We start from the raw sequence: 144,179 nt of genomic DNA, 5'->3' as shown, positions 1-144,179 counted from the left end.
CCTCTTGGTGCTTTTCTCAATCCTACATTGCTACTCACTGCCTATGCTAATTCAGGCTCTCCAATTCACACCACCCCGTGATGTTTTTGTTACTCCTACTAGTGAATGGCCTGTTAGAAACCGTTACAATGCGCACCACCCCGCGATGTTCTTTAGAAACCTATCCTACATTGCCACGTCATGTTTCCTGACCTCCCCATGCTGACCACCCCGTGGTGCTTTACTCCATCCTACATTGCCACTCACTGCGTATCCAAATTCAGGCCTTCATATTCACACCACTCCGTGTAGTTTGTCTCACTGCTACTAGTGAATGGCCTGTTAGAAACACTTACAATGCGCACCACCCTGCGATGTTTTTCAGAAACCTACCCTACGTTGCCAATTCATGTTTCTTGACCTCCACATGCTCACCGCTCCGTCTTGCTTTGCTAGATCCTACATTAACACTCAATGCCTAATCTATTTCAGGCCATGCGATTCACACCACCCCATGATGTTTTACTCACTCCTACTAGTGAATGGCGTGTTAGAATCCCTTACAATGCGCACCACCTCTTGATGTTTTTCAGAAGCATCTCCACATTGCCACCGCATGTTTCCTAAACTCCTCATGCTGAATAACCCGTGGTGCTTTTCTCCATCCTACGTTGCCACTCAATGCCTATTCTAATTGAAGCCCTCCGATTTCACACAACCCCGTGATGTTTTTCTCACTCCTACTAGTGAATGGCCTGTTAGAAAACCTTACAATGCACACCACCCCGAAATGTTTTTCAGAAAACTATCCTACACTGAAACTGCATGTTTCCTGACCTCCCCATGCTAACCACACATTCTTGCTTTTCTCCATCCTACATTGCCACTCAATGCCTATTCTAATTCACGCCCTCCGATTCACACCACCCCGTGATGTTTTTCTCACTCCTACTAGTGAATCACCTGTTAGAAACGCTGACAATGCGCACCACCCGGCGATGATTTTCAGAAACGTATCCTACTTTACCACCGCATGTTTCCTGAACTCACCATGCTGACCACCCCGTGGTGCTTTTCTCCATCCTACATTGCCACTCACTCCTATCCTATGTCAGGCCTTTGATTCACACCACCACATGATGTTTTTCTCACTCCTACTAGTGAATGGCCTGTTAGAAACCCTTACAATGCGTACCACACCGCGATGTTTTTCAGGAACATATCCTACATTGCCACCGCATGTTTCCTGACCTCCCCATGCTAACCACACATTCTTGCTTTTCTCCATCCTACATTGCCACTCAATGCCTATTCTAATTCACGCCCTCCGATTCACACCACCCCGTGATGTTTTTCTCACTCCTACTAGTGAATCACCTGTTAGAAACGCTGACAATGCGCACCACCCGGCGATGATTTTCAGAAACGTATCCTACTTTACCACCGCATGTTTCCTGAACTCACCATGCTGACCACCCCGTGGTGCTTTTCTCCATCCTACATTGCCACTCACTCCTATCCTATGTCAGGCCTTTGATTCACACCACCCCATGATGTTTTTCTCACTCCTACTAGTGAATGGCCTGTTAGAAACCCTTACAATGCGTACCACACCGCGATGTTTTTCAGGAACATATCCTACATTGCCACCGCATGTTTCCTGACCTCCCCATGCTGACCACATTGTGGTGCTTTTCTCTATCCTCCTTTGCCACTCACTGCCTATGCTAATTCAGGCCCTCCGATTCACACCTACCCGTGATGTTTTTCTCACTCCTACTAGTGAATGGCTTGTTAGAAAACCTTACAATGCACAGCAACCAGCGATGTTTTTCAGAAACCTATCCTACTTTGCCACCGCATGTTTCCTGACATCACCATGCTGACCAACCCTTGGTGTTTTCTCCATCCTACAATGCCACTCACTGCCTATCCGAATTCAGGCCCTCGGGTTCACAGCCCCCAGTGATATTTTTCTCACTCCTACTGGTGAATGGCCTGATAGAAACCCTTACAACGCGCACCACAAGCGATGTTTTTCTGATACCTATCCTACATTGCCACCGCATGTTTCCTGACCTCCACATGCTGAATACCCCGTCGTCCTTTTCTTCATCCTACATTGCCACTCACTGTCTAACCTAATTCTGGCCCTCAGATTCACACCACCCCGTGATGTTTTTCACACTCCTACTAGTGAATGGCCTGTTAGAAACCCTTACAATGCGCACCATGCAGCGATGTTTTTCAGGAAAATATCCCACATTGCCACCGCATGTTTCCTTACCTCCCCTTGCCGACCACCCCGTGGTGCTTTTCTCCATCCTCCATTGCCAATCACTGCCTATGCTAATTCAGGCCCTCTGATTCAACCCACCCCGTGATGTTTTTCTCACTCCTACTAGTGAATGGCCTGTTGGAAATCCTGACAATGCGCACCACCCCGTGATGTTTTTCAGAAACCTATCCTACATTGCCAGCGCATGTTTCCTGACCTCCCCATGCTGAATAAACCGTGGTGCTTTTCTTCATCCTACATTGCCACTCACTGTCTAACCTAATTCTAGCCCTCAGATTCACACCACCCCGTGATGTTTTTCTCACTCCTACTAGTGAATGGCCTGTTAGAAACCCTTACAATGCGCACCACACCGAGATGTTTTTCAGAAAGTTATCCTACATGGACACCGCATATTTCCTTACCTCCCTATGCTTACCACCCCGTGGTGGTTTTCTGCATCCTACATTGCGACTCACTGCCTATCGTAATTCAGGCTCTCCGATTCACACCACCCTGTGATGTTTTTCTCACTGGTACTAGGGAATGGCCTGTTATAAACCCTTAAAATGCGGACCACCACATGATGTTTTTTCAGAAACCTATCATACATTGCCACAGCATGTTTCCTGACCTCCACATCCTGAATACCCCGTGGTGCTTTTCTGCATCCTACATTGCCACAAAGTGCCTATCCTAATTCAGGCCCTCTGATTCACACCACCCCGTGATGTTTTTCTCACTTCTACTAGTGAATGGCCTGTTAGAAACCCTTACAATGCGCACCACACCGCGATGTTTTTCAGGAACATATCCTACATTGCCACGGCATGTTTCCTGACCTCCCCATGCTGACCACCTCGTGGTGCTATTCTCCATCCTCCATTTCCACTCATTGCCTATGCTAATCCATGCCCTCCGATTCACACCACCCCGTGATGTTTTTCTCACGCCTACTAGTGAATGGCATTTTAGAAAACCTTACAATTCACAACAACCCACGATGTTTTTCAGAAACCTATCCTACTTTGCCACTGCATGTTTCCTGACATTCCCATGCTGACCAACCCTTGGTATTTTCTCCATCCTACAATGCCACTCACTGCCTATCCGAATTCAGGCCCTCCAATTCACACCACGCCGTGATGTTTTTCTCACTTCTACTAGTGAATGGCCTGTTAGAAACCCTTACAATGCGCACCACCGCGCGATGTTTTTCCGAAACCTATCCTACATTGCCACCGCATGTTTCCTGACCTCCCCATGCTGACCACCCAGTGGTGCTTTTCTCCATCTTTCATTGCACTCACTGCCTTTCCTAATTCAGGCCCTCAGATTTACACCACCCCGTGATGTTTTTTCTCACTCCTACTAGTGAATTGCCTGTTAGAAACCCTTAAAATGCGCACATCACCGCGATGTTTTTCAGGAACATATCCTACATTGCCACCGCATGTTTCCTGACCTCCCCATGCTGACCACCTCGTGGTGCTATTCTCCATCCTCCATTGCCACTCATTGCCTATGCTAATTCAGGCCCTCCGATTCACACCACCCCGTGATGTATTTCACACTCCTACTAGTGAATGGCCTGTTAGAAACTGTTACAATATGCACCACACGCGATGTTTTTCAGAAACCTGTCCTACTTTTCCACCACATATTTCCTGACCTCCCCATGCTCACCACCCCGTGGTGCTTTTCTTCATCCTACATTGCCACTCACTGCCTATCCGAATTAGGCCCTCCAATTCAGACAGCCCCGTGATGATTTTATCACTCCTACTAGTGAATTGCCTGTTAGAAACAAGTACAATGCGCACCACCCCTCGATGTTTTTCAGAAACCTATCCTACTTTGCCACCGCATGTTTCCTGACTTCCCCATGCTGAATACCTCGTGGTGCTTTTCTTCATCCTACATTGCCATCACTGTCTAACCTAATTCTGGCCCTCAGATTCACACCACCCCATGATGTTTTTCGCACTCCTACTAGTGAATGGCCTGTTAGAAACCCTTACAATGTGCACCAGGCAGTGATGTTTTTCAGGAAAATATCCCAAATTGCCACCGCCTGTTTCCTTACCTCCCCATGCCAACAACCGCATGGTGCTTTTCTCCATCCTCCATTGCCAATCACTGCCCATGCTAATTCAGGCCCTCTGATTCAACCCACCCCGTGATGTTTTTCTCACTCCTACTAGTGAATGGCCTGTTGGAAAACCTGACAATGCGCACCACCCCGTGATGTTTTTCAGAAACCTATCCTACATTGCCACCACATGTTTCCTGAAATCCCCATGCTGAATACCCAGCGGTGATTTTCTGCATCCTACATTATCACTCACTGCCTAATATAATGGCAGCCCTCCGTTTCACCCCACCCTGTGATGTTTTTCTCACTCCTACTAGTGAATGTCCAGTTAGAAACCCTTACAATGCGCACCACCCCGCGATGTTTTTCAGAAACCTATCCTACATTGCCACTGCATGTTTCCTGACCTCCCCATCCTGTCCACCTATGGTGCTTTTATCCATACTACATTGCCACTCACTGCCTATGCTCATTCAGGCCCTCCGATTCACACTAAGCCGTGATGTTTTTCTCATTCCTACTAGGGAATGGCCTGTTAGAAACCCTTACAATGCGCACCACCCCGCGATGTTTTTCAGAATCCTATCCTACATTGCCCCCGCATGTTTCCTTACCTCCCAATGCTGACCACACCTTGGTGCTTTTCTCCATTCTACATTGCCACTCAGTGACTATCCGAATTCAGGCCTTCCGATTCACATGGCCCTGTGATGTTTTTCTCACACCTATTAGTGAATGTCCTGTTACAAACCCTTACAATTCACACCACCCCGCGATGTTTTACAGAAACCTACCCTACGTTGCCACCGCATGTTTCCTGACCTCCCCATGCTGAATACCCCGTGGTGCTTTTCTCCATCCTACATTGCCATTCAGTGCCTATCCTAATTCAGGCCCTCCGATTCACACCACCCCGTGATGTTTTTCTCACTTCTACTAGTGAATGGCCTTTTAGAAACCCTTACAATGCGCACCACCACGAGATGTTTTTCAGAAACCTATCCTACAATGCCACCGCCTGTTTCCTGACCTCCCCATGCTGACCACCCAGTGGTTCTTTTCTGCATCCTGCATTGCCACTCACTGCCTATGCTAATTCAGGCCCTCCGATTCACACCACCCCGTGATGTTTCTGTCACTCCTACTAGTGAATTTGCATGTTAGAAACCCTTACAATGCGCACCACACCGCGATGTTTTTCAGGAGCATATCCTACATTGCCACCGCATGTTTCCTGACCTCCGCATGCTGACCATCTCTTGGTGCTATTCTCCATCCTCCTTTGCCACTCACTGCCTATGCTAATTCAGGCCCTCCGATTCACACCACCCCGTGATGTTTTTGTCACTCCTACTAGTGAATTGCCTGTTAGAAACCCTTACATTGCGCACCACACCGCGATGTTTTTCAGCAACACATCCTACATTGCCACCGCATGTTTCCTGACCTCCCCATGCTGACCACCTCGTGGTGCTATTCTCCATCCTCCATTGCCACTCACTGCCTATGCTAATTCAGGCCCTCCGATTCACACCACCCCGTGATGTTTTTCTAACTCCAACTAGTGAATGGCCTTTTAGAAACCCTTACAACGCGCACCACCCCGCGATGTTTTTCAGAAACCTCTCCAACATTGCCACTGCATGATTCCTGACCTCCCCATGCTGATACCCGTGGTGCTTTTCTCCACACTACATTGCCACTCACTACCTATCCTAATTCAGGCCCTCCGATTCACACCACCCCGTGATGTTTTTCTCACTCCTACTTGTGAATGGCCTGTTAGAAACCCTTACAATGCGCACCACCCCGTGATGTTATTCAGAAACCTTTCCTACATTGCCACCGCATGTTTCCTGACCTCCCCATGCTGAATACACCGTGGTGCTTTTCTACATCCTACATTGCCATTCACAGCCTATCGAATTCAGCCACTCCGATTCACACAACCCCGTGATGTTTTTCTGACTCCATTTACTGAATGGCCTGTTAGAAACCCTTACAATGCGCACCACCTCACGATGGTTTTCAGAAACCTATCCTACATTGCTACCGCATGTTTCCTGACCTCCCCATTCTGACAACACCGTGGAGCTTTTCTCCATCCCACATTGCCACTCACTGCCTATCCGAATTCAGGCACTCCGATTCACACCACCCCGAGATCTTTTTCTCACTCCTACTAGTGAATGGCCTGTTAGAAACCCTTACAATGTGCACCACACCGCGATGTTTTTCAGAAAGTTATCCTACATGGCCACCGCATATTTCCTTACCTCCCCATGTTACCACCCTTTGGTGGTTTTCTGCATCCTACATTGCCTCGCACTGCCTATCGTAATTCAGGCCCTCCGTTTCACGCGACCCCGTGATGTTTTTCTCACTCCTACCTGTTAGAAACCCTGACAATGCGCACCATCCCGCGTTGTTTTTCCCGAAACCTGTCCTACATTGCCACCGCATGTTTCCTGACCTCGCCTTGCTAAGTACGGGTGATGCTTTTCTCCATCCTACATTGCCACTCACTGCCTATGCTAATTCAGGCCCTCCGATTCACACCACCGTGTGATGGTTTTCTCACTTGTACCTTTGAATGGCCTGTAAGAAACCCTTACAATGCGCACCACCCTGCAATGTTTTTCAGAAACCTATCCTTCATTGCCACTGAATGATTCCTGACCTCCCCATGCACACCACGCCGTCTTGCTTTTCTCCATCATACATTACCACTCACTGCCTAATCTAATTCAGTCCCTGTGATTCACAGCACCCTGGGATGTTTTTCTCACTCCTACTCCGTAATGGCCTGTTAGAAACCCTTAAAATGCACACCCCCACGTGATGTTTTTCAGAAACGTATCCTACATTGCCACCGCATGTTTCCAGACCTCCCCATGCTGAATACCCCCTGGTGCTTTTCTGCATCCTACATTGCCACTCACTGCCTAATCTAATGGCGGCCCTCCGATTCACAGCACCCAGTGATATTTTTCTCACTTCTACTAGTGAATGGCCTATTAGAAACCCTTACAATGCGCACCACCGCGCGATGTTTTTCAGAAACCTATCCAACATTGCCACCGCATGTTTCCTGACCTCCCCATGATGACCACCCAGTGGTGCTTTTCTCCATCCTGCATTGCCACTCACTGCCTTTCCTAATTGAGGCCCTCCGAATCCCACCACCCTATGATGTTTTTCTCACTCCTACTAGTGAATGGCCTCTTAGAAACCCTTACAATGCGCACCACCATGCGATGTTTTTCAGAAACCTATCCTACATTGCCACTGCATGTTTCTTGACCTCCCCATGATCACCGCCCCATCTTGCTTTGCTTGATCCTACATTGCCACTCACTGCCTAATCTAATTAAGTCTCTCCGATTCACACCACCCCGTGATGTTTGTCTCACTCCTTCTAGTGAATGGCCTGTTAGAAACCCTTACAATGCGGACCACACCGCGATCTTTATTAGAAACCTATGCTACAATGCCACCGCATGTTTCCTGACCTCATCATGCTGACACTCAATGGTGCTTCTCTCCATCCTACATTGCCACTCTCTGCCTATCCTAATACAGGCCCCCCGAATCCCACCACCCTATGATGTTTTCCTCACTCCTACTAGGGAATGGCCTGTTAGAAACCCTTACAATGCGCACTACCCCTTGATGTTTTTTAGAAACCTATCCTACATTGACAGAGCATGTTTCCTAACCTCATTCTGACCAACCCGTGGTGATTTTCTCCATCCTACATTGGCACTCACTGCCTATCGTTATTCAGGCCATCCGATTCACACCACCCTGTGATGTTTTTCTCACTCCTACTAGTGAATGGCCTGTTAGAAACCCTTACAATGCGCACCACCCAGAGATGTTTTTCAGAAACGTATCCTACATTGCCAATGCATGTTCCCTGAACTCCCCATGCTCATCACGCCCTCTTGCTTTTCTCCAACCTACATTACCACTGACTGCCTAATCTAATGCCGGCCCACCCATTCACACCATCCCGTGATATTTTTCGCACTTCTACTAGTGAATGTCCTGTTAGATACCCTTACAATGCGCACCACCACGCAATGTTTTTCAGAAACCTATCCTACATTGCCAGCGCATGTTTCCTGACCTCCCCATTCTGACCTCCTCTTGGTGCTTTTCTCCATCCTACATTGCCACTCAGTGCCTATCCTAATTCAGGCCCTCCGATTCACACCACCCCGTGATGTTTCTCTCACTTCTACCAGTGAATGGCCTGTTAGAAACCCTTACAATGCGCACCAATGCGCGATGTTTTTTAGAAACCTATCCTAAATTATCATCGCATGTTTCCTGACCTCCCCACGCTGACCACACAGTGGTGCTTTTCTCCATCCTGCATTGCCACTCACTGCCTTTTCTAATTCAGGCCCTCAGATTCACACCACCCCGTGATGTTTTTCTCACTCCTACGAGTGAATGGCCTGTTAGATACCCTTACAATGCGCACCACACCGCGATGTTTTTCAGGAACATATGATACATTGCCACCGCATGTTTCCTGACCTCCCCATGCTGACCACCTCGTGGTGCTATTCTCCATCCTACATTGCCACTCAGTGCCTATCCTAATTCAGGCCCTCCGATTCACACAACACCGTGATGTTTCTCTCACTTCTACTAGTGAATGGCCTGTTAGAAACCCTTACAATTCGCACCAACCCGCGATGGTTTTCAGAAACCTATCGTACTTTGCCACCGCATGTTTCCTGACATGCCCATGCTGACCAACCCTTGGTATATTCTCCCTCCTACAATGCCACTCACTGCCTATCTGAATTCAGGCCCTCCGGTACACAGCCCCCGGTGATATTTTTCTCACTCCTTCTAGTGAATGGCCGTATAGAAACCCTTACAATGCGCAACACCACGCGATGTTTTTCAGAAATCTATACTACATTGCCACCGCATGTTTCCTGACCTCCCCATGCTGAATACCCCGTGGTGCTTTTCTCCATCCTACATTGCCACTCAGTGCCTATCCTAATTCAGTCCCTCCGATTCACACCACCCCGTGATGTTTTTCTCACTTCTACTAGTGAATGGCCTGTTAGAAACCCTTACAATGCGCACCACCGCGCGATGTTTTTCCGAAACCTATCCTACATTGCCACCGCATGTTTCCTGACCTCCCCATGCTGACCACCCAGTGGTGCTTTTCTCCATCTTTCATTGCACTCACTGCCTTTCCTAATTCAGGCCCTCAGATTTACACCACCCCGTGATGTTTTTTCTCACTCCTACTAGTGAATTGCCTGTTAGAAACCCTTAAAATGCGCACATCACCGCGATGTTTTTCAGGAACATATCCTACATTGCCACCGCATGTTTCCTGACCTCCCCATGCTGACCACCTCGTGGTGCTATTCTCCATCCTCCATTGCCACTCATTGCCTATGCTAATTCAGGCCCTCCGATTCACACCACCCCGTGATGTATTTCACACTCCTACTAGTGAATGGCCTGTTAGAAACTGTTACAATATGCACCACACGCGATGTTTTTCAGAAACCTGTCCTACTTTTCCACCACATATTTCCTGACCTCCCCATGCTCACCACCCCGTGGTGCTTTTCTTCATCCTACATTGCCACTCACTGCCTATCCGAATTAGGCCCTCCAATTCAGACAGCCCCGTGATGATTTTATCACTCCTACTAGTGAATTGCCTGTTAGAAACAAGTACAATGCGCACCACCCCTCGATGTTTTTCAGAAACCTATCCTACTTTGCCACCGCATGTTTCCTGACTTCCCCATGCTGAATACCTCGTGGTGCTTTTCTTCATCCTACATTGCCATCACTGTCTAACCTAATTCTGGCCCTCAGATTCACACCACCCCATGATGTTTTTCGCACTCCTACTAGTGAATGGCCTGTTAGAAACCCTTACAATGTGCACCAGGCAGTGATGTTTTTCAGGAAAATATCCCAAATTGCCACCGCCTGTTTCCTTACCTCCCCATGCCAACAACCGCATGGTGCTTTTCTCCATCCTCCATTGCCAATCACTGCCCATGCTAATTCAGGCCCTCTGATTCAACCCACCCCGTGATGTTTTTCTCACTCCTACTAGTGAATGGCCTGTTGGAAAACCTGACAATGCGCACCACCCCGTGATGTTTTTCAGAAACCTATCCTACATTGCCACCACATGTTTCCTGACCTCCCCATGCTGAATACCCCGCGGTGATTTTCTGCATCCTACATTATCACTCACTGCCTAATATAATGGCAGCCCTCCGTTTCACCCCACCCTGTGATGTTTTTCTCACTCCTACTAGTGAATGTCCAGTTAGAAACCCTTACAATGCGCACCACCCCGCGATGTTTTTCAGAAACCTATCCTACATTGCCACTGCATGTTTCCTGACCTCCCCATCCTGTCCACCTATGGTGCTTTTATCCATACTACATTGCCACTCACTGCCTATGCTCATTCAGGCCCTCCGATTCACACTAAGCCGTGATGTTTTTCTCATTCCTACTAGGGAATGGCCTGTTAGAAACCCTTACAATGCGCACCACCCCGCGATGTTTTTCAGAATCCTATCCTACATTGCCCCCGCATGTTTCCTTACCTCCCAATGCTGACCACACCTTGGTGCTTTTCTCCATTCTACATTGCCACTCAGTGCCTATCCGAATTCAGGCCTTCCGATTCACATGGCCCTGTGATGTTTTTCTCACACCTATTAGTGAATGTCCTGTTACAAACCCTTACAATTCACACCACCCCGCGATGTTTTACAGAAACCTACCCTACGTTGCCACCGCATGTTTCCTGACCTCCCCATGCTGAATACCCCGTGGTGCTTTTCTCCATCCTACATTGCCATTCAGTGCCTATCCTAATTCAGGCCCTCCGATTCACACCACCCCGTGATGTTTTTCTCACTTCTACTAGTGAATGGCCTTTTAGAAACCCTTACAATGCGCACCACCGCGAGATGTTTTTCAGAAACCTATCCTACAATGCCACCGCCTGTTTCCTGACCTCCCCATGCTGACCACCCAGTGGTTCTTTTCTGCATCCTGCATTGCCACTCACTGCCTATGCTAATTCAGGCCCTCCGATTCACACCACCCCGTGATGTTTCTGTCACTCCTACTAGTGAATTTGCATGTTAGAAACCCTTACAATGCGCACCACACCGCGATGTTTTTCAGGAGCATATCCTACATTGCCACCGCATGTTTCCTGACCTCCCCATGCTGACCATCTCGTGGTGCTATTCTCCATCCTCCTTTGCCACTCACTGCCTATGCTAATTCAGGCCCTCCGATTCACACCACCCCGTGATGTTTTTGTCACTCCTACTAGTGAATTGCCTGTTAGAAACCCTTACATTGCGCACCACACCGCGATGTTTTTCAGCAACACATCCTACATTGCCACCGCATGTTTCCTGACCTCCCCATGCTGACCACCTCGTGGTGCTATTCTCCATCCTCCATTGCCACTCACTGCCTATGCTAATTCAGGCCCTCCGATTCACACCACCCCGTGATGTTTTTCTAACTCCAACTAGTGAATGGCCTTTTAGAAACCCTTACAACGCGCACCACCCCGCGATGTTTTTCAGAAACCTCTCCAACATTGCCACTGCATGATTCCTGACCTCCCCATGCTGATACCCGTGGTGCTTTTCTCCACACTACATTGCCACTCACTACCTATCCTAATTCAGGCCCTCCGATTCACACCACCCCGTGATGTTTTTCTCACTCCTACTTGTGAATGGCCTGTTAGAAACCCTTACAATGCGCACCACCCCGTGATGTTATTCAGAAACCTTTCCTACATTGCCACCGCATGTTTCCTGACCTCCCCATGCTGAATACACCGTGGTGCTTTTCTACATCCTACATTGCCATTCACAGCCTATCGAATTCAGCCACTCCGATTCACACAACCCCGTGATGTTTTTCTGACTCCATTTACTGAATGGCCTGTTAGAAACCCTTACAATGCGCACCACCTCACGATGGTTTTCAGAAACCTATCCTACATTGCTACCGCATGTTTCCTGACCTCCCCATTCTGACAACACCGTGGAGCTTTTCTCCATCCCACATTGCCACTCACTGCCTATCCGAATTCAGGCACTCCGATTCACACCACCCCGAGATCTTTTTCTCACTCCTACTAGTGAATGGCCTGTTAGAAACCCTTACAATGTGCACCACACCGCGATGTTTTTCAGAAAGTTATCCTACATGGCCACCGCATATTTCCTTACCTCCCCATGTTACCACCCTTTGGTGGTTTTCTGCATCCTACATTGCCTCGCACTGCCTATCGTAATTCAGGCCCTCCGTTTCACGCGACCCCGTGATGTTTTTCTCACTCCTACCTGTTAGAAACCCTGACAATGCGCACCATCCCGCGTTGTTTTTCCCGAAACCTGTCCTACATTGCCACCGCATGTTTCCTGACCTCGCCTTGCTAAGTACGGGTGATGCTTTTCTCCATCCTACATTGCCACTCACTGCCTATGCTAATTCAGGCCCTCCGATTCACACCACCGTGTGATGGTTTTCTCACTTGTACCTTTGAATGGCCTGTAAGAAACCCTTACAATGCGCACCACCCTGCAATGTTTTTCAGAAACCTATCCTTCATTGCCACTGAATGATTCCTGACCTCCCCATGCACACCACGCCGTCTTGCTTTTCTCCATCATACATTACCACTCACTGCCTAATCTAATTCAGTCCCTGTGATTCACAGCACCCTGGGATGTTTTTCTCACTCCTACTCCGTAATGGCCTGTTAGAAACCCTTAAAATGCACACCCCCACGTGATGTTTTTCAGAAACGTATCCTACATTGCCACCGCATGTTTCCAGACCTCCCCATGCTGAATACCCCCTGGTGCTTTTCTGCATCCTACATTGCCACTCACTGCCTAATCTAATGGCGGCCCTCCGATTCACAGCACCCAGTGATATTTTTCTCACTTCTACTAGTGAATGGCCTATTAGAAACCCTTACAATGCGCACCACCGCGCGATGTTTTTCAGAAACCTATCCAACATTGCCACCGCATGTTTCCTGACCTCCCCATGATGACCACCCAGTGGTGCTTTTCTCCATCCTGCATTGCCACTCACTGCCTTTCCTAATTGAGGCCCTCCGAATCCCACCACCCTATGATGTTTTTCTCACTCCTACTAGTGAATGGCCTCTTAGAAACCCTTACAATGCGCACCACCATGCGATGTTTTTCAGAAACCTATCCTACATTGCCACTGCATGTTTCTTGACCTCCCCATGATCACCGCCCCATCTTGCTTTGCTTGATCCTACATTGCCACTCACTGCCTAATCTAATTAAGTCTCTCCGATTCACACCACCCCGTGATGTTTGTCTCACTCCTTCTAGTGAATGGCCTGTTAGAAACCCTTACAATGCGGACCACACCGCGATCTTTATTAGAAACCTATGCTACAATGCCACCGCATGTTTCCTGACCTCATCATGCTGACACTCAATGGTGCTTCTCTCCATCCTACATTGCCACTCTCTGCCTATTCTAATACAGGCCCCCCGAATCCCACCACCCTATGATGTTTTCCTTACTCCTACTAGGGAATGGCCTGTTAGAAACCCTTACAATGCGCACTACCCCTTGAGGTTTTTTAGAAACCTATCCTGCATTGACAGAGCATGTTTCCTAACCTCATTCTGACCAACCCGTGGTGATTTTCTCCATCCTACATTGGCACTCACTGCCTATCGTTATTCAGGCCATCCGATTCACACCACCCTGTGATGTTTTTCTCACTCCTACTAGTGAATGGCCTGTTAGAAACCCTTACAATGCGCACCACCCAGAGATGTTTTTCAGAAACGTATCCTACATTGCCAATGCATGTTCCCTGAAGTCCCCATGCTCATCACGCCCTCTTGCTTTTCTCCAACCTACATTACCACTGACTGCCTAATCTAATGCCGGCCCACCCATTCACACCATCCCGTGATATTTTTCGCACTTCTACTAGTGAATGTCCTGTTAGATACCCTTACAATGCGCACCACCACGCAATGTTTTTCAGAAACCTATCCTACATTGCCAGCGCATGTTTCCTGACCTACACATTCTGACCTCCTCTTGGTGCTTTTCTCCATTCTACATTGGCACTCACTGCCTATGCTAATTCTGGCCCTCCGATTCACACCACCACGTGATGTTTTTCTCACTCATACTAGTGAATGGCCTGTTAGAAATCCATACAATGCGCACCACTCCGCGATGTTTTTCAGAAAGCTATCCTACATTGCCACCGCATGTGTCCTGACCTCCGAATGCTGACTAACCCTTGGTGCTTTTCTCCATCCTACATTGCCACTAACTGGCTATTCTAACTCAGGCTCTCTGATTCACACCACCGTGTGATGTTTTTCTCACTCCTACCTTTGAATGGCCTGTTAGAAACCCTTACAATGCGCACCACTGCACGATGTTTTTCAGAAACCTATCCTACATTGCCACCGCATGTTTCCTGACCTCCCCATGATGAATACCCCGTGGTGCTTTTCTCCATCCTACATTGCCACTCACTGCCTTTTCTAAATGAGGCCCTCAGATTCACATCACCCTGTGATGTTTTTCTCACTCCTACTAGTGAATGGCCTGTTAGAAAACCTTACAATGCACACCACACCGCGATGTTTTTCAGGAACATATACTACATTGCCACTTCATGTTTCGTGACCTCCCCATGCTCACCGCCACGTCTTGCTTTGCTAGATCCTACATTGCCACTCACTGCCTAATCTAATTCATGCCCTCCGATTCACACAACCCCGGGATGTTTTCTCACTCCTACTAGGCAATGGCCATTTAGAAACCCTTAAAATGCGCACCACCATGTGATGTTTTTCTGAAACCTATCCTACATTGCCACCGCATGTTTCCTGACCTCCCCATGCTGACAACCCCGTGGTGCTTTTCTCCATCCTACATTGCCACTCAATGCCTATCCGAATTCAAGCCCTCTGATTCACACCGAGATGTTTTTCTCACTCCTACTAGAAAATGGCCTGTTAGAAACCCTTACAATGCGCACCACACAGAGATGTTTTTCAGAAAGTTATCCTACATGGCCACTGCATATTTCCTTACCTTCCCATACTTACCACCCCGTGGTGGTTTTCTGCATCCTACGTTGCCCCTCACTGCCTATCGTAATTGAGGACCTCCGATTCACACCACCCCGTGATGTTTTTCTCACTCCTACTTGTGAATGACCTGTTAGAAACCCTTAAAATGCCCACCACACCGCGATGTTTTTCAGAAACCTATCCTACATTGTCACTGCATGTTTCCTGACCTCGCCTTGGTAAGTACAGGATCATGCTTTTCTCCATCCTACATTGCCACTCACTGCATATGCTAATTCTGGTACTCTAATTCACACCACCCCGGTATGTTTTTCTCACTCCTACTAGGGAATGGCCTGTTAGAAACCCTTATAATGCGCACCACCACGTGATATTTTTCAGAAACCTATCCTAGATTGCCACCGCATGTTTCCTGACCTCCCAATGCTGAATACCCCGTGGTGCTTTTCTCCATCCTACATTGCCACTCAGTGCCTATCCTAATTCAGGCCCTCCGATTCACACCACCCCGTGATGTTTCTCTCACTTCTACTAGTGAATGGCCTGATAGAAACCCTTACAATGTGCACCACCGCGCGATGTTTTTCAGAAACCTATTGTACATTGCCACCGCATGTTTCCTGACCTCCCCATGATGAATACCCAGTGGTGCTTTTCTCCATCCTGCATTGCCACTCACTGCCTTTTCTAATTCAGGCCCTCAGATTCACACCACCCCGTGATGTTTTTCTCACTCCTACTAGTGAATTGCCTGTTAGAAAACCTTAGAATGCGCACCACCGCGCAATGTTTTTCAGGAACATATCCTACATTGCCACTTCATGTTTCGTGACCTCCCCATGCTGACAACCCCGTGGTGCTTTTCTCCATCCTACATTGCTACTCAATGCCTATGTTAATTCTGGCAATCTAATTCACACCACCCCGGTATGTTTTTCTCACTCCTACTAGGGAATGGCCTGTTAGAAACCCTTATAATGCGCACCACCACGTGATGTTTTTCAGAAACTTATCCTACATTGCTACCGCATGTTTCCTGACCTCCCCATGCTGAATACCCCGTGGTGATTTTCTCCATCCTACATTGCCACTCAGTGCCTATCCTAATTCAGGCCCTCCGATTCACACCACCCCGTGATGTTTCTCTCACTTCTACCAGTGAATGGCCTGTTAGAAACCCTTACAATGCGCACCAATGCGCGATGTTTTTTAGAAACCTATCCTAAATTATCATCGCATGTTTCCTGACCTCCCCACGCTGACCACACAGTGGTGCTTTTCTCCATCCTGCATTGCCACTCACTGCCTTTTCTAATTCAGGCCCTCAGATTCACACCACCCCGTGATGTTTTTCTCACTCCTACGAGTGAATGGCCTGTTAGATACCCTTACAATGCGCACCACACCGCGATGTTTTTCAGGAACATATGATACATTGCCACCGCATGTTTCCTGACCTCCCCATGCTGACCACCTCGTGGTGCTATTCTCCATCCTACATTGCCACTCAGTGCCTATCCTAATTCAGGCCCTCCGATTCACACAACACCGTGATGTTTCTCTCACTTCTACTAGTGAATGGCCTGTTAGAAACCCTTACAATTCGCACCAACCCGCGATGGTTTTCAGAAACCTATCGTACTTTGCCACCGCATGTTTCCTGACATGCCCATGCTGACCAATCCTTGGTATATTCTCCCTCCTACAATGCCACTCACTGCCTATCTGAATTCAGGCCCTCCGGTACACAGCCCCCGGTGATATTTTTCTCACTCCTTCTAGTGAATGGCCGTATAGAAACCCTTACAATGCGCAACACCACGCGATGTTTTTCAGAAATCTATACTACATTGCCACCGCATGTTTCCTGACCTCCCCATGCTGAATACCCCGTGGTGCTTTTCTCCATCCTACATTGCCACTCAGTGCCTATCCTAATTCAGTCCCTCCGATTCACACCACCCCGTGATGTTTTCTCACTTCTACTAGTGAATGGCCTGTTAGAAACCCTTACAATGCGCACCACCGCGCGATGTTTTTCCGAAACCTATCCTACATTGCCACCGCATGTTTCCTGACCTCCCCATGCTGACCACCCAGTGGTGCTTTTCTCCATCTTTCATTGCACTCACTGCCTTTCCTAATTCAGGCCCTCAGATTTACACCACCCCGTGATGTTTTTTCTCACTCCTACTAGTGAATTGCCTGTTAGAAACCCTTAAAATGCGCACATCACCGCGATGTTTTTCAGGAACATATCCTACATTGCCACCGCATGTTTCCTGACCTCCCCATGCTGACCACCTCGTGGTGCTATTCTCCATCCTCCATTGCCACTCATTGCCTATGCTAATTCAGGCCCTCCGATTCACACCACCCCGTGATGTATTTCACACTCCTACTAGTGAATGGCCTGTTAGAAACTGTTACAATATGCACCACACGCGATGTTTTTCAGAAACCTGTCCTACTTTTCCACCACATATTTCCTGACCTCCCCATGCTCACCACCCCGTGGTGCTTTTCTTCATCCTACATTGCCACTCACTGCCTATCCGAATTAGGCCCTCCAATTCAGACAGCCCCGTGATGATTTTATCACTCCTACTAGTGAATTGCCTGTTAGAAACAAGTACAATGCGCACCACCCCTCGATGTTTTTCAGAAACCTATCCTACTTTGCCACCGCATGTTTCCTGACTTCCCCATGCTGAATACCTCGTGGTGCTTTTCTTCATCCTACATTGCCATCACTGTCTAACCTAATTCTGGCCCTCAGATTCACACCACCCCATGATGTTTTTCGCACTCCTACTAGTGAATGGCCTGTTAGAAACCCTTACAATGTGCACCAGGCAGTGATGTTTTTCAGGAAAATATCCCAAATTGCCACCGCCTGTTTCCTTACCTCCCCATGCCAACAACCGCATGGTGCTTTTCTCCATCCTCCATTGCCAATCACTGCCCATGCTAATTCAGGCCCTCTGATTCAACCCACCCCGTGATGTTTTTCTCACTCCTACTAGTGAATGGCCTGTTGGAAAACCTGACAATGCGCACCACCCCGTGATGTTTTTCAGAAACCTATCCTACATTGCCACCACATGTTTCCTGACCTCCCCATGCTGAATACCCCGCGGTGATTTTCTGCATCCTACATTATCACTCACTGCCTAATATAATGGCAGCCCTCCGTTTCACCCCACCCTGTGATGTTTTTCTCACTCCTACTAGTGAATGTCCAGTTAGAAACCCTTACAATGCGCACCACCCGGCGATGTTTTTCAGAAACCTATCCTACATTGCCACTGCATGTTTCCTGACCTCCCCATCCTGTCCACCTATGGTGCTTTTATCCATACTACATTGCCACTCACTGCCTATGCTCATTCAGGCCCTCCGATTCACACTAAGCCGTGATGTTTTTCTCATTCCTACTAGGGAATGGCCTGTTAGAAACCCTTACAGTGCGCACCACCCCGCGATGTTTTTCAGAATCCTATCCTACATTGCCCCCGCATGTTTCCTTACCTCCCAATGCTGACCACACCTTGGTGCTTTTCTCCATTCTACATTGCCACTCAGTGCCTATCCGAATTCAGGCCTTCCGATTCACATGGCCCTGTGATGTTTTTCTCACACCTATTAGTGAATGTCCTGTTACAAACCCTTACAATTCACACCACCCCGCGATGTTTTACAGAAACCTACCCTACGTTGCCACCGCATGTTTCCTGACCTCCCCATGCTGAATACCCCGTGGTGCTTTTCTCCATCCTACATTGCCATTCAGTGCCTATCCTAATTCAGGCCCTCCGATTCACACCACCCCGTGATGTTTTTCTCACTTCTACTAGTGAATGGCCTTTTAGAAACCCTTACAATGCGCACCACCGCGAGATGTTTTTCAGAAACCTATCCTACAATGCCACCGCCTGTTTCCTGACCTCCCCATGCTGACCACCCAGTGGTTCTTTTCTGCATCCTGCATTGCCACTCACTGCCTATGCTAATTCAGGCCCTCCGATTCACACCACCCCGTGATGTTTCTGTCACTCCTACTAGTGAATTTGCATGTTAGAAACCCTTACAATGCGCACCACACCGCGATGTTTTTCAGGAGCATATCCTACATTGCCACCGCATGTTTCCTGACCTCCCCATGCTGACCATCTCGTGGTGCTATTCTCCATCCTCCTTTGCCACTCACTGCCTATGCTAATTCAGGCCCTCCGATTCACACCACCCCGTGATGTTTTTGTCACTCCTACTAGTGAATTGCCTGTTAGAAACCCTTACATTGTGCACCACACCGCGATGTTTTTCAGCAACACATCCTACATTGCCACCGCATGTTTCCTGACCTCCCCATGCTGACCACCTCGTGGTGCTATTCTCCATCCTCCATTGCCACTCACTGCCTATGCTAATTCAGGCCCTCCGATTCACACCACCCCGTGATGTTTTTCTAACTCCAACTAGTGAATGGCCTTTTAGAAACCCTTACAACGCGCACCACCCCGCGATGTTTTTCAGAAACCTCTCCAACATTGCCACTGCATGATTCCTGACCTCCCCATGCTGATACCCGTGGTGCTTTTCTCCACACTACATTGCCACTCACTACCTATCCTAATTCAGGCCCTCCGATTCACACCACCCCGTGATGTTTTTCTCACTCCTACTTGTGAATGGCCTGTTAGAAACCCTTACAATGCGCACCACCCCGTGATGTTATTCAGAAACCTTTCCTACATTGCCACCGCATGTTTCCTGACCTCCCCATGCTGAATACACCGTGGTGCTTTTCTACATCCTACATTGCCATTCACAGCCTATCGAATTCAGCCACTCCGATTCACACAACCCCGTGATGTTTTTCTGACTCCATTTACTGAATGGCCTGTTAGAAACCCTTACAATGCGCACCACCTCACGATGGTTTTCAGAAACCTATCCTACATTGCTACCGCATGTTTCCTGACCTCCCCATTCTGACAACACCGTGGAGCTTTTCTCCATCCCACATTGCCACTCACTGCCTATCCGAATTCAGGCACTCCGATTCACACCACCCCGAGATCTTTTTCTCACTCCTACTAGTGAATGGCCTGTTAGAAACCCTTACAATGTGCACCACACCGCGATGTTTTTCAGAAAGTTATCCTACATGGCCACCGCATATTTCCTTACCTCCCCATGTTACCACCCTTTGGTGGTTTTCTGCATCCTACATTGCCTCGCACTGCCTATCGTAATTCAGGCCCTCCGTTTCACGCGACCCCGTGATGTTTTTCTCACTCCTACCTGTTAGAAACCCTGACAATGCGCACCATCCCGCGTTGTTTTTCCCGAAACCTGTCCTACATTGCCACCGCATGTTTCCTGACCTCGCCTTGCTAAGTACGGGTGATGCTTTTCTCCATCCTACATTGCCACTCACTGCCTATGCTAATTCAGGCCCTCCGATTCACACCACCGTGTGATGGTTTTCTCACTTGTACCTTTGAATGGCCTGTAAGAAACCCTTACAATGCGCACCACCCTGCAATGTTTTTCAGAAACCTATCCTTCATTGCCACTGAATGATTCCTGACCTCCCCATGCACACCACGCCGTCTTGCTTTTCTCCATCATACATTACCACTCACTGCCTAATCTAATTCAGTCCCTGTGATTCACAGCACCCTGGGATGTTTTTCTCACTCCTACTCCGTAATGGCCTGTTAGAAACCCTTAAAATGCACACCCCCACGTGATGTTTTTCAGAAACGTATCCTACATTGCCACCGCATGTTTCCAGACCTCCCCATGCTGAATACCCCCTGGTGCTTTTCTGCATCCTACATTGCCACTCACTGCCTAATCTAATGGCGGCCCTCCGATTCACAGCACCCAGTGATATTTTTCTCACTTCTACTAGTGAATGGCCTATTAGAAACCCTTACAATGCGCACCACCGCGCGATGTTTTTCAGAAACCTATCCAACATTGCCACCGCATGTTTCCTGACCTCCCCATGATGACCACCCAGTGGTGCTTTTCTCCATCCTGCATTGCCACTCACTGCCTTTCCTAATTGAGGCCCTCCGAATCCCACCACCCTATGATGTTTTTCTCACTCCTACTAGTGAATGGCCTCTTAGAAACCCTTACAATGCGCACCACCATGCGATGTTTTTCAGAAACCTATCCTACATTGCCACTGCATGTTTCTTGACCTCCCCATGATCACCGCCCCATCTTGCTTTGCTTGATCCTACATTGCCACTCACTGCCTAATCTAATTAAGTCTCTCCGATTCACACCACCCCGTGATGTTTGTCTCACTCCTTCTAGTGAATGGCCTGTTAGAAACCCTTACAATGCGGACCACACCGCGATCTTTATTAGAAACCTATGCTACAATGCCACCGCATGTTTCCTGACCTCATCATGCTGACACTCAATGGTGCTTCTCTCCATCCTACATTGCCACTCTCTGCCTATCCTAATACAGGCCCCCCGAATCCCACCACCCTATGATGTTTTCCTCACTCCTACTAGGGAATGGCCTGTTAGAAACCCTTACAATGCGCACTACCCCTTGATGTTTTTTAGAAACCTATCCTACATTGACAGAGCATGTTTCCTAACCTCATTCTGACCAACCCGTGGTGATTTTCTCCATCCTACATTGGCACTCACTGCCTATCGTTATTCAGGCCATCCGATTCACACCACCCTGTGATGTTTTTCTCACTCCTACTAGTGAATGGCCTGTTAGAAACCCTTACAATGCGCACCACCCAGAGATGTTTTTCAGAAACGTATCCTACATTGCCAATGCATGTTCCCTGAACTCCCCATGCTCATCACGCCCTCTTGCTTTTCTCCAACCTACATTACCACTGACTGCCTAATCTAATGCCGGCCCACCCATTCACACCATCCCGTGATATTTTTCGCACTTCTACTAGTGAATGTCCTGTTAGATACCCTTACAATGCGCACCACCACGCAATGTTTTTCAGAAACCTATCCTACATTGCCAGCGCATGTTTCCTGACCTACCCATTCTGACCTCCTCTTGGTGCTTTTCTCCATTCTACATTGGCACTCACTGCCTATGCTAATTCTGGCCCTCCGATTCACACCACCACGTGATGTTTTTCTCACTCATACTAGTGAATGGCCTGTTAGAAAACCTTACAATGCGCACCACACCGCGATGTTTTTCAGGAACATATACTACATTGCCACTTCATGTTTCGTGACCTCCCCATGCTCACCGCCACGTCTTGCTTTGCTAGATCCTACATTGCCACTCACTGCCTAATCTAATTCATGCCCTCCGATTCACACAACCCCGGGATGTTTTCTCACTCCTACTAGGGAATGGCCATTTAGAAACCCTTAAAATGCGCACCACCATGTGATGTTTTTCTGAAACCTATCCTACATTGCCACCGCATGTTTCCTGACCTCCCCATGCTGACAACCCCGTGGTGCTTTTCTCCATCCTACATTGCCACTCAATGCCTATCCGAATTCAAGCCCTCTGATTCACACCGAGATGTTTTTCTCACTCCTACTAGAAAATGGCCTGTTAGAAACCCTTACAATGCGCACCACACAGAGATGTTTTTCAGAAAGTTATCCTACATGGCCACTGCATATTTCCTTACCTTCCCATACTTACCACCCCGTGGTGGTTTTCTGCATCCTACGTTGCCCCTCACTGCCTATCGTAATTGAGGACCTCCGATTCACACCACCCCGTGATGTTTTTCTCACTCCTACTTGTGAATGACCTGTTAGAAACCCTTAAAATGCCCACCACACCGCGATGTTTTTCAGAAACCTATCCTACATTGTCACTGCATGTTTCCTGACCTCGCCTTGGTAAGTACAGGATCATGCTTTTCTCCATCCTACATTGCCACTCACTGCATATGCTAATTCTGGTACTCTAATTCACACCACCCCGGTATGTTTTTCTCACTCCTACTAGGGAATGGCCTGTTAGAAACCCTTATAATGCGCATCACCACGTGATATTTTTCAGAAACCTATCCTAGATTGCCACCGCATGTTTCCTGACCTCCCAATGCTGAATACCCCGTGGTGCTTTTCTCCATCCTACATTGCCACTCAGTGCCTATCCTAATTCAGGCCCTCCGATTCACACCACCCCGTGATGTTTCTCTCACTTCTACTAGTGAATGGCCTGATAGAAACCCTTACAATGTGCACCACCGCGCGATGTTTTTCAGAAACCTATTGTACATTGCCACCGCATGTTTCCTGACCTCCCCATGATGAATACCCAGTGGTGCTTTTCTCCATCCTGCATTGCCACTCACTGCCTTTTCTAATTCAGGCCCTCAGATTCACACCACCCCGTGATGTTTTTCTCACTCCTACTAGTGAATTGCCTGTTAGAAAACCTTAGAATGCGCACCACCGCGCAATGTTTTTCAGGAACATATCCTACATTGCCACTTCATGTTTCGTGACCTCCCCATGCTGACAACCCCGTGGTGCTTTTCTCCATCCTACATTGCTACTCAATGCCTATGTTAATTCTGGCAATCTAATTCACACCACCCCGGTATGTTTTTCTCACTCCTACTAGGGAATGGCCTGTTAGAAACCCTTATAATGCGCACCACCACGTGATGTTTTTCAGAAACTTATCCTACATTGCTACCGCATGTTTCCTGACCTCCCCATGCTGAATACCCCGTGGTGCTTTTCTCCATCCTACATTGCCACTCAGTGCCTATCCTAATTCAGGCCCTCCGATTCACACCACCCCGTGATGTTTCTCTCACTTCTACCAGTGAATGGCCTGTTAGAAACCCTTACAATGCGCACCAATGCGCGATGTTTTTTAGAAACCTATCCTAAATTATCATCGCATGTTTCCTGACCTCCCCACGCTGACCACACAGTGGTGCTTTTCTCCATCCTGCATTGCCACTCACTGCCTTTTCTAATTCAGGCCCTCAGATTCACACCACCCCGTGATGTTTTTCTCACTCCTACGAGTGAATGGCCTGTTAGATACCCTTACAATGCGCACCACACCGCGATGTTTTTCAGGAACATATGATACATTGCCACCGCATGTTTCCTGACCTCCCCATGCTGACCACCTCGTGGTGCTATTCTCCATCCTACATTGCCACTCAGTGCCTATCCTAATTCAGGCCCTCCGATTCACACAACACCGTGATGTTTCTCTCACTTCTACTAGTGAATGGCCTGTTAGAAACCCTTACAATTCGCACCAACCCGCGATGGTTTTCAGAAACCTATCGTACTTTGCCACCGCATGTTTCCTGACATGCCCATGCTGACCAACCCTTGGTATATTCTCCCTCCTACAATGCCACTCACTGCCTATCCGAATTCAGGCCCTCCGGTACACAGCCCCCGGTGATATTTTTCTCACTCCTTCTAGTGAATGGCCGTATAGAAACCCTTACAATGCGCAACACCACGCGATGTTTTTGAGAAATCTATACTACATTGCCACCGCATGTTTCCTGACCTCCCCATGCTGAATACCCCGTGGTGCTTTTCTCCATCCTACATTGCCACTCAGTGCCTATCCTAATTCAGTCCCTCCGATTCACACCACCCCATGATGTTTTTCTCACTTCTACTAGTGAATGGCCTGTTAGAAACCCTTACAATGCGCACCACCGCGCGATGTTTTTCCGAAACCTATCCTACATTGCCACCGCATGTTTCCTGACCTCCCCATGCTGACCACCCAGTGGTGCTTTTCTCCATCTTTCATTGCACTCACTGCCTTTCCTAATTCAGGCCCTCAGATTTACACCACCCCGTGATGTTTTTTCTCACTCCTACTAGTGAATTGCCTGTTAGAAACCCTTAAAATGCGCACATCACCGCGATGTTTTTCAGGAACATATCCTACATTGCCACCGCATGTTTCCTGACCTCCCCATGCTGACCACCTCGTGGTGCTATTCTCCATCCTCCATTGCCACTCATTGCCTATGCTAATTCAGGCCCTCCGATTCACACCACCCCGTGATGTATTTCACACTCCTACTAGTGAATGGCCTGTTAGAAACTGTTACAATATGCACCACACGCGATGTTTTTCAGAAACCTGTCCTACTTTTCCACCACATATTTCCTGACCTCCCCATGCTCACCACCCCGTGGTGCTTTTCTTCATCCTACATTGCCACTCACTGCCTATCCGAATTAGGCCCTCCAATTCAGACAGCCCCGTGATGATTTTATCACTCCTACTAGTGAATTGCCTGTTAGAAACAAGTACAATGCGCACCACCCCTCGATGTTTTTCAGAAACCTATCCTACTTTGCCACCGCATGTTTCCTGACTTCCCCATGCTGAATACCTCGTGGTGCTTTTCTTCATCCTACATTGCCATCACTGTCTAACCTAATTCTGGCCCTCAGATTCACACCACCCCATGATGTTTTTCGCACTCCTACTAGTGAATGGCCTGTTAGAAACCCTTACAATGTGCACCAGGCAGTGATGTTTTTCAGGAAAATATCCCAAATTGCCACCGCCTGTTTCCTTACCTCCCCATGCCAACAACCGCATGGTGCTTTTCTCCATCCTCCATTGCCAATCACTGCCCATGCTAATTCAGGCCCTCTGATTCAACCCACCCCGTGATGTTTTTCTCACTCCTACTAGTGAATGGCCTGTTGGAAAACCTGACAAAGCGCACCACCCCGTGATGTTTTTCAGAAACCTATCCTACATTGCCACCACATGTTTCCTGACCTCCCCATGCTGAATACCCCGCGGTGATTTTCTGCATCCTACATTATCACTCACTGCCTAATATAATGGCAGCCCTCCGTTTCACCCCACCCTGTGATGTTTTTCTCACTCCTACTAGTGAATGTCCAGTTAGAAACCCTTACAATGCGCACCACCCCGCGATGTTTTTCAGAAACCTATCCTACATTGCCACTGCATGTTTCCTGACCTCCCCATCCTGTCCACCTATGGTGCTTTTATCCATACTACATTGCCACTCACTGCCTATGCTCATTCAGGCCCTCCGATTCACACTAAGCCGTGATGTTTTTCTCATTCCTACTAGGGAATGGCCTGTTAGAAACCCTTACAATGCGCACCACCCCGCGATGTTTTTCAGAATCCTATCCTACATTGCCCCCGCATGTTTCCTTACCTCCCAATGCTGACCACACCTTGGTGCTTTTCTCCATTCTACATTGCCACTCAGTGCCTATCCGAATTCAGGCCTTCCGATTCACATGGCCCTGTGATGTTTTTCTCACACCTATTAGTGAATGTCCTGTTACAAACCCTTACAATTCACACCACCCCGCGATGTTTTACAGAAACCTACCCTACGTTGCCACCGCATGTTTCCTGACCTCCCCATGCTGAATACCCCGTGGTGCTTTTCTCCATCCTACATTGCCATTCAGTGCCTATCCTAATTCAGGCCCTCCGATTCACACCACCCCGTGATGTTTTTCTCACTTCTACTAGTGAATGGCCTTTTAGAAACCCTTACAATGCGCACCACCGCGAGATGTTTTTCAGAAACCTATCCTACAATGCCACCGCCTGTTTCCTGACCTCCCCATGCTGACCACCCAGTGGTTCTTTTCTGCATCCTGCATTGCCACTCACTGCCTATGCTAATTCAGGCCCTCCGATTCACACCACCCCGTGATGTTTTTGTCACTCCTACTAGTGAATTGCCTGTTAGAAACCCTTACATTGCGCACCACACCGCGATGTTTTTCAGCAACACATCCTACATTGCCACCGCATGTTTCCTGACCTCCCCATGCTGACCACCTCGTGGTGCTATTCTCCATCCTCCATTGCCACTCACTGCCTATGCTAATTCAGGCCCTCCGATTCACACCACCCCGTGATGTTTTTCTAACTCCAACTAGTGAATGGCCTTTTAGAAACCCTTACAACGCGCACCACCCCGCGATGTTTTTCAGAAACCTCTCCAACATTGCCACTGCATGATTCCTGACCTCCCCATGCTGATACCCGTGGTGCTTTTCTCCACACTACATTGCCACTCACTACCTATCCTAATTCAGGCCCTCCGATTCACACCACCCCGTGATGTTTTTCTCACTCCTACTTGTGAATGGCCTGTTAGAAACCCTTACAATGCGCACCACCCCGTGATGTTATTCAGAAACCTTTCCTACATTGCCACCGCATGTTTCCTGACCTCCCCATGCTGAATACACCGTGGTGCTTTTCTACATCCTACATTGCCATTCACAGCCTATCGAATTCAGCCACTCCGATTCACACAACCCCGTGATGTTTTTCTGACTCCATTTACTGAATGGCCTGTTAGAAACCCTTACAATGCGCACCACCTCACGATGGTTTTCAGAAACCTATCCTACATTGCTACCGCATGTTTCCTGACCTCCCCATTCTGACAACACCGTGGAGCTTTTCTCCATCCCACATTGCCACTCACTGCCTATCCGAATTCAGGCACTCCGATTCACACCACCCCGAGATCTTTTTCTCACTCCTACTAGTGAATGGCCTGTTAGAAACCCTTACAATGTGCACCACACCGCGATGTTTTTCAGAAAGTTATCCTACATGGCCACCGCATATTTCCTTACCTCCCCATGTTACCACCCTTTGGTGGTTTTCTGCATCCTACATTGCCTCGCACTGCCTATCGTAATTCAGGCCCTCCGTTTCACGCGACCCCGTGATGTTTTTCTCACTCCTACCTGTTAGAAACCCTGACAATGCGCACCATCCCGCGTTGTTTTTCCCGAAACCTGTCCTACATTGCCACCGCATGTTTCCTGACCTCGCCTTGCTAAGTACGGGTGATGCTTTTCTCCATCCTACATTGCCACTCACTGCCTATGCTAATTCAGGCCCTCCGATTCACACCACCGTGTGATGGTTTTCTCACTTGTACCTTTGAATGGCCTGTAAGAAACCCTTACAATGCGCACCACCCTGCAATGTTTTTCAGAAACCTATCCTTCATTGCCACTGAATGATTCCTGACCTCCCCATGCACACCACGCCGTCTTGCTTTTCTCCATCATACATTACCACTCACTGCCTAATCTAATTCAGTCCCTGTGATTCACAGCACCCTGGGATGTTTTTCTCACTCCTACTCCGTAATGGCCTGTTAGAAACCCTTAAAATGCACACCCCCACGTGATGTTTTTCAGAAACGTATCCTACATTGCCACCGCATGTTTCCAGACCTCCCCATGCTGAATACCCCCTGGTGCTTTTCTGCATCCTACATTGCCACTCACTGCCTAATCTAATGGCGGCCCTCCGATTCACAGCACCCAGTGATATTTTTCTCACTTCTACTAGTGAATGGCCTATTAGAAACCCTTACAATGCGCACCACCGCGCGATGTTTTTCAGAAACCTATCCAACATTGCCACCGCATGTTTCCTGACCTCCCCATGATGACCACCCAGTGGTGCTTTTCTCCATCCTGCATTGCCACTCACTGCCTTTCCTAATTGAGGCCCTCCGAATCCCACCACCCTATGATGTTTTTCTCACTCCTACTAGTGAATGGCCTCTTAGAAACCCTTACAATGCGCACCACCATGCGATGTTTTTCAGAAACCTATCCTACATTGCCACTGCATGTTTCTTGACCTCCCCATGATCACCGCCCCATCTTGCTTTGCTTGATCCTACATTGCCACTCACTGCCTAATCTAATTAAGTCTCTCCGATTCACACCACCCCGTGATGTTTGTCTCACTCCTTCTAGTGAATGGCCTGTTAGAAACCCTTACAATGCGGACCACACCGCGATCTTTATTAGAAACCTATGCTACAATGCCACCGCATGTTTCCTGACCTCATCATGCTGACACTCAATGGTGCTTCTCTCCATCCTACATTGCCACTCTCTGCCTATCCTAATACAGGCCCCCCGAATCCCACCACCCTATGATGTTTTCCTCACTCCTACTAGGGAATGGCCTGTTAGAAACCCTTACAATGCGCACTACCCCTTGATGTTTTTTAGAAACCTATCCTACATTGACAGAGCATGTTTCCTAACCTCATTCTGACCAACCCGTGGTGATTTTCTCCATCCTACATTGGCACTCACTGCCTATCGTTATTCAGGCCATCCGATTCACACCACCCTGTGATGTTTTTCTCACTCCTACTAGTGAATGGCCTGTTAGAAACCCTTACAATGCGCACCACCCAGAGATGTTTTTCAGAAACGTATCCTACATTGCCAATGCATGTTCCCTGAACTCCCCATGCTCATCACGCCCTCTTGCTTTTCTCCAACCTACATTACCACTGACTGCCTAATCTAATGCCGGCCCACCCATTCACACCATCCCGTGATATTTTTCGCACTTCTACTAGTGAATGTCCTGTTAGATACCCTTACAATGCGCACCACCACGCAATGTTTTTCAGAAACCTATCCTACATTGCCAGCGCATGTTTCCTGACCTACCCATTCTGACCTCCTCTTGGTGCTTTTCTCCATTCTACATTGGCACTCACTGCCTATGCTAATTCTGGCCCTCCGATTCACACCACCACGTGATGTTTTTCTCACTCATACTAGTGAATGGCCTGTTAGAAAACCTTACAATGCGCACCACACCGCGATGTTTTTCAGGAACATATACTACATTGCCACTTCATGTTTCGTGACCTCCCCATGCTCACCGCCACGTCTTGCTTTGCTAGATCCTACATTGCCACTCACTGCCTAATCTAATTCATGCCCTCCGATTCACACAACCCCGGGATGTTTTCTCACTCCTACTAGGGAATGGCCATTTAGAAACCCTTAAAATGCGCACCACCATGTGATGTTTTTCTGAAACCTATCCTACATTGCCACCGCATGTTTCCTGACCTCCCCATGCTGACAACCCCGTGGTGCTTTTCTCCATCCTACATTGCCACTCAATGCCTATCCGAATTCAAGCCCTCTGATTCACACCGAGATGTTTTTCTCACTCCTACTAGAAAATGGCCTGTTAGAAACCCTTACAATGCGCACCACACAGAGATGTTTTTCAGAAAGTTATCCTACATGGCCACTGCATATTTCCTTACCTTCCCATACTTACCACCCCGTGGTGGTTTTCTGCATCCTACGTTGCCCCTCACTGCCTATCGTAATTGAGGACCTCCGATTCACACCACCCCGTGATGTTTTTCTCACTCCTACTTGTGAATGACCTGTTAGAAACCCTTAAAATGCCCACCACACCGCGATGTTTTTCAGAAACCTATCCTACATTGTCACTGCATGTTTCCTGACCTCGCCTTGGTAAGTACAGGATCATGCTTTTCTCCATCCTACATTGCCACTCACTGCATATGCTAATTCTGGTACTCTAATTCACACCACCCCGGTATGTTTTTCTCACTCCTACTAGGGAATGGCCTGTTAGAAACCCTTATAATGCGCATCACCACGTGATATTTTTCAGAAACCTATCCTAGATTGCCACCGCATGTTTCCTGACCTCCCAATGCTGAATACCCCGTGGTGCTTTTCTCCATCCTACATTGCCACTCAGTGCCTATCCTAATTCAGGCCCTCCGATTCACACCACCCCGTGATGTTTCTCTCACTTCTACTAGTGAATGGCCTGATAGAAACCCTTACAATGTGCACCACCGCGCGATGTTTTTCAGAAACCTATTGTACATTGCCACCGCATGTTTCCTGACCTCCCCATGATGAATACCCAGTGGTGCTTTTCTCCATCCTGCATTGCCACTCACTGCCTTTTCTAATTCAGGCCCTCAGATTCACACCACCCCGTGATGTTTTTCTCACTCCTACTAGTGAATTGCCTGTTAGAAAACCTTAGAATGCGCACCACCGCGCAATGTTTTTCAGGAACATATCCTACATTGCCACTTCATGTTTCGTGACCTCCCCATGCTGACAACCCCGTGGTGCTTTTCTCCATCCTACATTGCTACTCAATGCCTATGTTAATTCTGGCAATCTAATTCACACCACCCCGGTATGTTTTTCTCACTCCTACTAGGGAATGGCCTGTTAGAAACCCTTATAATGCGCACCACCACGTGATGTTTTTCAGAAACTTATCCTACATTGCTACCGCATGTTTCCTGACCTCCCCATGCTGAATACCCCGTGGTGCTTTTCTCCATCCTACATTGCCACTCAGTGCCTATCCTAATTCAGGCCCTCCGATTCACACCACCCCGTGATGTTTCTCTCACTTCTACCAGTGAATGGCCTGTTAGAAACCCTTACAATGCGCACCAATGCGCGATGTTTTTTAGAAACCTATCCTAAATTATCATCGCATGTTTCCTGACCTCCCCACGCTGACCACACAGTGGTGCTTTTCTCCATCCTGCATTGCCACTCACTGCCTTTTCTAATTCAGGCCCTCAGATTCACACCACCCCGTGATGTTTTTCTCACTCCTACGAGTGAATGGCCTGTTAGATACCCTTACAATGCGCACCACACCGCGATGTTTTTCAGGAACATATGATACATTGCCACCGCATGTTTCCTGACCTCCCCATGCTGACCACCTCGTGGTGCTATTCTCCATCCTACATTGCCACTCAGTGCCTATCCTAATTCAGGCCCTCCGATTCACACAACACCGTGATGTTTCTCTCACTTCTACTAGTGAATGGCCTGTTAGAAACCCTTACAATTCGCACCAACCCGCGATGGTTTTCAGAAACCTATCGTACTTTGCCACCGCATGTTTCCTGACATGCCCATGCTGACCAACCCTTGGTATATTCTCCCTCCTACAATGCCACTCACTGCCTATCCGAATTCAGGCCCTCCGGTACACAGCCCCCGGTGATATTTTTCTCACTCCTTCTAGTGAATGGCCGTATAGAAACCCTTACAATGCGCAACACCACGCGATGTTTTTCAGAAATCTATACTACATTGCCACCGCATGTTTCCTGACCTCCCCATGCTGAATACCCCGTGGTGCTTTTCTCCATCCTACATTGCCACTCAGTGCCTATCCTAATTCAGTCCCTCCGATTCACACCACCCCGTGATGTTTTTCTCACTTCTACTAGTGAATGGCCTGTTAGAAACCCTTACAATGCGCACCACCGCGCGATGTTTTTCCGAAACCTATCCTACATTGCCACCGCATGTTTCCTGACCTCCCCATGCTGACCACCCAGTGGTGCTTTTCTCCATCTTTCATTGCACTCACTGCCTTTCCTAATTCAGGCCCTCAGATTTACACCACCCCGTGATGTTTTTTCTCACTCCTACTAGTGAATTGCCTGTTAGAAACCCTTAAAATGCGCACATCACCGCGATGTTTTTCAGGAACATATCCTACATTGCCACCGCATGTTTCCTGACCTCCCCATGCTGACCACCTCGTGGTGCTATTCTCCATCCTCCATTGCCACTCATTGCCTATGCTAATTCAGGCCCTCCGATTCACACCACCCCGTGATGTATTTCACACTCCTACTAGTGAATGGCCTGTTAGAAACTGTTACAATATGCACCACACGCGATGTTTTTCAGAAACCTGTCCTACTTTTCCACCACATATTTCCTGACCTCCCCATGCTCACCACCCCGTGGTGCTTTTCTTCATCCTACATTGCCACTCACTGCCTATCCGAATTAGGCCCTCCAATTCAGACAGCCCCGTGATGATTTTATCACTCCTACTAGTGAATTGCCTGTTAGAAACAAGTACAATGCGCACCACCCCTCGATGTTTTTCAGAAACCTATCCTACTTTGCCACCGCATGTTTCCTGACTTCCCCATGCTGAATACCTCGTGGTGCTTTTCTTCATCCTACATTGCCATCACTGTCTAACCTAATTCTGGCCCTCAGATTCACACCACCCCATGATGTTTTTCGCACTCCTACTAGTGAATGGCCTGTTAGAAACCCTTACAATGTGCACCAGGCAGTGATGTTTTTCAGGAAAATATCCCAAATTGCCACCGCCTGTTTCCTTACCTCCCCATGCCAACAACCGCATGGTGCTTTTCTCCATCCTCCATTGCCAATCACTGCCCATGCTAATTCAGGCCCTCTGATTCAACCCACCCCGTGATGTTTTTCTCACTCCTACTAGTGAATGGCCTGTTGGAAAACCTGACAAAGCGCACCACCCCGTGATGTTTTTCAGAAACCTATCCTACATTGCCACCACATGTTTCCTGACCTCCCCATGCTGAATACCCCGCGGTGATTTTCTGCATCCTACATTATCACTCACTGCCTAATATAATGGCAGCCCTCCGTTTCACCCCACCCTGTGATGTTTTTCTCACTCCTACTAGTGAATGTCCAGTTAGAAACCCTTACAATGCGCACCACCCCGCGATGTTTTTCAGAAACCTATCCTACATTGCCACTGCATGTTTCCTGACCTCCCCATCCTGTCCACCTATGGTGCTTTTATCCATACTACATTGCCACTCACTGCCTATGCTCATTCAGGCCCTCCGATTCACACTAAGCCGTGATGTTTTTCTCATTCCTACTAGGGAATGGCCTGTTAGAAACCCTTACAATGCGCACCACCCCGCGATGTTTTTCAGAATCCTATCCTACATTGCCCCCGCATGTTTCCTTACCTCCCAATGCTGACCACACCTTGGTGCTTTTCTCCATTCTACATTGCCACTCAGTGCCTATCCGAATTCAGGCCTTCCGATTCACATGGCCCTGTGATGTTTTTCTCACACCTATTAGTGAATGTCCTGTTACAAACCCTTACAATTCACACCACCCCGCGATGTTTTACAGAAACCTACCCTACGTTGCCACCGCATGTTTCCTGACCTCCCCATGCTGAATACCCCGTGGTGCTTTTCTCCATCCTACATTGCCATTCAGTGCCTATCCTAATTCAGGCCCTCCGATTCACACCACCCCGTGATGTTTTTCTCACTTCTACTAGTGAATGGCCTTTTAGAAACCCTTACAATGCGCACCACCGCGAGATGTTTTTCAGAAACCTATCCTACAATGCCACCGCCTGTTTCCTGACCTCCCCATGCTGACCACCCAGTGGTTCTTTTCTGCATCCTGCATTGCCACTCACTGCCTATGCTAATTCAGGCCCTCCGATTCACACCACCCCGTGATGTTTTTGTCACTCCTACTAGTGAATTGCCTGTTAGAAACCCTTACATTGCGCACCACACCGCGATGTTTTTCAGCAACACATCCTACATTGCCACCGCATGTTTCCTGACCTCCCCATGCTGACCACCTCGTGGTGCTATTCTCCATCCTCCATTGCCACTCACTGCCTATGCTAATTCAGGCCCTCCGATTCACACCACCCCGTGATGTTTTTCTAACTCCAACTAGTGAATGGCCTTTTAGAAACCCTTACAACGCGCACCACCCCGCGATGTTTTTCAGAAACCTCTCCAACATTGCCACTGCATGATTCCTGACCTCCCCATGCTGATACCCGTGGTGCTTTTCTCCACACTACATTGCCACTCACTACCTATCCTAATTCAGGCCCTCCGATTCACACCACCCCGTGATGTTTTTCTCACTCCTACTTGTGAATGGCCTGTTAGAAACCCTTACAATGCGCACCACCCCGTGATGTTATTCAGAAACCTTTCCTACATTGCCACCGCATGTTTCCTGACCTCCCCATGCTGAATACACCGTGGTGCTTTTCTACATCCTACATTGCCATTCACAGCCTATCGAATTCAGCCACTCCGATTCACACAACCCCGTGATGTTTTTCTGACTCCATTTACTGAATGGCCTGTTAGAAACCCTTACAATGCGCACCACCTCACGATGGTTTTCAGAAACCTATCCTACATTGCTACCGCATGTTTCCTGACCTCCCCATTCTGACAACACCGTGGAGCTTTTCTCCATCCCACATTGCCACTCACTGCCTATCCGAATTCAGGCACTCCGATTCACACCACCCCGAGATCTTTTTCTCACTCCTACTAGTGAATGGCCTGTTAGAAACCCTTACAATGTGCACCACACCGCGATGTTTTTCAGAAAGTTATCCTACATGGCCACCGCATATTTCCTTACCTCCCCATGTTACCACCCTTTGGTGGTTTTCTGCATCCTACATTGCCTCGCACTGCCTATCGTAATTCAGGCCCTCCGTTTCACGCGACCCCGTGATGTTTTTCTCACTCCTACCTGTTAGAAACCCTGACAATGCGCACCATCCCGCGTTGTTTTTCCCGAAACCTGTCCTACATTGCCACCGCATGTTTCCTGACCTCGCCTTGCTAAGTACGGGTGATGCTTTTCTCCATCCTACATTGCCACTCACTGCCTATGCTAATTCAGGCCCTCCGATTCACACCACCGTGTGATGGTTTTCTCACTTGTACCTTTGAATGGCCTGTAAGAAACCCTTACAATGCGCACCACCCTGCAATGTTTTTCAGAAACCTATCCTTCATTGCCACTGAATGATTCCTGACCTCCCCATGCACACCACGCCGTCTTGCTTTTCTCCATCATACATTACCACTCACTGCCTAATCTAATTCAGTCCCTGTGATTCACAGCACCCTGGGATGTTTTTCTCACTCCTACTCCGTAATGGCCTGTTAGAAACCCTTAAAATGCACACCCCCACGTGATGTTTTTCAGAAACGTATCCTACATTGCCACCGCATGTTTCCAGACCTCCCCATGCTGAATACCCCCTGGTGCTTTTCTGCATCCTACATTGCCACTCACTGCCTAATCTAATGGCGGCCCTCCGATTCACAGCACCCAGTGATATTTTTCTCACTTCTACTAGTGAATGGCCTATTAGAAACCCTTACAATGCGCACCACCGCGCGATGTTTTTCAGAAACCTATCCAACATTGCCACCGCATGTTTCCTGACCTCCCCATGATGACCACCCAGTGGTGCTTTTCTCCATCCTGCATTGCCACTCACTGCCTTTCCTAATTGAGGCCCTCCGAATCCCACCACCCTATGATGTTTTTCTCACTCCTACTAGTGAATGGCCTCTTAGAAACCCTTACAATGCGCACCACCATGCGATGTTTTTCAGAAACCTATCCTACATTGCCACTGCATGTTTCTTGACCTCCCCATGATCACCGCCCCATCTTGCTTTGCTTGATCCTACATTGCCACTCACTGCCTAATCTAATTAAGTCTCTCCGATTCACACCACCCCGTGATGTTTGTCTCACTCCTTCTAGTGAATGGCCTGTTAGAAACCCTTACAATGCGGACCACACCGCGATCTTTATTAGAAACCTATGCTACAATGCCACCGCATGTTTCCTGACCTCATCATGCTGACACTCAATGGTGCTTCTCTCCATCCTACATTGCCACTCTCTGCCTATCCTAATACAGGCCCCCCGAATCCCACCACCCTATGATGTTTTCCTCACTCCTACTAGGGAATGGCCTGTTAGAAACCCTTACAATGCGCACTACCCCTTGATGTTTTTTAGAAACCTATCCTACATTGACAGAGCATGTTTCCTAACCTCATTCTGACCAACCCGTGGTGATTTTCTCCATCCTACATTGGCACTCACTGCCTATCGTTATTCAGGCCATCCGATTCACACCACCCTGTGATGTTTTTCTCACTCCTACTAGTGAATGGCCTGTTAGAAACCCTTACAATGCGCACCACCCAGAGATGTTTTTCAGAAACGTATCCTACATTGCCAATGCATGTTCCCTGAACTCCCCATGCTCATCACGCCCTCTTGCTTTTCTCCAACCTACATTACCACTGACTGCCTAATCTAATGCCGGCCCACCCATTCACACCATCCCGTGATATTTTTCGCACTTCTACTAGTGAATGTCCTGTTAGATACCCTTACAATGCGCACCACCACGCAATGTTTTTCAGAAACCTATCCTACATTGCCAGCGCATGTTTCCTGACCTACCCATTCTGACCTCCTCTTGGTGCTTTTCTCCATTCTACATTGGCACTCACTGCCTATGCTAATTCTGGCCCTCCGATTCACACCACCACGTGATGTTTTTCTCACTCATACTAGTGAATGGCCTGTTAGAAATCCATACAATGCGCACCACTCCGCGATGTTTTTCAGAAAGCTATCCTACATTGCCACCGCATGTGTCCTGACCTCCGAATGCTGACTAACCCTTGGTGCTTTTCTCCATCCTACATTGCCACTAACTGGCTATTCTAACTCAGGCTCTCTGATTCACACCACCGTGTGATGTTTTTCTCACTCCTACCTTTGAATGGCCTGTTAGAAACCCTTACAATGCGCACCAGTGCGCGATGTTTTTCAGAAACCTATCCTACATTGCCACCGCATGTTTCCTGACCTCCCCATGATGAATACCCCGTGGTGCTTTTCTCCATCCTACATTGCCACTCACTGCCTTTTCTAAACGAGGCCCTCAGATTCACATCACCCTGTGATGTTTTTCTCACTCCTACTAGTGAATTGCCTGTTAGAAAACCTTACAATGCGCACCACACCGCGATGTTTTTCAGGAACATATACTACATTGCCACTTCATGTTTCGTGACCTCCCCATGCTCACCGCCACGTCTTGCTTTGCTAGATCCTACATTGCCACTCACTGCCTAATCTAATTCATGCCCTCCGATTCACACAACCCCGGGATGTTTTCTCACTCCTACTAGGGAATGGCCATTTAGAAACCCTTAAAATGCGCACCACCATGTGATGTTTTTCTGAAACCTATCCTACATTGCCACCGCATGTTTCCTGACCTCCCCATGCTGACAACCCCGTGGTGCTTTTCTCCATCCTACATTGCCACTCAATGCCTATCCGAATTCAAGCCCTCTGATTCACACCGAGATGTTTTTCTCACTCCTACTAGAAAATGGCCTGTTAGAAACCCTTACAATGCGCACCACACAGAGATGTTTTTCAGAAAGTTATCCTACATGGCCACTGCATATTTCCTTACCTTCCCATACTTACCACCCCGTGGTGGTTTTCTGCATCCTACGTTGCCCCTCACTGCCTATCGTAATTGAGGACCTCCGATTCACACCACCCCGTGATGTTTTTCTCACTCCTACTTGTGAATGACCTGTTAGAAACCCTTAAAATGCCCACCACACCGCGATGTTTTTCAGAAACCTATCCTACATTGTCACTGCATGTTTCCTGACCTCGCCTTGGTAAGTACAGGATCATGCTTTTCTCCATCCTACATTGCCACTCACTGCATATGCTAATTCTGGTACTCTAATTCACACCACCCCGGTATGTTTTTCTCACTCCTACTAGGGAATGGCCTGTTAGAAACCCTTATAATGCGCACCACCACGTGATATTTTTCAGAAACCTATCCTAGATTGCCACCGCATGTTTCCTGACCTCCCAATGCTGAATACCCCGTGGTGCTTTTCTCCATCCTACATTGCCACTCAGTGCCTATCCTAATTCAGGCCCTCCGATTCACACCACCCCGTGATGTTTCTCTCACTTCTACTAGTGAATGGCCTGATAGAAACCCTTACAATGTGCACCACCGCGCGATGTTTTTCAGAAACCTATTGTACATTGCCACCGCATGTTTCCTGACCTCCCCATGATGAATACCCAGTGGTGCTTTTCTCCATCCTGCATTGCCACTCACTGCCTTTTCTAATTCAGGCCCTCAGATTCACACCACCCCGTGATGTTTTTCTCACTCCTACTAGTGAATTGCCTGTTAGAAAACCTTAGAATGCGCACCACCGCGCAATGTTTTTCAGGAACATATCCTACATTGCCACTTCATGTTTCGTGACCTCCCCATGCTGACAACCCCGTGGTGCTTTTCTCCATCCTACATTGCTACTCAATGCCTATGTTAATTCTGGCAATCTAATTCACACCACCCCGGTATGTTTTTCTCACTCCTACTAGGGAATGGCCTGTTAGAAACCCTTATAATGCGCACCACCACGTGATGTTTTTCAGAAACTTATCCTACATTGCTACCGCATGTTTCCTGACCTCCCCATGCTGAATACCCCGTGGTGCTTTTCTCCATCCTACATTGCCACTCAGTGCCTATCCTAATTCAGGCCCTCCGATTCACACCACCCCGTGATGTTTCTCTCACTTCTACCAGTGAATGGCCTGTTAGAAACCCTTACAATGCGCACCAATGCGCGATGTTTTTTAGAAACCTACCCTAAATTATCATCGCATGTTTCCTGACCTCCCCACGCTGACCACACAGTGGTGCTTTTCTCCATCCTGCATTGCCACTCACTGCCTTTTCTAATTCAGGCCCTCAGATTCACACCACCCCGTGATGTTTTTCTCACTCCTACGAGTGAATGGCCTGTTAGATACCCTTACAATGCGCACCACACCGCGATGTTTTTCAGGAACATATGATACATTGCCACCGCATGTTTCCTGACCTCCCCATGCTGACCACCTCGTGGTGCTATTCTCCATCCTACATTGCCACTCAGTGCCTATCCTAATTCAGGCCCTCCGATTCACACAACACCGTGATGTTTCTCTCACTTCTACTAGTGAATGGCCTGTTAGAAACCCTTACAATTCGCACCAACCCGCGATGGTTTTCAGAAACCTATCGTACTTTGCCACCGCATGTTTCCTGACATGCCCATGCTGACCAACCCTTGGTATATTCTCCCTCCTACAATGCCACTCACTGCCTATCCGAATTCAGGCCCTCCGGTACACAGCCCCCGGTGATATTTTTCTCACTCCTTCTAGTGAATGGCCGTATAGAAACCCTTACAATGCGCAACACCACGCGATGTTTTTGAGAAATCTATACTACATTGCCACCGCATGTTTCCTGACCTCCCCATGCTGAATACCCCGTGGTGCTTTTCTCCATCCTACATTGCCACTCAGTGCCTATCCTAATTCAGTCCCTCCGATTCACACCACCCCGTGATGTTTTTCTCACTTCTACTAGTGAATGGCCTGTTAGAAACCCTTACAATGCGCACCACCGCGCGATGTTTTTCCGAAACCTATCCTACATTGCCACCGCATGTTTCCTGACCTCCCCATGCTGACCACCCAGTGGTGCTTTTCTCCATCTTTCATTGCACTCACTGCCTTTCCTAATTCAGGCCCTCAGATTTACACCACCCCGTGATGTTTTTTCTCACTCCTACTAGTGAATTGCCTGTTAGAAACCCTTAAAATGCGCACATCACCGCGATGTTTTTCAGGAACATATCCTACATTGCCACCGCATGTTTCCTGACCTCCCCATGCTGACCACCTCGTGGTGCTATTCTCCATCCTCCATTGCCACTCATTGCCTATGCTAATTCAGGCCCTCCGATTCACACCACCCCGTGATGTATTTCACACTCCTACTAGTGAATGGCCTGTTAGAAACTGTTACAATATGCACCACACGCGATGTTTTTCAGAAACCTATCCTACTTTTCCACCACATATTTCCTGACCTCCCCATGCTCACCACCCCGTGGTGCTTTTCTTCATCCTACATTGCCACTCACTGCCTATCCGAATTAGGCCCTCCAATTCAGACAGCCCCGTGATGATTTTATCACTCCTACTAGTGAATTGCCTGTTAGAAACAAGTACAATGCGCACCACCTCGCGATGTTTTTCAGAAACCTATCCTACATTGCTACCGCATGTTTCGTGACCTCCCCATGCTGACCACCCTGTGGTGCTTTTCTCCATCCTACATTGCAAATCACTGCCTATCCGAATTCAGGCACTCCGATTCACACCTCCTGTGATGTTTTTCTCACACCTACTGCTGAATGGCCTGTTAGAAAGACATACAGTGCGCACCACCCCGTGATGTTTTTCAGAAACCTATCCTATATTGCCACTTCATGTTTCTTGACCTCCCAATGCTCACCTCCCTGTCTTGCTTTTCTCCATTCTACATTACCACTCTCTGCCTAATCTAATTCAGTCCCTCAGAGTCACACCACCCTGTGATGTTCTTCTCACTCCTACTAGCGTATGGCCTGTTAGAAACCCTTACAATGCGGACAACCCCATGATGATTTTCAGAAACCTAGCCTACATTGCCACAGCATGTTTCCTGACCTCCTCATGCTGAGCACCACTTGGTGCTTTTCTCCTTCCTCCATTGCCACTCACTGCCTATGCTTATTCAGGACCTCCGATTCACACCACCCCGTTATGTTTTTCAAAATCCTCCTAGTGAATGGCCTGTTAGAAACCCTTCCAATGCGCACCACCCCGCGACGTTTTTCAGAAACGTACCCTAATTTACCAGCACATGTTTCCTGACGTCCCCATGCTGACCACCCCGTGGTGATTTTCTTCATCCTACATTGCCACTCACTACCTATCTGAATTAGAACCTCCAATTCACACCACACCGTGATGATTTTCAGACTCCTACTAGTGAATAGCCGGTTAGAAACAATTACAATGCCCACCACACCGCGATGTTTTTCAGAAACCAATCCTATATTGCTACCGCATGTTTCCTGACCTCCCCATGCTGACCACCTCGTGGTGCTATTCTCCATCCTCCATTGCCACTCACTGCCTATGCTAATTCAGGCCCTCCGATTTACACCACTTCGTGATGTTTTTCACACTCCTACTAGTGAATGGCCTGTTAGCAACCATTACAACACGCACCACGCGCGATGTTTTTCAGAAACCTATCCTACGTTTCCACCACATGTTTCCTGACCTCCGCATGCTCACCACCCCGTGGTGCTTTTCTTCATCCTACATTGCCACTCACTGCCTATCCGAATTAGGCCCTCCAATTCAGACAGCCCCGTGATGATTTTATCACTCCTACTAGTGAATTGCCTGTTAGAAACAAGTACAATGCGCACCACACCGCGATGTTTTTCAGAAACCTATCCTACATTGCTACCGCATGTTTCGTGACCTCCCCATGCTGACCACCCCTTGGTGCTTTTCTGCATCATACATTGCAAATCACTGCCTATCCGAATTCAGGCACTCCGATTCACACCGCCCTGTGATGTTTTTCTCACACCTACTGCTGAATGGCCTGTTAGAAAGCTATACAATGCGCACCACCCCGTGATGTTTTCAGAAACCTATGCTATATTGCCACTTCATGTTTCTTGACCTCCCAATGCTCACCGCCCCGTCTTGCTTTTCTCCATTCTACATTACCACTCACTGCCTAATCTGATTCAGTCACTCAGAGTCACACCACCCCATGATTTTTTCTCACTCCTACTACTGAATGGCCTGTTAGAAACCCTAACAATGCGGACAACCCATGATGATTCTCAGAAACCTATCCTACATTGCCACAGCATGTTTCCTGACCTCCCCATGCTGAGCACCACTTGGTGCTTTTCTCCTTTCTCCATTGCCACTCACTGCCTATGCTTATTCTGGCCCTCCGATTCACACCACCGCGTGATGTTTTTCAAAATCCTCCTAGTGAATGGCCTGTTAGAAACCCTTCCAATGTGCACCACCCCGCGATGTTTTTCAGAAACCTATCCTACTTTACCAGCGCATGTTTCCTGACGTCCCCATGCTGACCAACCCGTGGTGCTTTTCTTCATCCTACATTGCCACTACCTGCCTATCTGAATTAGGCCCTCCAATTCACACCACTTCGTGATGATTTTCTCACTCCTACTAGTGAATTTCCAGTTAGAAACAGTTACAATGCCCAACACACCACGATGTTTTTCAGAAACCTATCCTACATTGCTACCGCATGTTTCCTGACCTCCCCATGCTGACCACCCCGTGGTGCTTTCTCCATCCTACATTGCCACTCACTGCCTATCCGAATTCAGGCACTCTGATACACACCATCCCGTGATGTTTTTCTCACTCCTACTAGGGAATGGCCTGTTAGAAACCCTTACAATGCGCACCACCCGCGATGTTTTTCAGAAACCTATCCTACATTGCCACAGCATATTTCCTTACCTCCCCATGCTGACCACCACTTGGTGATTTTCTGCATCCTACTTGCCACTCACTGCCTATCATAATTAAGGCCCTTCGATTCACACCACCCCGTGATATTTTTCTCACTCCTACTTGTGAATGACCTATTAGAAACCCTTACAATGCGCAGCACCCCGCGATGTTTTTAAGAAACATATCCTACTTTACCACCGCATGTTTCCAGACCTCACCGTGCTGACCACCCCGTGGTGCTTTTCTCCATCCCACATTGCCACTCAATGCCTATCATAATTCAGGCCCTCTGATTCACATCTCCCCGTGATGTTTTTTTCACTCCTACTTGTGAATGGCCTGCTAGAAACCATTACAATGCGCACCACACCTAGATGTTTTTCAGAAACCTATCCTACATTGCCACTTCATCTTTCCTGACCTCCCAATGCACACAACGCCGTCTTGCTTTTCTTCATCTTACATTACCACTCACTGCCTAATCTAATTCAGGTCCTCCGATTCACACCCCCCTGTGATGTTTTTCTCACACCTACTACTGAATGGCCTGTTAGAAAGCCATGCAATGCGCACCACCCCGCGATGTTTTTCAGAAACCTATCCTATATTGCCACTTCATGTTTCCTGACCTCCCCATGCTCAATGCCCCGTCTTGCTTAGCTAGATCCTACATTGCCACTCACTGCCTAATCTAATTCAGGCAATGCGATTCACACCTCGCCATGAAGTTTTTCTCACTCCTACTAGTGAATGGCCTGTTAGAAACACTTACAATGCGCACCACCTCTTGATGTTTTTCAGAAACCTATCCTACATTGCCAAGGCATATTTCCTAACCTCCTCATGCTGAGTAACCCATGGGGCTTTTCTCCATCCTACATTGCCCCTCACTGCGTATCATAATTCAGTTATTCCGATTCACACCACCCCGTGATGTTTTTCTAAGTCTTACTAGTGAATGGCCTGTTAGGAACCCTTATAATGCGTCCCACCCCACGATGTTTTTCACAAACCTATCCTACATTGCCACGGCATGTTTCTTGATATCCCCATGCTCACCATGCAGTCTTACTTTTCTCCATCCTACATTACCATTCACTGCCTAATCTAATGCTGACCCTCCAATTCATACCACCCCATGATGTTTTTCTCACTCCTACTAGTGAATGGCCTGTTAGAAACCCTTACCATGCATACCACCCGGCGATGTTTTTCAGAAACCTATCATACATTGCCACCGCATGTTTCCTGACCTCCCAATGCGGACCACCCCATGGTGCTATTCTCCATCCTACATTTCCACTCACTGCCTAATCTAATTCAGGCCCTCCGATTCACACCATCCCGTGATGTTTTTCTCACTCCTACTTGTTAATGGCCTGTTAGAAACCCTTACAATGCGCACCACCCTGAGATGTTTTTCAGAAACTTATCAGGCAATGCCACTCTATGTTTAATGACCTCCCCATGCTGACCACCTCGTGGTGCTTTTCTCCATCCTACATTGCCACTCAATGGCTATTCTAATTCAGGCCCTCCGATTCACACCACCCCGTGATGTTTTTCTCACTCCTACTAGTGAATCGCCCGTTAGAAACCCTTACAATGCGCACCACCCCGCGATGTTTTTCAGAAACGTATCCGACTTTACCACCACATGTTTCCTGAACTCACCATGCTGACCACCCGTTGTGTCTTTCTCCATCCTACATTGCCACTCACTCCTATCCTATATCAGGCCCTCCGATTCACACCACCCCATGATGTTTTTCTCGCTCCTACTAGTGAATGGCCTCTTAGAAACCCTTACAATGCGCACCACCATGAGATGTTTTTCAGAAACCTATCCTACATGGCCACTGGATGTTTCCTGACCTCCGCAGTCTGAACATCCCGTGGTGCTTTTCTCCATCCTACATTGCCACTCACTGCCTATCGTAATTCAGGTCCTCCTATTCACAACACCCCGTTCTGTTTTTCTCACTCCTCCTAGTGAATGGCCTGTTAGAAACCCTTACAATGGGCACCACACCGCAATGTTTTTCAGAAACCTATCCTACATTGCCACTTCATGTTTCCTGACCTCCCTATACTCACCGCCCCGTCTTGCTTTGCTAGATCCTACATTGCCATTCCCTGCCTAATCTAATTCTGGCCCTCCAATTCACACCACCCCATGATGTTTTTCTCAATCCTACTAGTAAATGGCCTGTTAGAAACTCTTACAATGTGATCACCCCGCTATGTTTTTCACAAACGTATGCTACATTGAAACTGCATGTTTCCTGACCTCCTCGTGCTGACCACCCCGTTGTTCTTCTCCATCCTACATTGCCACTCACTGCCTCTCCTAATTCAGGCCCTCCGATTCACACCACCGCTTGATGTTTTTCTCGTTCCTACTAGTGAATGGACTGTTAGAAACCCTTACAATGTGACCACCCCGCTATGTTTTTGACAAACGTATGCTACATTGCCACCGCAGGTTTCCTGACCTCCGCAGACTGACCATCCCGTGGTGCTTTTCTCCATCCTACATTGCCACTCACTGCCTATCTTAATTCAGACTCTCTGATTTACACCACCCCGCGATGTTTTTCTCACCCCTACTAGTGAATGGCCTGTTAGAAACCCTTACAATGCACACCACCACGCAATGTTTTTCAGAAACGTATCCTACATTGAAACTTCATGTTTCCTGACCTCCCCATGCTAACCACCTTATTTTGCTTTTCTCCATCCTACATTGCCATTCAATGCCTATTCTAATTCAAGCCCTGCGATTCACATCACCCCGTGATGTTTTTCTCACTCCTACTAGTGAAACGCCTGTTAGAAACCCATACAATGCGCACCACCCCGTGATGTTTTTCAGAAACCTATCCTACTTTACCACCGCATGTTTCCTGAACTCACAATGCTGACCACCCCTTGGTGCTTTTCTCCATCCTACATTGCCACTCACTCCTATCCTATATCAGGCCCTCTGATTCACACCACACCGTGATGTTTTTCTCACTCCTACTAGTGAATGTCCTCTTAAACACTTACAAGGTGCACGACCATGAGATGTGTTTCAGAAACCTATCCTACATGGCCACCGCATGTTTCCTGACCTCCCCATGCTGACCACCACGTGGTGCTTTTCTCCATCCTACATTGCTACTCACTGCCTATCCTAATTCAGGTCCTTCGATTCACACCACCCCGTGATGTTTTTCTCACTCGTACTAGTGAATTGCCTTTTAGAAAACCTTACAATGCGCACCACCCCGCCATGTTTTTCAGAAACCTATCCTACATTGCCACTTCATGTATCCTGACCTCCCCGTGCTCACCACCCCATCTTGCTTTGCTAGATCCTACATTGCCACTCACTTCCTATCCTAATACAGGCCACTCGATTCACACCACCCCGTGATGTTTTTCTCACTCCTACTAGTGAATGGCCTGTTAGAAACCCTTACAATGCGCAAAACCCAGAGATGTTTTTCAGAAACCTATCCAACATTGCCACTTCATGTTTCCTGTCCTCCACATGCTCACCGCCCCATCTTGCTTTGCTAGATCATACACTGCCACTCACTGCCTAATCAAATTAAGGCCCTCCTATTCACATCACCCCATGATGTTTTTCACACTCCTACTATAGAATGGCCTGTTAGAAACCCTTACAATGTGCACCACGCAGAGATGTTTTTCAGAATCCTATCCTACATGGCCACCGGATATTTCCTGACCTCACCATGCTAACCACCTTGTGGTGCTTTTCTCCATCCTACATTGCTACTCACTGCCTATCCCAATTCAGTTCTTCCGAATCACACCACCCCGTTCTGTTTTTCTCACTCCAACTAGTGAATGCCCTTTAGAAACCCTTAAAATGCGCAACACCCTGCCATGTTTTCCAGAAACCTATCCTACATTGCCACTTCATGTATCCTGACCTCCCCAAGCTCACTGCCCCGTCTCGCTTTTCTCCATCATACATTGCCACTCAATGCCTATTCTAATTAAGGCCCTCCGATTCACATCACCATGTGATGTTTTTCTCACTCCTACTAGTGAATCGCCTGTTAGAAACTCTTACAATGCGCACCACCCCATGATGTTTTTCAGAAACATATCCTACTTTACCACCACATGTTTCCTGAACTCACCATGCTGACCACCCCGTGGTGCTTTTCTCCTTCCTACATTGCCATTCACTCCTTTCCTATATCAGGCCCTCCGATTCACACCACCCCGTGATCTTTTTCTCACTCCTATTAGTGAATGGCCTCTTAGAAAGCCTTACAATGTGCACCACTCTGAGATGTTTTTCAGAAACCTATCCTACCTTGCCACCGGTTGTTTCCTGACCTCCCCATGCTAACCACCCCGTTGTGCTTTTCCCCATTCTACATTGCCACTCACGGCCTATCGTAATTCAGGCCCTCCGATTCACACCACCCCGTGATGTTTTTCTCACGCATACTAATGAATGGCCTGTTAGAAACCCTTATAATGCGCACCACCCCGCGATGTTTTTCAGAAACCTATCCTACATTGCCACAGCATGTTTCCTGACCTCCCCATGCTGACCACCCCGTGGTGCTTTTTTCCATTCTACCTTGCCACTCACTGCCTATTCTAATTCAGGCTCTCCGATTCACATCTCCCCGTGATGTTTTTCTCACTCCACTAGTGAATGGCCTGTTAGAAACCCTTACAATGTGACCACCCTGCTATGTTTTTGACAAACGTATGCTACATTGCCACCGCATGTTTCCTGACCTCCCCAGACTGACCGTCCCGTGGTGCTTTTCTCTATCCTACTTTTCCACTCACTGCCTATCGTAATTCAGGAACTCTGATTCACACCACCCCATGATGTTTTTATCACTCCTACTATGGAATGGCCTGTTAGAAACCCTTACAATGCGCACCACCCCGTGATGTTGTTCTGAAACCTATACTACATTGCCACCGCATGTTTCCTGACCTCCCAATGCTGACCATCCCATGGTGCTTTTCGCCATCCTACATTGCCACTCACTGCCTATCCTAAGTCATGCCTTCATATTCACATCACTCCGTGATGATTATCTCACTGCTACTAGTGAATGGCCTGTCAGAAACCCTTAAAATGCGCACCACCCTTCGATGTTTTTCAGAAATCTATCCTACATTGCCACTACATGTTTCCTCACCTCCTCATGCTCACCACCCTGTCTTGTTTGCTAGATCCTTCATTGCGACTCACTGCCTAATCTAATTCAGGCCCTGCGATTCACACCACCCCATGATGTTTTTCTCACTCCTACTAGTGAATGGCATGTTAGAAACCCTTACAATGCGCATCACCTCTTGATGCTTTTCAGAATCCTATCCTACATTGCCACCGCATGTTTCCTAACCTCCTCATGCTGAATACCTCGTGGAGCTTTTCTCCATTCTACATAGCCACGCAATGCCTATTCTGATTCAGGCCCTCCAAATCACACCACACCGTGATGTTTTTTTCACTCCTACTAGTGAATGGCCTGTTAGAAACCATTACAATGAACACCATCCCGCGATGTTTTTCAGAAACGTATCCTAATTTACCACCGCATGTTTCCTGAACTCACCATGCTGACCACCCCTTGGTGCTTTTCTCCATCCTACTTTGCCACTCACGCCTATCCTATATCAGGCCCTCCGATTCACACCACCCCATGATGTTTTTCTCACTCCTACTAGTGAATGGTCTCTTAAACCCTTACAATGTGCACGACCATGAGATGTTTTTCAGAAACCTATCCTACATGGCCACCGCATGTTTCCTGACCTTCCCCTGCTGACCACATTGTGGTGCTTATCTCCGTCCTACATTGCTACTCACTGCATATCCTAATTCAGGTCCTTCAATTCACACCACCCCGTGATGTTTTTCTCACTCGTACTAGTGAATTGCCTTTTAGAAAATCTTACAATGCATACCACCCCGCCATGTTTTTCCGAAACCTATCCTACATTGCCACTTCATGTTTCCTGACCTCCCCATGCTCAACGCCCCGTCTTGCTTTGCTAGATCCTACATTGCCACTCACTGCCTATTCTAATTCAGGCCCTGCGATTCACACCACCCCATGATGTTTTTCTCACTCCTACTAGTGAATGGCCTGTTAGAAACCCTTACAATGCGCACCACCTCTTGATGTTTTTCAGACACCTATCCTACATTGCCACTGGATGTTTCCTAACCTCCTCATGCTGAATAACCCGTGGTGCTTTTCTCCATCCTACCTTGCCACTCAATGACTATTCTAATTCTGGCCCTCCGATTCACACCACCCTGTGATGTTTTTCTCACTCCTACTAGTGAATGGCCCCTTAGAAACCCTTACAATGTGCACCACCCCTCGATGTTTTTCAGAAACTTGTCCTACTTTACCACCACATATTTCCTGAACTCACCATGCTGACCACACCATTGTGCTTATCCGTCCTACATTGCCTCTCACTGCCTATCCTTATTCTGGGCCTCCGATTCACACCACCCCGTGATGTTTTTCTCACTCCTACTAGTGAATGGCCTGTTAGAAACCCTTACAATGTGACCACCCCACTATGTTTTTCACAAACATATGCCACATTGACACCGCATGTTTCCTGTACTCCCCATGTTGACCACCCCGTTGTGCTTCTCCATCCTACATTGCCACTCACTGCCTATCCTAATTAAGGCCCTCCGATTCACACCACCCCATGATGTTTTTCTCACTAGTACTAGTGAATGGACTGTTGGAAAACCTTACAATGCTCAACACACCGCGATGTTTTTCAGAAACCTATCCTACATTGCCACCGCATTTTTCCTGACCTCCCCATGTTGACCATCCCGTGGTGCTTTTCTCCATTCTACATTGCCACTCACTGCCTATCATAATTCAGGCCATCTGATGCACACCACCCCGTGATGTTTTTCTCACTCCTACTAGTGAATGGCCTGTTAGAAACTCTTACAATGCGCACCACCACGCGATGTTTTGAAGAAAACTATGCTACATTGCCACTTCATGATTCCTGACCTCCCCATGCTCACCGCCCTGTCTTGCTTTGCTAGATCCTACACTGCCACTCACCGCCTAATCAAATTCAGGCCCTCCGATTCACACGACCCCGTGTTGTTTTTCTCACTCCTACTAGTGCATGGCCTGTTAGAAACCCTTCCAATGCGCACCACCCTGCGATGTTTTCCTGAAACCTATCCTACATTGTCACCGCATGTTTCCTGACCTCCCCATGCTGACCATCCCATGGTGCTTTTCTCCATCCTACATAGCCATTCACTGCCTAACCTAATTCAGGCCTTCATATTCCCCTCACTCCGTGATGACTGTCTCACGGCTACTAGTGAATGACCTGTTAGAAACCCATACAACTCGCACCACCTCTTGATGTTTTTCAGGAACCTATCCTACATTGCCACCGCATGTTTCCTGACCTGCCCATGCTGACCATCCCATGGTGCTTTTCTCCATCCTACATTGCCACTCAATGCCTATTGTAATTCAGGCCCTCTGATTCACACCACCACTGAAGTTTTTCTCACTCCTACTAGTGAATGGCCTTTTAGAAACCCTTACAATGTGCACCACCCCGCTATGTTTTTCACAAACCTACGCTACATTGCCACTGCATGTTGCCTGACCTCCCCATGCTAACCACCCCGTCTTGAAATTCTCCATGCTACATTGCCACTCAATGCCTATTCTAATTCAGGCCCTCTGATTCACACCACCCCGTGATGTTTTTCTCACTCCTACTAGTGAATCGCCTGTTAAAAACCCTTACAGAGCGCACCACCCCGCGATGTTTTTCAGAAACGTATCCTACTTTACCACCGCATGTTTCCTGAACTCACCATGCTGACCACCCCGTGGAGCTTTTCTCCATCCTACATTGCCACTACTCCTATCCTATATCAGTCCCTCTGGTTCACACCACCCCGTGATGTTTTTCTCACTCCTACTAGAGAATGGCCTCTTAGAAACCCCAACAATGCTCACCACACTGAGATGTTTTTCACAAATATATCCTACATGGCCAACGGATGTTTCCTGACCTCCCCATGCTGACCACCCAGTGTTGCTTTTATCCATCGTACATTACCACGCACTGCCTATCATAATTCAGGTCCTCCGATTCACACCACCCCATTCAGTTTTTCTCACTCCTACTAGTGAATGGGTGTTAGAAACCCTTACAATGTGCACAACCCCACCATGTTTTTCAGAAACCTATCCAATATTGCCACTTCATGTTTCCAGACCACCCCATGCTCACCGCCCTGTCTTGCTTTGCTAGATCCTACATTGCCACTCACTGCCTAACCTAATCCAGGCCCTCCAATTCACACCACCCCATGATGTTGTTCTCACTCCTAATAGTGAATGGCCTGTTAGAAACCCTTATAATGCGCACCACCCCTCGATGTTTTTCAGAATCCTATCCTACAATGCCACTGCATGTTTCCTGACCTCCCCATGCTGACAACCCCGTGGTACTTTTCTCCATTCTACATTGCCACTCACTCCCTATGCTAATATAGGCCCTCAGATTCTCACCACCCCATGATGTTTTTCTCACTCCTACTAGTGAATGTTCTGTTCGAGATCCTTACAATGCGCACCACCCCGCGATGTTTTTCTGAAACCTATCATACATTGCCACCACATGTTTCCTGACCTCCCCATGCTGAACACCCCGTGGTGCTTTTCTCCATCCTTCATTGCCACTCACTGCCTATCCTAATTCAGGCCCTCAGATTCTCACCACCCCATGATGTTTTTCTCACTCCTACTAGGGAATGTTCTGTTCGAAAACCTTACAATGCGGACCACCCGGCGATGTTTTTCTGAAACCTATCATACATTGCCACCGCATGTTTCCTGACCTCCTCATGCTGAACACCCCGTGGTGCTTTTCTCCATCCTTCATTGCCACTCACTGCCTATTCTAATTCAGGCCCTCCAATTCTCAACACCACGTGATGTTTTTCTCCCTCCTACTAGTGAATGGCCTGTCAGAATCCCTTACAATGCGCACCACCCTTAGATGTTTTTCAGAAACCTATCCTACATGGCCACCGGATATTTCCTGACCTCCCCATGCTGACCACCCTGTGGTGCTTTTCTCCATCCTACATTGCTACTCACTGCCTCTCCCAATTCAGGTCCTCCGATTCACATCAACCCATTCTGTTTTTCTCACTCCTACTAGTGAATGGCCTGTTACAAACACTTGCAATGCGCACCACCCCGCCATGTTTTTCAGAAACCTATACTATATTGCCACTTCATGTATCCTGATCTCCCCATGCTCACCGCCTTGTCTTGATTTGCTCGATCCTACATTGCCACTCACTGCCTAACCTAATCCAGACCCTGCGATTCACACCACCCCATGATGTTTTTCTCACTCCTACTAGTGAATGGCCTGTTAGAAACCCTTACAATGCGCACCACCCAGAGATGTTTTTCAGAATCCTATCCTACATTGCAACTTCATATATCCAGATCTCCCCATGCTGAACACCCCGTGGTGCTTTTCTCCATCCTTCATTGCCACTCCCTGCCTATGCTAATTCAGGCCCTCAGATTCTCACCACCCCATGATGTTTTTCTCACTCCTACTAGTGAATGTTCTGTTCGAGATCCTTACAATGCGCACCACCCCGCGATGTTTTTCTGAAACCTATCATACATTGCCACCACATGTTTCCTGACCTCCCCATGCTGAACACCCCGTGGTGCTTTTCTCCATCCTTCATTGCCACTCACTGCCTATCCTAATTCAGGCCCTCAGATTCTCACCACCCCATGATGTTTTTCTCACTCCTACTAGGGAATGTTCTGTTCGAAAACCTTACAATGCGGACCACCCGGCGATGTTTTTCTGAAACCTATCATACATTGCCACCGCATGTTTCCTGACCTCCTCATGCTGAACACCCCGTGGTGCTTTTCTCCATCCTTCATTGCCACTCACTGCCTATTCTAATTCAGGCCCTCCAATTCTCAACACCACGTGATGTTTTTCTCCCTCCTACTAGTGAATGGCCTGTCAGAATCCCTTACAATGCGCACCACCCTTAGATGTTTTTCAGAAACCTATCCTACATGGCCACCGGATATTTCCTGACCTCCCCATGCTGACCACCCTGTGGTGCTTTTCTCCATCCTACATTGCTATCACTGCCTCTCCCAATTCAGGTCCTCCGATTCACATCAACCCATTCTGTTTTTCTCACTCCTACTAGTGAATGGCCTGTTACAAACACTTGCAATGCGCACCACCCCGCCATGTTTTTCAGAAACCTATACTATATTGCCACTTCATGTATCCTGATCTCCCCATGCTCACCGCCTTGTCTTGATTTGCTCGATCCTACATTGCCACTCACTGCCTAACCTAATCCAGACCCTGCGATTCACACCACCCCATGATGTTTTTCTCACTCCTACTAGTGAATGGCCTGTTAGAAACCCTTACAATGCGCACCACCCAGAGATGTTTTTCAGAATCCTATCCTACATTGCAACTTCATATATCCAGATCTCCCCATGCTGAACACCCCGTGGTGCTTTTCTCCATCCTTCATTGCCACTCACTGCCTATGCTAATTCAGGCCCTCAGATTCTCACCACCCCATGATGTTTTTCTCACTCCTACTAGTGAATGTTCTGTTCGAGATCCTTACAATGCGCACCACCCCGCGATGTTTTTCTGAAACCTATCATACATTGCCACCACATGTTTCCTGACCTCCCCATGCTGAACACCCCGTGGTGCTTTTCTCCATCCTTCATTGCCACTCACTGCCTATCCTAATTCAGGCCCTCAGATTCTCACCACCCCATGATGTTTTTCTCACTCCTACTAGGGAATGTTCTGTTCGAAAACCTTACAATGCGGACCACCCGGCGATGTTTTTCTGAAACCTATCATACATTGCCACCGCATGTTTCCTGACCTCCTCATGCTGAACACCCCGTGGTGCTTTTCTCCATCCTTCATTGCCACTCACTGCCTATTCTAATTCAGGCCCTCCAATTCTCAACACCACGTGATGTTTTTCTCCCTCCTACTAGTGAATGGCCTGTCAGAATCCCTTACAATGCGCACCACCCTTAGATGTTTTTCAGAAACCTATCCTACATGGCCACCGGATATTTCCTGACCTCCCCATGCTGACCACCCTGTGGTGCTTTTCTCCATCCTACATTGCTACTCACTGCCTCTCCCAATTCAGGTCCTCCGATTCACATCAACCCATTCTGTTTTTCTCACTCCTACTAGTGAATGGCCTGTTACAAACACTTGCAATGCACACCACCCCGCCATGTTTTTCAGAAACCTATACTATATTGCCACTTCATGTATCCTTATCTCCCCATGCTCACCGCCTTGTCTTGATTTGCTCGATCCTACATTGCCACTCACTGCCTAACCTAATCCAGACCCTGCGATTCACACCATCCCATGATGTTTTTCTCACTCCTACTAGTGAATGGCCTGTTAGAAACCCTTACAATGCGCACCACCCAGAGATGTTTTTCAGAATCCTATCCTACATTGCAACTTCATATATCCAGATCTCCCCATGCTGAACACCCCGTGGTGCTTTTCTCCATCCTTCATTGCCACTCACTGCCTATGCTAATTCAGGCCCTCAGATTCTCACCACCCCATGATGTTTTTCTCACTCCTACTAGTGAATGTTCTGTTCGAGATCCTTACAATGCGCACCACCCCGCGATGTTTTTCTGAAACCTATCATACATTGCCACCACATGTTTCCTGACCTCCCCATGCTGAACACCCCGTGGTGCTTTTCTCCATCCTTCATTGCCACTCACTGCCTATCCTAATTCAGGCCCTCAGATTCTCACCACCCCATGATGTTTTTCTCACTCCTACTAGGGAATGTTCTGTTCGAAAACCTTACAATGCGGACCACCCGGCGATGTTTTTCTGAAACCTATCATACATTGCCACCGCATGTTTCCTGACCTCCTCATGCTGAACACCCCGTGGTGCTTTTCTCCATCCTTCATTGCCACTCACTGCCTATTCTAATTCAGGCCCTCCAATTCTCAACACCACGTGATGTTTTTCTCCCTCCTACTAGTGAATGGCCTGTCAGAATCCCTTACAATGCGCACCACCCTTAGATGTTTTTCAGAAACCTATCCTACATGGCCACCGGATATTTCCTGACCTCCCCATGCTGACCACCCTGTGGTGCTTTTCTCCATCCTACATTGCTATCACTGCCTCTCCCAATTCAGGTCCTCCGATTCACATCAACCCATTCTGTTTTTCTCACTCCTACTAGTGAATGGCCTGTTACAAACACTTGCAATGCGCACCACCCCGCCATGTTTTTCAGAAACCTATACTATATTGCCACTTCATGTATCCTGATCTCCCCATGCTCACCGCCTTGTCTTGATTTGCTCGATCCTACATTGCCACTCACTGCCTAACCTAATCCAGACCCTGCGATTCACACCACCCCATGATGTTTTTCTCACTCCTACTAGTGAATGGCCTGTTAGAAACCCTTACAATGCGCACCACCCAGAGATGTTTTTCAGAATCCTATCCTACATTGCAACTTCATATATCCAGATCTCCCCATGCTGAACACCCCGTGGTGCTTTTCTCCATCCTTCATTGCCACTCACTGCCTATGCTAATTCAGGCCCTCATATTCTCACCACCCCATGATGTTTTTCTCACTCCTACTAGTGAATGTTCTGTTTGAGATCCTTACAATGCGCACCACCCCGCGATGTTTTTCTGAAACCTATCATACATTGCCACCACATGTTTCCTGACCTCCCCATGCTGAACACCCCGTGGTGCTTTTCTCCATCCTTCATTGCCACTCACTGCCTATCCTAATTCAGGCCCTCAGATTCTCACCACCCCATGATGTTTTTCTCACTCCTACTAGGGAATGTTCTGTTCGAAAACCTTACAATGCGGACCACCCGGCGATGTTTTTCTGAAACCTATCATACATTGCCACCGCATGTTTCCTGACCTCCTCATGCTGAACACCCCGTGGTGCTTTTCTCCATCCTTCATTGCCACTCACTGCCTATTCTAATTCAGGCCCTCCAATTCTCAACACCACGTGATGTTTTTCTCCCTCCTACTAGTGAATGGCCTGTCAGAATCCCTTACAATGCGCACCACCCTTAGATGTTTTTCAGAAACCTATCCTACATGGCCACCGGATATTTCCTGACCTCCCCATGCTGACCACCCTGTGGTGCTTTTCTCCATCCTACATTGCTATCACTGCCTCTCCCAATTCAGGTCCTCCGATTCACATCAACCCATTCTGTTTTTCTCACTCCTACTAGTGAATGGCCTGTTACAAACACTTGCAATGCGCACCACCCCGCCATGTTTTTCAGAAACCTATACTATATTGCCACTTCATGTATCCTGATCTCCCCATGCTCACCGCCTTGTCTTGATTTGCTCGATCCTACATTGCCACTCACTGCCTAACCTAATCCAGACCCTGCGATTCACACCACCCCATGATGTTTTTCTCACTCCTACTAGTGAATGGCCTGTTAGAAACCCTTACAATGCGCACCACCCAGAGATGTTTTTCAGAATCCTATCCTACATTGCAACTTCATATATCCAGATCTCCCCATGCTGAACACCCCGTGGTGCTTTTCTCCATCCTTCATTGCCACTCCCTGCCTATGCTAATTCAGGCCCTCAGATTCTCACCACCCCATGATGTTTTTCTCACTCCTACTAGTGAATGTTCTGTTCGAGATCCTTACAATGCGCACCACCCCGCGATGTTTTTCTGAAACCTATCATACATTGCCACCACATGTTTCCTGACCTCCCCATGCTGAACACCCCGTGGTGCTTTTCTCCATCCTTCATTGCCACTCACTGCCTATCCTAATTCAGGCCCTCAGATTCTCACCACCCCATGATGTTTTTCTCACTCCTACTAGGGAATGTTCTGTTCGAAAACCTTACAATGCGGACCACCCGGCGATGTTTTTCTGAAACCTATCATACATTGCCACCGCATGTTTCCTGACCTCCTCATGCTGAACACCCCGTGGTGCTTTTCTCCATCCTTCATTGCCACTCACTGCCTATTCTAATTCAGGCCCTCCAATTCTCAACACCACGTGATGTTTTTCTCCCTCCTACTAGTGAATGGCCTGTCAGAATCCCTTACAATGCGCACCACCCTTAGATGTTTTTCAGAAACCTATCCTACATGGCCACCGGATATTTCCTGACCTCCCCATGCTGACCACCCTGTGGTGCTTTTCTCCATCCTACATTGCTATCACTGCCTCTCCCAATTCAGGTCCTCCGATTCACATCAACCCATTCTGTTTTTCTCACTCCTACTAGTGAATGGCCTGTTACAAACACTTGCAATGCGCACCACCCCGCCATGTTTTTCAGAAACCTATACTATATTGCCACTTCATGTATCCTGATCTCCCCATGCTCACCGCCTTGTCTTGATTTGCTCGATCCTACATTGCCACTCACTGCCTAACCTAATCCAGACCCTGCGATTCACACCACCCCATGATGTTTTTCTCACTCCTACTAGTGAATGGCCTGTTAGAAACCCTTACAATGCGCACCACCCAGAGATGTTTTTCAGAATCCTATCCTACATTGCAACTTCATATATCCAGATCTCCCCATGCTGAACACCCCGTGGTGCTTTTCTCCATCCTTCATTGCCACTCACTGCCTATGCTAATTCAGGCCCTCAGATTCTCACCACCCCATGATGTTTTTCTCACTCCTACTAGTGAATGTTCTGTTCGAGATCCTTACAATGCGCACCACCCCGCGATGTTTTTCTGAAACCTATCATACATTGCCACCACATGTTTCCTGACCTCCCCATGCTGAACACCCCGTGGTGCTTTTCTCCATCCTTCATTGCCACTCACTGCCTATCCTAATTCAGGCCCTCAGATTCTCACCACCCCATGATGTTTTTCTCACTCCTACTAGGGAATGTTCTGTTCGAAAACCTTACAATGCGGACCACCCGGCGATGTTTTTCTGAAACCTATCATACATTGCCACCGCATGTTTCCTGACCTCCTCATGCTGAACACCCCGTGGTGCTTTTCTCCATCCTTCATTGCCACTCACTGCCTATTCTAATTCAGGCCCTCCAATTCTCAACACCACGTGATGTTTTTCTCCCTCCTACTAGTGAATGGCCTGTCAGAATCCCTTACAATGCGCACCACCCTTAGATGTTTTTCAGAAACCTATCCTACATGGCCACCGGATATTTCCTGACCTCCCCATGCTGACCACCCTGTGGTGCTTTTCTCCATCCTACATTGCTATCACTGCCTCTCCCAATTCAGGTCCTCCGATTCACATCAACCCATTCTGTTTTTCTCACTCCTACTAGTGAATGGCCTGTTACAAACACTTGCAATGCGCACCACCCCGCCATGTTTTTCAGAAACCTATACTATATTGCCACTTCATGTATCCTGATCTCCCCATGCTCACCGCCTTGTCTTGATTTGCTCGATCCTACATTGCCACTCACTGCCTAACCTAATCCAGACCCTGCGATTCACACCACCCCATGATGTTTTTCTCACTCCTACTAGTGAATGGCCTGTTAGAAACCCTTACAATGCGCACCACCCAGAGATGTTTTTCAGAATCCTATCCTACATTGCAACTTCATATATCCAGATCTCCCCATGCTGAACACCCCGTGGTGCTTTTCTCCATCCTTCATTGCCACTCACTGCCTATGCTAATTCAGGCCCTCATATTCTCACCACCCCATGATGTTTTTCTCACTCCTACTAGTGAATGTTCTGTTTGAGATCCTTACAATGCGCACCACCCCGCGATGTTTTTCTGAAACCTATCATACATTGCCACCACATGTTTCCTGACCTCCCCATGCTGAACACCCCGTGGTGCTTTTCTCCATCCTTCATTGCCACTCACTGCCTATCCTAATTCAGGCCCTCAGATTCTCACCACCCCATGATGTTTTTCTCACTCCTACTAGGGAATGTTCTGTTCGAAAACCTTACAATGCGGACCACCCGGCGATGTTTTTCTGAAACCTATCATACATTGCCACCGCATGTTTCCTGACCTCCTCATGCTGAACACCCCGTGGTGCTTTTCTCCATCCTTCATTGCCACTCACTGCCTATTCTAATTCAGGCCCTCCAATTCTCAACACCACGTGATGTTTTTCTCCCTCCTACTAGTGAATGGCCTGTCAGAATCCCTTACAATGCGCACCACCCTTAGATGTTTTTCAGAAACCTATCCTACATGGCCACCGGATATTTCCTGACCTCCCCATGCTGACCACCCTGTGGTGCTTTTCTCCATCCTACATTGCTACTCACTGCCTCTCCCAATTCAGGTCCTCCGATTCACATCAACCCATTCTGTTTTTCTCACTCCTACTAGTGAATGGCCTGTTACAAACACTTGCAATGCGCACCACCCCGCCATGTTTTTCAGAAACCTATACTATATTGCCACTTCATGTATCCTGATCTCCCCATGCTCACCGCCTTGTCTTGATTTGCTCGATCCTACATTGCCACTCACTGCCTAACCTAATCCAGACCCTGCGATTCACACCACCCCATGATGTTTTTCTCACTCCTACTAGTGAATGGCCTGTTAGAAACCCTTACAATGCGCACCACCCAGAGATGTTTTTCAGAATCCTATCCTACATTGCAACTTCATATATCCAGATCTCCCCATGCTGAACACCCCGTGGTGCTTTTCTCCATCCTTCATTGCCACTCCCTGCCTATGCTAATTCAGGCCCTCAGATTCTCACCACCCCATGATGTTTTTCTCACTCCTACTAGTGAATGTTCTGTTCGAGATCCTTACAATGCGCACCACCCCGCGATGTTTTTCTGAAACCTATCATACATTGCCACCACATGTTTCCTGACCTCCCCATGCTGAACACCCCGTGGTGCTTTTCTCCATCCTTCATTGCCACTCACTGCCTATCCTAATTCAGGCCCTCAGATTCTCACCACCCCATGATGTTTTTCTCACTCCTACTAGGGAATGTTCTGTTCGAAAACCTTACAATGCGGACCACCCGGCGATGTTTTTCTGAAACCTATCATACATTGCCACCGCATGTTTCCTGACCTCCTCATGCTGAACACCCCGTGGTGCTTTTCTCCATCCTTCATTGCCACTCACTGCCTATTCTAATTCAGGCCCTCCAATTCTCAACACCACGTGATGTTTTTCTCCCTCCTACTAGTGAATGGCCTGTCAGAATCCCTTACAATGCGCACCACCCTTAGATGTTTTTCAGAAACCTATCCTACATGGCCACCGGATATTTCCTGACCTCCCCATGCTGACCACCCTGTGGTGCTTTTCTCCATCCTACATTGCTACTCACTGCCTCTCCCAATTCAGGTCCTCCGATTCACATCAACCCATTCTGTTTTTCTCACTCCTACTAGTGAATGGCCTGTTACAAACACTTGCAATGCGCACCACCCCGCCATGTTTTTCAGAAACCTATACTATATTGCCACTTCATGTATCCTGATCTCCCCATGCTCACCGCCTTGTCTTGATTTGCTCGATCCTACATTGCCACTCACTGCCTAACCTAATCCAGACCCTGCGATTCACACCACCCCATGATGTTTTTCTCACTCCTACTAGTGAATGGCCTGTTAGAAACCCTTACAATGCGCACCACCCAGAGATGTTTTTCAGAATCCTATCCTACATTGCAACTTCATATATCCAGATCTCCCCATGCTGAACACCCCGTGGTGCTTTTCTCCATCCTTCATTGCCACTCCCTGCCTATGCTAATTCAGGCCCTCAGATTCTCACCACCCCATGATGTTTTTCTCACTCCTACTAGTGAATGTTCTGTTCGAGATCCTTACAATGCGCACCACCCCGCGATGTTTTTCTGAAACCTATCATACATTGCCACCACATGTTTCCTGACCTCCCCATGCTGAACACCCCGTGGTGCTTTTCTCCATCCTTCATTGCCACTCACTGCCTATCCTAATTCAGGCCCTCAGATTCTCACCACCCCATGATGTTTTTCTCACTCCTACTAGGGAATGTTCTGTTCGAAAACCTTACAATGCGGACCACCCGGCGATGTTTTTCTGAAACCTATCATACATTGCCACCGCATGTTTCCTGACCTCCTCATGCTGAACACCCCGTGGTGCTTTTCTCCATCCTTCATTGCCACTCACTGCCTATTCTAATTCAGGCCCTCCAATTCTCAACACCACGTGATGTTTTTCTCCCTCCTACTAGTGAATGGCCTGTCAGAATCCCTTACTATGCGCACCACCCTTAGATGTTTTTCAGAAACCTATCCTACATGGCCACCGGATATTTCCTGACCTCCCCATGCTGACCACCCTGTGGTGCTTTTCTCCATCCTACATTGCTACTCACTGCCTCTCCCAATTCAGGTCCTCCGATTCACATCAACCCATTCTGTTTTTCTCACTCCTACTAGTGAATGGCCTGTTACAAACACTTGCAATGCGCACCACCCCGCCATGTTTTTCAGAAACCTATACTATATTGCCACTTCATGTATCCTGATCTCCCCATGCTCACCGCCTTGTCTTGATTTGCTCGATCCTACATTGCCACTCACTGCCTAACCTAATCCAGACCCTGCGATTCACACCACCCCATGATGTTTTTCTCACTCCTACTAGTGAATGGCCTGTTAGAAACCCTTACAATGCGCACCACCCAGAGATGTTTTTCAGAATCCTATCCTACATTGCAACTTCATATATCCAGATCTCCCCATGCTGAACACCCCGTGGTGCTTTTCTCCATCCTTCATTGCCACTCCCTGCCTATGCTAATTCAGGCCCTCAGATTCTCACCACCCCATGATGTTTTTCTCACTCCTACTAGTGAATGTTCTGTTCGAGATCCTTACAATGCGCACCACCCCGCGATGTTTTTCTGAAACCTATCATACATTGCCACCACATGTTTCCTGACCTCCCCATGCTGAACACCCCGTGGTGCTTTTCTCCATCCTTCATTGCCACTCACTGCCTATCCTAATTCAGGCCCTCAGATTCTCACCACCCCATGATGTTTTTCTCACTCCTACTAGGGAATGTTCTGTTCGAAAACCTTACAATGCGGACCACCCGGCGATGTTTTTCTGAAACCTATCATACATTGCCACCGCATGTTTCCTGACCTCCTCATGCTGAACACCCCGTGGTGCTTTTCTCCATCCTTCATTGCCACTCACTGCCTATTCTAATTCAGGCCCTCCAATTCTCAACACCACGTGATGTTTTTCTCCCTCCTACTAGTGAATGGCCTGTCAGAATCCCTTACAATGCGCACCACCCTTAGATGTTTTTCAGAAACCTATCCTACATGGCCACCGGATATTTCCTGACCTCCCCATGCTGACCACCCTGTGGTGCTTTTCTCCATCCTACATTGCTACTCACTGCCTCTCCCAATTCAGGTCCTCCGATTCACATCAACCCATTCTGTTTTTCTCACTCCTACTAGTGAATGGCCTGTTACAAACACTTGCAATGCGCACCACCCCGCCATGTTTTTCAGAAACCTATACTATATTGCCACTTCATGTATCCTGATCTCCCCATGCTCACCGCCTTGTCTTGATTTGCTCGATCCTACATTGCCACTCACTGCCTAACCTAATCCAGACCCTGCGATTCACACCACCCCATGATGTTTTTCTCACTCCTACTAGTGAATGGCCTGTTAGAAACCCTTACAATGCGCACCACCCAGAGATGTTTTTCAGAATCCTATCCTACATTGCAACTTCATATATCCAGATCTCCCCATGCTGAACACCCCGTGGTGCTTTTCTCCATCCTTCATTGCCACTCCCTGCCTATGCTAATTCAGGCCCTCAGATTCTCACCACCCCATGATGTTTTTCTCACTCCTACTAGTGAATGTTCTGTTCGAGATCCTTACAATGCGCACCACCCCGCGATGTTTTTCTGAAACCTATCATACATTGCCACCACATGTTTCCTGACCTCCCCATGCTGAACACCCCGTGGTGCTTTTCTCCATCCTTCATTGCCACTCACTGCCTATCCTAATTCAGGCCCTCAGATTCTCACCACCCCATGATGTTTTTCTCACTCCTACTAGGGAATGTTCTGTTCGAAAACCTTACAATGCGGACCACCCGGCGATGTTTTTCTGAAACCTATCATACATTGCCACCGCATGTTTCCTGACCTCCTCATGCTGAACACCCCGTGGTGCTTTTCTCCATCCTTCATTGCCACTCACTGCCTATTCTAATTCAGGCCCTCCAATTCTCAACACCACGTGATGTTTTTCTCCCTCCTACTAGTGAATGGCCTGTCAGAATCCCTTACAATGCGCACCACCCTTAGATGTTTTTCAGAAACCTATCCTACATGGCCACCGGATATTTCCTGACCTCCCCATGCTGACCACCCTGTGGTGCTTTTCTCCATCCTACATTGCTACTCACTGCCTCTCCCAATTCAGGTCCTCCGATTCACATCAACCCATTCTGTTTTTCTCACTCCTACTAGTGAATGGCCTGTTACAAACACTTGCAATGCGCACCACCCCGCCATGTTTTTCAGAAACCTATACTATATTGCCACTTCATGTATCCTGATCTCCCCATGCTCACCGCCTTGTCTTGATTTGCTCGATCCTACATTGCCACTCACTGCCTAACCTAATCCAGACCCTGCGATTCACACCACCCCATGATGTTTTTCTCACTCCTACTAGTGAATGGCCTGTTAGAAACCCTTACAATGCGCACCACCCAGAGATGTTTTTCAGAATCCTATCCTACATTGCAACTTCATATATCCAGATCTCCCCATGCTGAACACCCCGTGGTGCTTTTCTCCATCCTTCATTGCCACTCCCTGCCTATGCTAATTCAGGCCCTCAGATTCTCACCACCCCATGATGTTTTTCTCACTCCTACTAGTGAATGTTCTGTTCGAGATCCTTACAATGCGCACCACCCCGCGATGTTTTTCTGAAACCTATCATACATTGCCACCACATGTTTCCTGACCTCCCCATGCTGAACACCCCGTGGTGCTTTTCTCCATCCTTCATTGCCACTCACTGCCTATCCTAATTCAGGCCCTCAGATTCTCACCACCCCATGATGTTTTTCTCACTCCTACTAGGGAATGTTCTGTTCGAAAACCTTACAATGCGGACCACCCGGCGATGTTTTTCTGAAACCTATCATACATTGCCACCGCATGTTTCCTGACCTCCTCATGCTGAACACCCCGTGGTGCTTTTCTCCATCCTTCATTGCCACTCACTGCCTATTCTAATTCAGGCCCTCCAATTCTCAACACCACGTGATGTTTTTCTCCCTCCTACTAGTGAATGGCCTGTCAGAATCCCTTACAATGCGCACCACCCTTAGATGTTTTTCAGAAACCTATCCTACATGGCCACCGGATATTTCCTGACCTCCCCATGCTGACCACCCTGTGGTGCTTTTCTCCATCCTACATTGCTACTCACTGCCTCTCCCAATTCAGGTCCTCCGATTCACATCAACCCATTCTGTTTTTCTCACTCCTACTAGTGAATGGCCTGTTACAAACACTTGCAATGCGCACCACCCCGCCATGTTTTTCAGAAACCTATACTATATTGCCACTTCATGTATCCTGATCTCCCCATGCTCACCGCCTTGTCTTGATTTGCTCGATCCTACATTGCCACTCACTGCCTAACCTAATCCAGACCCTGCGATTCACACCACCCCATGATGTTTTTCTCACTCCTACTAGTGAATGGCCTGTTAGAAACCCTTACAATGCACACCACCTCTTGCTGTTTTTCAGAAACCTATCCTACATTGCCACCACATGTTTCCTAACCTCTTCATTCTTAATAACCCGTGGTGTTTTCTCCATCCTACATTGCCACTCAATGCCTATTCTAAATCAGGCCCTCCGATTCACACCACCCCGTGATGTTTTTCTCACTCTTTCTAGTGAATGGCCTGTTAGAAACCCTTACAATGCGCACCACCTTGAGATGTTTTTCAGAAACCTATCCTACCTGGCCACCGGATGTTTAATGAATTCCCCGTGCTGACCATCCCGTGGTGCTTTTCTCCATCCTACATTGCTACTCACTGCCTATCCTAATTCAGGTAAACGGATTCACACCCCCCCCGTGATGTTTTTCTCACTCCTACTAGTGAATGGCCTCTTAAACCCTTACAATGTGCACGACCCTGAGATGTCTTTCAGAAACCTATCCTACATGGCCACCGCATGTTTCCTGACCTTCCCATGGTGACCACCCTGTGGTGCTTATCTCCGTCCTACATTGCTACAAACTGCATATCCTAATTCAGGTCCTTCGATTCACACCACCCCGTGATGTTTTTCTCACTCGTACTAGTGAATTGCCTTTTAGAAAACCTTACAATGCCCACCACCCCACCATGTTTTTCCAAAACCTATCCTACATTGCCACTTCATGTTTCCTGACCTCCCCATTCTCACCGCCCCGTCTTGCTTTGCTAGATCCTACATTGCCACTCACTGCCTATCCTAATACAGGCCACTCGATTCACACCACCCCGTAATGTTTTTCTCACTCCTACTAGTGAATGGCCTGTTAGAAACCCTTACAATGCGCACCACCCAGAGATGTTTTTCAGAAACCTATCCAAATTGCCACTTCATGTTTCCTGACCTCCACATGCTCACCGCCCAGTCTTGCTTTGCTAGATCATTCACTGCTACTCACTGCCTAATCAAATTAAGGCCCTCCTATTCACACCACCCCATGATGTTTTCCACACTCCTACTTGTGAATGGCCATTTAGAAACCCTTACAATGCACACCACCCCGCGATGTTTTTCAGAAAACTATCCTACATTGCCACCGCATGTTTCCTGACTTCCCCATGCTGAACACCCTGTGGTGCTTTTCTCCATCCTACATTGCTACTCACTGCCTATCCTAATTCAGGTCCTCCGATTCACACCACCCCATTCTCTTTTTCTCACTCCTACTAGTGAATGGCCTGTTTTAAACCCTTACAATTCACACCACTCTGCCATGTTTTTCAGAAACCTATTCTACATTGCCACTTCGTGTTTCCTGACCTCCCCATGCTCACCACCCCGTCTTTCTTTTCTAGATCCTACATTGCCACTCACTGCCTATTGAAATTCAGGCCCTGCGATTCACACCACCCCATGATGTGTTTTTCACTCCTACTAGTGAATGGCCTGTTAGAAACCCTTACAATGCGCATCACCTCTTGATGTTTTTCAGAAACCTATCCTACATTGCCATTGGATCTTTCCTAACCTCCTCATGCTGAGTAACCCGTGGTGCTTTTCTCCATCCAACCTTGCCACTCAATGACTATTCTAACTCAGGCCCTCCTATTCACACCACCCTGTGATGTTTTTCTCACTCCTACTAGTGAATGGCGTGTTAGAAACCCTTACAATGCGCACCACCCCCCGATGTTTTTCAGAAACCTATCCTACTTTACCACCACATATTTCCTGAACTCACCATGCTGACCACCCTGTTGTGCTTCTCCGTCCTACATTGCCACTCACTGCCTATCCTAATTAAGTCCCTCCGATTCACACCACCCCATGATGTTTTTTCTCACTCCTACTAGTGAATGGACTGTTGGAAACCCTTACAATGCTCAACACACAGCGATGGTTTTCAGAAACATATCCTACATTGCCACCGCATGTCTCCTGACCTCCCCATGCTGACAAAACCGTGGTGTCTTTCTCCATCCTACATTGCCACTCTCTCCTATCCTATATCAGGCCCTCCGATTCACACCACCCCGTGATGTTTTTCTCACTCCTACTAGTGAATGGCCTCTTAGAAACCCTTACAATGCCCACCACCCTGAGATGCTTTTCAGAAACCTATCCTACATGGCCAACAGATTTTTCCTGACCTCCCCATGCTGACCACCCTGTGGTGCTTTTCTCCATCCTACATTGCTACTCCCTGCATATCCTAATTCAGGTCATCCGATTCACACCACCCCATTCTGTTTTTCTAACTCATAGTAGTGAATTGCCTTTTAGACACCCTTACAATGCGCACCACCCCACCATGTTTTTCAGAAACGTATCCTACATTGCCACTTCATGTTTCCTGACTCCACATGCTCAAGGCCCTGTCTTGCTTTGCTAGATCCTACAATGCAACTCACTGCCTAATCAAATTCAGGCCCACCGATTCACACCACACCATGATGTTTTTCACACTCCTACTAGTGAGTTGCCTGTTAGAAATCCTTACAATGTGCACCACCCCGCCATGTTTTTCAGAAACCTATCCTACATTGCCACCACATGTTTCCTGACCTCCCCATGCTGACCAGCCCGTGGTGCTTTTCCCCATCCTACATTGCTACTCACTGCCTATCCTAATTAAGGCCTTCCGATTCACACCACCCCATTCTGTTTTTCTCACTCCTACTAGTGAATGGACTGTTGGAAAATCTTACAATGCTCAACACACCGCGATAGTTTTCAGAAACCTATCCTACAGTGCCACCACATGTTTCCTGACCTCCACATGCTGACCATCCCGTGGTGCTTTTCTCCATCCTACATTGCCACTCACTGCCTATCCTAAGTCAGGCCTTAATATTCACATCAATTCGTGATGATTGTCTCACTGCTACTACTGAATGGCCTGTTAGAAACCCTTCAAATGCGCACCACGCTGCGATGTTTTTCAGAAATCTATCCTACATTGCCACTTCATGTTTCCTCAACTCCCCATGCTCACCACCCCGTCTTGTTTGCTAGATCCTTCATTGCCACTCACTGCCATATCTAATTCAGGCCCTCCAATTCACACCACCCCATGATTTTTTCTCACTCCTACTAGTGAATGGCATGTTAGAAACCCTTACAATGTGCATCACCTCTTGATGCTTTTCAGAATCCTATCCTACATTGCCACCGCATGTTTCCTAACCTTCTCATGCTGAATAACCCGTGGAGCTTTTCTCCATCATACATTGCCACTCAATGCCTATTCTAATTCAGGCCCTCCGAATCACACCACCCCGTGATGTTTTTCTCACCCCTAGTAGTGAATGGCCTGTTAGAAACCCTTACAATGCGCACCACCCCCCGATGTTTTTCAGAAACCTATCCTACTTTACCACCACATATTTGCTGAACTCACCATGCTGACCACACCTTTGTGCTTCTCTGTCCTACATTGCCACTCACTGCCTATCCTAATTAAGTCCCTCCGATTCACACCACCCCATGATGTTTTTCTCACTCCTACTAGTGAATGGACTGTTGGAAACCCTTACAATGCTCAACACACCGCGATGGTTTTCAGAAACCTATCATACATTGCAACCGCATGTCTCCTGACCTCCGCATGCTGACCACACCGTGGTGCTTTTCTCCAACCTACATTGCCACTCACTGCCTATCCTAATTCAGGCCTTCATATTCACATCACTCCGTGATGATTGTCTCACTGCTACTAGTGAATGGCCTGTTAGAAATCATTACAATGCGCACCACACAGCCATGTTTTTCAGAAACCTATCCTACATTGCCACTTAACGTTTCCTGATCTCCTCATGCTCACAGCCCCGTCTTGCTTTGCTAGATCCTACATTGCCACTCACTGCCATATCTAATTCAGGCCCTCCAATTCACACCACCTCATGATGTTTTTCTCACTCCTAGTAGTGAATGGCTAGTTAGAAACCCTTACAATGTGCACCACCCCGCGACGCTTTTCCATAACCTATCCTACATTGCCACCGCATGTTTCCTTACGTCCCCATGCTGACTACCCTGTGGTAATTTTCTCCATCCTACATTGCCACTCACTGCCTATCCTGATTCTGGCCCTCCGATTCCAACCACCCCGTGATGTTTTTCTCACTCCTACTAGTGAATGGCCTGTTAGAAACCTTTACAATGCGCACCAGGCCGCTATGTTTTTCAGAAACCTATGAAACATTTCCACCTCATGTTTCCTAACCTCCCCATACTGACCAACCCATGGTGATTTTCTGTATCCTACATTGTCACTCACTGCCTATTGTAATTCAGGCCCTCTGATTCACACCACCCCGTGATGTTTTTCTCACTCCTACTAGTGAATGGCCTGTTAGAAACCCTTATAATGCACACCACACCGCACACTTTTTCAGAAACCAATCCTACATTGAAACTGCAGGTTTCCTGACCTCCCCATGCTAACCACCCCATCTTGCTTTTCTCCAACCTACATTGCTACTGATTGCCTATCCTAATTAAGGCCCTCCGATTCACACCACCCCGTGATGTTTTTCTCACTCTTTCAAGTGAATGGCTCTTAGAAACACTTACAATGCACACCACCCCGAAATGTTTTTCAGAAACCTATCCTACATTTAAACTGCATGTTTCCTGACCTCCCCATGCTAACCTGTCCATCTTGCTTTTCTCCATCTTACATTGCCACTCAATGCCTATTCTAATTCAGGCCCTCCGATTCACACCACCACGTGATGTTTTTCTCACTCCTACTAGTGAATCGCCTGTTACAAACCCTACAATGCGCACCCCCCCTTGATGTTTTTCAGAAACGTATCCTACTTTACCACCGCATGTTTCCTGAACTCACCATGCTGACCACCCCGTGGTGCTTTTCTAAATCCTACTTTGCCACTCACTCCTATAGTAAATCAGGCACTCCGATTCACACCACCCCGTGATGTTTTTCTCATTCCTACTAGTGAATGGCCTCTTAGAAACCCTTACAATGCGCACCACCTTGAGATGTTTTTCAGAAACCTATCCTACCTGGCCACCGGATGTTTCCTGACCTCCCCATGCTGACCATCCCGTGGTGCTTTTCTCCATCCTACATTGCTACTCACTGCCTATCCTAATTCAGGTACACGGATTCACACCAACCCGTGATGTTTTTCTCACTCCTACTAGTGAATGGCCTGTTACAAACCCTTAAAATACGCACAACCGCTCGATGTTTTTCGAAACGTATCCTACATTGCCACCGCATGTTTCCTGACCTCCCCATGCTAACAACCCCGTGGTGCTATTCCCCATCCTACATTCCCACTCACTGCCTATCGTAATTCAGGACCTCCGATTCACACCACCCGTGATGTTTTTCTCACGCCTACTAGTGAATGGCCTGTTAGAAACCCTTACAATGCGCACCACCCCGCGATGTTTTTCAGAAACCTATCCTACATTGCCACCGCATGTTTCCTGACCTCCCCATGCTGACCAGCCCGTGGTGCTTTTCTCCATTCTACATTGCCACTCACTGCCTATTCTAATTCAGGCTCTCCGATTCACATCTCCCTGTGATGTTTTTCTCACTCCTACTAGTGAATGGCCTGTTAGAAACCCTTACAATTTGACCACGCCGCTATGTTTTTGACAAACGTATGCTACATTGCCACCGCATGTTTCCTGACCTCCCCAGACTGAACATCCCGTGGTGCTTTTCTCCATCCTACATTGCCACTCACTGCATATCGTAATTCAGGATCTCTGATTCACACAACCCCCTGATATTTTTATCACTGCTCCTAGGGAATGGCCTGTTAGAAACCCTTACAATGCGCACCACCCCGTGATGTTGTTCTGAAACCTATACTACATTGCCACCGCATGTTTCCTGACCTCCCCATGCTGACCATCCCGTGGTGCTTTTCTCCATCCTACATTGCCAGTCACTGCCTATCCTAAGTCAGGCCTTAATATTCACATCAATTCGTGATGATTGTCTCACTGCTACTACTGAATGGCCTGTTAGAAACCCTTCAAATGCGCACCACGCTGCGATGTTTTTCAGAAATCTATCCTACATTGCCACTTCATGTTTCCTCAACTCCCCATGCTCACCACCCCGTCTTTCTTTTCTAGATCCTACATTGCCACTCACTGCCTATTGAAATTCAGGCCCTGCGATTCACACCACCCCATGATGTGTTTTTCACTCCTACTAGTGAATGGCCTGTTAGAAACCCTTACAATGCGCATCACCTCTTGATGTTTTTCAGAAACCTATCCTACATTGCCATTGGATCTTTCCTAACCTCCTCATGCTGAGTAACCCGTGGTGCTTTTCTCCATCATACATTGCCACTCAATGCCTATTCTAATTCAGGCCCTCCGAATCACACCACCCCGTGATGTTTTTCTCACCCCTAGTAGTGAATGGCCTGTTAGAAACCCTTACAATGCGCACCACCCCCCGATGTTTTTCAGAAACCTATCCTACTTTACCACCACATATTTGCTGAACTCACCATGCTGACCACACCTTTGTGCTTCTCCGTCCTACATTGCCACTCACTGCCTATCCTAATTAAGTCCCTCCGATTCACACCACCCCATGATGTTTTTCTCACTCCTACTAGTGAATGGACTGTTGGAAACCCTTACAATGCTCAACACACCGCGATGGTTTTCAGAAACCTATCATACATTGCAACCGCATGTCTCCTGACCTCTGCATGCTGACCACACCGTGGTGCTTTTCTCCAACCTACATTGCCACTCACTGCCTATCCTAATTCAGGCCTTCATATTCACATCACTCCGTGATGATTGTCTCACTGCTACTAGTGAATGGCCTGTTAGAAATCATTACAATGCGCACCACACAGCCATGTTTTTCAGAAACCTATCCTACATTGCCACTTAACGTTTCCTGATCTCCTCATGCTCACCGCCCCGTCTTGCTTTGCTAGATCCTACATTGCCACTCACTGCCATATCTAATTCAGGCCCTCCAATTCAAACCACCTCATGATGATTTTCTCACTCCTAGTAGTGAATGGCTAGTTAGAAACCCTTACAATGTGCACCACCCCGCGACGCTTTTCCATAACCTATCCTACATTGCCACCGCATGTTTCCTTACGTCCCCATGCTGACTACCCTGTGGTAATTTTCTCCATCCTACATTGCCACTCACTGCCTATCCTGATTCTGGCCCTCCGATTCCAACCACCCCGTGATGTTTTTCTCACTCCTACTAGTGAATGGCCTGTTAGAAACCTTTACAATGCGCACCAGGCCGCTATGTTTTTCAGAAACCTATGAAACATTTCCACCGCATGTTTCCTAACCACCCCATACTGACCAACCCATGGTGATTTTCTGTATCCTACATTGTCACTCACTGCCTATTGTAATTCAGGCCCTCTGATTCACACCACCCCGTGATGTTTTTCTCACTCCTACTAGTGAATGGCCTGTTAGAAACCCTTATAATGCACACCACACCGCACACTTTTTCAGAAACCAATCCTACATTGAAACTGCAGGTTTCCTGACCTCCCCATGCTAACCACCCCATCTTGCTTTTCTCCAACCTACATTGCTACTGATTGCCTATCCTAATTAAGGCCCTCCGATTCACACCACCCCGTGATGTTTTTCTCACTCTTTCAAGTGAATGGCTCTTAGAAACACTTACAATGCACACCACCCCGAAATGTTTTTCAGAAACCTATCCTACATTTAAACTGCATGTTTCCTGACCTCCCCATGCTAACCTGTCCATCTTGCTTTTCTCCATCTTACATTGCCACTCAATGCCTATTCTAATTCAGGCCCTCCGATTCACACCACCACGTGATGTTTTTCTCACTCCTACTAGTGAATCGCCTGTTACAAACCCTACAATGCGCACCCCCCCTCGATGTTTTTCAGAAACGTATCCTACTTTACCACCGCATGTTTCCTGAACTCACCATGCTGACCAACCCGTGGTGCTTTTCTAAATCCTACTTTGCCACTCACTCCTATAGTAAATCAGGCACTCCGATTCACACCACCCCGTGATGTTTTTCTCACTCCTACTAGTGAATGGCCTCTTAGAAACCCTTACAATGCGCACCACCTTGAGATGTTTTTCAGAAACCTATCCTACCTGGCCACCGGATGTTTCCTGACCTCCCCATGCTGACCATCCCATGGTGCTTTTCTCCATCCTACATTGCTACTCACTGCCTATCCTAATTCAGGTACACGGATACACACCAACCCGTGATGTTTTTCTCACTCCTACTAGTGAATGGCCTGTTACAAACCCTTAAAATACGCACAACCGCTCGATGTTTTTCGAAACGTATCCTACATTGCCACCGCATGTTTCCTGACCTCCCCATGCTAACAACCCCGTGGTGCTATTCCCCATCCTACATTCCCACTCACTGCCTATCGTAATTCAGGACCTCCGATTCACACCACCCCGTGATGTTTTTCTCACGCCTACTAGTGAATGGCCTGTTAGAAACCCTTACAATGCGCACCACCCCGCGATGTTTTTCAGAAACCTATCCTACATTGCCACCGCATGTTTCCTGACCTCCCCATGCTGACCAGCTTTTCTCCATTCTACATTGCCACTCACTGCCTATTCTAATTCAGGCTCTCCGATTCACATCTCCCTGTGATGTTTTTCTCACTCCTACTAGTGAATGGCCTGTTAGAAACCCTTACAATTTGACCACGCCGCTATGTTTTTGACAAACGTATGCTACATTGCCACCGCATGTTTCCTGACCTCCCCAGACTGAACATCCCGTGGTGCTTTTCTCCATCCTACATTGCCACTCACTGCATATCGTAATTCAGGATCTCTGATTCACACAACCCCCTGATATTTTTATCACTGCTCCTAGGGAATGGCCTGTTAGAAACCCTTACAATGCGCACCACCCCGTGATGTTGTTCTGAAACCTATACTACATTGCCACCGCATGTTTCCTGACCTCCCCATGCTGACGTTCCCGTGGTGCTTTTCGCCATCCTACATTGCCACTCACTGCCTATCCTAAGTCAGGCCTTCATATTCACATCACTCCGTGATGATTGTCTCACTGCTACTAGTGAATGGCCTGTTAGAAACCCTTAAAATGCGCACCACCCCGCGATGTTTTTCAGAAATCTATCCTACATTGCCACTTCATGTTTCCTCAACTCCCCATGCTCACCACCCCGTCTTGTTTGCTAGATCCTTCATTGCCACTCACGGCCTAATCTAATTCAGGCCCTGCGATTCACACTACCCCATGATGTTTTTCTCACTCCTACTAGTGAATGGCCTGTTAGAAAGCCTTACAATGCACATCACCTGTTGATGCTTTTCAGAATCCTATCCTACATTGCCACCGCATGTTTCCTAACCTCCTCATGCTGAATAACACATGGAGCTTTTCTCCATCCTACATTGCCACTCAATCCCTATTCTAATTCAGGCCCACATATTCACACAACCCCGTGATGTTTTTCTCACCCCTAGTAGTGAATGGCCTGTTAGAAACCCTTACAATGCACACCTCCCCGCAATGTTTTTCCGAAACCTATCCTACATTGAAACTGCATGTTTGCTGACCTCCCCATGCTAACCACCCTGTTTTGCTTTTCTCCAACCTACATTGCCACTCAATGCCTATTCCAATTCAGGCCCTCCTATTCACACCACCCATGATGTTTTTCTCACTCCTACTAGTGAAACGCCTGTTAGAAACCCTTACAATGCGCACCACAACGCGATTTTTTTCAGAAACGTATCTTACTTTACCACCGCATGTTTCCTGAACTCACCTTGCTGACCATCCCGTGGTCCTTTTCTCCATCCTACATTGCCACTCACTCCTATCCTATATAAGGCCCTCCGATTCACATCACCCCGTGATGTTCTTCTCATTCCTACTAGTGAATGGCCTCTTAAACACTTACAATGTGCACGACCCTGAGATGTTTTTCAGAAACGTATCCTACATGGCCACCGCATGTTTCCTGAACTCCCCATGCTGACCACCCCGTGGTGCTTTTCTCCATCCTACATTGCCACTCACTGCCTATCCTAATTCATGTCCTTCGATTCACACCACCCGTGATGTTTTTCTCACTCATACTAGTGAATTGCCTTTTAGAAAATATCACAATGCGCACCACCCGCCATGTTTTTCAGAAACCTATCCTACATTGCCACTTCATGTTTCATGACCTCCCCATGATCACCGCCCCGTCTTGCTTTGCTAGATCCTACATTGCCACTCACCGCCTATGCTAATACAGGCCACTCGATACACACCACCCCGTGCTGTTTTTCTCACTCCTACTAGTGAATGGCCTGTTAGAAACCCTTACAATGCACACCACCCCGCGATGTTTTTCAGAAAACTTTCCTACATTGCCAACGCATGTTTCCTGACCTCCCCATGCTGAACACCCTGTGGTGCTTTTCTCCGTCCTACATTGCTACTCACTGCCTATCCTAATTCAGGTCCTCCGATTCACACCACCGCATTTTCTTTTTCTCACTCCTACTAGTGAATGGCCTGTTAGAAACCCTTACAATGCTCACCACACCACGATGGTTTTCAGAAACCTCTCCTACATTGCCACCGCATGTCTCCTGACCTCCCCATGCTGACAATCCCGTGGTGCTTTTCTCCATCCTACATTGTCACTCACTCCTATCCTATATCAGGCCCTGCGATTCACACCACCCCGTGATGTTTTTCTCACACCTACTAGTGAATGGCCTCTTAGAAACCCTTACAATTCGCACCACCCTGAGTTGTTTTTCAGAAACCTAACCGACATGGCCAACGGATGTTTCCTGACCTCCCCATGCTGACCACCCTGTGGTGCTTTTCTCCATCCTACATTGCTGCTCCCTGCCTATTCTAATTCAGGTCCTCCGATTCACACCACCCCATTCTGTTTTTCTCACTATTACTAGTGAATGTCCTGTTGGAAACCCTTACCATGTGTACCACCCCACCATGTTTTTCAGAAACCTATCCTACATTGCCACTTCATGTTTCCTGACCTCCACATGCTCACCGCCCCGTCTTGCTTTGCTAGATCCTACAATGCCACTCAATGCCTAATCAAATGCAGGCCCTCCGATTCACACCACCCCATGATGTTTTTCACACTCCTGCTAGTGAATGGCCTGTTAGAAACCCTTACAATGTACACCACCCCGCGATGTTTTTCAGAAACCTATCCTACATGGCCACCGCATATTTCCACCCTTCCCATGCTGACCACCCCGTGGTGCTTTTCCCCATCCTACATTGCTACTCACTGACTATCCTAATTCAGGTCCTCCGATTCACACCACCCCGTTCTGTTTTTCTCACTATTATTAGTGCATGGCCTGTTGGAAACCCTTACAATGCGCACCACTCCACCATGTTTTTCAGAAACCTATCCTACATTGCCACTTCATGTTTCATGATCTCCCCATGCTCATGCCGGTTTTGCTTTGCTAGATCCTACATTGCCACTCACTGCCTAATCTAATTCAGGCCGTCCAATTCACACCACCCCACGATGTTTTTCTCACTCCTACTGGTGAATGGCCTGTTAGAAACCCTTACAATGTGACCACCCCATAATGTTTTTCAAAAACGTATGCTACATTTCCACCGCATGTTTCCTGACCTCCCCATGCTGGCCACCCCGTTGTGCTTTTCTCCATCCTACATTGCCACTCACTCCGATCCTATATCAGGCCCTCCAATTCACACCACCCCGTGGTGTTTTTCTCACTTCTACTAGTGAATGGCCTCTTAGAAACCCTTACAATTCGCACCACCTCCTGCTGTGTTTCAGAAACCTATCCTTCATGGCCACCGCATGGTTCCTAACCTCCTCATTCTGAATAAACCGTGGTGTTTTCTCCATCCTACATTGCCCCTCAATGCCTATTCTAATTCAGGCCCTCCGATTCACACCACCCCGTGATGTTTTTCTCACTCTTTCTAGTGAATGGCTCTTAGAAACACTTACAATGCACACCACCCCGCAATGTTTTTCAGAAACCTATCCTACATTTAAACTGCATGTTTCCTGACCTCCCCATGCTAACCACTCCGTCTTGCTTTTCTCCTTCTTACATTGCCACTCAATGCCTATTCTAATTCAGGCCCTCCGATTCACACCACCATGTGATGTTTTTCTCACTCCTACTAGTGAATCTCCTGTTACAAACCCTACAATGCGCACCACCCCGCGATGTTTTTCAGAAACGTATCCTACTTTACCACCGCATGTTTCCTGAACTCACCATGCTGACCACCCCGTGGTGCTTTTCTAAATCCTACTTTGCCACTCACTCCTATAGTAAATCAGGCACTCCGATTCACACCACCCCGTGATGTTTTTCTCAGTCCTACTAGTAAATGGCCTCTTAGAAACCCTTACAATGCGCACCACCTTGAGATGTTTTTCAGAAATCTATCCTACCTGGCCACTGGATGTTTCCTGACCTCCCCATGCTGACCATCCCATGGTGCTTTTCTCCATCCTACATTGCTACTCACTGCCTATCCTAATTTAGGTACACGGATTCACACCAACCCGTGATGTTTTTCTCACTCCTACTAGTGAATGGCCTGTTACAAACCCTTAAAATATGCACCACCGCTCGATGTTTTTCGAAACGTATCCTACATTGCCACCGCATGTTTCCTGACCTCCCCATGCTAACAACCCCGTGGTGCTATTCCCCATCCTACATTCCCACTCACTGCCTATCGTAATTCAGGACCTCCGATTCACACCACCCCGTGATGTTTTTCTCACGCCTACTAGTGAATGGCCTGTTAGAAACCCTTACAATGCGCACCACCCCGCGATGTTTTTCAGAAATCTATCCTACATTGGCAACGCATGTTTCCTGACCTCCCCATGCTGACCAGCCCGTGGTGCTTGTCTCCATTCTACATTGCCACTCACTGCCTATTCTAATTCAGGCTCTCCGATTCACATCTCCCCGTGATGTTTTTCTCACTCCTACTAGTGAATGGCCTGTTAGAAACCCTTACAATTTGACCACGGCGCTATGTTTTTGACAAACGTATGCTACATTGCAACCGCATGTTTCCTGACCTCCCCAGACTGAACATCCCGTGGTGCTTTTCTCCATCCTACATTGCCACTCACTGCATATCATAATTCAGGATCTCTGATTCACACAACCCCTTGATATTTTTATCACTGCTCCTAGGGAATGGCCTGTTAGAAACCCTTACAATGCGCACCACCCCGTGATGTTGTTCTGAAACCTATACTACATTGCCACCGCATGTTTCCTGACCTCCCCATGCTGACCATCCCGTGGTGCTTTTCGCCATCCTACATTCCCACTCACTGCCTATCCTAAGTCAGGCCTTCATATTCACATCACTCTGTGATGATTGTCTCACTGCTACTAGTGAATGGCCTGTTAGAAACCCTTAAAATGCGCACCACCCCGCGATGTTTTTCAGAAATCTATCCTACATTGCCACTTCATGTTTCCTCAACTCCCCATGCTGACCACCCCGTCTTGTTTGCTAGATCCTTCATTGCCACTCACGGCCTAATCTAATTCAGGCCCTGCGATTCACACCACCCCATGATGTTTTTCACACTCCTGCTAGTGAATGGCCTGTTAGAAACCCTTACAATGTGTACCACCCCGCGATGTTTTTCAGAAACCTATCCTACATGGCTACCGCATATTTCCACCTTCCCCATGCTGACCACCCCGTGGTGCTTTTCCCCATCCTACATTGCTACTCACTGACTATCCTAATTCAGGTCTTCCGATTCACACCACCCCGTTCTGTTTTTCTCACTATTATTAGTGCATGGCCTGTTGGAAACCCTTACAATGCGCACCACTCCGCCATGTTTTTCAGAAACCTATCCTACATTGCCACTTCATGTTTCATGATCTCCCCATGCTCATGCCGGTTTTTGCTTTGCTAGATCCTACATTGCCACTCACTGCCTAATCTAATTCAGGCCCTCCAATTGCCACCACCCCATGATGTTTTTCTCACTCCTACAAGTGAATGGCCTGTTAGAAACCCTTACAATGTGACCACCCCGCTATGTTTTTCAAAAACGTATGCTACATTTCCACCGCATGTTTCCTGACCTCCCCATGTTGACCACCCCATTGTGCTTCTCCATTCTACATTGCCACTCACTGCTTATCCTAACTAAGGCCCTCCGATTCAAACCACCCCATGATGTTTTTCTCACTCCTACTAGTGAATGGACTGTTGGAAAATCTTACAATGCTCAACACACCGCGATGGTTTTCAGAAACCTATCCTACATTGCCAACGCATGTTTCCTGACCTCCCGATGCTGACCATCCCGTGGTGCTTTTCTCCATTCTACATTGCCACTCACTGCCTATCCTAATTCAGGCCTTCATATTCACATCACTCCGTGATGATTGTCTCACTGCTACTAGTGAATGGCCTGTTAGAAACCGTTACAATGCATGCCACCGCGCCCTGTTTTTCAGAAACCTATCTTAAATTGCCACTTAACGTTTCCTGATCTCCTCATGCTCACCACCCTGTCTTCCTTTGCTAGATCCTACATTGCCACTGACTGCCTAATCCAATTCAGGCACTCCAATTCACACCACCCCATGATGTTTTTCTCACTCGTACTAGTGAATGGCCTGTAAGAAACCCTTACAAGGCGCACCACCTCTTGATGTTTTTCAGAAACCTATCCTACATTGCCACCGCATGTTTCCAAACCTCCTCATGCTGAATAACCCGTGGTGCTTTTCTCCATCCTACATTGCCAATCTAATTCAGGCCCTCCTATTCACACCACCCCGTCATGTTTTTCTCACTCCTAATAGTGAATGGCCTGTCAGAAACCCTTACAATGCACACGACCCAGAGATGTTTTTCAGAAACCTCTCCTACACTGACACTTCATGTTTCCTGACCTCCACATCCTCACCGCCCCATCTTGCTTTGCTAGATCCTACACTGCCACTCACTGCCTAATAAAATTTAGGCCTTCCGATTCACACCACCCCATGATGTTTTTCTCACAACCTTACAATGCGCACAACCAAGAGATGTTTTACAGAATCCTATCGTACATGGCCACCGGATATTTCCTGACCTCCCCATGCTGACCACCCTGTGGTGCTTTTCTCCATCCTACCTTGCTACTCACTGCCTATGCTAATTCAGGTCCTCCGATTCACACCACCCCGTTCTGTTTTTCTCACTCCTACTAGTGAATGGCCTGTTGGAAAAGCTTGCAATGCGCACCACCCTGCCACGTTTTCCAGAAACCTATCCTACATTGCCACTTCATGTTTCCTGACCTCCCCATGCTGACCATCCCATGGTGCTTTTGCTCGATCCTACATTGCCAATCACTGCCTATTCTTATTGAGGCCTTGCGATTCACACAACCCCATGATGTTTTTCTCACTACTACTAGTGAATGGCCTGTTAGAAACCCTTACAATGCGCAACACCTCTTGATGTTTATCAGAAACCTATCCAACATTGCCACCACATGTTTCCTGACCTCTTCATTCTGAATAACCCGTGGTGCTTTTCTCCATCCTACATTGGCACTCAATGCCTATTCTAATTCAGGCCCTCTGATTCACACAACCCGTGATGTTTTTCTCACTCCTACTAGTGAATGGCCTGTTACAAACACTTACAATGCACACCACACTGAAATGTTTTTCAGAAACCTATCCTACGTTGAAACTGCATGTTTCCTGACCTCCCCATGCTAACCACCCCGTCTTGCTTTTCTCCATCATACATTACCAATCAATGCCTATTCTAATTCAGGCACTCCGATTCACACCACCATGTGATGATTTTCTCACTCCTACTAGTGAATTGCCCGTTAGAATCCCTTAAAATGCGCACCAGCCCGCTTTGTTTTTCAGAAACCTATGAAACATTGCCACCACATGTTTCCTAACCTCCCCATGCTGACCAACCCGTGGTGATTTTCTGTATCCTACATTGTCACTCACTGCCTATTGTAATTCAGGCCATCCGATTCACAGCACCCCATGATGTTTTTCTCACTCCTACTAGTGAATGGCCTGTTGGAAAACCTTACAATGTGCACCACCCCGCTATGTTTTTCACAAACCAATGCTACATTGCCACTGCATGTTGCCTGACCTCCTCATGCTAACCACCCCGTCTTGCTTTTCTCCATCCTACATTGCCACTCAATGCCTATTCTAATTCAGGCCCTCAGAATCACACCACCCCGTGATGTTTTTCTTACTCCTACTAGTGAATCGCCTGTTAAAAACCCTTACAATGCTCACCACCCTGAAATGTTTTTCAGAAATCTATCCTACATGGCCAACGGATGTTTCCTTAACTCCCCATGCTGAGCACCCCGTGGTGCTTTTCCCCATCCTACATTGCCACTCACTGCCTATCCAAATACAGGCCCCCAGATTCACACCACCCCGTGATGTTTTTCTCACTCCTATTAGTGAATGGCCTCTTCGAAATGTTTACAATGCGCACCAGCCCGCTATGTTTTTCAGAAACCTCTGCTACATTGCCACCGCCTGTTTCATAACCTCCACATGCTGACCAACCCGTGGTGATTTTTTGTATCCTACATTGTGACTCACTGCCTATCGTAATTCAGGCCCTCCGATTCACGCCACCCCATGATGTTTTTCTCACTCCTACTAGTGAATGGCCTGTTAGAAAACCTTACAATGCGCACCACCACGCGATGTTTTCAGAAACCTATCCTACCTTGGCTCTTCGTGTTTCCTGACCTGCCCATGCTCACCGCCCCGTCTTGCTTTGCTAGATCCTACACTGCCACTCACTGCCTAATCAAATTCAGGCCCTCCGATTCACACCACCCCATGATGTTTTTCTCAGTCCTACTAGTGAATGGCCTGTTAGAAACCCTTACAATGCGCACCACACCGGGATGGTTTTCAGAAACCTATCCTACATTGCCACTGCATGTTTCCTGTCCTCCCCATGCTGACCATCTCGTGGTGCTTTTCTCCATCCTACATTGCCACTCACTGCCTATCTGAATTCAGGCTCTCTGATTCACACTGCCCCGTGATGTTTTGATCACTGATACAAGTGAATGGCCTGCTATAAGCCATTACAATGAGCACCACCCTGCGATGTTTTCCTGAAACCTATCCTACATTGCCACCGCATGTTTCCTGACCTCCCCATGCTGACCATCCCGTGGTGCTTTTCTCCATCCTACATAGCCATTCACTGCCTAACCTAATTCAGGCCTTCATATTCACCTGGCTCCGTGATGACTGTATCACTGCTACTAGTGAATGGCCTGTTAGAAACCCTTACAACGCGCACGACCTCTTGAGGTTTTTCAGAAACCTATCCTACATGGCCACCGCATGTTTCCTGACCTGCACATGCTGACCATCCCGTGGTGCTTTTCTCCATCCTACATTGCCACTCAATGCCTATTTTAATTCAGGCCTTCTGATTCACACCACCCCGTGATGTTTTTATCACTCCTACTACTGAATGGCCTGTTAGAAACCCTTACAATGTGCACCACCCCGCTATGTTTTTCACAAACCTATGCTACATTGCCACTGCATATTGTCTGACCTCCCCACGCTAACCACCCCGTCTTGCTTTTCTGCATCCTACAATGCCACTCTGTGCCTATTCTAATTCAGGCCCTCTGATTCACACCACCCCGTGATGTTTTCTCACTCTTACTAGTGAATCGCCTGTTAAAAACACTTACAATGCGCACCACCCCGCATGTTTTTCAGAAACGTATCCTACTTTACCACCGCATGTTTCCTGAACTCACCATGCTGACCACCCCGTGGTGCTTTTCTCCATCCTACATTGTCACTCACTCCTATACTATATCAGGCCCTCGGATTCACACCACCTCGTGATATTTTTCTCACTCCTACTAGTGAATGGCCTCTTAGAAACCCTAACAAGGCTCACCACCCTGAGATGTTTTTCAGAAATATATCCTACATGGCCAACGGATGTTTCCTGACGTCCCCATGCTGACCACTCTGTGGTACTTTTCTCCATCGTACATTGCCACTCACTGCCTATCGTAATTCAGGTCCTCCAATTCACACCACCCCATTCTGTTTTTCTCACACCTACTAGTGAATGGCCTGTTAGAAACCCTTACAATGTGCAACACCCCACCATGTTTTTCAGAAACCTATCCAACCTTGCCACTTCATGTTTCCTGACCTCCGCATGCTCACCGCCCCGTCTTGCTTTGCTAGATCCTACATTGCCACTCACTGCCATATCTAATTCAGGCCCTCCAATTCACACCACCCCATGATGTTTTTCTCACTCCTAATAGTGAATGGCCTGTTAGAAACTCTTACAATGCGCACCACACCTCGATGTTTTTCAGAAACCTATCATACAATGCCACTGCATGTTTCCTGACCACCCCATGCTGACCACCCCGTAGTACTTTTCTCCATCTTACATTGCCATTCACTGCCTATCCTAATACAGGCCCCCAATTCACACCAACCCAATAAGTTTTTCTCACTCCTACTAGTGAATGGCCTGTTAGAAACCCTTACAATGCGCACCACCCCGCGATGTTTTTCTGAAAAATATCCTACATTGCCACCGCATGTTTCCTGACCTCCCCATGCTGACCATCCCGTGGTGCTTTTCTCCATCCTACATGGCCACACACTGCCTATGCTAATTCATGTCCTCCGATTCACACCACCCCGTGATGTTTTTCTCACTTCTACTAGTGAATGGCCTGTTAGAAACCCTTACAATGCGCACCACCCAGAGATGTTTTTCAGAAACCTATCCAACATTGCCACTGCATGTTTCTTGACCTCCACATGCTTACCGCCCCGTCTTGCTTTGCTAGATCCTACACTGCCACTCACTGCCTAATCAAATTTAGGCCCTCCGATTCACACCACCCCATGATGTTTTTCTCACTCCTACTAGTGAATGGCCTGTTAGAACCCCTTACAATGTGCACCACCCCGCAATGTTTTTCAGAAACCTATCCTACATTGGCACCGCATGTTTCCTTACCTCGCCTTGCTAACTACGGGGTGATGCCTTTCTCCATCCTACATTGCCACTCACTGCCTATGCTAATTCAGGCCCTCTGATTCAAACCCCCCTGTGATGTTTTTCTCACTCCTACTTGTGAATGACCTGTTAGAAAACCATACAATGTGCACCACCACGCGATGTTTTTCAGAAACCTATCCTACATTGCCACCGCATATTTCTTGACCTCCCAGTGCTGACCACCCTTGGTGCTTTACTCCATCCTACATTGCCACTCACTGGCTATTCTAACTTAGGCCCTCTGACTCACACACCCCTGTGATGTTTTTCTAACTCCTACTTGTGAATGGCCTGTTAGAAACCCTTACAATGCACACCACCCCTCGATGTTTTTCAGAAACCTATCCTACATTGCCACTGCATGTTTCCTGAACTCCCCATGCTCACCACGCCGTCTTGCATTACTTCATTATACATTACCACTCACTGCCTAATCTAATTCAGGCCCTCCATTTCACACCACCTCATGATGTTTTTCTCACTCCTACTAGTGAATGGCCTGTTAGAAACCCTTACAATGCGAACCACCACGTGATGTTTTATAGAAACTTATTCTACATTCCAACGCATGTTTCCTGACCACCCCATGCTGAATACCCTGTGATGCTTTTCTAAATCCTACATTGCCACTCAATGCCTATCCTAATTCAGACACTGCGATTCACACCACCCGGTGATGCTTTTCTCACTCCTACTAGTGAGTGGCCTGTTAGAAACCCTTACAATGCGCACCACCCCTTCATGCTTTTCAGAAACCTATCCTACATTGCCACCGCATGTTTCCTGACCTCCCCATTCTGACCACGCCGTGGTACTTTTCCCCATCCTACATTGCCAATCACTGCCTATGCTAATTCAGGCCCACCGATTCACACCACCCCGTGATGTTTTTCTCACTTCTACTAGTGAATGGCCTGTTAGAAACCCTTACAATGCGCACCACCCCGAGATGTTTTTCAGAAACCTATACTTCATTGCCACCGCATGTTTCCTGACCTTCCCATGCTGACCAACCCGAGGTGCTTTTTCCATCCTTCATTGCCACTCACTGCCTATCCTATTTCAGGCCCTCCGAAGCAAACCACCCCGTGACGTTTTTCTCACTCCTACTAGTGAAAGGCATGTTAGAAACCCTTACAATGCACACCACCCCGCGATGTTTTACAAAAACCTATCCTACATTGCCACCGCATGTTTGCTGATCTCCCCAAGCTGAATAGCCTGTGGTGCTTTTCTCCATCCTACATTGCCACTCACTGCCTATCCTAATTCAGACACTCCGATTCACACCACCCCATGAAGTTTTTCTCACTCCTACTAGTGAATGGCCTGTTAGAAACTGTTACAATGCGCCTCACCACGCGATGTTTTTCAGAAACCTATCCTACATTGCCACCACATGTTTAATGACCTCCCCATTCTGACCACCCCGTGGTGCTTTTCCCCATCCTACATTGCCAATCACTGCCTATCCGAATTCAGGCCCTCCAATTCACACCCTCCTGTGATGCTTTTCACACTCCTAATAATGAAGGGTCTTTTAGAAACCCTTACATTGCGCACCACCCCGAGATATTTTTCAGAAACCTATCCTACATTGCGCCTTCATGTTTCCCGATCTCCCCATGCTGACCAACCGTGGTGCTTTTCTCCATCCTACATTGCCACACACTGCCTATCCTAATTCAGGCCCTCCGATTCATACCACCCCGTGATGTTTTTCTCACTTCTACTAGTGAATTGTCTGTTCCAAACCCACACAATTCACACCACCCCGTGATGTTTTTCAGAAAGCTATCCTACATTGCCACTGCATGTTTCCTGATCTCCTAATTCTCACCGCCTTGTCTTGATTTGCTCGATCCTACATTGCCACTCACTGCCTAATCTAATTCAGGCCCTGCGATTCACACCACCCCAAGATGTTTTTCTCACTCCTACTAGTGAATGGCATGTTAGAAACCCTTACAGAGTGCATCACCTCTTGATGCTTTTCAGAATCCTATCCTACATTGCCACCGCATGTTTCCTAACCTCCTCATGCTGAATAACCCGTGGAGCTTTTCTCCATCCTACATTGCCACTCAATGCCTATTCTAATTCAGGCCCTCCGAATCACACCACCCCGTGATGTTTTTCTCACCCCTTCTAGTGAATGGCCTGTTAGAAACCCTTACTATGCGCACCACCCCCCGATGTTTTTCAGAAACCTATCCTACTTTACCACCACATATTTCCTGAACTCACCATGCTGACCACCCCGTTTTGCTTCTCCGTCCTACGTTGCCACTTTCTGCCTATCCTCATGCTGAATAAGCCGTGGTGCTTTTCTCCATCCTACATTGCCACTCAATGCCTATTCTAATTCAGGCCCTCTGATTCACACCACCCCGTGATGTTTTTCTCACTCCTAATAGAGAATGGCCTGTCAGAAACCCTTACAATGCGCACGACCCAGAGATGTTTTTCAGAAACCTATCCTACATTGACACTTCATGTTTCCTGACCTGCACATGCTCACCGCCCCGTTTTGCTTTTCTAGATCCTACACTGCCACTCACTGCCTAATCAAATTCAGCCCTTCCGATTCACACCAACCCATGATGTTTTTCTCACTCCTACTAGTGAATGTACTGTTAGAAACCCTTACAATGCGCACCACCCCGCCACGTTTTCCAGAAACCTATCCTACATTGCCACTTCATGTATCCTGACTTCACCATGCTCACTGCCCCGTCTTGATTTGCTCAATCCTATATTGCCACTCACTGCCTAATCTAATTGAGGCCCTGCGATTCACACCACCCCATGTTGTTTTTCTCACTCCTACTAGTGAATGGCCTGTTAGAAACACTTAAAATGCGCAACACCTCTTGATGTTTATCAGAAACCTATCCTATATTGCCACCGCCTGTTTCCTAACCTCTTCATTCTGAATAACCCGTGGTGCTTTTCTCCATCCTACATTGACACTCAATGCCTATTCTAATTCAGGCCCTCTGATTCACACAACCCGTGATGTTTTTCTCACTCCTACTAGTGAATGGCCTGTTACAAACACTTACAATGCCCACCACCCCGCAATGTTTTTCAGAAACATATCCTACATTGAAACTGCATGTTTCCTGACTACCCCATGCTAACCGGGCGTCTCGCTTTTCTCCATCATACATTGTCACTCAATGCCTATTCTAATTCAGGCCCTCTGATTCACACCACCATGTGATGTTTTTCTCACTACTACTAGTGATTCGCCTGTTAGAAACCCTTACAATGCGCACCACCCCGCGATGTTTTTCAGAAACATATCCTACTTTAGCACCGCATGTTTCCTGAACTCCACATGCTGACCACCCCGTGGTGCTTTTCTCCATCCTACATTGCCATTCACTCCTTTCCTATATCAGGCCCTCCGATTCACACCACCCCGTGATCTTTTTCTCACTCCTATTAGTGAATGGCTTCTTAGAAACCCTTACAATGCGCCCCACCCTGAGATGTTTTTCAGAAACCTATCCTACCTTGCCACCGGATGTTTCCTGAACTCACCATGCTGACCAGCCCATGGTGCTTTTCTTCATCGTAAATTGCCACTCACTGCCAATCGTAATGCAGGTCCTCCGATTCACACCACCCCATTCTGTTTTTCACACTCCTACTAGTGAATGGCCTGTTAGAAACCCTTACAATGTGCACCACCCCACCATGTTTTTCAGAAACCTATCCTACATTGCCAATTCATGTTTGCTGACCTCCCCATGCTCACCGCCCCGTCTTGCTTTGCTAGATCCTACATTGCCACTCACTGCCATATCTAATTCATGCACTCCAATTCACACCACCCCATGATGTTTTTCTCACTCCTAATAGTGAATGGCCTGTTAGAAACGTTACAATGCGCACCACCACGCGATGTTTTTCAGAAAACTATCCTACACTGCCACCGCATGTTTCCTGACCTCCCCATGCTGACGACCCCGTGGTGCTTTTCTCCATCCTCCATTGCCACTCACTGCCTATCCTGATTCTGGCCCTCCGATTCACACCACCCTGTGATGTTTTTCTCACTCCTACTAGTGAATGGCCTGTTAGAAACCTTTACAATGCGCACCAGCCTGCTATGATTTTCAGAAACCTATGAAACATTGCCACTGCATGTTTCCTAACCTCCCCATGCTGACCAACCATGGTGATTTTCTGTATCCTACATTGTCACTCACTGCCTATTGCAATTCAGGCCCTCCAATTCACACCACCCCGTGATGTTTTTCTCACTCCTAGTAGTGAATGGCCTGTTAGAAACCCTTACAATGAGCCCCACCCAGAGATGTTTTTCAGAATCCTATCTTACAATGTCACGGCATGTTTCCTGACCTCCCGATTCTGACTACCCCGTGGTGATTTTCTCCATCCTACATTGCCACACACTGCCTATCCTAATTCATGTCCTACGATTCACACCATCCCGTGATGTTTTTCTCACTCCTACTAGTGAATGGCCTGTTAGAAACTCTTGCAATGCGCACCACCACGCGATGTTTTGAAGAAACCTATCGTACATTGCCACTCCATGTTTCCTGACCTCCCCATGCTCACCGCCCCGTCTTGCTTTGCTAGATCCTACACTGCCACTCACTGCCTAATCAAATTCAGGCCCTCCGATTCACACCACCCCATGATGTTTTTCTCACTCCTACTAGTGAATGGCCTGTTAGAAACCCTTACAATGCGCACCACACCACGAAGGTTTTCAGAAACCTATCCTACATTTCCACTTCATGTTTCCTGATCTCCCCATGCTGACCATCCCGTGGTGCCTTTCTCCATCCTACATTGCCACTCACTGCCTATCGTAATTCAGGCACTCTGATTCACACCACCCCGTGATGTTTTATCACTCCTACTAGTGCATGGCCTGTTAGAAACCCTTACAATGCGCACCACCCCGCGATGTTTTCCTGAAACCTATCCCACATTGCCACCGTATGTTTCCTGACCTCCCCATGCTGACCATCCCGTGGTGCTTTTCTCCATCCTACATAGCCATTCACTGCCTAACCTAATTCAGGCCTTCACATTAACCTCACTCCGTGATGACTGTCTCACTGCTACTAGTGAATGGCCTGTTAGAAACCCTTACAACGCTCACCAACTCTTGATGTTTTTCAGAAACCTATCCTACATTGCCACCGCGTGTTTCCTGACCTGCACATGCTGACCATCTCATGGTGCTTTTCTCCATCCTACATTGCCACTCAATGCCTATTGTTATTGAGGCCCTCCGATTCACACCACCCCGTGAAGTTTTTCTCACTCCTACTAGTGAATGGCCTGTTAGAAACCCTTACATTATGCACCACCCCGCTATGTTTTTCACAAACCTATGCTACATTGCCACTGCATGTTGCCTGACCTCCCCATGCTAACCACCCCGTCTTGATTTTCTCCATCCTACATTGCCACTCAATGCCTATTCTAATTCAGGCCCTCCGATTCACACCACCCGTGATGTTTTTCTCACTCCTACTAGTGAATGGGTGTTAGAAAATATTACAATGTGCACCACCCCACCATGTTTTTCAGAAACCTATCCAATATTGCCACTTCATGTTTCCTGACCTCCCCATGCTCACCGCCCCATCTTGCTTTGCTAGATCCTACATTGCCACCCACTACCATATCTAATTCAGGCCCTCCAATTCACACCACCCCATGATATTGTTCTCACTCCTAATAGTGAATGGCCTGTTAGAAACCCTTATAATGCCCACCACAGCCCGATGTTTTTCAGAAACATACCCTACAATGCCACTGCATGTTTCCTGACCTCCCCATGCTGACCACCACGTGGTACTTTTCTCCATCCTACATTGCCACTCACTGCCTAGCCTAATACAGGCCCCCCGATTCACACCACCCGGTGATGTTTTTCTCACTCCTACTAGTGAATGGCCTGTTAGAAAACTTTACAATGCGCACCAGCCCGCTATGTTTTTCAGAAACCTATGAAACATTGCCACCGCATGTTTCCTAACCTCCCCATACTGACCAACCCATGGTGATTTTCTGTATCCTACATTGTCACTCACTGCCTATTGTAATTCAGGCCCTCTGATTCACACCACCCCGTGATGTTTTTCACACTCCTACTAGTGAATGGCCTGTTAGAAACCTTTATAATGCACACCACACCGCAATCTTTTTCAGAAACCAATCCTACATTGAAACTGCAGGTTTCCTGACCTCCCCATGCTAACCACCCCATCTTGCTTTTCTCCAACCTACATTGCTACTGACTGCCTATCCTAATTCAGGCCCGCCGATTCACACCACACCGTGATGTTTTTCTTACTGCTACTGGTGAATGGCCTGTTAGAAATCCTTACAATGCACACCACCCCGCGATGCTTTTCTGAAATCTATCATACTTTTCCACTGCATATTTCCTGACCTCCCAATGCTGACCACCCCGTCTTGCTTTTCTCCATCCTATATTGACACTCCTTGCCTATTCTAATTCAGGCCCTCTGATTCACACCACCCCGTGATGTTTTTCTCACTCCTACTAGTGAATCGCCCGTTAGAAACCCTTACAATGCGCACCAGCCCGCTATGTTTTTCAGAAACCTATGAAACATTGCCACCGCATGTTTCCTAACCTCCCCATACTGACCAACCCATGGTGATTTTCTGTATCCTACATTGTCACTCACTGCCTATTGTAATTCAGGCCCTCTGATTCACACCACCCCGTGATGTTTTTCACACTCCTACTAGTGAATGGCCTGTTAGAAACCTTTATAATGCACACCACACCGCAATCTTTTTCAGAAACCAATCCTACATTGAAACTGCAGGTTTCCTGACCTCCCCATGCTAACCACCCCATCTTGCTTTTCTCCAACCTACATTGCTACTGACTGCCTATCCTAATTCAGGCCCGCCGATTCACACCACACCGTGATGTTTTTCTTACTGCTACTGGTGAATGGCCTGTTAGAAATCCTTACAATGCACACCACCCCGCGATGCTTTTCTGAAATCTATCATACTTTTCCACTGCATATTTCCTGACCTCCCAATGCTGACCACCCCGTCTTGCTTTTCTCCATCCTATATTGACACTCCTTGCCTATTCTAATTCAGGCCCTCTGATTCACACCACCCCGTGATGTTTTTCTCACTCCTACTAGTGAATCGCCCGTTAGAAACCCGTACAATGCGCACCACCCCGCGATGTTTTTCAGAAATGTATCCTACTTTACCACCACATGTTTCCTGAAATCAACATGCTGGCCACCCCGTTGTGCTTTTCTCCATCCTACATTGCCACTCACTCCGATCCTATATCAGGCCCTCCAATTCACAACACCCCGTGGTGTTTTTCTCACTCCTACTAGTGAATGGCCTCTTAGAAACCCTTACAATGCGCACCACCTCCTGCTGTGTTTCAGAAACCTATCCTTCATGGCCACCGCATGGTTCCTAACCTCCACATTCTGAATAACCCGTGGTGTTTTCTCCATCCTACATTGCCCCTCAATGCCTATTCTAATTCAGGCCCTCCGATTCACACCACCCCGTGATGTTTTTCTCACTCTTTCTAGTGAATGGCCTCTTAGAAACACTTACAATGCACACCAAGCCGCAATGTTTTTCAGAAACCTATCCTACATTTAAACTGCATGTTTCCTGACCTCCCCATGCTAACCATTCTGTCTTGCTTTTCTCCATCTCACATTGCCACTCAATGCCTATTCTAATTCAGGCCCTCCGATTCACACCACCACGTGATGTTTTTCTCACTCCTACTAGTGAATCGCCTGTTACAAACCCTACAATGCACACCATCCTGCGATGTTTTTCAGAAACGTATCCTACTTTACCATGGCATGTTTCCTGAACTCACCATGCTGACCACCCCGTGGTGCTTTTCTAAATCCTACTTTGCCACTCACTCCTATCCTAAATCAGGCACTCCGATTCACACCACCCCGTGATGTTTTTCTCACTCCGACTAGTGAATGGCCTCTTAGAAACCCTTACAATGCGCACCACCTTGAGATGTTTTTCAGAAACCTATCCTACCTGGCCACCGGATGTTTCCTGACCTCCCCATGCTGACCATCCCGTCGTGCTTATCTCCATCCTACATTGCTACTCACTGCCTATCCTAATTCAGGTACACGGATTCACACCACCCCGTGATGTTTTTCTCACTCCTACTAGTGAATGGCCTGTTACAAACCCTTAAAATACGCACCACTGCTCGATGTTTTTCGAAACGTATCCTACATTGCCACCGCATGTTTCCTGACCTCCCCATGCAAACAACCCCGTGGTGCTATTCACCATTCTACATTCCCACTCACTGCCTATCGTAATTCAGGCCCTCCAATTCACACCACCCCGTGATGTTTTTCTCACGCCTACTAGTAAATGGCCTGTTAGAAACCCTTACAATGCGCACCACCCCGCGATGTTTTTCAGAAACCTATCCTACATTGCCACCGCATGTTTCCTGACCTTCATGCTGACCAGCCCGTGGTGCTTTTCTCCATTCTGCATTGCCACTCACTGCCTATTCTAATTCAGGCTCTCCGATTCACATCTCCCCGTGATGTTTTTCTCACTCCTACTAGTGAATGGCCTGTTAGAAACCCTTACAATTTGACCACGCCGCTATGTTTTTGACAAACGTATGCTACATTGCCAACGCATGTTTCCTGACCTCCCCAGACTGAACATCCCGTGGTGCTTTTCTCCATCCTACATTGCCACTCACTGCATATCGTAATTCAGGCTCTCTGATTCTCACAACCCCTTGATATTTTTATCACTCCTCCTAGGGAATGGCCTGTTAGAAACCCTTACAATGCGCACCACCCCGTGATGTTGTTCTGAAACCTATACTACATTGCCACCGCATGTTTCCTGTCCTCCCCATGCTGACCACCCATGGTGCTTTTCTCCATCCTACATTGCCACTCACTGCCTATCCTAAGTCAGGCCTTCATATTCACATCACTCCGTGATGATTGTCTCACTGCTATTAGTGAATGGCCTGTTAGAAACCCTTAAAATGCGCACCACCCCGTGATGTTTTTCAGAAATCTATCCTACATTGCCACTTCATGTTTCCTCAACTCCCCATGCTCACCACCCCGTCTTGTTTGCTAGATCCTTCATTGCCACTCACGGCCTAATTTAATTCAGGCCCTGCGATTCACACTACCCCATGATGTTTTTCTCACTCCTACTAGTGAATGGCCTGTTAGAAAGCCTTACAATGCGCATCACCTGTTGATGCTTTTCAGAAACCTATCCTTCATGGCCACCGCATGGTTCCTAACCTCCTCATTCTGAATAACCCGTGGTGTTTTCTCCATCCTACATTGCCCCTCAATGCCTATTCTAATTCAGGCCTTCCGATTCACACCACCCCGTTCTGTTTTTCTCACTCCTACTAGTGAATGGCCTGTTGGAAAAGCTTGCAATGCACACCACCCCGCCACGTTTTCCAGAAACCTATCCTACATTGCCACTTCATGTATCCTGACCTCCCAATGCTCACTGCCACGTCTTGATTTGCTCGATCCTACATTGCCACTCACTGCCTAATCTAATTGAGGCCCTGCGATTCACACAACCCCATGATGTTTTTCTCACTCCTACTAGTGAATGGCCTGTTAGAATCCCTTCCAATGCGCAAAACCTCTTGATGTTTATCAGAAACCTATCCTACATTGACCCCGCATGTTTCCTGACCTCTTCATTCTGAATAACCCGTGGTGATTTTCTCCATCCTACATTGGCACTCAATGCCTATTCTAATTCAGGCCCTCTGATTCACACAACCCGTGATGTTTTTCTCACTCCTACTAGTGAATGGCCTGTTACAAACACTTACAATGCACACCACACTGAAAGGTTTTTCAGAAACCTATCCTACATTGAAACTGCATGTTTCCTGACCTCCCCATGCTAACCACCCCGTCTCGCTTTTCTCCATCATACATTGCCACTCAATGCCTATTCTAATTCAGGCAGTCCGATTCACACCACCATGTGATGTTTTTCTCACTCCTACTAGTGAATCGCCCGTTAGAAACCCTTACAATGCGCACCAGCCCGCTATGTTTTTCAGAAACCTATGAAACATTGCCACCGCATGTTTCCTTACCTCCCCATGCTGACTAACCCGTGGTGATTTTCTGTATCCTACATTGTCACTCACTGCCTATTGTAATTCAGGCCATCGGATTCACACCACCCCGTGATGTTTTTCTCACTCCTACTAGTGAATCGCCCGTTAGAAACCCTTACAATGCGCACCAGCCCGCTATGTTTTTCAGAATCCTATCCTACATTGCCACTTCATGTTTCCTGACCTCCCCATGCTCACCGCCCCGTCTTGCTTTGCTAGATCCTACATTGCCACTCACTGCCTATCCTAATACAGGCCACTCGATTCACACCACCCCGTGATGTTTTTCTCACTCCTACTAGTGAATGGCCTGTTAGAAACCCTTACAATGCGCACCACCCAGAGATGTTTTTCAGAAACCTATCCAAATTGCCACTTCATGTTTCCTGACCTCCACATGCTCACCGCCCAGTCTTGCTTTGCTAGATCATACACTGCCACTCACTGCCTAATCAAATTAAGGCCCTCCTATTCACACCACCCCATGATGTTTTTCACACTCCTACTTGTGAATGGCCATTTAGAAACCCTTACAATGCACACCACCCCGCGATGTTTTTCAGAAAACTATCCTACATTGACACCGCATGTTTCCTAACCTCCCCATGCTGAACACCCTGTGGTGCTTTTCTCCATCCTACATTGCTACTCACTGCCTATCCTAATTCAGGTCCTCTGATTCACACCACCCCATTCTCTTTTTCTCACTCCTACTAGTGAATGGCCTGTTATAAACCCTTACAATTCACACCACTCCGCCATGTTTTTCAGAAACCTATTCTACATTGCCACTTCATGTTTCCTGACCTCCCCATGCTCACCGCCCCGTCTTTCTTTTCTAGATCCTACATTGCCACTCACTGCCTATTGAAATTCAGGCCTTGCGATTCACACCACCCCATGATGTTTTTCTCACTCCTACTAGTGAATGGCTTGTTAGAAACCCTTACAATGCGCACCACCTCTTGATGTTTTTCAAACCTATCCTACATTGCCATTGGATGTTTCCTAACCTCCTCATGCTGAGTAACCCGTGGTGCTTTTCTCCATCCAACCTTGCCACTCAATGACTATTCTAATTCAGGCCCTCCGATTCACACCACCCTGTGATGTTTTTCTCACTCCTACCAGTGAATGGCCTGTTAGAAACCCTTACAATGCGCACCACCCCCCGATGTTTTTAAGAAACCTATCCTACTTTACCATCACATATTTCCTGAACTCACCATGCTGACCATCCTGTTGTGCTTCTCCGTCCTACATTGCCACTCACTGCCTATCCTAATTTAGTCCCTCCGATTCACACCACCTCATGATGTTTTTCTCACTCCTACTAGTGAATGGACTGTTGGAAACCCTTACAATGCTCAACACACCGCGATGGTTTTCAGAAACCTATCCTACATTGCCACCACATATCTCCTGACCTCCCCATGCTGACAATCCCGTGGTGTTTTTCTCCATCCTACATTGCCACTCTCTCCTATCCTATATCAGGCCCTCCGATTCACACCACCCCGTGATGATTTTCTCACTCCTACTAGAGAATGGCCTCTTAGAAACCCTTACAATGCGCACCACCCTGAGATGTTTTTCAGAAACCTATCCTACATGGCCAACGGATTTTTTCTGACCTCCCCATGCTGACCACCCTGTGGTGCTTTTCTCCCTCATACATTGCTACTCCCTGACTATTCTAATTCAGGTCCTTCTATTCACACCACCCCATTCTGTTTTTCTAACTCCTACTAGTGAATTGCCTTTTAGAAACCCTTACAATGCGCACCACCCCCCGATGTTTTTAAGAAACCTATCCTACTTTACCATCACATATTTCCTGAACTCACCATGCTGACCATCCCGTTGTGCTTCTCCGTCCTACATTGCCACTCACTGCCTATCCTAATTTAGTCCCTCCGATTCACACCACCTCATGATGTTTTTCTCACTCCTACTAGTGAATGGACTGTTGGAAACCCTTACAATGCTCAACACACCGCGATGGTTTTCAGAAACCTATCCTACATTGCCACCACATATCTCCTGACCTCCCCATGCTGACAATCCCGTGGTGTTTTTCTCCATCCTACATTGCCACTCTCTCCTATCCTATATCAGGCCCTCCGATTCACACCACCCCGTGATGATTTTCTCACTCCTACTAGAGAATGGCCTCTTAGAAACCCTTACAATGCGCACCACCCTGAGATGTTTTTCAGAAACCTATCCTACATGGCCAACGGATTTTTTCTGACCTCCCCATGCTGACCACCCTGTGGTGCTTTTCTCCCTCATACATTGCTACTCCCTGACTATTCTAATTCAGGTCCTTCTATTCACACCACCCCATTCTGTTTTTCTAACTCCTACTAGTGAATTGCCTTTTAGACACCCTTACAATGCGCACCACCCCACCATGTTTTTCAGAAACCTATCCTACATTGCCACTTCATGTTTCCTGACTCCACATGCTCACCGCCCTGTCTTGCTTTGCTAGATCCTACAATGCAACTCACTGCCTAATCAAATTCAGGCCCTCCGATTCACACCACCCCATGATATTTTTCACACTCCTACTAGTGAGTGGCCTGTTAGACACCCTTACATTGTGCACCACCCCGCCATGTTTTTCAGAAACCTATCCTACATTGCCACCACATGTTTCCTGACCTCCCCATGCTGACCACCCCGTGGTGCTTTTCTCCATCCTACATTGCTACTCACTGCCTATCCTAATTAAGGCCCTCCGATTCACACCACCTGATTCTGTCTTTCTCACTCCTACTAGAGAATGGACTGTTGGAAAACCTTACAATGCTCAACACACCACGATGGTTTTCAGAAACCTATCCTACATTGCCACCGCATGTTTCCTGACCTCCACATGCTGACCATCCCGTGGTGCTTTTCTCCATCCTACATTGCCACTCACTGCCTATCCTACGTCAGGCCTTAATATTCACATCACTCCGTGATGATTGTCTCACTGCTACTAGTGAATGGCCTGTTAGAAACCCTTAAAATGCGCACCATCCCGCGATGTTTTTCAGAAAACTATCCTACATTGCCACTTCATGTTTCCTCAACTCCCCATGCTCACCACCCCGTCTTGTTTGCTAGATCCTTCATTGCCACTCACTGCCTAATCTAATTCAGGCCCTGCGATTCACACCACCCCAAGATGTTTTTCTCACTCCTACTAGTGAATGGCATGTTAGAAACCCTTACAGAGTGCATCACCTCTTGATGCTTTTCAGAATCCTATCCTACATTGCCACCGCATGTTTCCTAACCTCCTCATGCTGAATAACCCGTGGAGCTTTTCTCCATCCTACATTGCCACTCAATGCCTATTCTAATTCAGGCCCTCCGAATCACACCACCCCGTGATGTTTTTCTCACCCCTTCTAGTGAATGGCCTGTTAGAAACCCTTACTATGCGCACCACCCCCCGATGTTTTTCAGAAACCTATCCTACTTTACCACCACATATTTCCTGAACTCACCATGCTGACCACCCCGTTTTGCTTCTCCGTCCTACATTGCCACTTTCTGCCTATCCTCATGCTGAATAAGCCGTGGTGCTTTTCTCCATCCTACATTGCCACTCAATGCCTATTCTAATTCAGGCCCTCTGATTCACACCACCCCGTGATGTTTTTCTCACTCCTAATAGAGAATGGCCTGTCAGAAACCCTTACAATGCGCACGACCCAGAGATGTTTTTCAGAAACCTATCCTACATTGACACTTCATGTTTCCTGACCTGCACATGCTCACCGCCCCGTTTTGCTTTTCTAGATCCTACACTGCCACTCACTGCCTAATCAAATTCAGCCCTTCCGATTCACACCAACCTATGATGTTTTTCTCACTCCTACTAGTGAATGTACTGTTAGAAACCCTTACAATGCGCACCACCCCGCCACGTTTTCCAGAAACCTATCCTACATTGCCACTTCATGTATCCTGACTTCACCATGCTCACTGCCCCGTCTTGATTTGCTCAATCCTATATTGCCACTCACTGCCTAATCTAATTGAGGCCCTGCGATTCACACCACCCCATGTTGTTTTTCTCACTCCTACTAGTGAATGGCCTGTTAGAAACACTTAAAATGCGCAACACCTCTTGATGTTTATCAGAAACCTATCCTATATTGCCACCGCCTGTTTCCTAACCACTTCATTCTGAATAACCCGTGGTGCTTTTCTCCATCCTACATTGACACTCAATGCCTATTCTAATTCAGGCCCTCTGATTCACACAACCCGTGATGTTTTTCTCACTCCTACTAGTGAATGGCCTGTTACAAACACTTACAATGCCCACCACCCCGCAATGTTTTTCAGAAACCTATCCTACATTGAAACTGCATGTTTCCTGACTACCCCATGCTAACCGGGCGTCTCGCTTTTCTCCATCATACATTGTCACTCAATGCCTATTCTAATTCAGGCCCTCTGATTCACACCACCACGTGATGTTTTTCTCACTACTACTAGTGATTCGCCTGTTAGAAACCCTTACAATGCGCACCACCCCGCGATGTTTTTCAGAAACATATCCTACTTTAGCACCGCATGTTTCCTGAACTCCACATGCTGACCACCCCGTGGTGCTTTTCTCCATCCTACATTGCCATTCACTCCTTTCCTATATCAGGCCCTCCGATTCACACCACCCCATGATCTTTTTCTCACTCCTATTAGTGAATGGCTTCTTAGAAACCCTTACAATGCGCCCCACCCTGAGATGTTTTTCAGAAACCTATCCTACCTTGCCACCGGATGTTTCCTGAACTCACCATGCTGACCAGCCCATGGTGCTTTTCTCCATCGTAAATTGCCACTCACTGCCAATCGTAATGCAGGTCCTCCGATTCACACCACCCCATTCTGTTTTTCACACTCCTACTAGTGAATGGCCTGTTAGAAACCCTTACAATGTGCACCACCCCACCATGTTTTTCAGAAACCTATCCTACATTGCCAATTCATGTTTGCTGACCTCCCCATGCTCACCGCCCCGTCTTGCTTTGCTAGATCCTACATTGCCACTCACTGCCATATCTAATTCATGCACTCCAATTCACACCACCCCATGATGTTTTTCTCACTCCTAATAGTGAATGGCCTGTTAGAAACGTTACAATGCGCACCACCACGCGATGTTTTTCAGAAAACTATCCTACACTGCCACCGCATGTTTCCTGACCTCCCCATGCTGACGACCCCGTGGTGCTTTTCTCCATCCTTCATTGCCACTCACTGCCTATCCTGATTCTGGCCCTCCGATTCACACCACCCTGTCATGTTTTTCTCACTCCTACTAGTGAATGGCCTGTTAGAAACCTTTACAATGCGCACCAGCCTGCTATGATTTTCAGAAACCTATGAAACATTGCCACTGCATGTTTCCTAACCTCCCCATGCTGACCAACCATGGTGATTTTCTGTATCCTACATTGTCACTCACTGCCTATTGCAATTCAGGCCCTCCAATTCACACCACCCCGTGATGTTTTTCTCACTCCTAGTAGTGAATGGCCTGTTAGAAACCCTTACAATGAGCCCCACCCAGAGATGTTTTTCAGAATCCTATCTTACAATGTCACGGCATGTTTCCTGACCTCCCGATTCTGACTACCCCGTGGTGATTTTCTCCATCCTACATTGCCACACACTGCCTATCCTAATTCATGTCCTACGATTCACACCATCCCGTGATGTTTTTCTCACTCCTACTAGTGAATGGCCTGTTAGAAACTCTTGCAATGCGCACCACCACGCGATGTTTTGAAGAAACCTATCGTACATTGCCACTCCATGTTTCCTGACCTCCCCATGCTCACCGCCCCGTCTTGCTTTGCTAGATCCTACACTGCCACTCACTGCCTAATCAAATTCAGGCCCTCCGATTCACACCACCCCATGATGTTTTTCTCACTCCTACTAGTGAATGGCCTGTTAGAAACCCTTACAATGCGCACCACCTCTTGATGTTTTTCAAACCTATCCTACATTGCCATTGGATGTTTCCTAACCTCCTCATGCTGAGTAACCCGTGGTGCTTTTCTCCATCCAACCTTGCCACTCAATGACTATTCTAATTCAGGCCCTCCGATTCACACCACCCTGTGATGTTTTTCTCACTCCTACCAGTGAATGGATTGTTAGAAACCCTTACAATGCGCACCACCCCCCGATGTTTTTAAGAAACCTATCCTACTTTACCATCACATATTTCCTGAACTCACCATGCTGACCATCCCGTTGTGCTTCTCCGTCCTACATTGCCACTCACTGCCTATCCTAATTTAGTCCCTCCGATTCACACCACCTCATGATGTTTTTCTCACTCCTACTAGTGAATGGACTGTTGGAAACCCTTACAATGCTCAACACACCGCGATGGTTTTCAGAAACCTATCCTACATTGCCACCACATATCTCCTGACCTCCCCATGCTGACAATCCCGTGGTGTTTTTCTCCATCCTACATTGCCACTCTCTCCTATCCTATATCAGGCCCTCCGATTCACACCACCCCGTGATGATTTTCTCACTCCTACTAGAGAATGGCCTCTTAGAAACCCTTACAATGCGCACCACCCTGAGATGTTTTTCAGAAACCTATCCTACATTGCCACCACATGTTTCCTGACCTCCCCATGCTGACCACCCCGTGGTGCTTTTCTCTATCCTACATTGCTACTCACTGCCTATCCTAATTAAGGCCCTCCGATTCACACCACCCGATTCTGTTTTTCTCACTCCTACTAGTGAATGGACTGTTGGAAAACCTTACAATGCTCAACACACCACGATGGTTTTCAGAAACCTATCCTACATTGCCACCGCATGTTTCCTGACCTCCACATGCTGACCATCCCGTGGTGCTTTTCTCCATCCTACATTGCCACTCACTGCCTATCCTACGTCAGGCCTTAATATTCACATCACTCCGTGATGATTGTCTCACTGCTACTAGTGAATGGCCTGTTAGAAACCCTTAAAATGCGCACCATCCCGCGATGTTTTTCAGAAAACTATCCTACATTGCCACTTCATGTTTCCTCAACTCCCCATGCTCACCACCCCGTCTTGTTTGCTAGATCCTTCATTGCCACTCACTGCCTAATCTAATTCAGGCCCTGCGATTCACACCACCCCAAGATGTTTTTCTCACTCCTACTAGTGAATGGCATGTTAGAAACCCTTACAGAGTGCATCACCTCTTGATGCTTTTCAGAATCCTATCCTACATTGCCACCGCATGTTTCCTAACCTCCTCATGCTGAATAACCCGTGGAGCTTTTCTCCATCCTACATTGCCACTCAATGCCTATTCTAATTCAGGCCCTCCGAATCACACCACCCCGTGATGTTTTTCTCACCCCTTCTAGTGAATGGCCTGTTAGAAACCCTTACTATGCGCACCACCCCCCGATGTTTTTCAGAAACCTATCCTACTTTACCACCACATATTTCCTGAACTCACCATGCTGACCACCCCGTTTTGCTTCTCCGTCCTACATTGCCACTTTCTGCCTATCCTCATGCTGAATAAGCCGTGGTGCTTTTCTCCATCCTACATTGCCACTCAATGCCTATTCTAATTCAGGCCCTCTGATTCACACCACCCCGTGATGTTTTTCTCACTCCTAATAGAGAATGGCCTGTCAGAAACCCTTACAATGCGCACGACCCAGAGATGTTTTTCAGAAACCTATCCTACATTGACACTTCATGTTTCCTGACCTGCACATGCTCACCGCCCCGTTTTGCTTTTCTAGATCCTACACTGCCACTCACTGCCTAATCAAATTCAGCCCTTCCGATTCACACCAACCTATGATGTTTTTCTCACTCCTACTAGTGAATGTACTGTTAGAAACCCTTACAATGCGCACCACCCCGCCACGTTTTCCAGAAACCTATCCTACATTGCCACTTCATGTATCCTGACTTCACCATGCTCACTGCCCCGTCTTGATTTGCTCAATCCTATATTGCCACTCACTGCCTAATCTAATTGAGGCCCTGCGATTCACACCACCCCATGTTGTTTTTCTCACTCCTACTAGTGAATGGCCTGTTAGAAACACTTAAAATGCGCAACACCTCTTGATGTTTATCAGAAACCTATCCTATATTGCCACCGCCTGTTTCCTAACCACTTCATTCTGAATAACCCGTGGTGCTTTTCTCCATCCTACATTGACACTCAATGCCTATTCTAATTCAGGCCCTCTGATTCACACAACCCGTGATGTTTTTCTCACTCCTACTAGTGAATGGCCTGTTACAAACACTTACAATGCCCACCACCCCGCAATGTTTTTCAGAAACCTATCCTACATTGAAACTGCATGTTTCCTGACTACCCCATGCTAACCGGGCGTCTCGCTTTTCTCCATCATACATTGTCACTCAATGCCTATTCTAATTCAGGCCCTCTGATTCACACCACCACGTGATGTTTTTCTCACTACTACTAGTGATTCGCCTGTTAGAAACCCTTACAATGCGCACCACCCCGCGATGTTTTTCAGAAACATATCCTACTTTAGCACCGCATGTTTCCTGAACTCCACATGCTGACCACCCCGTGGTGCTTTTCTCCATCCTACATTGCCATTCACTCCTTTCCTATATCAGGCCCTCCGATTCACACCACCCCATGATCTTTTTCTCACTCCTATTAGTGAATGGCTTCTTAGAAACCCTTACAATGCGCCCCACCCTGAGATGTTTTTCAGAAACCTATCCTACCTTGCCACCGGATGTTTCCTGAACTCACCATGCTGACCAGCCCATGGTGCTTTTCTCCATCGTAAATTGCCACTCACTGCCAATCGTAATGCAGGTCCTCCGATTCACACCACCCCATTCTGTTTTTCACACTCCTACTAGTGAATGGCCTGTTAGAAACCCTTACAATGTGCACCACCCCACCATGTTTTTCAGAAACCTATCCTACATTGCCAATTCATGTTTGCTGACCTCCCCATGCTCACCGCCCCGTCTTGCTTTGCTAGATCCTACATTGCCACTCACTGCCATATCTAATTCATGCACTCCAATTCACACCACCCCATGATGTTTTTCTCACTCCTAATAGTGAATGGCCTGTTAGAAACGTTACAATGCGCACCACCACGCGATGTTTTTCAGAAAACTATCCTACACTGCCACCGCATGTTTCCTGACCTCCCCATGCTGACGACCCCGTGGTGCTTTTCTCCATCCTTCATTGCCACTCACTGCCTATCCTGATTCTGGCCCTCCGATTCACACCACCCTGTCATGTTTTTCTCACTCCTACTAGTGAATGGCCTGTTAGAAACCTTTACAATGCGCACCAGCCTGCTATGATTTTCAGAAACCTATGAAACATTGCCACTGCATGTTTCCTAACCTCCCCATGCTGACCAACCATGGTGATTTTCTGTATCCTACATTGTCACTCACTGCCTATTGCAATTCAGGCCCTCCAATTCACACCACCCCGTGATGTTTTTCTCACTCCTAGTAGTGAATGGCCTGTTAGAAACCCTTACAATGAGCCCCACCCAGAGATGTTTTTCAGAATCCTATCTTACAATGTCACGGCATGTTTCCTGACCTCCCGATTCTGACTACCCCGTGGTGATTTTCTCCATCCTACATTGCCACACACTGCCTATCCTAATTCATGTCCTACGATTCACACCATCCCGTGATGTTTTTCTCACTCCTACTAGTGAATGGCCTGTTAGAAACTCTTGCAATGCGCACCACCACGCGATGTTTTGAAGAAACCTATCGTACATTGCCACTCCATGTTTCCTGACCTCCCCATGCTCACCGCCCCGTCTTGCTTTGCTAGATCCTACACTGCCACTCACTGCCTAATCAAATTCAGGCCTCCGATTCACACCACCCCATGATGTTTTTCTCACTCTTACTAGTGAATGGCCTGTTAGAAACCCTTACAATGCGCACCACCTCTTGATGTTTTTCAAACCTATCCTACATTGCCATTGGATGTTTCCTAACCTCCTCATGCTGAGTAACCCGTGGTGCTTTTCTCCATCCAACCTTGCCACTCAATGACTATTCTAATTCAGGCCCTCCGATTCACACCACCCTGTGATGTTTTTCTCACTCCTACCAGTGAATGGATTGTTAGAAACCCTTACAATGCGCACCACCCCCCGATGTTTTTAAGAAACCTATCCTACTTTACCATCACATATTTCCTGAACTCACCATGCTGACCATCCCGTTGTGCTTCTCCGTCCTACATTGCCACTCACTGCCTATCCTAATTTAGTCCCTCCGATTCACACCACCTCATGATGTTTTTCTCACTCCTACTAGTGAATGGACTGTTGGAAACCCTTACAATGCTCAACACACCGCGATGGTTTTCAGAAACCTATCCTACATTGCCACCACATATCTCCTGACCTCCCCATGCTGACAATCCCGTGGTGTTTTTCTCCATCCTACATTGCCACTCTCTCCTATCCTATATCAGGCCCTCCGATTCACACCACCCCGTGATGATTTTCTCACTCCTACTAGAGAATGGCCTCTTAGAAACCCTTACAATGCGCACCACCCTGAGATGTTTTTCAGAAACCTATCCTACATGGCCAACGGATTTTTTCTGACCTCCCCATGCTGACCACCCTGTGGTGCTTTTCTCCCTCATACATTGCTACTCCCTGACTATTCTAATTCAGGTCCTTCTATTCACACCACCCCATTCTGTTTTTCTAACTCCTACTAGTGAATTGCCTTTTAGACACCCTTACAATGCGCACCACCCCACCATGTTTTTCAGAAACCTATCCTACATTGCCACTTCATGTTTCCTGACTCCACATGCTCACCGCCCTGTCTTGCTTTGCTAGATCCTACAATGCAACTCACTGCCTAATCAAATTCAGGCCCTCCGATTCACACCACCCCATGATATTTTTCACACTCCTACTAGTGAGTGGCCTGTTAGACACCCTTACATTGTGCACCACCCCGCCATGTTTTTCAGAAACCTATCCTACATTGCCACCACATGTTTCCTGACCTCCCCATGCTGACCACCCCGTGGTGCTTTTCTCCATCCTACATTGCTACTCACTGCCTATCCTAATTAAGGCCCTCCGATTCACACCACCTGATTCTGTTTTTCTCACTCCTACTAGAGAATGGACTGTTGGAAAACCTTACAATGCTCAACACACCACGATGGTTTTCAGAAACCTATCCTACATTGCCACCGCATGTTTCCTGACCTCCACATGCTGACCATCCCGTGGTGCTTTTCTCCATCCTACATTGCCACTCACTGCCTATCCTACGTCAGGCCTTAATATTCACATCACTCCGTGATGATTGTCTCACTGCTACTAGTGAATGGCCTGTTAGAAACCCTTAAAATGCGCACCATCCCGCGATGTTTTTCAGAAAACTATCCTACATTGCCACTTCATGTTTCCTCAACTCCCCATGCTCACCACCCCGTCTTGTTTGCTAGATCCTTCATTGCCACTCACTGCCTAATCTAATTCAGGCCCTGCGATTCACACCACCCCAAGATGTTTTTCTCACTCCTACTAGTGAATGGCATGTTAGAAACCCTTACAGAGTGCATCACCTCTTGATGCTTTTCAGAATCCTATCCTACATTGCCACCGCATGTTTCCTAACCTCCTCATGCTGAATAACCCGTGGAGCTTTTCTCCATCCTACATTGCCACTCAATGCCTATTCTAATTCAGGCCCTCCGAATCACACCACCCCGTGATGTTTTTCTCACCCCTTCTAGTGAATGGCCTGTTAGAAACCCTTACTATGCGCACCACCCCCCGATGTTTTTCAGAAACCTATCCTACTTTACCACCACATATTTCCTGAACTCACCATGCTGACCACCCCGTTTTGCTTCTCCGTCCTACATTGCCACTTTCTGCCTATCCTCATGCTGAATAAGCCGTGGTGCTTTTCTCCATCCTACATTGCCACTCAATGCCTATTCTAATTCAGGCCCTCTGATTCACACCACCCCGTGATGTTTTTCTCACTCCTAATAGAGAATGGCCTGTCAGAAACCCTTACAATGCGCACGACCCAGAGATGTTTTTCAGAAACCTATCCTACATTGACACTTCATGTTTCCTGACCTGCACATGCTCACCGCCCCGTTTTGCTTTTCTAGATCCTACACTGCCACTCACTGCCTAATCAAATTCAGCCCTTCTGATTCACACCAACCCATGATGTTTTTCTCACTCCTACTAGTGAATGTACTGTTAGAAACCCTTACAATGCGCACCACCCCGCCACGTTTTCCAGAAACCTATCCTACATTGCCACTTCATGTATCCTGACTTCACCATGCTCACTGCCCCGTCTTGATTTGCTCAATCCTATATTGCCACTCACTGCCTAATCTAATTGAGGCCCTGCGATTCACACCACCCCATGTTGTTTTTCTCACTCCTACTAGTGAATGGCCTGTTAGAAACACTTAAAATGCGCAACACCTCTTGATGTTTATCAGAAACCTATCCTATATTGCCACCGCCTGTTTCCTAACCTCTTCATTCTGAATAACCCGTGGTGCTTTTCTCCATCCTACATTGACACTCAATGCCTATTCTAATTCAGGCCCTCTGATTCACACAACCCGTGATGTTTTTCTCACTCCTACTAGTGAATGGCCTGTTACAAACACTTACAATGCCCACCACCCCGCAATGTTTTTCAGAAACCTATCCTACATTGAAACTGCATGTTTCCTGACTACCCCATGCTAACCGGGCGTCTCGCTTTTCTCCATCATACATTGTCACTCAATGCCTATTCTAATTCAGGCCCTCTGATTAACACCACCATGTGATGTTTTTCTCACTACTACTAGTGATTCGCCTGTTAGAAACCCTTACAATGCGCACCACCCGGCGATGTTTTTCAGAAACATATCCTACTTTACCAACGCATGTTTCCTGACCTAACCATGGTGACCACCCCGTGGTACTTTTCTCCATTCTCCATTGCCACTAACTCCCTATCCTAATTCAGGTTCTCCGATTCACACCACCCCGTGATGTTTTTCTCACTCCTACTAGTGAATGGCCTGTTAGAATACCTTACAATGCGCACCACACCGCGATGTTTTTCAGAAACCTATCCTACATTGCCAATTCATGTTTGCTGACCTCCCCATGCTCACCGCCCCGTCTTGCTTTGCTAGATCCTACATTGCCACTCACTGCCATATCTAATTCATGCACTCCAATTCACACCACCCCATGATGTTTTTCTCACTCCTAATAGTGAATGGCCTGTTAGAAACGTTACAATGCGCACCACCACGCGATGTTTTTCAGAAAACTATCCTACACTGCCACCGCATGTTTCCTGACCTCCCCATGCTAACGACCCCGTGGTGCTTTTCTCCATCCTCCATTGCCACTCACTGCCTATCCTGATTCTGGCCCTCCGATTCACACCACCCTGTGATGTTTTTCTCACTCCTACTAGTGAATGGCCTGTTAGAAACCTTTACAATGCGCACCAGCCTGCTATGATTTTCAGAAACCTATGAAACATTGCCACTGCATGTTTCCTAACCTCCCCATGCTGACCAACCATGCTGATTTTCTGTATCCTACATTGTCACTCACTGCCTATTGTAATTCAGGCCCTCCAATTCACACCACCCCGTGATGTTTTTCTCACTCCTACTAGTGAATGGCCTGTTAGAAACCCTTACAATGAGCCCCACCCAGAGATGTTTTTCAGAATCCTATCTTACAATGTCACGGCATGTTTCCTGACCTCCCGATTCTGACTACCCCGTGGTGATTTTCTCCATCCTACATTGCCACACACTGCCTATCCTAATTCATGTCCTCCGATTCACACCATCCCGTGATGTTTTTCTCACTCCTACTAGTGAATGGCCTGTTAGAAACTCTTGCAATGCGCACCACCACGCGATGTTTTGAAGAAACCTATCGTATATTGCCACTCCATGTTTCCTGACCTCCCCATGCTCACCGCCCCGTCTTGCTTTGCTAGATCCTACACTGCCACTCACTGCCTAATCAAATTCAGGCCCTCCGATTCACACCACCCCATGATGGTTTTCTCACTCCTACTAGTGAATGGCCTGTTAGAAACCCTTACAATGCGCACCACACCGCGATGGTTTTCAGAAACCTATCCTACATTTCCACTTCATGTTTCCTGATCTCCCCATGCTGACCATCCCGTGGTGCCTGTCTCCATCCTACATTGCCACTCACAGCCTATCGTTATTCAGGCACTCTGATTCACACCAACCCGTGATGTTTTATCACTCCTACTAGTGCATGGCCTGTTAGAAACCCTTACAATGCGCACCACCTCGCGATGTTTTCCTGAAACCTATCCCACATTGCCACCGTATGTTTCCTGACCTCCCCATGCTGACCATCCCGTGGTGCTTTTCTCCATCCTACATAGCCATTCACTGCCTAACCTAATTCAGGCCTTCACATTAACCTCACTCCGTGATGACTGTCTCACTGCTACTAGTGAATGGCCTGTTAGAAACCCTTACAACGCTCACCAACTCTTGATGTTTTTCAGAAACCTATCCTACATTGCCACCGCGTGTTTCCTGACCTGCACATGCTGACCATCCCATGGTGCTTTTCTCCATCCTACATTGCCACTCAATGCCTATTGTTATTGAGGCCCTCCGATTCACACCACCCCGTGAAGTTTTTCTCACTCCTACTAGTGAATGGCCTGTTAGAAACCCTTACATTATGCACCACCCCGCTATGTTTTTCACAAACCTATGCTACATTGCCACTGCATGTTGCCTGACCTCCCCATGCTAACCACCCCGTCTTGATTTTCTCCATCCTACATTGCCACTCAATGCCTATTCTAATTCAGGCCCTCCGATTCACACCACCCGTGATGTTTTTCTCACTCCTACTAGTGAATGGGTGTTAGAAAATATTACAATGTGCACCACCCCACCATGTTTTTCAGAAACCTATCCAATATTGCCACTTCATGTTTCCTGACCTCCCCATGCTCACCGCCCCATCTTGCTTTGCTAGATCCTACATTGCCACCCACTACCATATCTAATTCAGGCCCTCCAATTCACACCACACCATGATATTGTTCTCACTCCTAATAGTGAATGGCCTGTTAGAAACCCTTATAATGCCCACCACAGCCCGATGTTTTTCAGAAACATACCCTACAATGCCACTGCATGTTTCCTGACCTCCCCATGCTGACCACCACGTGGTACTTTTCTCCATCCTACATTGCCACTCACTGCCTAGCCTAATACAGGCCCCCCGATTCACACCACCCGGTGATGTTTTTCTCACTCCTACTAGTGAATGGCCTGTTAGAAAACTTTACAATGCGCACCAGCCCGCTATGTTTTTCAGAAACCTATGAAACATTGCCACCGCATGTTTCCTAACCTCCCCATACTGACCAACCCATGGTGATTTTCTGTATCCTACATTGTCACTCACTGCCTATTGTAATTCAGGCCCTCTGATTCACACCACCCCGTGATGTTTTTCACACTCCTACTAGTGAATGGCCTGTTAGAAACCTTTATAATGCACACCACACCGCAATCTTTTTCAGAAACCAATCCTACATTGAAACTGCAGGTTTCCTGACCTCCCCATGCTAACCACCCCATCTTGCTTTTCTCCAACCTACATTGCTACTGACTGCCTATCCTAATTCAGGCCCGCCGATTCACACCACACCGTGATGTTTTTCTTACTGCTACTGGTGAATGGCCTGTTAGAAATCCTTACAATGCACACCACCCCGCGATGCTTTTCTGAAATCTATCATACTTTTCCACTGCATATTTCCTGACCTCCCAATGCTGACCACCCCGTCTTGCTTTTCTCCATCCTATATTGACACTCCTTGCCTATTCTAATTCAGGCCCTCTGATTCACACCACCCCGTGATGTTTTTCTCACTCCTACTAGTGAATCGCCCGTTAGAAACCCGTACATTGCGCACCACCCCGCGATGTTTTTCAGAAATGTATCCTACTTTACCACCACATGTTTCCTGAAATCAACATGCTGGCCACCCCGTTGTGCTTTTCTCCATCCTACATTGCCACTCACTCCGATCCTATATCAGGCCCTCCAATTCACAACACCCCGTGGTGTTTTTCTCACTCCTACTAGTGAATGGCCTCTTAGAAACCCTTACAATGCGCACCACCTCCTGCTGTGTTTCAGAAACCTATCCTTCATGGCCACCGCATGGTTCCTAACCTCCACATTCTGAATAACCCGTGGTGTTTTCTCCATCCTACATTGCCCCTCAATGCCTATTCTAATTCAGGCCCTCCAATTCACACCACCCCGTGATGTTTTTCTCACTCTTTCTAGTGAATGGCCTCTTAGAAACACTTACAATGCACACCACGCCGCAATGTTTTTCAGAAACCTATCCTACATTTAAACTGCATGTTTCCTGACCTCCCCATGCTAACCATTCTGTCTTGCTTTTCTCCATCTTACATTGCCACTCAATGCCTATTCTAATTCAGGCCCTCCGATTCACACCACCACGTGATGTTTTTCTCACTCCTACTAGTGAATCGCCTGTTACAAACCCTACAATGCACACCATCCTGCGATGTTTTTCAGAAACGTATCCTACTTTACCATGGCATGTTTCCTGAACTCACCATGCTGACCACCCCGTGGTGCTTTTCTAAATCCTACTTTGCCACTCACTCCTATCCTAAATCAGGCACTCCGATTCACACCACCCCGTGATGTTTTTCTCACTCCGACTAGTGAATGGCCTCTTAGAAACCCTTACAATGCGCACCACCTTGAGATGTTTTTCAGAAACCTATCCTACCTGGCCACCGGATGTTTCCTGACCTCCCCATGCTGACCATCCCGTCGTGCTTATCTCCATCCTACATTGCTACTCACTGCCTATCCTAATTCAGGTACACGGATTCACACCACCCCGTGATGTTTTTCTCACTCCTACTAGTGAATGGCCTGTTACAAACCCTTAAAATACGCACCACTGCTCGATGTTTTTCGAAACGTATCCTACATTGCCACCGCATGTTTCCTGACCTCCCCATGCAAACAACCCCGTGGTGCTATTCACCATTCTACATTCCCACTCACTGCCTATCGTAATTCAGGCCCTCCAATTCACACCACCCCGTGATGTTTTTCTCACGCCTACTAGTAAATGGCCTGTTAGAAACCCTTACAATGCGCACCACCCCGCGATGTTTTTCAGAAACCTATCCTACATTGCCACCGCATGTTTACTGACCTTCATGCTGACCAGCCCGTGGTGCTTTTCTCCATTCTGCATTGCCACTCACTGCCTATTCTAATTCAGGCTCTCCGATTCACATCTCCCCGTGATGTTTTTCTCACTCCTACTAGTGAATGGCCTGTTAGAAACCCTTACAATTTGACCACGCCGCTATGTTTTTGACAAACGTATGCTACATTGCCAACGCATGTTTCCTGACCTCCCCAGACTGAACATCCCGTGGTGCTTTTCTCCATCCTACATTGCCACTCACTGCATATCGTAATTCAGGCTCTCTGATTCTCACAACCCCGTGATATTTTTATCACTCCTCCTAGGGAATGGCCTGTTAGAAACCCTTACAATGCGCACCACCCCGTGATGTTGTTCTGAAACCTATACTACATTGCCACCGCATGTTTCCTGTCCTCCCCATGCTGACCACCCATGGTGCTTTTCTCCATCCTACATTGCCACTCACTGCCTATCCTACGTCAGGCCTTCATATTCACATCACTCCGTGATGATTGTCTCACTGCTATTAGTGAATGGCCTGTTAGAAACCCTTAAAATGCGCACCACCCCGTGATGTTTTTCAGAAATCTATCCTACATTGCCACTTCATGTTTCCTCAACTCCCCATGCTCACCACCCCGTCTTGTTTGCTAGATCCTTCATTGCCACTCACGGCCTAATCTAATTCAGGCCCTGCGATTCACACTACCCCATGATGTTTTTCTCACTCCTACTAGTGAATGGCCTGTTAGAAAGCCTTACAATGCGCATCACCTGTTGATGCTTTTCAGAAACCTATCCTTCATGGCCACCGCATGGTTCCTAACCTCCTCATTCTGAATAACCCGTGGTGTTTTCTCCATCCTACATTGCCCCTCAATGCCTATTCTAATTCAGGCCTTCCGATTCACACCACCCCGTTCTGTTTTTCTCACTCCTACTAGTGAATGGCCTGTTGGAAAAGCTTGCAATGCACACCACCCCGCCACGTTTTCCAGAAACCTATCCTACATTGCCACTTCATGTATACTGACCTCCCAATGCTCACTGCCACGTCTTGATTTGCTCGATCCTACATTGCCACTCACTGCCTAATCTAATTGAGGCCCTGCGATTCACACAACCCCATGATGTTTTTCTCACTCCTACTAGTGAATGGCCTGTTAGAATCCCTTCCAATGCGCAAAACCTCTTGATGTTTATCAGAAACCTATCCTACATTGACCCCGCATGTTTCCTGACCTCTTCATTCTGAATAACCCGTGGTGATTTTCTCCATCCTACATTGGCACTCAATGCCTATTCTAATTCAGGCCCTCTGATTCACACAACCCGTGATGTTTTTCTCACTCCTACTAGTGAATGGCCTGTTACAAACACTTACAATGCACACCACACTGAAAGGTTTTTCAGAAACCTATCCTACATTGAAACTGCATGTTTCCTGACCTCCCCATGCTAACCACCCCGTCTCGCTTTTCTCCATCATACATTGCCACTCAATGCCTATTCTAATTCAGGCAGTCCGATTCACACCACCATGTGATGTTTTTATCACTCCTACTAGTGAATCGCCCATTAGAAACCCTTACAATGCGCACCAGCCCGCTATGTTTTTCAGAAACCTATGAAACATTGCCACCGCATGTTTCCTTACCTCCCCATGCTGACTAACCCGTGGTGATTTTCTGTATCCTACATTGTCACTCACTGCCTATTGTAATTCAGGCCATCGGATTCACACCACCCCGTGATGTTTTTCTCACTCCTACTAGTGAATGGCCTGTTAGAAACCCTTTCAACGCGCACCACCCAGAGATGTTTTTCAGAATCCTATCCTACATTGCCACTTCATGTTTCCTGACCTCCCCATGCTCACCGCCCCGTCTTGCTTTGCTAGATCCTACATTGCCACTCACTGCCTATCCTAATACAGGCCACTCGATTCACACCACCCCGTGATGTTTTTCTCACTCCTACTAGTGAATGGCCTGTTAGAAACCCTTACAATGCACACCACCCAGAGATGTTTTTCAGAAACCTATCCAAATTGCCACTTCATGTTTCCTGACCTCCACATGCTCACCGCCCAGTCTTGCTTTGCTAGATCATACACTGCCACTCACTGCCTAATCAAATTAAGGCCCTCCTATTCACACCACCCCATGATGTTTTTCACACTCCTACTTGTGAATGGCCATTTAGAAACCCTTACAATGCACACCACCCCGCGATGTTTTTCAGAAAACTATCCTACATTGACACCGCATGTTTCCTAACCTCCCCATGCTGAACACCCTGTGGTGCTTTTCTCCATCCTACATTGCTACTCACTGCCTATCCTAATTCAGGTCCTCCGATTCACACCACCCCATTCTCTTTTTCTCACTCCTACTAGTGAATGGCCTGTTATAAACCCTTACAATTCACACCACTCCGCCATGTTTTTCAGAAACCTATTCTACATTGCCACTTCATGTTTCCTGACCTCCCCATGCTCACCGCCCCGTCTTTCTTTTCTAGATCCTACATTGCCACTCACTGCCTATTGAAATTCAGGCCTTGCGATTCACACCACCCCATGATGTTTTTCTCACTCCTACTAGTGAATGGCTTGTTAGAAACCCTTACAATGCGCACCACCTCTTGATGTTTTTCAAACCTATCCTACATTGCCATTGGATGTTTCCTAACCTCCTCATGCTGAGTAACCCGTGGTGCTTTTCTCCATCCAACCTTGCCACTCAATGACTATTCTAATTCAGGCCCTCCGATTCACACCACCCTGTGATGTTTTTCTCACTCCTACCAGTGAATGGATTGTTAGAAACCCTTACAATGCGCACCACCCCCCGATGTTTTTAAGAAACCTATCCTACTTTACCATCACATATTTCCTGAACTCACCATGCTGACCATCCCGTTGTGCTTCTCCGTCCTACATTGCCACTCACTGCCTATCCTAATTTAGTCCCTCCGATTCACACCACCTCATGATGTTTTTCTCACTCCTACTAGTGAATGGACTGTTGGAAACCCTTACAATGCTCAACACACCGCGATGGTTTTCAGAAACCTATCCTACATTGCCACCACATATCTCCTGACCTCCCCATGCTGACAATCCCGTGGTGTTTTTCTCCATCCTACATTGCCACTCTCTCCTATCCTATATCAGGCCCTCCGATTCACACCACCCCGTGATGATTTTCTCACTCCTACTAGAGAATGGCCTCTTAGAAACCCTTACAATGCGCACCACCCTGAGATGTTTTTCAGAAACCTATCCTACATGGCCAACGGATTTTTTCTGACCTCCCCATGCTGACCACCCTGTGGTGCTTTTCTCCCTCATACATTGCTACTCCCTGACTATTCTAATTCAGGTCCTTCGATTCACACCACCCCATTCTGTTTTTCTAACTCCTACTAGTGAATTGCCTTTTAGACACCCTTACAATGCGCACCACCCCACCATGTTTTTCAGAAACCTATCCTACATTGCCACTTCATGTTTCCTGACTCCACATGCTCACCGCCCTGTCTTGCTTTGCTAGATCCTACAATGCAACTCACTGCCTAATCAAATTCAGGCCCTCCGATTCACACCACCCCATGATATTTTTCACACTCCTACTAGTGAGTGGCCTGTTAGACACCCTTACATTGTGCACCACCCCGCCATGTTTTTCAGAAACCTATCCTACATTGCCACCACATGTTTCCTGACCTCCCCATGCTGACCACCCCGTGGTGCTTTTCTCCATCCTACATTGCTACTCACTGCCTATCCTAATTAAGGCCCTCCGATTCACACCACCCGATTCTGTTTTTCTCACTCCTACTAGTGAATGGACTGTTGGAAAACCTTACAATGCTCAACACACCACGATGGTTTTCAGAAACCTATCCTACATTGCCACCGCATGTTTCCTGACCTCCACATGCTGACCATCCCGTGGTGCTTTTCTCCATCCTACATTGCCACTCACTGCCTATCCTACGTCAGGCCTTAATATTCACATCACTCCGTGATGATTGTCTCACTGCTACTAGTGAATGGCCTGTTAGAAACCCTTAAAATGCGCACCATCCCGCGATGTTTTTCAGAAAACTATCCTACATTGCCACTTCATGTTTCCTCAACTCCCCATGCTCACCACCCCGTCTTGTTTGCTAGATCCTTCATTGCCACTCACTGCCTAATCTAATTCAGGCCCTGCGATTCACACCACCCCAAGATGTTTTTCTCACTCCTACTAGTGAATGGCATGTTAGAAACCCTTACAGAGTGCATCACCTCTTGATGCTTTTCAGAATCCTATCCTACATTGCCACCGCATGTTTCCTAACCTCCTCATGCTGAATAACCCGTGGAGCTTTTCTCCATCCTACATTGCCACTCAATGCCTATTCTAATTCAGGCCCTCCGAATCACACCACCCCGTGATGTTTTTCTCACCCCTTCTAGTGAAAGGCCTGTTAGAAACCCTTACTATGCGCACCACCCCCCGATGTTTTTCAGAAACCTATCCTACTTTACCACCACATATTTCCTGAACTCACCATGCTGACCACCCCGTTTTGCTTCTCCGTCCTACATTGCCACTTTCTGCCTATCCTCATGCTGAATAAGCCGTGGTGCTTTTCTCCATCCTACATTGCCACTCAATGCCTATTCTAATTCAGGCCCTCTGATTCACACCACCCCGTGATGTTTTTCTCACTCCTAATAGAGAATGGCCTGTCAGAAACCCTTACAATGCGCACGACCCAGAGATGTTTTTCAGAAACCTATCCTACATTGACACTTCATGTTTCCTGACCTGCACATGCTCACCGCCCCGTTTTGCTTTTCTAGATCCTACACTGCCACTCACTGCCTAATCAAATTCAGCCCTTCTGATTCACACCAACCCATGATGTTTTTGTCACTCCTACTAGTGAATGTACTGTTAGAAACCCTTACAATGCGCACCACCCCGCCACGTTTTCCAGAAACCTATCCTACATTGCCACTTCATGTATCCTGACTTCACCATGCTCACTGCCCCGTCTTGATTTGCTCAATCCTATATTGCCACTCACTGCCTAATCTAATTGAGGCCCTGCGATTCACACCACCCCATGTTGTTTTTCTCACTCCTACTAGTGAATGGCCTGTTAGAAACACTTAAAATGCGCAACACCTCTTGATGTTTATCAGAAACCTATCCTATATTGCCACCGCCTGTTTCCTAACCTCTTCATTCTGAATAACCCGTGGTGCTTTTCTCCATCCTACATTGACACTCAATGCCTATTCTAATTCAGGCCCTCTGATTCACACAACCCGTGATGTTTTTCTCACTCCTACTAGTGAATGGCCTGTTACAAACACTTACAATGCCCACCACCCCGCAATGTTTTTCAGAAACCTATCCTACATTGAAACTGCATGTTTCCTGACTACCCCATGCTAACCGGGCGTCTCGCTTTTCTCCATCATACATTGTCACTCAATGCCTATTCTAATTCAGGCCCTCTGATTCACACCACCATGTGATGTTTTTCTCACTACTACTAGTGATTCGCCTGTTAGAAACCCTTACAATGCGCACCACCCCGCGATGTTTTTCAGAAACATATCCTACTTTACCAACGCATGTTTCCTGACCTAACCATGGTGACCACCCCGTGGTACTTTTCTCCATTCTCCATTGCCACTAACTCCCTATCCTAATTCAGGTTCTCCGATTCACACCACCCCGTGATGTTTTTCTCACTCCTACTAGTGAATGGCCTGTTAGAATACCTTACAATGCGCACCACACCGCGATGTTTTTCAGAAACCTATCCTACATTGCCAATTCATGTTTGCTGACCTCCCCATGCTCACCGCCCCGTCTTGCTTTGCTAGATCCTACATTGCCACTCACTGCCATATCTAATTCATGCACTCCAATTCACACCACCCCATGATGTTTTTCTCACTCCTAATAGTGAATGGCCTGTTAGAAACGTTACAATGCGCACCACCACGCGATGTTTTTCAGAAAACTATCCTACACTGCCACCGCATGTTTCCTGACCTCCCCATGCTGACCACCCCGTGGTGCTTTTCTCCATCCTCCATTGCCACTCACTGCCTATCCTGATTCTGGCCCTCCGATTCACACCACCCTGTGATGTTTTTCTCACTCCTACTAGTGAATGGCCTGTTAGAAACCTTTACAATGCGCACCAGCCTGCTATGATTTTCAGAAACCTATGAAACATTGCCACTGCATGTTTCCTAACCTCCCCATGCTGACCAACCATGCTGATTTTCTGTATCCTACATTGTCACTCACTGCCTATTGTAATTCAGGCCCTCCAATTCACACCACCCCGTGATGTTTTTCTCACTCCTACTAGTGAATGGCCTGTTAGAAACCCTTACAATGAGCCCCACCCAGAGATGTTTTTCAGAATCCTATCTTACAATGTCACGGCATGTTTCCTGACCTCCCGATTCTGACTACCCCGTGGTGATTTTCTCCATCCTACATTGCCACACAATGCCTATCCTAATTCATGTCCTCCGATTCACACCATCCCGTGATGTTTTTCTCACTCCTACTAGTGAATGGCCTGTTAGAAACTCTTGCAATGCGCACCACCACGCGATGTTTTGAAGAAACCTATCGTACATTGCCACTCCATGTTTCCTGACCTCCCCATGCTCACCGCCCCGTCTTGCTTTGCTAGATCCTACACTGCCACTCACTGCCTAATCAAATTCAGGCCCTCCGATTCACACCACCCCATGATGTTTTTCTCACTCCTACTAGTGAATGGCCTGTTAGAAACCCTTACAATGCGCACCACACCGCGATGGTTTTCAGAAACCTATCCTACATTTCCACTTCATGTTTCCTGATCTCCCCATGCTGACCATCCCGTGGTGCCTTTCTCCATCCTACATTGCCACTCACTGCCTATCGTAATTCAGGCACTCTGATTCACACCACCCCGTGATGTTTTATCACTCCTACTAGTGCATGGCCTGTTAGAAACCCTTACAATGCGCACCACCCCGCAATGTTTTCCTGAAACCTATCCCACATTGCCACCGTATGTTTCCTGACCTCCCCATGCTGACCATCCCGTGGTGCTTTTCTCCATCCTACATAGCCATTCACTGCCTAACCTAATTCAGGCCTTCACATTAACCTCACTCCGTGATGACTGTCTCACTGCTACTAGTGAATGGCCTGTTAGAAACCCTTACAACGCTCACCAACTCTTGATGTTTTTCAGAAACCTATCCTACATTGCCACCGCGTGTTTCCTGACCTGCACATGCTGACCATCCCATGGTGCTTTTCTCCATCCTACATTGCCACTCAATGCCTATTGTTATTGAGGCCCTCCGATTCACACCACCCCGTGAAGTTTTTCTCACTCCTACTAGTGAATGGCCTGTTAGATACCCTTACATTATGCACCACCCCGCTATGTTTTTCACAAACCTATGCTACATTGCCACTGCATGTTGCCTGACCTCCCCATGCTAACCACCCCGTCTTGATTTTCTCCATCCTACATTGCCACTCAATGCCTATTCTAATTCAGGCCCTCCGATTCACACCACCCGTGATGTTTTTCTCACTCCTACTAGTGAATGGGTGTTAGAAAATATTACAATGTGCACCACCCCACCATGTTTTTCAGAAACCTATCCAATATTGCCACTTCATGTTTCCTGACCTCCCCATGCTCACCGCCCCATCTTGCTTTGCTAGATCCTACATTGCCACCCACTACCATATCTAATTCAGGCCCTCCAATTCACACCACCCCATGATATTGTTCTCACTCCTAATAGTGAATGGCCTGTTAGAAACCCTTATAATGCCCACCACAGCCCGATGTTTTTCAGAAACATACCCTACAATGCCACTGCATGTTTCCTGACCTCCCCATGCTGACCACCACGTGGTACTTTTCTCCATCCTACATTGCCACTCACTGCCTAGCCTAATACAGGCCCCCCGATTCATACCACCCGGTGATGTTTTTCTCACTCCTACTAGTGAATGGCCTGTTAGAAAACTTTACAATGCGCACCAGCCCGCTATGTTTTTCAGAAACCTATGAAACATTGCCACCGCATGTTTCCTAACCTCCCCATACTGACCAACCCATGGTGATTTTCTGTATCCTACATTGTCACTCACTGCCTATTGTAATTCAGGCCCTCTGATTCACACCACCCCGTGATGTTTTTCACACTCCTACTAGTGAATGGCCTGTTAGAAACCTTTATAATGCACACCACACCGCAATCTTTTTCAGAAACCAATCCTACATTGAAACTGCAGGTTTCCTGACCTCCCCATGCTAACCACCCCATCTTGCTTTTCTCCAACCTACATTGCTACTGACTGCCTATCCTAATTCAGGCCCGCCGATTCACACCACACCGTGATGTTTTTCTTACTGCTACTGGTGAATGGCCTGTTAGAAATCCTTACAATGCACACCACCCCGCGATGCTTTTCTGAAATCTATCATACTTTTCCACTGCATATTTCCTGACCTCCCAATGCTGACCACCCCGTCTTGCTTTTCTCCATCCTATATTGACACTCCTTGCCTATTCTAATTCAGGCCCTCTGATTCACACCACCCCGTGATGTTTTTCTCACTCCTACTAGTGAATCGCCCGTTAGAAACCCGTACAATGCGCACCACCCCGCGATGTTTTTCAGAAATGTATCCTACTTTACCACCACATGTTTCCTGAAATCAACATGCTGGCCACCCCGTTGTGCTTTTCTCCATCCTACATTGCCACTCACTCCGATCCTATATCAGGCCCTCCAATTCACAACACCCCGTGGTGTTTTTCTCACTCCTACTAGTGAATGGCCTCTTAGAAACCCTTACAATGCGCACCACCTCCTGCTGTGTTTCAGAAACCTATCCTTCATGGCCACCGCATGGTTCCTAACCTCCACATTCTGAATAACCCGTGGTGTTTTCTCCATCCTACATTGCCCCTCAATGCCTATTCTAATTCAGGCCCTCCGATTCACACCACCCCGTGATGTTTTTCTCACTCTTTCTAGTGAATGGCCTCTTAGAAACACTTACAATGCACACCACGCCACAATGTTTTTCAGAAACCTATCCTACATTTAAACTGCATGTTTCCTGACCTCCCCATGCTAACCATTCTGTCTTGCTTTTCTCCATCTTACATTGCCACTCAATGCCTATTCTAATTCAGGCCCTCCGATTCACACCACCACGTGATGTTTTTCTCACTCCTACTAGTGAATCGCCTGTTACAAACCCTACAATGCACACCATCCTGCGATGTTTTTCAGAAACGTATCCTACTTTACCATGGCATGTTTCCTGAACTCACCATGCTGACCAGCCCGTGGTGCTTTTCTCCATTCTGCATTGCCACTCACTGCCTATCCTAATACAAGCCCTCCGATTGACACCACCCCGGGAACTTTTTCTCTATCTTACCAGTGAATGGCCTTTTAGCAACCCTTACAATGCGCACCACTCCGCTATGTGTTTCAGAAACCTATCCTACATTGCCACCGCATGTTTCCTGACCTTCCCATGCTGACCACCCAGTGGTGCTCTTCTCCACCCTCCATTGCCACTCACTGCCTATGCTAATTCAGGCCCTCTGGTTCACACCACCCCGTTTGTTTTTCTCACTCCTACTAGTGAATGGCCTGTTAGAAACACTTACAATGCGCACCATCCCGCGATGTTTTTCAGAAACCTATCCTACATTGCCACCGCATGTTTCCTGACCTCCCCATGCTGACCAACCCGGGGTGGTTTTCTCCATCCTACATTGCCACACACTGCCTATCCTATGTCAGGCCCTCCGAAGCAAACCACCCTGTGACGTTTTTATCACTCCTACTAGTGAAAGGCCTGATAGAAACCCTTACAATGCCCAGGACCACGCGATGTTTTTCAGAAACCTATCCTACATTGCCACTGCATGTTTCCTGAACTCCCCATGCTCACCACGCCGTCTTGCATTACTCCATTATACATTACCACTCACTGCCTAATCTAATTCAGGCCCTCCATTTCACACCCCCTCATGATATTTTTCTCACTCCTACTAGTGAATGGCCTGTTTGAAACCCTTACAATGCACACCACCCCTCGATGTTTTTCAGAAACCTATCCTACATTGCCACTGCATGTTTCCTGAACTCCCCATGCTCACCACGCCGTCTTGCATTACTCCATTATACATTACCACTCACTGCCTAATCGAATTCAGGCCCTCGATTTCACACCACCTCATGATGTTTTTCTCACTCCTACTAGTGAATGGCCTGTTAGAAACCCTTACAATGCGCACCACCACGCGATGTTTTATAGAAACCTATTCTACATTCCAACGCATGTTTCTTGACCACCCCATGCTAAATACCCTGTGATGCTTTTCTAAATCCTAAATTGCCACCCACTGCCTATCCTAATTCAGACACTGTGATTCACACCACCCGGTGATGCTTTTCTCACTCCTACTAGTGAATGGCCTATTAGAAACCCTTACAATGCGCACCACCCCTCCATGCTTTTCAGAAACCTATCCTACTTTGCCACCGCATGTTTCCTGACCTCCCCAGTCTGACCACGCCGTGGTGCTTTTCCCCATCCTACATTGCCAATCACTGCCTATGCTAATTCAGTCCCACCGATTCACACCAACCCGTGATGTTTTTCTCACTCCTACTAGTGAATGGCCTGTTAGAAACCCTTACAATGCGCACCACCCCACGATGTTTTTCAGAAACCTATCCTACATTGCCACCGCATGTTTGCTGAGCTCCCCATGCTGAATAGCCTGTGGTGCTTTTCTCCATCCTACATTGCCACTCACTGCCTATCCTAATTCAGACACTCTGATTCACAACACCCCATGATGTTTTTCTCACTCCTACTAGTGAATGGCCTGTTAGAAACTCTTACAATGCGCCTCACCCCGCGATGTTTTTCAGAAACCTATCCTACATTGCCACCACATGTTTAATGACCTCCCCATTCTGACCACACCGTGGTGCTTTTCCCCATCCTACATTGCCAATCACTGCCTATGCTAATTCAGGACCTCTGATTCACACCACCCCGTGATGTTTTCCTCACTCTTACTAGTGAATGGCCTGTTAGCAAACCTTACAATGCGCACCACCCCCGATGTTGTTCAGAAACCTATCCTACATTGCCACCGCATGTTTCCTGACCTCCCAGTGCTGACCACCACTTGTTGTTTTCTCCATCCTACATTGCCACTCAGTGCCTATCCGAAATCAGGCCCTCCAATTCACACCCTCCTGTGATGCTTTTCACACTCCTACTAGTGAAGGGTCTGTTAGAAACCCTAACATTGCGCACCACCCCGAGATATTTTTCAGAAACCTATCCTACATTGCGACCTCATGTTTCCCGATCTCCCCATGCTGACCACCCGTGGTGCTTTTCTCCATCCTACATTGCCACACACTGCCTATCCTAATTCAGGCCCTCCGATTCATATCACCCCGTGATGCTTTTCTCACTCCTACTAGTGAATTGTCTGTTCCAAACCCTCACAATTCGCACCACCCCGCGATGTTTTTCAGAAAGCTATCCTACATTGCCACTGCATGTTTCCTGACCTCCCAATGCTCACCGCCCCGTCTTGCTTTGCTAGATCTTACATTGCCACTCACTGCCTAATCTAACTCAGGCCCTCCGATTCACACCAAACAGTCATGTTTTTCTCACTCCTACTAGTGAATGACCTATAAGAAAACCTTACAATGCGCAACACCCCGCGATTTTTTACAGGAACATATCCTACATTGCCACCGCATATTTCCTGACCTACCCATGCTGACCACCCCGTGGTGCTTTTCTGTATCCTACATTGCCACTCACTGCCTATCCTAATTTAGGCCCAAGGTTACACACCACTCCGCGATGATTTTCTCACTCCTACTAGTGAATGGCCTGTTTGAAACCCTTACAATGCGCACCACCACGCAATGTATTTCAGAAACCCATGCTACATTGCTACCGCATGTTTCCTGACCTCCCCATGCTGACCACCCCGTGGTGCTTTTCTCCAAACTACATTGCCACTCACTGCCTATGCTAATACAGGCCCTCCGATTGACACCACCCCGGGAACTTTTTCTCTATCCTACCAGTGAATGGCCTTTTAGCAACCCTTACAATGCGCACCACTCCGCGATGTGTTTCAGAAACCTATCCTACATTGCCACTGCATGTTTCCTGAACTCCCCATGCTCACCACGCCGTCTTGCATTACTCCATTATACATTACCACTCACTGCCTAATCTAATTCAGGCCCTCCATTTCACACCCCCTCATAATATTTTTCTCACTCTTACTAGTGAATGGCCTGTTAGAAACCCTTACAATGCGCACCACCACGCGATGTTTTATAGAAACCTATTCTACATTCCAACGCATGTTTCCTGACCACCCCATGCTGAATAACCTGTGATGCTTTTCTAAATCCTACATTGCCACTCACTTCCTATCCTAATTCAGACACTGCGATTCACACCACCCGGTGATGTTTTTCTCACTCCTACTAGTGAATGGCCTGTTAGAAACCCTTACAATGCGCACCACTCCGCGATGTTTTTCAGTAACCTATCCTACATTGCCACTGCATGTTTCTGAACTCCCCATGCTGACCACTCTGTGGTACTTTTCTCCATTGTACATAACCACTCACGGCCTATCGTAATTCAGGTCCTCCGATTCACACCACCCCATTCTGTTTTTCTCACTCCTACTAGTGAATGGCCTGTTAGAAACCCTTACAATGTGCACCACCCCACCATGTTTTTCAGAAACCTATCCAACCTTGCCACTTCATGTTTCCTGACCTCCGCATGCTCACCGCCCCGTCTTGCTTTGCTAAATCCTACATTGGCACTCACTGCCATATCTAATTCAGGCCCTCCAATTCACAGAACCCCATGATGTTTTTCTCACTCCTAATAGTGAATGGCCTGTTAGAAACCCTTACAATGCGCACCACCCCTCGATGTTTTTCAGAAACCTATCCTACAATGCCACTGCATGTTTCCTGACATCCCTATGCTGACCACCCCGTGGTAGTTTTCTCCATCCTAACTTGCCTCTCACTGCCTATCCTAATACAGGCCCCCCGACTCACACCACCCCGTGATGTTTTTCTCACTTCTACTAGTGAATGGCCTGTTAGAAACCTTTACAATGCGCACCAACCCGTTTTTCAGAAACCTATGGAACATTGCTACCGAATGTTTCCTAACTTCCCCATGCTGACCAACCCGTGGTGATTTTCTGTATCCTACATTGTCACTCACTGCCTATGGTAATTCAGGCCCTCCGATTCACACCACCCCGTGATGTTTTTCTCATTCCTACTAGTGAATGGCCTCTTAGAAACCCTAACAATGCTCACCACCCTGAGATGTTTTTCAGAAATATATCCTACATGGCCAACGGATGTTTCCTGACGTCACCATGCTGACCACTCTGTGGGACTTTTCTCCATCGTACATTACCACTCACTGCCTATCGTAATTCAGGTCCTCCGATTCACAACACCCCATTCTGTTTTTCTCACTCCTACTAGTGAATGTCCTGTTAGAAACCCTTACAATGCGCACCACCCAGAGATGTTTTTCAGAAACCTATCCAACATTGCCACTGCATGTTTCCTGACCTCCACATGCTCTCCGCTCCGTCTTGCTTTGCGAGATCCTACACTGCCACTCACTGCCTAATCAAATTCAGGCCCTCCGATTCACACCACCCCATGATGTTTTTCTCACTCCTACTAATGTATGGCCTGTTAGAAACCCTTACAATGCACACCACACCGCGATGATTTTCAGAAACCTATCCTACATTGCTACCGCATGTTTCCTGACCTCCCCAGTCTGACCACGCCGTGGTGCTTTTCCCCATCCTACATTGCCAATCACTGCCTATGCTAATTCAGGCCCACCGATTCACACCAACCCGTGATGTTTTTCTCACTCCTACTAGTGAATGGCCTGTTAGAAACCCTTACAATGCGCACCACCCCACGATGTTTTTCAGAAACCTATCCTACATTGCCACCGCATGTTTGCTGAGCTCCCCATGCTGAATAGCCTGTGGTGCTTTTCTCCATCCTACATTGCCACTCACTGCCTATCCTAATTCAGACACTCCGATTCACAACACCCCATGATGTTTTTCTCACTCCTACTAGTGAATGGCCTGTTAGAAACTCTTACAATGCGCCTCACCCCGCGATGTTTTTCAGAAACCTATCCTACATTGCCAACACATTTTTAATGACCTCCCCATTCTGACCACCCCGTGGTGCTTTTCCCCATCCTACATTGCCAATCACTGCCTATGCTAATTCAGGACCTCTGATTCACACCACCCCGTGATGTTTTCCTCACTCTTACTAGTGAATGGCCTGTTAGCAAACCTTACAATGCGCACCACCCCCGATGTTGTTCAGAAACCTATCCTACATTGCCACCGCATGTTTCCTGACCTCCCAGTGCTGACCACCACTTGTTGTTTTCTGCATCCTACATTGCCACTCACTGCCTATCCGAATTCAGGCCCTCCAATTCACACCCTCCTGTGATGCTTTTCACACTCCTACTAGTGAAGGGTCTGTTAGAAACCCTAACATTGCGCACCACCCCGAGATATTTTTCAGAAACCTATCCTACATTGCGACCTCATGTTTCCCGATCTCCCCATGCTGACCACCCGTGGTGCTTTTCTCCATCCTACATTGCCACACACTGCCTATCCTAATTCAGGCCCTCCGATTCATATCACCCCGTGATGCTTTTCTCACTCCTACTAGTGAATTGTCTGTTCCAAACCCTCACAATTCGCACCACCCCGCGATGTTTTTCAGAAAGCTATCCTACATTGCCACTGCATGTTTCCTGACCTCCCAATGCTCACCGCCCCGTCTTGCTTTGCTAGATCTTACATTGCCACTCACTGCCTAATCTAACTCAGGCCCTCCGATTCACACCAAACAGTCATGTTTTTCTCACTCCTACTAGTGAATGACCTATAAGAAAACCTTACAATGCGCAACACCCCGTGATTTTTTACAGGAACATATCCTACATTGCCACCGCATATTTCCTGACCTACCCATGCTGACCACCCCGTGGTGCTTTTCTGTATCCTACATTGCCACTCACTGCCTATCCTAATTTAGTCCCAAGGTTACACACCACTCCGCGATGATTTTCTCACTCCTACTAGTGAATGGCCTGTTTGAAACCCTTACAATGCACACCACCACGCAATGTATTTCAGAAACCCATGCTACATTGCTACCGCATGTTTCCTGACCTCCCCATGCTGACCACCCCGTGGTGCTTTTCTCCAAACTACATTGCCACTCACTGCCTATGCTAATACAGGCCCTCCGATTGACACCACCCCGGGAACTTTTTCTCTATCCTACCAGTGAATGGCCTTTTAGCAACCCTTACAATGCGCACCACTCCGCGATGTGTTTCAGAAACCTATCCTACATTGCCACCGCATGTTTCCTGACCTTCCCATGCTGACCACCCCGTGGTGCTCTTCTCCACCCTCCATTGCCACTCACTGCCTATGCTAATTCAGGCCCTCTGGTTCACACCACTCCGTTTGTTTTTCTCACTCCTACTAGTGAATGGCCTGTTAGAAACACTTACAATGCGCACCATCCCGCGATGTTTTTCCGAAACCTATCCTACATTGCCACCGCATGTTTCTTGACCTCCCCATGCTGACCAACCCGGGGTGCTTTTCTCCATCCTACATTGCCACACACTGCCTATCCTATTTCAGGCCCTCCGAAGCAAACCACCCCGTGATGTTTTTATCACTCCTACTAGTGAAAGGCCTGATAGAAACCCTTACAATGCCCAGGACCACGCGATGTTTTTCAGAAACCTATCCTACATTGCCACTGCATGTTTCCTGAACTCCCCATGCTCACCACGCCGTCTTGCATTACTCCATTATACATTACCACTCACTGCCTAAGCTAATTCAGGCCCTCCATTTCACACCCCCTCATGATATTTTTCTCACTCCTACTAGTGAATGGCCTGTTTGAAACCCTTACAATGCGCACCACCACGCGATGTTTTATAGAAACCTATTCTACATTCCAACGCATGTTTCCTGACCACCCCATGCTGAATAACCTGTGATGCTTTTCTAAATCCTACATTGCCACTCACTGCCTATCCTAATTCAGACACTGCGATTCACACCACCCGGTGATGTTTTTCTCACTCCTACTAGTGAATGGCCTGTTAGAAACCCTTACAATGCGCACCACCCCGCGATGTTTTTCAGTAACCTATCCTACATTGCCACTGCATGTTTCTGAACTCCCCATGCTGACCACTCTGTGATACTTTTCTCCATTGTACATTACCACTCACTGCCTATCGTAATTCAGGTCCTCCGATTCACACCACCCCATTCTGTTTTTCTCACTCCTACTAGTGAATGGCCTGTTAGAAACCCTTACAATGTGCACCACCCCACCATGTTTTTCAGAAACCTATCCAACCTTGCCACTTCATGTTTCCTGACCTCCGCATGCTCACCGCCCCGTCTTGCTTTGCTAAATCCTACATTGGCACTCACTGCCATATCTAATTCAGGCCCTCCAATTCACAGAACCCCATGATGTTTTTCTCACTCCTAATAGTGAATGGCCTGTTAGAAACCCTTACAATGCGCACCACCCCTCGATGTTTTTCAGAAACCTATCCTACAATGCCACTGCATGTTTCCTGACCTCCCTATGCTGACTACCCCGTGGTAGTTTTCTCCATCCTACCTTGCCACTCATTGCCTAACCTAATACAGGCCCCCCAACTCACACCACCCCGTGATGTTTTTCTCACTTCTACTAGTGAATGGCCTGTTAGAAACCTTTACAATGCGCACCAACCCGTTTTTCAGAAACCTATGGAACATTGCTACCGCATGTTTCCTAACTTCCCCATGCTGACCAACCCGTGGTGATTTTCTGTATCCTACATTGTCACTCACTGCCTATGGTAATTCAGGCCCTCCGATTCACACCACCCCGTGATGTTTTTCTCACTCCTACTAGTGAATGGCCTCTTAGAAACCCTAACAATGCTCACCACCCTGAGATGTTTTTCAGAAATATATCCTACATGGCCAACGGATGTTTCCTGACGTCCCCATGCTGACCACTCTGTGGTACTTTTCTCCATCGTACATTACCACTCACTGCCTATAGTAATTCAGGTCCTCCAATTCACACCACCCCATTCTGTTTTTCTCACTCCTACAAGTGAATGGCCTGTTAGAAACCCTTACAATGCGCACCACCCAGAGATGTTTTTCAGAAACCTATCCAACATTGCCACTGCATGTTTCCTGACCTCCACATGCTCTCCGCTCCGTCTTGCTTTGCGAGATCCTACACTGCCACTCACTGCCTAATCAAATTCAGGCCCTCCGATTCACACCACCCCATGATGTTTTTCTCACTCCTACTAATGTATGGCCTGTTAGAAACCCTTACAATGCACACCACACCGCGATGATTTTCAGAAACCTATCCTACATTGCTACCGCATGTTTCCTGACCTCCCCATGCTGACCGTCCCGTGGCCTTTCTCCATCCTACATTGCCACTCACTGCCTATCGTAATTCAGACCCTCCGATTCACACCACCCCGTGATGTTTTTATCACTCCTACTAGTGAATGGCCTGTTTGAAACCCTTACAATGCGCACCACCACACAATGTTTTTCAGAAACCCATGCTATATTGCTACCGCATGTTTCCTGACCTCCCCATGCTGACCACCCCGTGGTGCTTTTCTCCAAACTACATTTCTACTCACTGCCTATCCTAATACAGGCCCTCCGATTGACACCACCCCGGGAACTTTTTCTCTATCCTACCAGTGAATGGCCTTTTAGCAACCCTTACAATGCGCACCACTCCGCGATGTTTTTCAGAAACCTATCCTACATTGCCACCGCATGTTCCTGACATTCCCATGCTGACCACCCCGTGGTGCTCTTCTCCACCCTCCATTGCCACTCACTGCCTATGCTAATTCAGGCCCTCTGGTTCACAGCACCCCGTTTGTTTTTCTCACTCCTACTATTGAATGGCCTGTTAGAAACACTTACAATGCGCACCATCCCGCGATGTTTTTCAGAAACCTATCCTACATTGCCACCGCATGTTTCCTGACCTCCCCATGCTGACCAACCCGGGGTGCTTTTCTCCATCCTACATTGCCACACACTGCCTATCCTATTTCAGGCCCTCCGAAGCAAACCACCCCGTGATGTTTTTATCACTCCTACTAGTGAAAGGCCTGATAGAAACCCTTACAATGCCCAGGACCACGCGATGTTTTTCAGAAACCTATCCTACATTGCCACTGCATGTTTCCTGAACTCCCCATGCTCACCACGCCGTCTTGCATTACTCCATTATACATTACCACTCACTGCCTAATCTAATTCAGGCCCTCCATTTCACACCCCCTCATAATATTTTTCTCACTCCTACTAGTGAATGGCCTGTTAGAAACCCTTACAATGCGCACCACCACGCGATGTTTTATAGAAACCTATTCTACATTCCAACGCATGTTTCCTGACCACCCCATGCTGAATAACCTGTGATGCTTTTCTAAATCCTACATTGCCACTCACTGCCTATCCTAATTCAGACACTGCGATTCACACCACCCGGTGATGTTTTTCTCACTCCTACTAGTGAATGGCCTTTTAGCAACCCTTACAATGCGCACCACTCCGCGATGTTTTTCAGAAACCTATCCTACATTGCCACCGCATGTTTCCTGACATTCCCATGCTGACCACCCCGTGGTGGTCTTCTCCACCCTCCATTGCCACTCACTGCCTATGCTAATTCAGGCCCTCTGGTTCACACCACCCCGTTTGTTTTTCTCACTCCTACTATTGAATGGCCTGTTAGAAACACTTACAATGCGCACCATCCCGCGATGTTTTTCAGAAACCTATCCTACATTGCCACCGCATGTTTCCTGACCTCCCCATGCTGACCAACCCGGGGTGCTTTTCTCCATCCTACATTGCCACACACTGCCTATCCTATTTCAGGCCCTCCGAAGCAAACCACCCCGTGACGTTTTTATCACTCCTACTAGTGAAAGGCCTGATAGAAACCCTTACAATGCCCAGGACCACGCGATGTTTTTCAGAAACCTATCCTACATTGCCACTGCATGTTTCCTGAACTCCCCATGCTCACCACGCCGTCTTGCATTACTCCATTATACATTACCACTCACTGCCTAAGCTAATTCAGGCCCTCCATTTCACACCCCCTCATGATATTTTTCTCACTCCTACTAGTGAATGGCCTGTTTGAAACCCTTACAATGCGCACCACCACGCGATGTTTTATAGAAACCTATTCTACATTCCAACGCATGTTTCCTGACCACCCCATGCTGAATAACCTGTGATGCTTTTCTAAATCCTACATTGCCACTCACTGCCTATCCTAATTCAGACACTGCGATTCACACCACCCGGTGATGTTTTTCTCACTCCTACTAGTGAATGGCCTGTTAGAAACCCTTACAATGCGCACCACCCCGCGATGTTTTTCAGTAACCTATCCTACATTGCCACTGCATGTTTCTGAACTCCCCATGCTGACCACTCTGTGATACTTTTCTCCATTGTACATTACCACTCACTGCCTATCGTAATTCAGGTCCTTCGATTCACACCACCCCATTCTGTTTTTCTCACTCCTACTAGTGAATGGCCTGTTAGAAACCCTTACAATGTGCACCACCCCACCATGTTTTTCAGAAACCTATCCAACCTTGCCACTTCATGTTTCCTGACCTCCGCATGCTCACCGCCCCGTCTTGCTTTGCTAAATCCTACATTGGCACTCACTGCCATATCTAATTCAGGCCCTCCAATTCACAGAACCCCATGATGTTTTTCTCACTCCTAATAGTGAATGGCCTGTTAGAAACCCTTACAATGCGCACCACCCCTCGATGTTTTTCAGAAACCTATCCTACAATGCCACTGCATGTTTCCTGACCTCCCTATGCTGACTACCCCGTGGTAGTTTTCTCCATCCTACCTTGCCACTCATTGCCTAACCTAATACAGGCCCCCCAACTCACACCACCCCGTGATGTTTTTCTCACTTCTACTAGTGAATGGCCTGTTAGAAACCTTTACAATGCGCACCAACCCGTTTTTCAGAAACCTATGGAACATTGCTACCGCATGTTTCCTAACTTCCCCATGCTGACCAACCCGTGGTGATTTTCTGTATCCTACATTGTCACTCACTGCCTATGGTAATTCAGGCCCTCCGATTCACACCACCCCGTGATGTTTTTCTCACTCCTACTAGTGAATGGCCTCTTAGAAACCCTAACAATGCTCACCACCCTGAGATGTTTTTCAGAAATATATCCTACATGGCCAACGGATGTTTCCTGACGTCCCCATGCTGACCACTCTGTGGTACTTTTCTCCATCGTACATTACCACTCACTGCCTATAGTAATTCAGGTCCTCCGATTCACACCACCCCATTCTGTTTTTCTCACTCCTACAAGTGAATGGCCTGTTAGAAACCCTTACAATGCGCACCACCCAGAGATGTTTTTCAGAAACCTATCCAACATTGCCACTGCATGTTTCCTGACCTCCACATGCTCTCCGCTCCGTCTTGCTTTGCGAGATCCTACACTGCCACTCACTGCCTAATCAAATTCAGGCCCTCCGATTCACACCACCCCATGATGTTTTTCTCACTCCTACTAATGTATGGCCTGTTAGAAACCCTTACAATGCACACCACACCGCGATGATTTTCAGAAACCTATCCTACATTGCTACCGCATGTTTCCTGACCTCCCCATGCTGACCGTCCCGTGGCCTTTCTCCATCCTACATTGCCACTCACTGCCTATCGTAATTCAGACCCTCCGATTCACACCACCCCGTGATGTTTTTATCACTCCTACTAGTGAATGGCCTGTTTGAAACCCTTACAATGCGCACCACCACACAATGTTTTTCAGAAACCCATGCTATATTGCTACCGCATGTTTCCTGACCTCCCCATGCTGACCACCCCGTGGTGCTTTTCTCCAAACTACATTTCTACTCACTGCCTATCCTAATACAGGCCCTCCGATTGACACCACCCCGGGAACTTTTTCTCTATCCTACCAGTGAATGGCCTTTTAGCAACCCTTACAATGCGCACCACTCCGCGATGTTTTTCAGAAACCTATCCTACATTGCCACCGCATGTTCCTGACATTCCCATGCTGACCACCCCGTGGTGCTCTTCTCCACCCTCCATTGCCACTCACTGCCTATGCTAATTCAGGCCCTCTGGTTCACAGCACCCCGTTTGTTTTTCTCACTCCTACTATTGAATGGCCTGTTAGAAACACTTACAATGCGCACCATCCCGCGATGTTTTTCAGAAACCTATCCTACATTGCCACCGCATGTTTCCTGACCTCCCCATGCTGACCAACCCGGGGTGCTTTTCTCCATCCTACATTGCCACACACTGCCTATCCTATTTCAGGCCCTCCGAAGCAAACCACCCCGTGATGTTTTTATCACTCCTACTAGTGAAAGGCCTGATAGAAACCCTTACAATGCCCAGGACCACGCGATGTTTTTCAGAAACCTATCCTACATTGCCACTGCATGTTTCCTGAACTCCCCATGCTCACCACGCCGTCTTGCATTACTCCATTATACATTACCACTCACTGCCTAATCTAATTCAGGCCCTCCATTTCACACCCCCTCATAATATTTTTCTCACTCCTACTAGTGAATGGCCTGTTAGAAACCCTTACAATGCGCACCACCACGCGATGTTTCATAGAAACCTATTCTACATTCCAACGCATGTTTCCTGACCACCCCATGCTGAATAACCTGTGATGCTTTTCTAAATCCTACATTGCCACTCACTGCCTATCCTAATTCAGACACTGCGATTCACACCACCCGGTGATGTTTTTCTCACTCCTACTAGTGAATGGCCTTTTAGCAACCCTTACAATGCGCACCACTCCGTGATGTTTTTCAGAAACCTATCCTACATTGCCACCGCATGTTTCCTGACATTCCCATGCTGACCACCCCGTGGTGGTCTTCTCCACCCTCCATTGCCACTCACTGCCTATGCTAATTCAGGCCCTCTGGTTCACACCACCCCGTTTGTTTTTCTCACTCCTACTATTGAATGGCCTGTTAGAAACACTTACAATGCGCACCATCCCGCGATGTTTTTCAGAAACCTATCCTACATTGCCACCGCATGTTTCCTGACCTCCCCATGCTGACCAACCCGGGGTGCTTTTCTCCATCCTACATTGCCACACACTGCCTATCCTATTTCAGGCCCTCCGAAGCAAACCACCCCGTGACGTTTTTATCACTCCTACTAGTGAAAGGCCTGATAGAAACCCTTACAATGCCCAGGACCACGCGATGTTTTTCAGAAACCTATCCTACATTGCCACTGCATGTTTCCTGAACTCCCCATGCTCACCACGCCGTCTTGCATTACTCCATTATACATTACCACTCACTGCCTAAGCTAATTCAGGCCCTCCAGTTCACACCCCCTCATGATATTTTTCTCACTCCTACTAGTGAATGGCCTGTTTGAAACCCTTACAATGCGCACCACCACGCGATGTTTTATAGAAACCTATTCTACATTCCAACGCATGTTTCCTGACCACCCATGCTGAATAACCTGTGATGCTTTTCTAAATCCTACATTGCCACTCACTGCCTATCCTAATTCAGACACTGCGATTCACACCACCCGGTGATGTTTTTCTCACTCCTACTAGTGAATGGCCTGTTAGAAACCCTTACAATGCGCACCACCCCGCGATGTTTTTCAGTAACCTATCCTACATTGCCACTGCATGTTTCTGAACTCCCCATGCTGACCACTCTGTGATACTTTTCTCCATTGTACATTACCACTCACTGCCTATCGTAATTCAGGTCCTCCGATTCACACCACCCCATTCTGTTTTTCTCACTCCTACTAGTGAATGGCCTGTTAGAAACCCTTACAATGTGCACCACCCCACCATGTTTTTCAGAAACCTATCCAACCTTGCCACTTCATGTTTCCTGACCTCCGCATGCTCACCGCCCCGTCTTGCTTTGCTAAATCCTACATTGGCACTCACTGCCATATCTAATTCAGGCCCTCCAATTCACAGAACCCCATGATGTTTTTCTCACTCCTAATAGTGAATGGCCTGTTAGAAACCCTTACAATGCGCACCACCCCTCGATGTTTTTCAGAAACCTATCCTACAATGCCACTGCATGTTTCCTGACCTCCCTATGCTGACTACCCCGTGGTAGTTTTCTCCATCCTACCTTGCCACTCATTGCCTAACCTAATACAGGCCCCCCAACTCACACCACCCCGTGATGTTTTTCTCACTTCTACTAGTGAATGGCCTGTTAGAAACCTTTACAATGCGCACCAACCCGTTTTTCAGAAACCTATGGAACATTGCTACCGCATGTTTCCTAACTTCCCCATGCTGACCAACCCGTGGTGATTTTCTGTATCCTACATTGTCACTCACTGCCTATGGTAATTCAGGCCCTCCGATTCACACCACCCCGTGATGTTTTTCTCACTCCTACTAGTGAATGGCCTCTTAGAAACCCTAACAATGCTCACCACCCTGAGATGTTTTTCAGAAATATATCCTACATGGCCAACGGATGTTTCCTGACGTCCCCATGCTGACCACTCTGTGGTACTTTTCTCCATCGTACATTACCACTCACTGCCTATAGTAATTCAGGTCCTCCGATTCACACCACCCCATTCTGTTTTTCTCACTCCTACAAGTGAATGGCCTGTTAGAAACCCTTACAATGCGCACCACCCAGAGATGTTTTTCAGAAACCTATCCAACATTGCCACTGCATGTTTCCTGACCTCCACATGCTCTCCGCTCCGTCTTGCTTTGCGAGATCCTACACTGCCACTCACTGCCTAATCAAATTCAGGCCCTCCGATTCACACCACCCCATGATGTTTTTCTCACTCCTACTAATGTATGGCCTGTTAGAAACCCTTACAATGCACACCACACCGCGATGATTTTCAGAAACCTATCCTACATTGCTACCGCTTGTTTCCTGACCTCCCCATGCTGACCGTCCCGTGGCCTTTCTCCATCCTACATTGCCACTCACTGCCTATCGTAATTCAGACCCTCCGATTCACACCACCCCGTGATGTTTTTATCACTCCTACTAGTGAATGGCCTGTTTGAAACCCTTACAATGCGCACCACCACACAATGTTTTTCAGAAACCCATGCTATATTGCTACCGCATGTTTCCTGACCTCCCCATGCTGACCACCCCGTGGTGCTTTTCTCCAAACTACATTTCTACTCACTGCCTATCCTAATACAGGCCCTCCGATTGACACCACCCCGGGAACTTTTTCTCTATCCTACCAGTGAATGGCCTTTTAGCAACCCTTACAATGCGCACCACTCCGCGATGTTTTTCAGAAACCTATCCTACATTGCCACCGCATGTTCCTGACATTCCCATGCTGACCACCCCGTGGTGCTCTTCTCCACCCTCCATTGCCACTCACTGCCTATGCTAATTCAGGCCCTCTGGTTCACAGCACCCCGTTTGTTTTTCTCACTCCTACTATTGAATGGCCTGTTAGAAACACTTACAATGCGCACCATCCCGCGATGTTTTTCAGAAACCTATCCTACATTGCCACCGCATGTTTCCTGACCTCCCCATGCTGACCAACCCGGGGTGCTTTTCTCCATCCTACATTGCCACACACTGCCTATCCTATTTCAGGCCCTCCGAAGCAAACCACCCCGTGACGTTTTTATCACTCCTACTAGTGAAAGGCCTGATAGAAACCCTTACAATGCCCAGGACCACGCGATGTTTTTCAGAAACCTATCCTACATTGCCACTGCATGTTTCCTGAACTCCCCATGCTCACCACGCCGTCTTGCATTACTCCATTATACATTACCACTCACTGCCTAAGTTAATTCAGGCCCTCCATTTCACACCCCCTCATGATATTTTTCTCACTCCTACTAGTGAATGGCCTGTTTGAAACCCTTACAATGCGCACCACCACGCGATGTTTTATAGAAACCTATTCTACATTCCAACGCATGTTTCCTGACCACCCCATGCTGAATAACCTGTGATGCTTTTCTAAATCCTACATTGCCACTCACTGCCTATCCTAATTCAGACACTGCGATTCACACCACCCGGTGATGTTTTTCTCACTCCTACTAGTGAATGGCCTGTTAGAAACCCTTACAATGCCCAGGACCACGCGATGTTTTTCAGTAACCTATCCTACATTGCCCCTGCATGTTTCTAAACTCCCCATGCTCACCACACCATCTTGCTTTTCTCCATTCTACATTACCACTCACTGCCTAATCTAATTCAGACACTCCGTTTCACACCACCCAGTTATGTTTTTCTCACTCCTACTAGTGAATGGCCTCTTAGAAACCCTAACAATGCTCACCACCCTGAGATGTTTTTCAGAAATATATCCTACATGGCCAACGGATGTTTCCTGACCTCCCCATGCTGACCACTCTGTGGTACTTTTCTCCATCGTACATTACCACTCACTGCCTATCGTAATTCAGGTCCTCCGATTCACACCACCCCATTCTGCTTTTCTCACTCCTACTAGTGAATGGCCTGTTAGAAACCCTTATAATGTGCACCACCCCACCATGTTTTTCAGAAACCTATCCAACCTTGCCACTTCATGTTTCCTGACCTCCGCATGCTCACCGCCCCGTCTTGCTTTGCTAGATCCTACATTGCGACTCACTGCCATATCTAATTCAGGCCCTCCAATTCACAGAACCCCATGATGTTTTTCTCACTCCTAATAGTGAATGGCCTGTTAGAAACCCTTACAATGCGCACCACCCCTCGATGTTTTTCAGAAACCTATCCTACAATGCCACTGCATGTTTCCTGACCTCCCTATGCTGACCACCCCGTGGTAGTTTTCTCCATCCTACCTTGCCACTCACTGCCTATCCTAATACAGGCCCCCCGACTCACACCACCCCGTGATGTTTTTCTCACTTCTACTAGTGAATGGCCTGTTAGAAACCTTTACAATGCGCACCAACCCATTTTTCAGAAACGTATGGAACATTGCTACCGCATGTTACCTAACTTCCCCATGCTGACCAACCCGTGGTGATTTTCTGTATCCTACATTGTCACTCACTGCCTATGGTAATTCAGGCCCTCCGATTCACACCACCCCGTGATGTTTTTCTCACTTTTACTAGTGAATGGCCTGTCAGAAAGCCTTACAATGCGCACCACCCGGAGAAGTTTTTCAGAATCCTATCCTACATTGCCACGGCATGTTTCCTGACCTCCCGATTCTGACTACCCCGTGGTAATTTTCTCCATCCTATTTGCCACACACTGCCTATCCTAATTCAGGTCCTCTGATTCACACCACCCCGTGATGTTTTTCTCACTCCTATTAGTGAAGGGCCTGTTAGAAACCCTTACAATCCGCACCACCAAGCGATGTTTTGAAGAAACCTATCGTACATTGCCATTCATGTTTCCTGACCTCCCCATGCTCACCGCCCCGTCTTGCTTTACTAGATCCTACACTGCCACTCACTGCCTAATCAAATTCAGGCCCTCCGATTCACACCACCCCATGATGTTTTTCTCACTCCTACTAATGTATGGCCTGTTAGATACCCTTACAATGCACACCACACCGCGATGATTTTCAGAAACCTATCCTACATTGCTACCGCATGTTTCCTGACCTCCCCATGCTGACCGTCCCGTGGCCTTTCTCCATCCTACATTGCCACTCACTGCCTATCGTAATTCAGACCCTCCGATTCACACCACCCCGTGATGTTTTTATCACTCCTACTAGTGAATGGCCTGTTAGAAACCTGTACAATGTGCACCACCTCTTGATGTTTTTCAGAAACCTATCCTACATTGCCACCGCATGTTCCCTGACCTGCCCTTGCTGACCATCCCGTGGTGCTTTTCTCAATCCTACATAGCCATTCACTGCCAAACCTAATTCAGGCCTTCATATTCACCTCAATCCGTGATGACTGTCTCACTGCTACTAGTGAATGGCCTGTTAGAAACCCTTACAAAGCGCACCAACTCTTGATGTTTTGCAGAAACCTCTCCTACATTGCCACCGCATGTTTCCTGACCTGCCCATGCTGACCATTCCGTGGTGCTTTTCTCCATCCTACATTGCCACTCAATGCCTATTCTAATTCAGGCCCTCTGATTCACACCACCCCGTGATGTTTTTCTCACTCCTACTAGTGAATGGCCTGTTAGAAACCCTTACAATGTGCACCACCCCGCTATGTTTTTCACAAACGTATGCTACATTGCCACCGCATGTTTCCTGACCTCCCCATGCTGACCATCCCGTGGTGCTTTTCTGCATCCTACATTGCCACTGACTGCCTATCCTAATTCAGGCCTTCATATTCACATCTCTCCGTGATGATTGTCTCACTGCTACTAGTGAATGGCCTGTTAGAAACCCTTAAAATGCGCACCACCCCGCGATGTTTTTCAGAAACTTATCCTACTTTACCACCGCATGTTTCCAGAACTCACCATGCTGATCAACCCGTGGTGCTTTTCTCCATCCTACATTGCCACTCACTCCTATCCTATATCCGGCCCTCCGATTCAAACCACCCCGTGATGTTTTTCTCACTCCTACTAGAGAATCGCCTGTTAGAAAACCTTACAATGCTCACTACCCTGAGATGTTTTTCAGAAACCTATCCTACATGGACAACGGATGTTCCTGACCTCCCCATGCAGACCACCCTGTGGTGCTTTTCTCCATCCTACATTGCTACTCACTGCCTATCCTAATTCAGGTCCTCCATTCACACCACCCCATTCTGATTTTCTCACTCCTACTAGTGAATTGCGTGTTAGAAACCTTTACAATGCACACCAACCCTAGATGCTTTTCAGAAACCTATCGATATTGCCACTTCATGTTTCCTGACCACCCCATTCTCACCGCCCGTCTTGCTTTGCTAGATCCTACATTGCCACTCACTGCCTATCCTAAGATAGCCCGCCCAATTCACACCACCCCGTGATGTTTTTCTCACTCCTACTAGTGAATGGCCTGTTAGAAAACCTTAAAATGCGCACCACCCAGAGATGTTTTTCAAAAACCTATCCTGCATGGCCAACGGATGTTTCCTGACCTCCCCATGCTGACCAACCCGTGGTGCTTTTCTCCATTCTTCATTGCCACTCACTGCCTATCCTAATTCAGGCACTCCGATTCACACCACCCCTGAAGTTTTTCTCACTCCTACTAGTGAATGGCCTCTTAGAAACCCTTACAATGTGCACCACACCGCGATGGTTTTCAGAAATCTTTCTTACATTGCCACCGAATGTTTCCTGACCACCCCATGCTGACCACCCCGTGGTGGTTTTCCCCATTCTACGTTGCCACTCACTGCCTATCCTAATTCAGGCCTTCTGATTCACATCACTCCGTGATGTTTGTCTCACTGCTACTAGTGAATGGCCCGTTAGAAAACCTAACAAAGAGTACCACCCCGCGACATTTTTCATAAGTCTATCCTACATTGCCACTTCTTGTTTCCTGACCTCCCCATGCTCACCGCCCCGTCTTGCTTTGCTAGATCCTACATTGCCACTCACTGTCTAATCTAATTCAGGCCCGCTAATTCACACCACCGCATGATGTTTTTCTCACTCCTACTAGTGAATGGCCTGTTAGAAACCCTTACAATGCGCACCACCCCAGGATGTTTTACAAAAACGTATCCTACATTGCCACAGCATGTTTCCTGACCTCACCTTGCTAACTACGGGGTGATGCTTTTCTCCATCCTACATTGCCACTCACAGAATATGCTAATTCAGGCCCTCTGATTCACACCACCCCATGATGTTTTTCTCACTCCTACTAGTGAATGGCCTGTTAGAAAACCATACAATGCGCACCACTCCTCGATGTTTTTCAGAAACCTCTCCTACATTGCCACTGCATGTTTCCTGACCTCCCAATGCTGACCACCCCTTGGTGCTTTTCTCCATCCTATATTGCCACTCACTGGCTATTCTAACTCAGGCCCTCCGATTCACAACCCCTGTGATGTTTTTCTCACTCCTACTAGTGAATGTCCTCTTAGAAAACCTTACAATGCGCACACCCCGCGAATTTTTTGAGAAACCTGTCCTACATTGTCACTGCATGTTTCCTGACATCCTCATGCTCACCACGGCTTCTTGCTTTTCTCCATCCTACATTACCACACACTGCGTAATCTAATTCAGGCCCTCCTATTCACACCACCCCATGATGTTTTTCTCACTCATACTAGTGAATGGCCTGTTATAAACCCTTACATTGTGACCACCCCATTATGTTTTTCACAAACGTATGCTACATTGCCTCCGCATGTTTCCTGACCTCCCCATGCTGACCACCCAGTTGTGCTTCTCCATCCTACATTGCCACTCAATGCCTATCCTAATTCAGGCCTTCCGATTCACATCACTCCGTGATGTTTTTCTCACTCCTACTAGTGAATGGCCTGTTAGAAACCCTTACAATGCACACAACCCAGAGATGTTTTTCAGAATCCTATCGTACATGGCCACCGGATATTTCCTGACCTCCCCATGCTGACCACCCTGTGGTGCTTTTCTCCATCCTACATTGCTACTCACTGCCTATGCTAATTCAGGTCCTCCGATTCACACCTGCCCGTTCTGTTTTTCTCACTCCTACTAGTGAATGGCCTGTTGGAAACCCTTGCAATGCGCACAACCCCGCCACGTTTTCCAGAAACCTATCCTACATTGCCACTTCATGTATCCTGACCTCCCAATGGTCACTGCCACGTCTTGATTTGCTCGATCCTACATTGCCACTCACTGCCTAATCTAATTGAGGCCCTGCGATTCACACAACCCCATGATGTTTTTCTCACTCCTACTAGTGAATGGCCTGTTAGAAACCCTTACAATGCGCAACAGCTCTTGATGTTTATCAGAAACCTATCCTACATTGCCAACACATGTTTCCTGACCTCTTCATTCTGAATAACCCGTGGTGCTTTTCTCCATCCTACATTGGCACTCAATGCCTATTCTAATTGAGGCCCTCTGATTCACACAACCCGTGATGTTTTTCTCACTCCTACAAGTGAATGGCTTGTTACAAATACTTACAATGCACACCACACTGAAATGTTTTTCAGAAACCTATCCTACATTGAAACTGCATGTTTCCTGACCTCCCCATGCTAACCACCCCGTCTCGCTTTTCTCGATCATACATTGCCACTCAATGCCTATTCTAATTCAGGCACTCCGATTAACACCACCATGTGATGTTTTTCTCACTCCTACTAGTGAATCGCCCGTTAGAAACCCTTACAATGCGCACCAGCCCGCTATGTTTTTCAGAAACCTATGAAACATTGCCACCGCATGTTTCCTTACCTCCCCATGCTGACTAACCCGTGGTGATTTTCTGTATCCTACATTGTCACTCACTGCCTATTGTAATTCAGGCCATCCGATTCACACCACCCTGTGATGTTTTTCTCACTCCTACTAGTGAATGGCCTGTTAGAAACCCTTACAACGCGCACCACCCAGAGATGTTTTTCAGAATCCTATCCTACATTGCCACTTCATGTTTCCTGACCTCCCCATGCTGACCATCCCATGGTGCTTTTCTCCATCCTACATTGACACTCAATGCCTATTCTAATTCAGGCCCTCCGATTCACACCAGCCCGTGATGTTTTTCTCCCTCCTACTAGTGAATGGCCTGTTGGAAAACCTTACAATGTGCACCACCCCGCTATGTTTTTCACAAACCAATGCTACATTGACCCTGCATGTTGCCTGATCTCCCCATGCTAACCACCCCGTCTTGCTTTTCTCCATCCTACATTGCCACTCAATGCCTATTCTAATTCAGGCCCTCCGAATCACACCTACCCGTGATGTTTTTCTCACTCCTACTAGTGAATCGCCTGTTAAAAACCCTTACAATGCTCACCACCCTGAAATGTTTTTCAGAAATCTATCCTACATGGCCAACGGATGTTTCCTGACCTCCCCATGCTGAGCATCCCGTGGTGCTTTTCCCCATCCTACATTGCCACTCACTGACTATCCAAATACAGGCCCCTAGATTCACACCACCCCGTGATGTTTTTCTCACTCCTATTAGTGAATGGCCTCTTCGAAACATTTACAATGCGCACCAGCCCGCTATGTTTTTCAGAAACCTATGCTACATTGCCACCGCATGTTTCCTGACTTCCACATGCTGACCAACCCGTGGTGATTTTCTGTATCCTACATTGTGACTCACTGCCTATCGTAATTCAGGCCCACCGATTCACGCCTCCCCATGATATTTTTCTCACTCCTACTAGTGAATGGCCTGTTAGAAACCCATACAATGCGCACCACCACGCGATGTTTTTCAAAAACCTATCCTACCTTGCCACTTCGTGTTTCCTGACGTCACCATGCTCACCGCCCCGTCTTGCTTTGCTAGATCCTACACTGCCACTCACTGATTAATCAAATTCAGTCCCTCAGATTCACACCACCCCATGATGTTTTTCTCAGACCTACTAGTGAATGGCCAGTTAGAAAACCTTACAATGCGCACCACACCGGGATGGTTTTCAGAAACCTATCCTACATTGCCACTGCATGTTTCCTGACCCCCCCATGCTGACCATCCCGA

The sequence above is a fragment of the Cavia porcellus genome, unplaced genomic scaffold, assembly GCF_034190915.1.
Source record: "Cavia porcellus strain 051 isolate PalLab524CR breed Dunkin Hartley unplaced genomic scaffold, mCavPor4.1 scaffold_35, whole genome shotgun sequence".
NCBI lineage: Eukaryota > Metazoa > Chordata > Mammalia > Rodentia > Caviidae > Cavia > Cavia porcellus.
Note: the sequence above shows the minus strand (reverse complement) of the source record.